This window comes from Manihot esculenta, chromosome 10, assembly GCF_001659605.2.
Source record: "Manihot esculenta cultivar AM560-2 chromosome 10, M.esculenta_v8, whole genome shotgun sequence".
NCBI lineage: Eukaryota > Viridiplantae > Streptophyta > Magnoliopsida > Malpighiales > Euphorbiaceae > Manihot > Manihot esculenta.
In genome coordinates this window covers 31,253,388-31,382,915 of record NC_035170.2, presented here as the reverse complement: position 1 = coordinate 31,382,915, position 129,528 = coordinate 31,253,388, and the positions used below count along the sequence as shown (strand labels likewise).

Sequence of the window (129,528 nt, the reverse complement as noted above, 5' to 3'; positions counted from 1 at the left end):
CATATATTAATGTTTCCTCTGTCCCTCATTAGTCTCAATTGATATATATATATATATATATATATATATATATATATATATATATATATTTTTAATGAAATTGAAAAATAATAGTAAAATTTAAAATATTTCATATTTAATCGCATATAATTAATTTGTGGATGCTTATATATTATAAAAAAATTTATTAATTAATTTTTTAATTTTAAAAAATATATTAAAACGTTCATAAGTCTATTGATTAGCTTTTTCATTAATTTTATTTTTAAATATTTTATTATTTAATTTTTTTAAATTTTTAAAAAATTGATTAATTAATTTCTTTATATTAAAAATATTTTAAATTTTTTATAATATTTAACGGTTAAAATTAATAAAATAATTAACTATTACACGATTTAAGATGTAAAAACCTTTTAAAGCATTTTTGTTTGAGAGACAATTAAAGAAGTAGAAAAAAAAAATAATTGAATCATATTATTTAAATTTTTATTTTTTAATTTATTTTTTTACTTTTAAAAATTTTAATTATTTTAATTTAACTCTATTTTATTAAAAATTAGATAAACTTAAACTGAACTTATTAATGAATAATAGTATATAATTTTTTTAGTAATATAAGAGTTAAATTATTAAAATACTTTAATTAAATTTTAAATTATTAAAAATAATATAAAAATAAAAAATTTATTAAAAAATTTAACCCATCAAATTTAATCGATTCAAATTAATTTAATTTTTATAATTTAATTTAATTTTTATAAATACTCAAAGTTTAATTTTTAATTTATTTAATTTAATTTAATTTTAAATTTAACCTATTAAATATTCATCTCTAGAAAAGATGTGAAGATCTTGTCTCTGTTAGCTTTGACTTTCAATATCTCGCCGGTAATAATATGTTAGTAAAAATATAACTCATTTTATAAAATGTAAATATAAAATATTATAATTTCAGTAAAAATGTGATATGTATTTTAAACTTTTTAATATATTTTTTTACTAAAAAATATATTTTAAACTAATAAATTTTTTAAAAAAAATGATCGCAGAAAAACCCTCTCCCTTGCCTGATTATCTGTGGGTCAGGATAAGGAACAATCTCCATCTGCACCGTTTTGTATATTTATTAAAAAAAAAAAAAAATTAATATTAATTATTTTCACAACTGTGACACGTTTCCAGAATTTAAAGGCCTTTAATTAATGTGAAATTATCATTAAAAATAAATAAATAGAATTTATTGCTGCATTTAATTAGCCAGCAAACTGAGTTGATCTATCCTGATGATTTCTTTTCAGACAAAACTATATTTGATTGGTTGATTTTGTTTGTTGGCTCCCCATCAACAGCTGAACTAATTAGTTCATGAAAGTTGTTCATCCTTTCTGACCCCAAAATAATTATAAAAAAAATAATTAATTGAAATTTAAAAATAATATTTTAAAAATCATAAAGAATATAAATATTTTCAATTAGTGATATTTGATTTTTTTTTTTTTATTAATAACAAAGGTTAGACCAACAGAGACAGAGCTACGGTGAATCAACAGGGCATAAGCCTCATGAAAAATTATAAATTATTTAAAAGTATTTAGATAGTTTTATATATAATAAAAAAATTATTATTAGATTTTTAAATATTTAAAAAATTTATTAATTAATTTTTATTCTAAAATTACTCGATTAAAATATTTTTTATTTTATAGAATTAAATTTTTTAATTTTTTTATTAAATAAATTCTTATCCATCTTTAATATTATTTATTTCATTTAATTCTAATTATTTTATTTAATTCTAATTATTTATTTTATTTTGTTCCTCCCATTTTTTATTTTTTCAATTTAAAAAATTTATTTTTTATTTTTAAAATTTTAATTTCAATGCATAAATCTTTTTTAAAAAAATTATTTATTTATTGCATAATTTAATTTTATATGCTGTTTTTTTATGATAAGAAAATAAAATTTTAAGAATAACTTTTAATTAAAATTATTTACTTATTAATATTTTTATGATAAGAAAATAAAAATAATCGTTTAAAATAAGTATGAGTTGTAATTGGTCAATTTGTGAGAAAGAAAATATAAAATAGTTGACACTTATGATAATCACTCGGATGCTTAAATTAATAAATTGAAGGAAAAAAAAAGGTGAAAATAAATAATTATTTAAAACTTTAAGAGTAGTCATGTAAGAATATGTATTTTGGTGTCTGTTAATTTTTATATTGAGTTAATTATAGTATTTTTTTGAAAATTTAATTAATATTAGCTAATTAATAGAAAATTTTTTCGATTAATTGATTAATAATTTCGTAATTACAGACGAATCGGAGTCTATCTGTTAATAATAAGTGAATACTCGATCTATTTAGGGAATAGTGAGTTTTGATAGAAAATCGGTATTACGATATTCAGATCTTTCTTTTCACACATTAAATTAGATATCGATTTATTAAATTTTTAACACTTGATTATATGGGGCTTATTACTTATTTTAAGCTAGACGCAATTACAGTTTGAAATTTCTTCGTTGGCAAGAGAGTTTATATTTTACTATTGTTGTCCTTCGTTTGGGTTCCATAAAAAATGATAGTAATACGTAATATTAATCTTTTGAAAAACTATCGCTATACCTTGAAAATTTTGAAAATTTAAGGGACCAATGTCCCTTGGCCATTATGTGGATTCAAACCTATAGCACAGAAATACTCATAAAAATCACCTCCAATTAATTTCTTTTAAATTTATAAAAAAAATTCAATTTCTAAAACTTTCTTTTACAATTAATAATGTAAATTTAATTATATGCATTATTAAATTTTAATAAAAATATAATAGAATTTTTTAATTTAAATATACAATAATCTATACAATTAAAATTTTTAAATATTATTAAATATATATATTTTCTTAACTAACACATAATTGAGAAAAGAGATCAAACAAATTGGATGGATTCATGCATTTTCATCTCCTTCTGGACCATTAAAGTCTTATATTATATGAAAATTGTGGGCCAATAAATCAAATAATAATTTGTTTTATCTAATTGTGTCATCATTTAAATTGCATTTTTTTTCTTTTTTGTCTAATAAATCAATATTGGATTTAGCAAAGACTCTTGTGATTAAGGAATTAGAGAAAAAAGAATAAATTTCAGAAATTAATTTGATTTGATTAGTATATTAATGAATGGATTAACAAACTAATATGTTAATTTAACTTTTTTAAAAAAATAATAATATTTAAAAGTAGTTAGTTAATTAAAGACATGAATTAAAATATTATTTGTGAGTTTGCTTTACATGCCTTTCTTTCAACTCTACTTTGATATGTTACTTATGGACAATTATTTTTTCAGATGCCTCGAAGAGCAGTATCATCTAGAGGTAGAAGACATAGCCAGCATCTCTTCATCGCATAACACAACTGCAGATTCAGATGGTTCAACAAATTTATAGATAGATTAGTTTTAAATTTTATGAACATTGTTAAGTATTATGAATTTATTTTAAATTTTATAACCATTGTAAAATATTATGAATTTATTTTAAATTTTATGAATATTGTTAAATATTATGAATTTATTTTAAATTTTATGAATATTGTTAAGTATCATGAACATTAATTATAATTTTTATGAATGATATTTGATTTATATTCAATATAATTCTTAATTATAAATTATTTGATTATACAGAGAATATCTAAATAAAAGCAGGAATTTTTTTTGATCGAATTTTAACAGATTAGCGGATTCGTGAGAATATTTATTAAAATGTCTTGATATTTTCGACGGAAAATTTCCGTCGCTAATTATTTCCATAGATGAATTTAGATATTCCGACGGATTTAGCGACGAAAAAACTCGTCGCTAAAAGTTTCCGACAAAATTATCCGTCGGAAAAGATGTCGCAAATTTATCCGACGGAGTTAAGATCCGTCGGAAATCCGTCGCTAATATTTCCGACGGAAGCCTGATCCGTCGGAAAAAATTAGCGACATGACTTTAAGCGACGGATTTGAGTCCGTCGGAAATCCGTCGCTGAAAGTTTTAACGACAGATTTATGACTATCAGCGACGGAAAAATCCGTCGCTGATAGTCTTTTTTTTGTAATGATTGATTTAAATAATAAAAACATCATTAATACTACCAACTAAACAAAGCTGAAACTACACTATCCATATTTAAAAATTTGATACAAGAAGCCCGAGATTTCGATATCAAAACCTCGACTCCTAATTTATCGAATTCTTTAGAGGATTTCTTATCAAATCCGTTAGTGAATTCCTTGTTAAATCCTTTGAAGGATTCGGCGAACACCGATTCCTCCAAAGGATTGTCAGGATTGAATCCCGCGAAGGATTCAACCTAAAAAATCGAATTTTTAAATTCGATCTAGAGTATTGAATCATTTGATTTGATGTGGAATCTTTCATTTTAAAATCAATCTAAAATTAAATTTTCGAAAACACAGTTCACTCCAAATGATAAAAAAAATGACTTTGAGCCTATATTCACAGCAGACTTTGAAAAGAAATTAATTTTATTAAAAGACAAAAATTATAAAAGTATAAAAGAAAGGAGTGTATAAATATTAAAGAGATTGCTAAACTAATCTATCCGATATTTTTTTATTTTTATAAATTCATATTCCACTATAAGAAAGGAACCAGAACTATATCAATTATTTATTTTTAAATTTAAATATAATTATAAATAATAAAAAGATTTAGGTGCATCCTAGCTAGATAAATCTATTGTTTAATATCTTTCAACTGTATAAAGATAGATACATTTGACTAATAAATAAAAAATTATATATATATATATATATATTTATTTATTTATTTATTTTGATATTAATAATTAAATTTAAATTTTATTCACACCGATTAGTACATTAAATAGTAAAGTGATCCCAACAAATATTTATTTCATTTATAAAAATGAAAAACTCAACCTCATTAACAATACTAATTACAATAGTCAGTGATCACTTTTGATTCAAAAAAAAAAAAAAAAAAGTCAGTGATCACTTAAATATAATATTGATTTGGTATAAATTCACTGTCTATATAAAGAAAGAGATCCACCATGCCATGTGAACATCCAGCTATGGCAACCATTAATGGTGATACTTTGTCTTATTTAAATTTCTTCTTTCTGTCACTCATCTCAAGCTTTCTACTTCTGTACTTCTTTAAGAAACCCACAAAGCCAATCCTCCACCTTCCTCCGAGCCCACCATCTCTGCCACTCATCGGACACCTCCACCTCCTCGGTAGAGTGGCATACAAATACTTCCACAATCTCGCAACTAAACATGGCCCTCTCCTCTCTCTCCAACTTGGTTCTGTTCCTCTCATTCTTGTCTCATCAGCTTCATATGCCGCTGAGATTTTCAAAACCAATGACATCGCCTTCTCATATAAACCCAAAACTCCTTTCGATGACGGGTTACTATTCCAGAACTTTGGCTTCATTAGTGCTCCATATGGAGACTACTGGAGATTCATGAAGAAACTTTGCATGACAGAATTATTGGGACCTCGCCAGACAGAAAGATCCAGCAGCGTTAGAAGGGAAGAACTACAGCGATTCTTGCAAAACATGGTGGACAAAGCTTGTAAAAATGAGAACGTTGATTTGGAGAATGAGCTAGTGAAGCTAACAAATAACACTATATGCAGAATGGCAATGAGCACAAGGTGTTCGGAGGAAGAAGACGAGGCTCAGAGGTGCAAGGAGCTGGTGGATGGGTCAATGGAATTGGCTGCAAAAGTGGCTGCAGCTTACTTGATGGGTCCTTTGAAGAAAATAGGTTTTTGGGTGTTTAGAGAACAACTGAAAAATTTATCTACACAGATTGATGAATTGCTGGAGAAGATTTTGAAGGAGCATGAAGAGAGAGCAAAGAAAGATAGTGATGAAGGAGGAGATCAAGATTTGATGGACATTCTCCTGAAAGTGTATCAAGATGAAAAGGCTGAGTTTCAGATAAGCAGGAGCCAGATGAAGGCCTTCTTTGTGGTAATTACATAAATTATTTTCCATTTCTTATTCTCTCTTCCTCGATATAACATTTTTTTTTTATTGTATCAGGATCTCTTCATTGCAGGAACACATACAACAGCAGATAGCACACACTGGATCATGGCGATGCTCATCAACCATCCAAAAGTATTCAAGAAACTGAGAGAGGAGATAGAGTCAGTAGTTGGAAAAAATAGACTAGTAGAAGAGTCTGATATTTCAAAACTCCATTATTTGCAAGCAATAGTGAAGGAAACTTTGAGACTATATCCATTAGGACCTTTAATACCAAGAACTAACTGTGAAGATTGTAAAATTGGAGGATTTGATATACCCAAAGAAACTATAGTGCTGATCAATTTATATTCAATAATGAGGGATCCAAATATATGGGATAATCCTGATGAGTTCAAACCAGAGAGGTTCTTGGTTTCTGATCATAAAGAAACTAATAAGCAAAAACACTTAATGGGTTACGTTCCATTTGGTGGGGGAAGGAGGATGTGCCCTGGTTCACACTTAGGTTTAACAATAATTCACGTTAATGTTGCATCAATGGTTCAGTGCTTTGATTGGAAGGTCTATGGTGGAGATGGAGATGGTGGAAAGGTTAATGTTGAAGCTAAATCAGGCATGATCATGTGCATGGCTCATCCACTCGTGTGTCTTCCTGTGGTTCACTATAACCCATTTTCTGGGTAAATTAAAGTACAGTATGCATGTCCATGCAGCATTAATTGCTGAGTATCTCATGTACCAGATGGCAATAAACTCTCTATTATGGGCATATACTTGCCGTGAATATTTACTCCATCCATATTAAAATCAAATCCATCGTCATGAAAGTGATAAGATAAGGATTATCTTATCCAATAATGTATGTCATTATCTCTATAGGCTAAATCTAATATAGGGTGAATAGCCTTTTTGTTGTACGCAACCTTTTTTTATATACAAATTAATTAAGCATATTATATATATATATAATATAAACTATATTAGAGTATGACATATTTACAGAAACTTAATAATATTAAATTTAACTCACTTTAAAAATTAGTTAAAAAAGAAATAGTGTCTAAAATTTGTATAAGAGACACATTATTTCTATTTTAAATCGATATAAAATTCAACATTAGAAAAATAGAATTAATCTTTTAACTAATGGTGCACTTATTAAACACTTCTTAGTTATAAACAAAACATTAAAATCAACCGACTTGATTCATTTATTTCAATTTAATTAACTAGTTAATTAAATCCCTTTGATTCATATAGGAAATAAAAATTTATTATAATGTTGAATTTGATTCATAAACCATATATTATAAAAATATAGATAAATTATAGATTATACTTTATTTTTATTTTTAGTGTGATATATTATAATTCTTAAGAAATTCAATAGAGTTAAAATTTTTAATTCTTTAATCAATTGTAATATTAATCAATTTAAAAAGGATAAAAGACTTTTTTTTCTAGTATATTTTATGTTACATCACATATTAAAATAATTATTTTAAAATTTTCAGTTTATGAAATAAAAGAAACATGTTTTAATCAATTTTTATACATTTTAAAATGACAAAAAAAAGGTTTTTTAGTTTCTGTTAAAAAAATATTTTATGTTACGTTACCTATTAAATTATTAATTTAAATTTTCAATTTTATAAGATTAAAACAATGTTTTTTATTTAAATTGAACTATAATAAAAAAAATATAATTAAAAGAATTTAAGTTAAAAAATTAAAAATTTTAAATTAATATAAACTTTATAAATAATTTTAATTAGTAATTAAATTTAGTTTTATTGCAATAATATAAAAAGTTAATGGTATTTTAAGTAATCCCTTTATTCTCATATGAGACATGAATTACATACCATAAAAGTTAGGTTAAAATAAAAGCCATAAAAAATATCATTAAAATGCATTGATTTTTTTATATTACATGATGATTGTTTAGAGTATACCATAACTTCTTATCATAAGATAGGTCACATAATAAGAGTTTGATAAGCCAATGCGCAGTCCCATTTATGTGAAATAAGACTCAAATACTGTAACACACAGCTTTTCATCAAGACTTGCCCTCCCCCAAAGTGGTCGAATCTTCACATAAATTATTGTTAACAGACACAATCTAGTAAACGATCGTTATGTCTGTAATTACGGGATCCTCGACTAATTTAGCAAGTGAGATCCCTTATCAAACGAGCTAGCCACATATTGTCGAATTTCAAGTAAATACTATAATTAACTTCGTTCTCTTACAATATAAAAGCAAATGATCATAGAGACAAAGGTACTCAATTTTCTTACACAATTACTCTTAAGTTCTACATTTGTCATATTCTCCAATTTACTGACTTGAGTATTAGAGTGGTTGCCGTAGACACCAACCACCTCACTTTCTCTATTTTGCATGTTTAGCCAATCACAACACAATTTTATTTTCTGGTCGCATCATTAGGTTCCGTTGTTGGAAAATCCATTGAATTCTCTCTATTCACTTAGATTAAAATCGGTCTCTTATTCTCTTTTCTCTTATAAAGAAAATCTTTTTTTTCTCTCTTAAAATGGCTGATGATTTACGAGCTGCTGCTAAGATTGCTACTAATAAGGGCAACTGCGGACTTCGCCAGATGACTAGAGGTGATAACGAAGAAGCTAATTTTTTTGTCAAAAGGACGACGGTAGGAAAGGAGAATCATGGATGACACTCATGTACAAGTTATTAACACAGGATGATCTATCGACTGAAGAATGGACGACTAAACAGGTAATAAAGAAATCCTCTAAATATGCACGAATTAATGGTCGGTTGTACAGGAGATCCTCAACTCAATCGTAGTTATGATGCATAATAGAAAATGAGGGCCAAGAAATCCTTAAAGACATTCATGAAGGTAATCGTGGAAGACACGAAGGAGCTCAAACAATCGCTTGAAAATTATTTGAATAAAGATACTACTGGCCTACGATAATGCAAGATGCAAAAGAACTTGTTTAGAGGTGTCATCGATGTCAAGCCCATACAACCACTCCGAGATCTCCAAAAGTCCTAAAGAAATGAAATTTAGCAGTAGAGGCAGGTCACGTGTCTTTGATGTAGGAAACTTAGTCCTTAAAATAACAAATATAACAAGTGATAATGTCGGGTCTAGTAAGTTGGGCAAAAACTAAAAAGAACCATTCAGGGTCTCGAAGGTCATTCGCCCAAGGTCCTAGAAGCTGGCCAAGTTAGATGGTCGAGTTATCTCTCACTCTTACAATATTAGTAATTTGAGAAAATTCTATCAATAACAGTTAACGAGGTATTTTTTTCACATGTTGTATTATTCGAAGACAAGGAACATTGGTCTTGCCTTCTTCAAAAAAGATAAGGAGCATTCATGGCAGGCCACAAGGCAGGTTCCGCTAGGCCACAATCTAAATGTTAGTCCCACTAAACAAGGCCATAAGGAGGATTTCGCCAGGTCAAGTTGTAAGGCGGGTTTCACCAAACCATAATCCGGGCGTCGGTCCCACTAATCAAGACCGCAAGGGGATCCGTCAAGTCAGGCCACAAGGCGAGTTTCGCCAAGTCATCCTAGTGTCGACCCTGCATAAAAAGGCCACAAGGCTATCCAGACATTCATTCCGCATAACAAGGCATCTCATACCAGGCCACAAATCGGGAATCCGCTAGGCCATACGGGTGTTAATCCCATTAAAAAGTCACAAGGCAGCTTTAGCCAAGCCATAATCCGGGCGTTGGACAGTGAAAATAAAAACAAACTAATAAAAGACCACAAGGCAGCTTTAGTCAAGCCATAATCCAGGCGTTGGACCGTGGAAACATAAACAAACTCATAAAAGGTCACAAGGCAACTTCAGTCAAGCCATAATCCAAGCATTGGACCGTGAAAATAGAAACAAACTCATAAAAGATCACAAGACGAGAATCTGCCAGGCCATCTGGGCACTGGCCTCACTAAAAGGCCATAAGGCAAGTTCTGCCAGGTCATCCGGACGTCGGTCCTACTAATCAAATTAACTCATACGAAGCCATAAGGCAAGCTCCGCCAGGCCATCCTGGTGTCAATCCTGCATCACAAGGAATTTCTAAGGTATTTGATGCCAAGCTACAAGGCGAGTATATGCCAGGTCGACCAACCGGGTGTCAGTCCCAATTCACAAAAAGATTCTAGGGCATTTCATGCCTAGGCCACAAGGCAAGTATATGCTAGGCCGACCAACCGAGTGTTAGTGCTGCTTTACAAAATGATTCTAAGGCTTTTGGTGCTAGGCTCCAAGGTGAGTATACGCCAGGCTCACCAACTGAGTGTTAGTCCCGTTTCGCAATAAGTTTCTAAGGCAGGTATGAATTAGGCCACGCAACCGAGTATTGGTCCCGTTTCACAAAAGTCTCTGAGGCATCTGTCACTGCTTTTACGAACACTCTTAGAAATCCAAAACTTTTTGTGAAGGAAGAAGGCCCATTGTAGGCAGGCGAGACTTTTTGACGATTGGCGAAGGCAGGACGGACTGCTAAGCGAACAAGTGAAGTCCACAAGAAGGAAAAAGACCAGAGTCTCATCAAGGTGGAAAAATGCCCGAAAGCTCATTAGGGCTGAAAAATACCCGAAAGCTCATCACGGCTAGAAAATGCCCAGAAACTCGTCAGGGCTAGAAAATGCTTGAAAGTTCGCTAAGGCTGAAAAATTTCTAGAAGCTCACCATGGTTGGTTGAGGCAAGATAAAGCTTGGAAGCTCGCTAAGGCGTTACCATATCGCTCGGATCAATTTTGGCTAGAAGATAGATAAGATCTTAGACCAGGCTAGTCGACAGGGCGAGTAAGAAGAAAGTAAGGACAGTGCGCGCTCAGCCCAAATAAAAGTTGGCTCAGTCCGAGGGACTGAACTAATGTCGTATGGTTCCACGTCGACTTGGGACAATTGATATGATTTACTCTCTAGATCGTAATATATTTCACGACCAGGCCACTAGGAGGATATCCGCAAGACTAACGAACGGGTGTCAGTTCTGGTTAATAAAATCCTCAAATCATTATTATGATCGGATGTTAAGTTCGGTTTGTTATCTTTAATTTATTTTATAGCCACAATGCAATTGTTATTTATGGACAGAAGCAGACAAAGCGATACGAGTATGTAAGGCTTATCTTAAAACAAGCCACATATCCCAAATCATGAAGACAACTATGACATTCGAATCTAAAGAATCGAAGACCAATAGAGGGACTTCTAATATTACACAATAATTGCCCATAGTAGGCCATGAGTTGTCACCATAAAACAGGACCACGTGGCAAGAGTTTGATAAAGCAATGCGCGATCCCTGTAACGACTCGAAAACCGGACCGCTACCGGCGCTAGGATCCAGATCGACATAAGGTCGCCGGGACCCGTAGGAAGCCAAACATACATCCTGAATACCTATCAAATCCCATAGATGATCACACATAAACATAAACATGAGAACTTTTTCTTTTCTTTTACCAAGCTCAACCTGTGCATGCACATAAACATAAACATAAACATAAACCACACACTGGAGTCTCATCACATGCTCCAATGGGGTATCCCATCAACATCAAGCTTGGTTGAACATAAACATCATAAAACATAGATCATGTATATACATGGGATTATTCAAACACACTATGGTCAAGCACAATTCTAATCCTCAATATCAATATTACATAACATGACTGATCATAACCTTACATCATTTTACAAATCATCATGTCCACATCTAACTATTACAAATCACAAGACTTTACTCTTCTTGACTCCCTGAACTAGCCCGTACCTGCAAACCTAGGGGATATAGGGAAAGGGGTGAGCTATAAGAGCCCAGTGAGCAGAATACTAAAATATTTAAAATATATGCCATCATGTAATACATCATATCACAAACAAATCACATCAAGGGTGAACTGTCACCAAATAGTCCCAGCATCATATTCGTGCCAGGCCGTAGAATGGGGTCCTGGTCTTCCTGTCATATCATAATATTACTTACCATTGCCCCAGGGCCTCATCTGGGCACCTGGTCTTCACGTTCCATACCGTGCTAGGCCGTAGAATGGGGTCTTGGTCTTTCATACCGTGCCAGGCCGTAGAATGGGGTCCTGGTCTTTCCTCAGGGACTAATTGGATCATACAGCATTCACCCACATCCACAATAAAGAATGCAGTGCAACATATTCGTGGATTCTAATGCAACAACCTATTATATTACATGGCATTCGTGATGCATGATTCATGCTAAAACTTGCATTTAATTTAAAACATAAGGTTTATTCTACTCACCTCAGGCTAACTCTGACAATAAACTGAAGCAGCTGAACTTACTGCTGGGGTCCTCGGTTCCTCGGGTCCGAACCTACACAGGTGGACTCAAATGAGGGACCTAACAAACATAAACATGACTCTAAAATACTCCCCAAAAACTCCCTAAAACACCTCAAAACATCCATAGAAAACATGCAAAGGAAGGCTGAACAGGGCACTTTCGGCGGTAGGTTCAGCGGCTGAAAGTGCCCTCCAGAGACGAAAGTCCATTTTCGGGGGCAGGCTTTGGCAGCCGAAAGGCTTGCCTCACAGACAAGTTCGGCGGCCGAAACTCCTTTCGGCTGCCGGACCTGGTTTCTCCCAAAGGGCAGAAACCAGCTCTTCAATGCATACTTTCCTCCCAAACCTTCCAAACAAGCAACCAACTCTCTCAAAGCATGCATACACACATACATCAACACCTAGGGGTCTCAAACTATCCTAAACCCCAACTACAACACATCAAACATACATTTCCAACACACATTGTCCATATAATCACATAAAACCTAACAAAGTTCAACTAACCTAAACATGCATTTCTACCCCATAGATCCACTTAAAACTTGTTTAAAACATACAATGAGCTCAAGATCGGCTCTTACCTCTTGAAGATCGAGAGAGAGACGACCTAAACTTGGAAACCAAAGGAAAAGAGCTCCTGAGTCTTCCAAGCCTCAAAACTTGCTTAAAATCTTCAAAACAAAGTAAAAACTCATGAAAATCATGAAAGATTTGAAGAAAAGGACTCAAAATCGGCGAGGGACAGCGGAGAACTCACCTTGGCCGAAAATGGGGAGAAAAGCTCGCCCATTCGGACAAGGGGACCCTTTTATAGGTGGCTGGCCAGGCCACTTTCGGGGGCCTAACGTGCCTCCGCATGCATGCCATGTTCGGCGGCCGAACCTGGACTTCCCTCACTTATGCTTTCGGAGGCCTAAAGCACTCCCGAAGCGCAAGCATGTTCGGCGGCCGAACTTGAGGTTCGGCGGCCGAACCTGAGTCTTTCTCTCAAGACTATTTTCATTCAAAACTTAATTTCTTTCTTGTTTAAACCCACGAAATACATTAAAACATTTTATAAAAACATGATTTTACCCTTCTAGAGGCTTCCGACATCCGAGATTCCCCCGGACGGTAGGAATTTTGATGTCGGAGTCTAGCCGGGTATTACAATCCCACCCGTGGAGAGGAAGATCCAGAAACAGTAATACATAGCTCTTCATCAAGACTCGCCCTTTCTCGAAAAAGTGAGTTTTCACACAAAGTTACCGTTAGCAGACATAATCTAGTAGACGACCGTTACGCCTATAATCATAAGATCCCCGACCAGTTTAGCCGGTCAAATCCCTCATCAAACGAGTTAGTCACATCATTGCCCGATTCCTAGAAAATACTATAATTAACTTCGTTCTCTTATAGTATAAAAGTCAACGATCATAGAGATAAAAATACATAATTCTTTTATTCAACTACTCTCAGGTTCTACATTCGTTGTATTCTCCAGTTTATTGACTTGAGTAGTGGAATGGCTGCCGTAGACGCCAAAAACCTCACATTCTTTTTTTTTTTTATAAATTTAGCCAAGCACAACATAGTTCTATTTTTTTTATTGTATCACTTATTTATTTTTTTTTTTAAAATAATATCCATTTTTTTTAAAAAAATTAATTTACAATTTTTAACATGCTCAAATTTTTTAATATGTCTATTTTTAATAAAGTTCATACTCTTTGAATTATTTTTATAAAATTTTATTTTCAATTGAAGTTTAATTCTAAAGTTTTTCTCATTTATATAAACACTCAAATTTAAAATTTCAAATTTATCTGTATTTTGAAATTAATTTAAATACTAAAAATTATAGTTTTAAATAACATAAAAGAATCAAAAATATTTTCACAATGTCATTATTTCCCTCCTTATACTAATTATATTACCGTAAAATGTTGTTTAATGTTCTTTTTACTTAAATAATAATATATTATATATTTTTATATTTTAAAATTTAAAATTTTACTATAAAATTTTATGAATATATGTACACACATATACAAGGTATTAAGCAAATTCTAAAACCTGTCATGATTAATAAAATAAGATTCTAATTTCACGTTATATTATAATGGTTTTTAAAAGTGAACAAATTTTAAATATTACTTTAGGAGTTATATTTAAAATAATAATAATAATACATACATAAAATAAATAAATGCTATAAATAGAATAAATATATAAAAAAAAAATTATAAATCCCAAGTATACTTATATTGATAACGTGGCCTGATAAAAATAATTTTTAAATAAACTTGCTAACCCAACTGACATAATTTTTTATATGTATTTATTGAAAATTTGTATGTGGACCGATTCATTCTAGATTCAATAAAAATAAGCCAATTAAATTTAAGTATTTTATCCATTTCAAAAAAAAAATTAAGTATTTTATTGAAATTAAAGTTAATCACATGATGAAATTCATGAACCAGAGCCGAAAATAAAGATAACGATTTTAAATTCTGAAATAATTAAAAGCGACTGTTTTTTTTAATTGAAAATTAAAATTAAAAAATAAAATTTAAAATCTCTTATTTAAATGCCATTTATTTTGAGATTAAATATGTGAATGTTAATTAACAGCGATTATAGAAGAAATTAAATCATAAAAATATAAATTTCGATAAAATTATAATAAATAACAGTGATATAATAAAATTCAATCCTACCTAAAGTAGATAATCCATCCAAATTCATTAAAACAATAATAAGTATAGAACGTAAATCATATTAGTATACTGAATATTAAGCACAAAATCAATTTGCTAAGGTTCAATCACATACAGATTGGGACCAGCGGACCTGATGAGCCGGCCGCTGGAGGGAAGGAAGTGACCAGATAGGAACCAGCGGACCAGCGGCTGGTGAGCTGCGCAACTAGACCAGTAGGAGGCGTGCTGCGAGATTGGACCAGCAAACCTAATGCTAGAGGCGCGACTGTGGAACGTACGTGGACAGCGAGCAATGGGAGGCTGTTGCGTCTCAGCCCGCTGGAGGCTGGAGGCGAGACAGAGAGTGGAGTGGCTGTTCTTCTCTTAGCTGTTTTGAAGACAGCTACGAGATGATGGAAACATTAGGTAGGGCTTTGCTTTTTTTTCTTTTTTTTTTTTTAGTTTTTAGTATTATTTTTATAATGATCTCCAGCAGCTATAATATAATTTCAGTTAACTTTTTCATTTGATTTTATTCTGTTACAAACGAGGACAACAGTTTTGGACATTGTCCTTCAATGGTCAATACTATGTTTTGTTTCTGTCTTATGTTTATGTACAAATATAATAAAAAAAAATTATAGAATTGATTAGTAATTACATATAATTGTTAACATAATAGAAAAATGATAAACAAAGAACTTTCTGAAATGTGTAAGGTTGAAACTCCACCAATGGCCTACTTTAACTCTATCCAAATCTTTAATAGGTATAGAAAATCAACTTAAATTTATTAAAATTTATCTAAAAATATTTAAATTCGTTTTATTAAGAATTCGTCTAATCAAACTTAAATTTGTCTAAATTTATTTAAAAAATATCTAAAACTATTCCATCAAGAATAAGACAAGCTAAAATACCTAGTTTGGCAAAAAAGAAAAACATTTATTAAAACCCAACCTGAATATAAACTTAAATTTGTCTGAATCTATTTTAAAAAATATCTAAATAAATTTGTCTGAATCCATTATCTCTACTATTTAATGAGGGGGAGAATTGCACATGGGCTTTAATTTACTCAGAAAATAGTTGGCAGAGGATGCCTATTTATTTTGTTGATCTAATGAACGTCCTATCAAACATCGCACTCGAAATCTCGTGACGTCTCTTTCTTTCTTTCTTTCTTTCTTTCTTTCGTTTTTAGGGAAAATTACTTTTTAGTCCCTAAGATATAGCGTAATTAACGGATTCGTCCCTCTATTTTTAGAACCCAACACTTTCGTCTCTGAGGTTTAATTCCGTCAAAATTCAAGGTCCCTCCGTCAAAAATTTCTGTTAAGTCAATGATTTTCACCGGATCTAAGAAAGATAATAAATATAATCTCAAAAATACCCTTATCAATAATAAAATTAAAAAATATTATTTAGTCCCTATAGTATGGAAAAACACACTACTTAATTCCTCAATTTTGAAAAATATATTAAAATGTCCCTAACATTTTAAAAAGTCTACTAATTAGTTTCTCTATTAATTTTATCACTAAATATTTTACTATTTAGTCCCTATAGTTTAGAAAAAAAAATTAATTAGTCCCTCAAATTATTAGAAAATTTACTAATTAGTCACTCCATATCATGAAAATTTTAGATTTTTTTTATAATACTTAACGACTAAAATTAACGAAAAGATGAACTAGTAAATATTTTAAAATATCAGAGACATTTTAATAAATTTTTAAAATGGCGAGCAGTGATCGACGACGAACAGCATCACAAAAAATATTTATATTGAGTTTTAACTTTTTATTTTTAATAATTTAAATTTTATATATTTTGATTTTTATTATTTTTGCTAAATTTGAATTTTAAATTTATTAAAATTTTTATTTGTTTGTGGATATTGAGTTTGAAATTTTCTTTCTTGAGTTTTGACGAAATTAAACTTTAGGGACTAAAATGTTGAATTCAAAAAAATAGAGGGATAAATATGTTAATTAAGTAATATCTTAGGGACAAAAATGTATTTTTTCCTTTAATTCTTTGAGAGAGGGACCTATAAATTTGTAGAAATTAAATTTCAGGGACTAAAGTATTGAGTTCTAGAAAGGGTAATTCGGTCATTTTTCCTATCACTAACAGCATTTTTTACGGAGGGACCTCTAATTTTAATGGAATTAAAATTTAGGGACGAAAGCGTTGGGGTCTAAAAATAGAGGGACAAATATATTAATTACGCTATACCTTAAGGACTAAAAAATAATTTTCCCTTCTTTCTATCATAAAACATAAGTCAATAATTTTCACAAATAATATTTTTTACCATTTTATAATAAATTCTATAAACTAAATAAGAATGCGCTGTTAACTGTTGCCTTATATAATAAATTAATTTAATTATAAATTATTAATATTCTGAAATTTAAAAAATAAAATCTACCGTATGAATATAAGTTTAGATAAAAAATAAGACGTTTTTTCCATTTTATCTATTTTTTTTATTTGACGTCTATAATACCACATGTTTTATCATTCAGATTTGTACGTACGAACATATTAGAGTCTCTTCTCCATGCCAGACGGACATTTAATTTCTCCGACATTCATGCAAGTAAGACTGCAAAGTGATTGAATTTGCCTTGTCTACCTCCTGTCACATTACCGGATTGAGTTTTTAAAAGATGAGTCTGTGCGTATGTCTGATCCAGCTTGTTTCGTATCTCCAAATCGGAGCGCTCTGCGTAAATTGATTTGTCCATGAAAAAGTCATGGTAAATTTTGAGCCAATATTCTTTTTGTGGGTTCGATCTTGTTAGGATGGAAAAAGTCCAATGATCATCGATTATAATTAATTTTTTAAATTTTAATAATATAATTATTTGACTGAACAAAGATAATGATAAAATATTGAAAAATAAATGGAAAAAATAAAATAAAATGAACAAATTGAGAACTATCATAGAATAGTTGTTAACGAAATATAAATAGAATGAAGAAAAAAGTTATTAAAGATAATAAACATATCAAGAAATTAATTAAAAAGATATATTTTAATGAGCATACTATTTATGTAATTAAAAGTTAAAATAGAATTACAATTAATAGTTTAATCAAATTAAAATAGGATTAATATAAATAGAAATAGAAATAGAAGTAATGTTTAAATTTAAATGAAAATAAGGATTCGATAAAGCTATTTTCATAAACACGTTAATTGAGTAGAAATTAAATGGAATTAGAATAAATATGATTATTAAATAATATATGAATTAATATAAATGGAAATGATTATGCAATTAAAATAATTAGTAAAAATAAATCAAAATTCTAAAATTTAATGATTACCCTCCATAAAAACTGTTAATAAAACTTTATTTTTAAATTCTATAAATGTTTTTAAATAATAGCTAAAATCAATCATAAAAATTAATAAAAAAATAATTACAGATCAACTAATGCGATTATTTTATAGAAATTTTGGATATTATAGGTAATTATAAAATGATATAATCACTATTTTCAAATTTTGACTAATTAGTCTACAAATAATGCTTGTAATTAAAATACGTTATCTTTATTCATAAAAGCAAAAAGATTTTTTTTCAAAAGAGAAAATATAAATATATAAAAAAGTGAAAATTCTAACTCAGAGATAATTTAATAATAATAAAAATAACAATTTTCCAAATAATAACGAGTCAATTTTAATTTTAGAACCAATGAATTTATTACATTATAATTCCTTAATAATTAATTTTTCCAAAGAGAACTTTTCACTCCCTAAGACTTAGTTAACTTTCCAAAAAATCTAACTAAAAAATCATAAAATTTAGTATTTTTTTTAATTTAAATCAATGAGTTAAGAAATTTGACGCAAAATTTTTTATTTTTAAATTAAATTGAGCTTAAATTAAAATTATATATACACTCCATATCAGTACATTGATTAGAATACAAACTACAGAACGACATAGTTTTGACTGATAGGATTACAGGAATTGATTGTGTAATCAGATGACGTATCTAAATACTCTTCATCAGTCCCAATCCATCAGTCAAAATTATTTTATTTTTCCATTTTTCAAGCCCAAAAAAAAAAAAAATCACCGACAGAAGCTCTGCCCCACTATGTCTGGTCCTTTGCTCTAAGCTGCTAGACGTTTCTAGTTTTTGTTTTTTTTTTTAAATTAATTATGTTGTGCAACATTTAAAGTGTAATGAAAGGCAAATTACCAATGAGAAGGATTGAACAAAGAATACCAAAATTGACATATATTTATATTTTTTTTTATAAATAATTTGAAAAATTCAAACTCAAAATTTCTCTCCTCTCCGATGCCATGTATTTTATTTTATAGCTTAATTATTAACAAAATTTAATTTATAAAATAAAAAATAAATTTTTAATTGAACATTATTTAAATTCTAAATTAATTTTCATTTTACACTCACAATTTTAATTTGATAACAGTGCATTTAAATAAATTTAAATATTTTCAAATTTTACTATTTCCAATCTCCATTTAAAAAAAAAATTTTAACTTGATTTTCTGATGATCATTTATTTCTCACTACCAAACTAACAAGAAATAGTTGAGTGCTCTAACCCTTTGCTCAATAATTACACAACGCCTTTTTTTAAAAAAAAAAAAAAAAAAGATAACCATTGTATAGAGAGCAATAATTTTCAGTATCCAAAAGTATTTTGTAATTTTTTTTCCCAATTGTAAAAAAGAAAAAATATTACAAATAATGAATGAAACCCATCAATTTACTACCAACCTTCTCTGATTCTATATAGCCTTCTTCTGACTTCGATTCTTCCTTCTATATAATAATCCACCAGCTCTCGCCATTGCCTCTGACAAAATTTGCTTTCCCATTTGAATCCTCTAACAAAAAATCCAAAAAAAATGGAGTTGTTCTTTCTCACTGCCTTCACCATCTTCATTATCCTTGTTACCTTCCCAATTGTTGCTGTGTTGTACAGGCCAAGTTTCACAAATCTCCCACCAGGTAACGTGGGCTTGCCATACATTGGAGAGAGCCTGGAATTTCTTTCCACAGGAAGAAAAGGTCATCCTGAAAAGTTCATTTCTGATAGAATGGCTAAATACTCTCGTCAGCTTTTTAGGACTTCAATTCTCGGTGAAGAAACCGCCGTCGTTTGTGGTGCTCAAGGTAATAAATTCTTGTTCTCTAATGAGAACAAGCTTGTCACTGCATGGTGGCCTAACTCGGTCTTGAAACTCTTCCCTTCAGTTACTCATAGCTCTATCCAAACAGAAGGTCTGAAAATGAGAAATATGTTGCCTAACTTTCTCAAACCTGAGGCCTTGCAGAGATACGTTGGTGTAATGGATGCAAAGGCAAAAAAACACTTCGAGGATTTCTGGGAAGGAAAAAACCAAGTAAACGTATACCCACTTGCAAAGTTTTACACTTTTGCAGTTGCTTGTAAAGTGTTCTTGAGCATGGATGATCCAGAACAGGTCACAAAATTTGCTGCTCCTTTCAATGATATGGCGTCAGGAATAATCTCGATTCCCATAGATTTGCCTGGAACACCATTCCATCGTGGAATCAAGGCCTCGAAGATTATCAGGAACCAGATGTTGACGATGATTAAGCAAAGGAGGAAGGATCTTGCTGAGAATAAAGCTTCTCCAATGCAAGATATTTTGTCACATATGTTGATAGCAACCGATGAAGATGGGCTACGCTTGGGGGACGTTGGGATCGCCGATAAGATCATTTCTTTGCTCATTGGAGGCCATGACACAGCAAGTGCAACGATTACTTTTGTGGTCAAATTTCTTTCTGAGCTTCCTGAAATATACAACAATGTTCTGAAAGGTACCTGAAAAAACAAAATTTTTTTTTTCCCACTTCCATATTGCATACAAAAATAAATAAAAATATGAGAAAAAAAATTAATTGTGCATGTATAATACTTGATTATATATATGAATTACAGAGCAAATGGAGATATTAAAATCAAAAGCATCAGGGGAGTTTTTGAACTGGGATGACATTCAGAAGATGAAATACTCATGGAATGTAGCATGTGAAGTGATGAGATTAGCCCCACCACTTCAAGGTTCATTTAGAGAAGCCTTACATGACTTCAACTACGCTGGTTTCTCAATTCCAAAGGGTTGGAAAGTAAGCTTATCACAAATATTCAAGCAATTAAAAAAAATTCCTTCCATATTTTTTGAAAAATTACTATTTTAATCCCTGAATAATGTTTAAATTAACATATAACTCCCTAATTTTTTAAAAAATCATTAATTTAGTCTTTATATTTTGACTCTTCAAAATTTTAGTTCTTTCTCCAATTTTATGTTAATTTATTTAGAGATTTTAGGGATTTAAAATATTTTTCTGTTCTGGATATTTTATTAACTTAATAGAAAAATACCTAAAATTAGATAAAAATAATTAATGCTACAAAACTAAAGAATCAAACCATTAAATATCTTTTAAAAAAAATTAGATTTTACTTATTTAGAGATGAAAGAGTAATTTTTTTTTTTTTTTTTATTTGTTGGTAGTTATATTGGAGCGCACATACAACACATAAGAATCCAGAATATTTTCCACAACCTGAAAAGTTCGACCCATCAAGATTTGAAGGATCAAGGGCAGCAGTACCTTACACATTTGTTCCATTTGGAGGAGGGCCAAGGATGTGTCCTGGAAAAGAGTATGCAAGATTGGAAATCTTAGTTTTCATACACAATATAGTGAGAAGATTCAAGTGGGAGAAAATTATTCCTGATGAGAAAATTGTTGTAGATCCAATCCCAGTTCCAGCTAAAGGGCTTCCAGTTCATCTCTACCCTCAAAAACACCAGTAATTTTTCTAAAACAGAATTGCTTCTCTTGTAAATTCTGCAAAAGATAATACTTTCTATGTAAGTCTAGTGATTCCTAGGCTTCAACCCATAAACATTATAAAGTTAAATTACTTGCATTTTTAATTTTTCTTTTAATCAATTTCTTTTTTTCTTTTTTCTTATGAAGACCGATTCCTTGGAGGGTATTCAGGTAAAAATTATTGAAATTCTCAGTATTTGTTTATTTATGAAATATTTTAAATAAATTAGTGTTAATATTTTTTAAAAAATAATATAAATAACCTTAATTAAAATATTATATATATATAAATAAATAGAGAGATTTACAATTTAACCTCTGGATATTATCATTGTCAATTCCTATATTTTCAAAAATTTATTAAAATATTCTTATCTTTTCTCTTCATCAATAAAATAATTCTTCCGTCTATTTATGCGGTTAAAAATATAGCAAAAAACCAAATCACTCCGTTCTTTTCCTCCTTGTCTATTTTTACTATTAAAAATATAGCAAAAAACCAAATCACTCCGTTCTTTTCCTCCTCCTTCTTCATCGATTCTTCCTCTTCTTCTTATTCTTTTTTTCTTATTTTTTTGTTCTTCTTTTTCTTTTTATTTTTGTTCTTCTTTTATTTTTTTTTTATTAAAAGGAAGAGGCGATTCTTCTTTCTTCGTGTTCATAATCATCATCTTCTTCTTCATAATCATCGTTTTCTTCTTCTTCTTCATAGTCATCTTCTTCTTCTCCTTCTTCTTCTTCTTTTTCTTCTTCTTCTCCTCTTCTTCTTCTTCTCTTCTTCTTCTTTTTCTTTTTTTCGAGGAGAAGAAGAAGGAGAGACTATTTCGTTAATGGAAAAAAACGATAATAACCTTTTAATAGATATGAGAAAAGATAATAACGTTTCAATAGATTTTTGAAAATATAAAAACTGACTTGTTAATAATAGTAATATCTAAAAATTAAATAAGAGATTTTATTTGAGGGCAAAATAAGATTTTTTTAAAAAAAATTCTTATTTTTTATTTATTTTTAACGGAAAAAATAATAGAAAGACTATTTTGTTGACCGAAAAAAAGATAAAAACGTTTTAATAGATTTTTAAAAATATAAGAACTGATTTATTAAAAATTAAATTATAAATCTCTCTGAAAAGATAGAGAAATAAATGAAAGGAGGAGAAAAATAATTCTATTTTTTTAACTTAAAAATATGCTATTGTCTATAAGAGAAATTTTTATCGATATAAAATTAAAGTGGAGAGTTTTTTAACAAGAAGTTGAAAAATAAAAAATAAAATTACTCTTAAAATTGAAGAACAGAAACACGTAAGGGCAAAAGGATGGGTAGACTATGAGCTTGACTGTCAGAGTTGCTGTTGGCGTAGACAAAGCTTACAGAGTTCACATCAAGAAAACAACACTACTTCCAGAGCAGCGGGGCCTTACATAATTTACAGTTCAATCAATTTCATCGCAATAAGTGAATCAAAATTAATATTTTTGAGAACATGCCACAAATTATACAACTACCAACCTTCCGCCATTTATTTTCTTTCTTTCTTTTTAAATTAGTCCAAAAATCAATGATCTCCTCATTTTGATTAAAAAGCTAGACCCAAAAAATGGAATATCATCCTAAAGTAATTGTGTTTGAGCATAACGTACAAGTTTTAATCTTTTAGCATATAATCATGAATATTTGACATTAATGTCAAAATGAAATATTATAGGTCAAATATTTTCTTGTCTTTTATTTGTTTTTTTATAATTTTTTTACCATCTATAATTGTATTTTTTGGGTAATTTATCTACATCATATTAAATATATAATTTTTAACATGATAAAATAAATAAATAATTCATATTAACAATATAAAATTAAATAAAATGCATTTTCTTTATGGCCAATTCTCAAACTCAAATATGCTTTTAAAAAAAAGTCAAATCAAGCCAACTCATAATAATAAATTAATGTACCTTCTCTATAAATTTTGAATAAATGTAGTACCTTTCACTTTAAAACATTTATTTCAATAATAATAACATTATTATTATTTTTATGAAAAATACTAGTGATAATTATTTAATTTATTTTATTATATTAATTATTTTTTTAATTAATTATTAATGATTATACTCTTCCACTAATAAAATGAGAGTATTAGAAAACTACTTGTCGTTAGTATTCCTTTAATAATAATAATATAGTGTCATTATTTCTGGGCTTTAGAACCCATTAAATGAATCTAACTATCTTGCAAATAAAAAACAAAAAAATCTTACCTCCCGACAAGGCCACAGTGGACCACGTAATGCTCTCGTTAAAAACGTTGGCTCGTCTAGATTTCTAGACCCACTTCATAATTTTTTATAAAAAGACAGTTTGATAGTCTAAAGCTATTTTATTAACGGTACTTTTTATCATACTCGATTAATATTTTAAGAGACCTTAAACAACATATCAAGGCAGATGCATCGTGCAAGAGACACACAGCAGAGTAACACTACAAGCTAAGAAATGAGTTGAATGCTAGTTCTGTTAATTCTGGCCATGAGACAAGAAACAATCTTAATTGTATGTTGTAAAAAGAATAAGGGAACCAGCCCATTTCTGTTTCAGCTGCCAAACGCAGCTAACTATTATGAAATGTGCCAATTTTGGTTCACAACAACGTAATCTTGTGTATATCACAACATTTCAAGTTTAAGCTCTAAGATCTCCATAAAACAGTTGAATAAGTTCTTGAGAAAGTGAAAAAGAACTCAATACCTGAAACACGAAATATGAATATTTGTTGTCAGATAAAGAACAGTAATCATGTTAAGCAAGAAAAAGTATGTTACCTGACTATACAAACAGAAACCTGTGATGTGCAGCATGGAATCAGATTAATCCTATCTACAACAACCTGAACTTCTTATTCCCGATTCACGCTCTGGTCCGGGGACAACAATCTCGTTTCCCTTGAGAAGTGAAATATGTCCTCCATATTCATGGTCATCATTTGCAACAAGGCTCTTCTTCGCTGACAATTCGATAAATCTCCGTTAGGATAAAAAGGAAAGCTGATGTCTCCATTAAAAACAGGTTTTCCTTTTGGGCAAAATCTTTGGCATCCTCAATAGGCACGGCTCGTAGGGTCCCCAGGTCAGATTTGTTTCCTACAAGCATGATGACGATGTTCCTATCAGCATGCCCCTGCAATTCCTCTAACCACTTGTTTATATGATCAAATGACTGACGCTTGGTTATGTCATAGACCAGCATTGCCCCCACGGCACCTCTGTAGTATGCACTCGTCACTGCTCGATACCTAAAATTGCCACCACAGTTTACACAATCAATTAATGCATCCATTAGGACTTAAATGTACAAGCAGGAAGAGTAACCACATAAATGTCCTGTTCAACATACAGAAGATAAATGTAGATATATTATATAAACAAATCACATGGGTAACAGAAATAAGAAGTTTTTCTCACCCACCCATATATGTTCCTGTCTGGCTTTCTGAAGCAATGAAAAATCTGTTGTCTGGTTCAACCTAATTAAACCATTTTCAACTAATTACAACATCGATCATTGGTCTCTTTAATGCCAGATATATCCTACTTTTTCCCAGTGTTCATGTCACTTTGTTTTATCATCTTCACTCTTCAGCTTGTGCTAGGTTTGTTTTATCATATTCACTCTTCAGCTTGTACTAGGTTCCGATCCTCAAGGATTTCTCAACAGTTCTTCTATCAACTATTAGCAATCACTTCAATCAGGGCAATTCAATTCTAAAGTTTCGGTTTGTGATGTTTATAGGTCATCTTATATACAAGTCATAGATACTCTTCTGAGCTAATCACACAACATACTCAAATAACTGAAATTATCATATAAGCATTTGTCTCTTTCTATCCCAATATTTACCTAAGAACTACATAGTTTGAAACCAATAAATGACAAAAAAAGGTCATGAAAACATACTAAAGATGCACGAGACTTTCAGAAGATAACACCAATGCCTTTCCATCTCCATTTCAATCATTATTACACCTTAACTTCTGCTCTCCCTAGTTCCAACCTCAACTCATTCCGAGACAATTCAGCAACATCAAAAAGAAATTTTTTTCAGTTACCTCGAATTACATACATTAAAGAATCGTATTAATAATTTCTGCATAAGCATTACAAAACATATGAATATTCAACATCCTGGCACCTGTTGAAATGTATTAGTGTATAGAAGAAAAAAACACTACTCTACTGTCAGACATTTGGTTAATAGAGAATCATAGTGACAGACATTTCGTTTATCTTTACATAATGTAATTAGTGGACAGCATAAAACTATCATTATAAAAGAGTCATTTTCAAGAGAATCAAGCACATGCCCAATAGACAATGCAGTTTCAGTCGTTTTCAGGCCCCAAATAAATGAAATTCAGTTTCTGTCATTCTTCAAATCATGACAATCAACAAGATAAATCTAAGGCATGACACACATGCCTTATCAAAAGAAAGAACGAGAGGTAGATACATTAATGTAAGAATTAGCTTCTCCTTGTGTTCATCATGACAATAAGCTTCACAGTAGAAGATTTCTCATTATAAGTTTTCTGCTAAGCATATCAACAACCAACCCAAAGGATCTCACCATTGAAATGCAAATTCAACCCAATTAAACAGCTCAATAAAACTAAATAATTCATGGGTGTAAAATATACTTGACCACAGCTCAATGTCCAAAGAAATATTTTGGCCTTTTGCTTCCCTCGATCAAAAATATTCACCTAGTGGAGAGAAAGAAAAGAGAGTACCGTTCTTGACCTGCAGTGTCCCAAATCTGAGCCTTAATGGTTTTGCGATCAATAATGATGGCTTTAATCTGGAATTAAACTCCAATAGTAGCTTTTGAATCCAAACTGAATTCTTTCCTGGCAAATCGAGCCAAAAGCTGCGATTTCCCCACCTCAGAGTCTCCGATCAGTACGATTTTGAACACGTAGTCTATCTTCTGATTGAAATTCACTAGCAAATTCGACATCCCTCTTTCTCTTTCTCACTTATATCACACGAACTAATTTCTTTTCATATAAACGATGATTAAAAATTTTGATTTCTTACATTAAATCCAAAGCTTCATACGAGAGAGAGAGGGAGGGAAAATATTTGAATCAAACTTCTGGGACAGGAAGCATGTGGAAAGAAAGATTCAATGCTGTAGGTTTTTAACAGAAACCTGAGACAGGATTTGGAGGGGAAATTGAATGGAAAAGAAAACTGAAGAAGAGAAAAGGTGGGAACTTTATTTTGATTTTTCTATATATAAGTGAAGGAAAATGGTGCTTTTGACAGGAAAAGAGCTACAAAAGCACCGAGAGAGAGATGTCAACAAGGGGATACTATCACTAAAACGCAGCGTTTTTAATTAATGCTTAAAGGCAAAACAGAATTACAACATTTGAAATTGCACAAAACACAAGTAAGACATTTACATTCAAGAAATTACAACATAATTATTTGCTAAGCAACCTATCTTCTTGAAAAGCCCTACAGACTAAAGTACAGCAGAATCTGATTTCTTTTTCTTTCTGAAGAGATTCACTAATAAGACAGCTTAAAGCCAAAAAAAAAAGGAGCATCACAATCTCCTATGATCCTATTCTCCTACATTACACTAAAAATTAAGTAGCTAGTGATTCTTCACAATCTTCCCCATTTTCCTAGCTGCAATGTATGTACAGAAGTCAAATCAAGAAGAAGAACTTGAATGCTGTTTCTGTTCACTAGAACACATGCATTTTGCTTTAGTATCCTTGAGGGTCTGCAAAAGATAGAAGAATATTAGGCAATTCAAATCTAGTTAAAACTTTAAAGATCAAGTGATGTTGATTCATGGTTTGTATTCTTTATACGTTACCTTGAGCTGTTTTTGAAGATCTTTAATGTACTCGACTGCGAAATCTAACTTATCTGCTGTGTTAGTTTGCTGCCAAGAAGAAAGATATAAAATAATTTAGTATCTAACAATCACTAAGAATGAGTCACAATTTGAGAATGAGAAACTGATCTAGACCATGGAGTTTGAACTACCTTGTCCATGTTTGGGAAAAGATCTTGCAGCTTCCTCATCCTTTCACTAATTCGCATTCTTCTTACCTGCGACATATACATATATCGAATGGTTAATTCATTGTTCTTGTCAATAAGATAGAAAGACTATCGTTGGATGAATGAAAGTGTTAATTAGGACGTACCCTCTCTGCGATGCTTCTAGGGTGAGTAGCGCAACCCCTTTTCGCTCGAATCTTACAGGGAACAGAATCTTGAAACTGCAGAAACTTCTCTACATTAGCCATCTCTGCAGCTGTCTTAGGCAAGCTCAGGTGATGAGTCAAACCGGACACACGAGTTCCAGAATTCTCATTCTGATAAAAGAATGATGATACTGTTAGTATTTGTTCAAAGAATTTAGCAGAATGAACAAAAGAGGCTACTTAGTTTCTGCAAATTTCTACCTGATTGTCCAACATGTATAAGCCAGAAAACACATTTCCATCGTTACTTCTTAACCGCTTAAAGTCATTCAATGAAGGATCATCCCATGTGTTATCTGCAAAATTCATGTACTGTCTCTTTCTAGTGTTCTCTTCAGGACTACTTGCCCCAGGGTTTTCATCTTCAAATTCAGCAATCTGAGGCAAAAGCCTCTGCCCTGAAGGGAAACTTAGATGATTGTTTAAGCTACTAGTTGATGGATTAGCTTCTCCATTCAAGCCATTGCAGGCTCGAACACCGCCTGCATCCTTTGTCACAGTGAAGCCTGTTAACCATTGAGAATTATTATCAATGCTATCAATCTTTAAGCAATGAACTATAAAGAATTATTTAGTCATAATAGTTAAACTAAAAATCCAATTGGAATGCAAGAAGAAGGAGAAATTCAAAAAGTCAACTTTCTTTGCATAAAGCCTTTAGAGGTGCCTTCAGCCTTTCTGGTTGACAAAAAAATCTTAACAAATCTTTTTGATGCCTCCAAGCCAAGCAAGGGACAAGAATTCAAAATGTTTGGTTGCAGAAAAAGTAAAGGAAATCTACAGAGCATTTTCCTGTATTTTCAATTTTTAACTTTTTTTAATAATTTTTCAATTTGACAAATCAAATGCCACCATAGCTTTCAGTCAGAAATTCAAGGGAATCTCAAACAAACATATCTTTAAAAAAAAAGAAAAAGAAAAGAAAACTTCCACCCACATTCCTTCTATTCTTGCCAACTTTCTGGGAAAACAAACAAAGCATAAAAACAAAGAACAATACCGTTGTCAACGCCTAGGTTGGAGAAAAATCCAGCTGGAGAGCTGTTTTGCCTCACAAGATTTGAACCATTCACAGTGCTCATCTTTGAAGCCTGCATAGAATTTTCCAAGGCCATTGAGTTCATAACACCAAAACTGCTGTCCAGAGAATTGCTAACATCCACAGAATTTCCATTACTAGCCAAATTATTGATTGGTGAACTTTGATAAACTATTTGTGAATCTTCCATTTCTTGCTTCATTGCTGGTCTTTTTTCATATTCTTGCAAATTCTCAGAATTGGAATCCCCTGAACCATTACATGTTGACATAAACCTTGCCAACACTGTATCCATATCAGGGCTCGAAGCTTGGAAATACAGAGAATCCTCACCTTCAATGCCACCACTATCATTCCCATGGCCAGTGGCGCCACTGACAAGACTCTCAAGAAATGAGCTTGGTGCTGACCGATAACGCAGTAGGCCTGAACTATGCTGGTGTTCTGCTTGATGGTAATGATGGAAATTCAAATCCATGGATTCTTGATTCCTTCTCAATTCTCCATCTTGATAGTTGAAACTAGGACTATACATAAGACTCATGTCTTCTCGTTCTGAGGATCCCTGAAAACCACCAAGAATATCATACATCATTCAGTCTCCCCAATTCTTGCTAAAATTAATTGCATATAATTCAATCAGAACAATATGTAAATATTGCTTTGATATGCTTAACAGCTTAAGCACCAGAGGTCTAAACTTTGCTTAAACTCAAAGTTGCTTGCTTGTTCTTGAATAAAATAAAATATCCAAGAAAAATCAACTTTTCCTTCAAAGTAAATGCAACCCGAAAGAGGCTGCAAATAAAAAAGCAACTAAATGCTACATTTCTATTCAAACCCAAGTCAAAACAGCTTGCATTTGTGCTAGTATATTGTTGATCAAGCTTTGACACAGTCAATTCAGAAGGGAAAAATGAGTTTCAAATGTAAAGCAATACCCAAGACATGTAAATATGAATGCGTTTAAAGTATTTGCTTTAATGTACAAGAGAAGGAAAACAGCTTTGCTTCTGCTTAGCATCTTTGTTGATGTATGCATCTCAGCACTAGAAATAGCTTAAAGACAAAAGAATCCAGAAGACAAGAAAAGGGCAGGGATGCAATAGTACAAGTCTTGACTCAAATTATTGACACCATTTGAGCTATCAACCAAGTACCTTAACCTTCTTGAGTCTCAGCTTTTGTAACTCTTTACCTCTGCAAAATACTGAAATCAAGAAAAAAAAAAAACCAGAAAGATAGGAGTGCAGGAGCTGAACATACTTTGTCTCTCCACAAATGCACATATATGTACAAGTATTGTTACATAAGAACTCTCAAGGTTGAATATAATTACACAAGGATGCCATTGATGATGATAATTCAAGGTGGTCCATGAAAATGGAAACTTGTAGCTTGACCAAACTACCCCTGGAAAAAGTTTATTGGATTTTCCTACTTTGTTGGGTTCTTCGTTTCAAGGGTATGGGTTGGGGGAGTTTTTTTTCTGGTAAGATGACAGTATTTACAGGTTTTTTTATTTATGATTTTTCTTAATTCCTTCATTTTTGAAAAGAAAATAGGATTAATAAGAGGCATATGAATGTGATGCTTTGCTTATGGGTCAAGCGACTCTATTGTGACTGGAAGAGGTAATAATATTCAGATAAAAGTGAAGGGGTAAAATGGGAAAATCACAAAAACAGATGGTTCGATTGATCTTTTGGATAAGAGAGCCAAGTTGGTGGGGAGCTTGTTTAATTAGGTGGCTGCACTGTTTGTTTCTTGGAAGGATCGAATGTGATATTTTCTTTTTTTAAGTAATAAAAAATAATAAAATAATACGATTGAGAAACGAGCTTAATAATTATTAAATTAATTATTTTATTAATATTTATATATGAGTAATGATAAATATAAGAAATTTGAATAAAAATATTTAATTTAATAATTATTAAATTAATTATCATATAAATTCGATTTCTTTATAACATTACCCAAATATTAGTAGTTAAAGAAAAGTCTTTATACATAAATAGTTAATTATTTGAAATTATTTAACACCATAAAAAAATGTAAATATATAATTAGTAAAGGTGAAATTTATTATATGTTAAGTTTTTTAAATAATTTATAATTTTTAATGATATATATGATGTAATATAATTATAGTAATTATAAGGTAACGTAATAAAAATATTCGGACATTATTATACTTCATTTTTTATCAAAATTTACCACCTTTCTCTGAAAAACTCACCCATGTTTTTAGATTGATTTTTCATATAAAATTAATATTAACAACCACAATTTAGTAGCATCTCATTATATCTGTAAAAAATTTCTGACCAGTTAAATCGATCAGATCTCTTATTAATTAATCGATCATATTATTATTGAATTATCAAAAAATATTATATTTAATTTTATATTTTTATAGTATAAAAGTGAACGATCACACAATTAATCGATCATATTATTATTGAATTATAAAAAAATATTATATTTAATTTTATATTTTTATAGTATAAAAGTGAATGATCACACAGATAAAAATATGTAATATTCTTATATAACGACTCTTTCAATTTATTAACTTAAATGTCACAGTAATTGTTATAGATATTAATTATTTCACATTCTATTTTTTATAGATTTATTTATATATTTTAAATAATTAATTTATATATATAAATAAATAAATTTAATATGAATATTTTTTTGAAAATATACATAATTTATTTAAAACTTACTAAAATAAGAAACACTAATAGCATCATATGTCAATTTTAGAAATAAAATAATTGAGCGCACCAACTCTTGGAGACTTTTGCCTCAAAATACGTTGCTTTCGAAAAACTTTTTCCTTTTTTTTGTTTTATATATCACATGAGATTAATCAAATCATTTCCTTTTCTTTAAAAAAAAAATCATTTTTTTAATGTAAAATAATTACTCAGACAAAAAAAATATTAAAATAATTAATTAATTAATTTTATACGGCACAAGATATTAATTAATTAACAAAGGGACCAGTTGGTCACTCTTACTCACTTTCCTTTATCTTGAAAATATATATATATTTTTAAATTGGTCTCTTTCTTTAATGAATTAACCCTAAACCAGGGACTAAAACAAAGTCTGGTATTTCCAAGTTCCTAGGTTTTGTTCAGAATTTTCATACTTCTTTTAAGAAAAAAATTGATCTTTTCTATTTTAATAAAATTATTTTTTAATTTTTTTAAAAAGATATTGATAAATCTACTTTTTATTTTATTTGCTTTTAATATGTTCTATTATTTTTTAGAAAATTTATTTAATCATGATTTGGAAAAACACAACTATATAATTTATTTATTTTATATGACTTTATTTATTTAGTCCTATAATTTTTTAATGCATTGTGTAATAAAAAAATAAGAGGGTATGGAATAAAATTACAAAAATTAACTAATATTTTATTAAAAAATAAGATTATTTTAAAATAAAAAGCATATTTTTTTAGTTAGTGAATATTTTAATTTTATTATAATTACCTCTTAAATTTTTTTCGTTAATTAAAACTTAATTTTTAAAGCTATTTCAATTATATTATGGCGTTATTTATATTATTAAAAATCAATGGAATTGTGACGTTGCAATTCACCTTAATAAATTTTAAAATAAATTGATAATAATTTAAAATTTTAGAATAAAATTATAATAGCATTAAAAGTATAAGGTTATTTAATAATTATTTATTTTATTAATATTTTTTAAAAAATAAAGAAATAAAAATTAAATTTATAATTTTAAATAAATTATATATTGTTTTAGCCACTTAATCAAATTAGATTAAAAAATCAAACCCTTAATCTATATATTATTAATTTTTTTAAAATTTACTCTAAATATTAGTATAATTTAAAAAAAAGTGGTGGATTAATATTATATTTGAGAGTTGAAAGAATAATTAAAAAAACATTCTAAAATTTATTTTATTATTTTTAATATTTTCAAACTGAATTATATTAAATATTATTTTAAATTATTTTTTAATACTTTATCATTAATATATTTAATAAAATTATTTTTTAATAATAATTTTAAAAGTAATATTAAATAATAAATATATTAAATAAATTTAAAAAATTAGTAATTATAATAAAAATATATTTTTTTTAGCGATTAATTTTAAATTTTACCGATATGATATTAATATAGCATGATGATATGATATTAAGTGTTATGTGATAATTTTATTAAATTTTTAATGACATAAATAATAATAAAATATTATTGAAATAATTTTAAAATATTAAATTTTAATTAATAAAAAATTATGAGATGTGATTACAATAAAATAAAAAATATATACTATTTTTTTTTTTTTTTATCTTTTTAAATAAACTCTAGGCTAGGAATGTTAATCAAATTAAGGATTTAAAGGATATTTGTAATTATTTAAATTTTATAATAAAAATTTTTAAATAATTTTTTTAAATTATATATTTTATTTTTTAAATTAAAGATAATAAATTTTCCCAAAACTAATAAAAAATAATTAAACTGAATTTGTTGAAATTCTTGATTTGATTCTTAGTCAAAAACTATCAACCATTAATCATTAAACTACACACGTATCCGTAGCAGTTCAATGAATGAGAAACATTGACCGGAAAGCTGATATTTGTATTCATACACGTGTGTATTTACACATAACCGTCTCATCGCAAGCTAAAAGTGTTGGATTAAATTCCGTCTTCCGGAATTGTTTTTATAGATTGAAGAATTTTATATAAATTGTTATAATTTTAATAATAATTTAATTATATTTTTAAATTAAATTGGTATTTATTATTAATAAAAAAATTTCATAATAAATTAAATTAGTGTGTGTTTTAATTCATGTTACTTTATCAACACTGTCTATTGTTTTTTTTAAAGAAAAAAAAAGAAAAATAGGTTTATATATAAAATGAATTTAAATAAAATTGAAATCTATGAATAAGTTCATAAGTTAGTTATCAAATGATATTATTTTATTTTAGGAGTTATTGGGCATGCTACTTTATATAAGGGTCAATACCAAAATCAAATTTACAAGTAGAAATTGAATGAGTCTTCTTCTACGGCCAGAACCAGGGAATAATTACTAAATTGACTTTTTTTTTTTCTTTCAAAATTTTGAGTGGTAGTACATTCGTTGACATTTTATAAAATGTTAGACCATACTCAGAAGAGTTATGAACTCCAACTAATATTATTTTTTAAGAAAGATCTTTCATTACATCAATTTTATTCATTCATCCGCATGCTATTTGCTGCCTGAGAATTATAAATTTGATTTTATATATTAATGCGATTATAATGAAACTGTATTGCAATTGATCAATTTGAAAAAAAAAAGAGATGATAAGTACTTAAATTAGTAAACTTAAAAATAGTAAGTATAATATAATATTTTAAATTTTAAAATAATTATATAAAAATTACGTATTTTGAAATTTATAATCAAGATAAAATTAGTTATAATATCTTTTAAAAATCTGACTGATATCGATTAATAGATAAAGACTCTCATGATTATAAGTGTAATGAAAATTTATTAAATTATATTTTTTAATAATAATTTCATATGGAATCTTGTATTATAATTGAGAAGGAAGCAGAGTATTGACGAAAAGTTGAGATATATGATATTATGAAATTTTTTTAAAAGTAATGTATAAATTTAAAAATTAAAATAAAATATAAAATATAAAAATTAAGGATAGCTGTATAGAATTATTTAAAAAAATAATATTTCAAAATATAGACTATATTTAATTTAAAATTATAAGTTTATCGGGCCGAAAAAACAAAAACTCGGAGAAAAATTACATGGACCAATTCAGACTTGTATCCGTTTTGGAAATAGTGAAGAGCAAGAAGCAATGAACCTAGTAATGGATAGAGAGGACTTATTTAACAGATAAGCGACGGCGGTGAGCAGTGATTGTCAACGACTTGGACTCAAAGTCTTTCATATCAATCATCAACATTATAATTACATGTCGGCACAGGTACTACAAATATTTCCCTTTCTTACCTTTTTCTTTTGGGAAATTTCTCTTCTAACCCTACCAACTTCTACTTTTCATTTTTATTATTATTTTTTAACAAATACAGTAGCATTTAATAAGGCTCACGGCGGATAAGATACATGTAGTAGTCCATACAGATCTAAGGAGAACAATCAATCAGCCCAGTGACCCCACACAAGCCCAGCCCCAAACCTGCAATTCAAACCCAAATTTCAAAAAAAAAAAAGAAAGAAAGAAAGAAAGCACATGAACCCAAAAATTGAGACCACCAACCTCAGAACACCGTTCAACCTGGAAGAAGCAAGCCGATAGAAGATCGAAGGACCGGACCAATCAGTTCTCCACCAACAAGCACAACTTAGGCGGCGGCTTAAATCACTGGCAAACTTTCTGCCAAAAGGGAACTAAGAACAAAACTTGATAAACTAATCCTTGAATCTCAATCACCACCAAACATAACAAGGAAACCGTCGAGCACAACCACACGACTACCTCTAAACCAATAGATCCCAGTCCAAACTCTCAACATGTAAGCACCAAATCTGGAGAAACAAACCACACAAACAAACAAAAATAAAGGAAAAGAACAGGGCAGCAAACAGAAGCGACGAGGGAAATCACCACTGAAGCAACCCACCAAAACTGAACCTTCAAAGCGCCGTCTCTTGCTCTAAGAGCACGGGAGGCAACCACAAACTCACCGAAGACTCTACCGAGCACAACTATTGGTGAAACACCGTCCTAGAACAACAATCTTTTCATTTTTATTATCTTCATCTATTAGTATATGCCCTTAGATTTTTCTTTTACTCTTTCGCTTGGAAAGAAAATTTGTTTTCGTACAATATTCAAAATTATGATTCTTTGTTTTTTTATTTTTAATCGGATGTCCAGTTATGTACATTTCAAAATCTATAAAAAAAATTAATTCCTCAGACTTCATAACTATCTTCAAATGGTTTCATTTCCAAATACTGAACCTAGTTTTTTCTATTCAAAATGTAATAGGTCTTGCACTACTGGTTAATAAATTTATAATTTTCAAATGTTAATAAAATTAATTCTAAAAAAATTGTATTAACTGATTTCAATTAATTTAATGAATTATATATAGTGTTATTATTATGCTAGAATATTTTAGATTATACTAATGAATTTTAACTAATGTTTTCATTAATCTAAAACATTAGTGTAAAATACTCATTTCATTTAGTTCAAGAATTTAATTTAATTATTTTCTTTAGTTTTAACTTTAAAATGAAAAAATAAAAACTATTAAAACTAAAAAAATATTTAAAACATCATATATTATTATGTTCACTTCATTTAACTATTTTTAACAAACTAAACCCAACTAATTAAGTAAATTTAAATGAATAAACTTTAAAGTCGGATGATATGAATTCAAATTTCTTTTATTAAGGTGAATTTTAAACTCTCTAGTGTCAATATTTGTTTCGAATGCTAATAGTTTCACATAATCTTTAATCAACTACAGAAGGTACAAGACAAGCTCATTCAAGCATTACTCTGGACAACTTTCATATTCAAACACAAAAGCACATTCAAGCAAAGGCCAAGTGATGGATCTCATCCTTGGCATGTCTGCTCCGGTGAAAACAAATCCATATGAAAAAACAAATGAACAATTTAGTCATTGAACAACAATTTCCCAAATAGCTTCATTTTTGTCAATAGGCTACAATTTAATATTTCTTGTAAAGTATATTAAGCAGTTCAACTCCCCATTTATTTTCCATCAAACACCTAAGCTTCAATGAGGTTGCTCAGTAATATGCTTTTCGAGGGTTGTTCTGCAGAGAAGAAACGAGAGCACTATTAAACTTCACAATCCTAAGGCTGATGTAATCAATAATTTTACCGAATATAATGAACGGAAAATGGAAAGCAAGATTTCAAACAGAGAATAACAAGCATACAAATAAGATGTAATACCAGAGGATTTGGTCGGTAACGGTAACCAAGCATCATTCGCTTCTTATACTGCTCATATATATCATCATCAGGAGTCACCTCCCCAGGTTGTTGAGCACCAACACCCAAGTTGTCCTTCTTTACATTGCCAGCCATGATGGGGTCTGCCATACCATTTCTGGAGCTCCCCAGTCCCTCACCTGAAAGCCACAGCCCCATTAACAGGTCTTTTCCTCGCTAAACAAAGAATAGGAAATTGTTTCACACAAACAGACAAAAGTCCCACAATGCTTTCAGAAGCATTATACTTGCAACAATAAATAATACTGCCTAAAACCTAATTGAAGCTGCGGAAATAATATGCTCCTCATATTTATCAGTCACACTGACTTACTATAATAATAACCTTTATGCTTTATCAGTTTGCTCCAAACAAAATGAGCAAATACTAGGCCAAATATACAAAAAGCATTCTACATTCTGTTATATGTATATAGAAACACAAAGGAATTCAACCAGGAATACAGAGCCAAAATCACATCCAAGAAATCAACAACTCGAGCTTAAATTTAGTGCACATACGTGCACCTGCGGGAACATGTCTGCATAGGATGTGAACAAGCAGGCATGCAAGTGAGAGGAGGGAGTCCCATTCACGTAAGACATATAGGGAAAGAGAGAGAGAGAGAGAGAGAGAGAGAGAGAACCTTCTCTCCAACCCATTTTGGACAACAATTTATGCCCAACATTATCAGCCTGGATTTTCGATCTTTCTATAGCCTCTCTAGCTGCTTTTTGAGCAGCTGCATCATTACAGCTAGCCAAGAACTTCTCAAGCTCTTCTGGTGGGATGTAGTCACCCATGTGATGACCTCTTTTACCTGCATGAAAATATAGAAATGAGTACACTTTAGAAGACATCATACAGAGACCGGAGTTGTTCCTGCAGCAAAACAAGAAGCATGTGTTAACCTTGAAGAGAAGGAGGTGGAGGCATTTCATCCTTTGAGTGTTTAGGCTGCCTCCTCCTCTCTTCTTGAGCAGCCTTCTTCATGTAGAATTCCATCATTGCTATTGGATCTGTACCTTCTGGACCACTAGATTCACCTGCAGCTGCAATATCCAAATTAAATGCAACACCCAGCAGTTTAACATATTCCATAATTAACATGCCCCAGCCTGAGATAAAAATCAAGAAGCAAACAATTCTATCGTCATTGTGCTAACATTGACAACAACTTATATAAACCTGTCAATAAGGCAAGTAAACCCTTGTGTAAACACAACGATGCAACTGCTAGTAAGTCAGTACACAACGATGCAACTGCTAGTAAGTCAGTAAGCCTGAGAACTTCATGTTGGACCTCATTATTATGGCAATACAAAATGCACTCCAAGATCAAAGCTATTCTTGCATGTGACTTGTATACAGAGGACTATATTCTGTTACCAATTATACCTGCTGATGTTGATTGTGACGCTGAAGTCGCTGAAATAGGCTCATCAGTGGCTTCATATAGAGCTGAGGCAGGGATTTGGTAATTTGGTTGCTGCTGATTCAACTTTTGGGAACTACTTGTGGATTTAGAAGCTGACGTACTTGTAGCCCCTATACAGAAAATGTTTAAAATTGAAGTTTCACTCTATTGATGGACAAAATTCAAAGGAGAGAAATTTAAATACGAAAATAAAAGCACACAAAAAGAGGGAAAAACATACAGAACACAAAAATAAATAAATAAATAAAGCAAACAAAACAGATTGTTTTCAGCATTAAAATAAATAAAAAAATTCTGCCGTTGTCTTATAAATATTTTTCAGGACCAGAGAAGTGCAATAACATTTCAGAGAAGCCTATCAAATAAGCAATGACCTCAAACTATTGCAACTTTAAGATGTCAAAAATTGAGAAGCTAAGACAAACATGTTCAGAACGCATTCCTAGATTCAGAGAAGGGAAAAAGAAAGAAACAAAAAAAAGGTACACAATATACAGAATACTTAAACTCAGAAAGTCTAATCTCAATAGTAGAGAAGCAAATAGACAATCCTATCATACATAACACATATTTATAAAAGCAGCCAATTGAAAACAGAAAAACACTATTATCCATGAAAATGACCAAGAAAAACTCAGCAGGGAATGTAATGCTATACAAAGACAGTGATCCAAGTACACACCACTAGGAGGAATTTCAGAATCCCTAGCCTGTGAAAGAGCCCTCTCCTCTTCAGCAAGCTGAAACTCATAGTACTTGTAGTCTGAGCATGTTTTGTCAAATAGAAATCTGAAAAAAATACAACAGCGAGATAAATAGATAAAAAAAAATACAATTTCATGGGCACAACTTGAAGCCAAAGACCAGTATGTACAAGCACTATAGAATAATGCATAAAGTGATATATAAAGGACATACTTAAATGGTGTGTCTCCAGGGTTCTTTTGACGCGTGATATGCTCAAATTGCCTTCCATTTTTTGCAACAAAACTTGCTAGTTTGTCTGCAACTCTCTTCACTGTAGGATCACTCGGGGAAGGTGGTGCTGCACATCACTTATAAAACTGATTAATACCAAGAGCATGAACAAGGAATTCAAATTACTCTGTAGCAGGCGTGCCACATATGCCAAATCTTTCATTGAACACCTCTTTCCACCAATGTTGATTGGTACTTAAGGTATAAGCTGCATTCATCAGACAAGAAATATTCAAGAATGTTTTGCCCTATTCATCTGCCCGTTCAAGTTCATAATAGACATGTCCAAATGATCCTTTGATTGCACTTACTGAATGAAGGAGAAATGGTTTAAAGCTGAAAAAAGAGGTTTTTTTTTCTTTGGGTAAGAGATAGACACATCTAGCAAAAGGACAACAAAAGCTACTAAAACTGGTTCAAAAGTTGAGCTTCCATCTGTTTCAGGGAAACAGGTATTTAGGCAGTCATTCCATCAAGTCAACTCGTGCTTCACAGGAGAGGAGATGAAAAGAATAATGGAAGAATCATTAATGTCAGACAAAAACACCAGCACACAATAATTCAGAATGATTTCATGCATTTCTGGCATCAAAACAGGAACAAACATGTTCATTCTAAGTTCAACTAATTATGAAGTGATAACTAGAGTTACCAACAGTGGAGAATCCCTTCAAAAAAAACAAAGTACCATACCACCTACAATAGCAACCACAACAAAAAGAGGAGGGAGAAAGGATATCTATATAAGCAGTAATTACCAACATCCACTCGTTTTGATTGTTCAGAGGCATCTGATTGACCCAACTTCTGCCTTTTTGCTGATGTATCACCTGAAACATTCCCAGCATCTGCTTCATCTTCATCCTCCTCATCTTCCCCCAACTTAACTGGCGGAGCAACAATTTTTGACTTCTGCTTCAAACTGAATGCAAGTTTTCCACCTGAAGGAGGCTGTGGGGTCTTGCTTGCACTACTAGACTTAAATTGCATAGTTATTTTGCCAGGAGAAGGTTTAGGAGCCAATGCCCCTGAAACAATTGTTTTTGGTTTAGATTCCATTTCTACAGCTTTATCCTTCTCATGGTCCTTTCCCTTTTCTTGCTGGAGTTGTTTGAACCTCTCCATGAATGAACCATCATTAACAAAAAGGCTAGAAGGTGCTTGTTTATCCATTTTGAAAGAGCCAAATAATCAGGCTGTCTACAGGAGGCCTCTGTCACAAGTAAGCTTTCAAGCTATTTAGACATAAATGCTAATCTTTGGGACTGACCATTATGACTGAGCTTTCTTCATTTTTTTAGTATAACAATGATCATAAAGTCCAAAGAAACATAAGTAATATGTAAAAAGAAAGTACTAACTATTCCACTGAGGAGCTACTACAAACTTAACCTCATAACCAACCAAACTCCCAAATACTAAACTCAGAATAGCAACACCTTCTGCTACACAATAAAGCTTCCAATTTTAATTGCAGAAAGAATAAACTAATATTAACCTCTATTGCACATCTCTAACCCATGAATGTTGGAGAGATACGAACAGCATATATATAAAAAAAAATTGTTTAAAAAAAAAGGTAGAACGCTAGACTTGACAACATCAAAAAGATTCAAGCAGCCAGAATATCAAATTAATCGCTCACAACCATATAAATAACGCAGTTAATTTTCATATAAAGGATAATTGCTATCCGATTCCAAAATCCCACCCTACGCTGAACAATTATAACCCAAGGACCCATTAATGTAGCTATATAACCCTCATCCTCACCATCCCGAATTCACCTTTGCACCTCATAAAGCTCTATATACATATATAATCCCCAACACTAGCTCAAAAACCTCAATCTCCTTTCCTCGGTTACATAATCTCAACCAATTCTTCTCATAATTAGAGTAGATCCACCAATTCAAACCTTAAAAATTTTGACATGCATAAAAAACCCTAAAACAACAAGGAAAAGTAAAAAAACCCAGAATCCTATACAATCAGAAATTACCCCCAAAAAATACCTGAAAGATGTTCGATGAAGTGAAGAAGATGGCCTAGAGCAGTAAATCGTGGGTTCCCAACTGTTGATCGCAATATTATTGCTCTGGTTGGGTATTGAAAGAAGAGATTGAGCTAACCTCCGACGTTTACCTTACCGTCTCCGTCGAGGGAGAATAGGTGAATACAGATAAAAAGGTGTGCCAGCCCTATTGAGGTCGCTTTGCTTATATAAATAACAATTTGCAGCTTTTTCCTTGATTTGGAAAATATAAAAAGATAAAAGCAATAATTGTTGAGAAAATAATTTTTTTATATTTAGTAGCTAAAAATAATATAAGAAAGACTATGCGTCACGGTTTCATATTTTGGACTAACCTGAAACAGTGAGAAACCTGATTTAAACTCATTTCAAGCCAAATCAGCCAATAAATTGAAGCATACACTTGCACAGAGGAATATTTAGGTTAGGACCTCCCGTTTTGTTATCATAAAAATGGGATTAAACCACAAATATTCAATCAAATATCAACCACAAATAATCACAGCAACACCAGCCCATCAAACATGGCAACTCGACACCGTGATTTAATAAATGAGCTACTTATTTTATTTCAGGGATTACACAACTATAGTAACTATCCTTTCACAACTTGTAGATAGAGGGATGATCTACACGGAGTGGAGGCACTATATAGGGACTCCATAGGCCTACGATAGCTAGCTGGACCCCGTCCTCACTGGTGGCTAATTAGTCACTCCCCGTAAAAAGCCTTAGAAACAAATAGGCTTGTTCCAGGAGGAGACATCAACATGTCTCATATAACACCCCCAAAATAAATACATTGAAAGGAATTACAATAAATTGTCTCGACCCTTATCTTCCCACTAATTTATACTAATTTATCCCAACACTACTTTCTGGGAATTTCAATGTTGGAAAATTACACTTTTGGTTCCTAAAAACTCTATGATTATGACACTCCCCCACTTAAACAGTCGACCTTCTCGTTGACTAAGTTTGTTGGAATCCTTCAATCTTCGAGTTCGACGATTTTACGCCTTCTCATAATGGGACCTGATCCTAATCTTGCTTGATTAAACTGTTGGACCGTCGTAGTCTTTGGTATGGAGTCATTCAGCTATTGGTGTCTCGCCATTGCTTGTCTTTAGATGTTGACCTTACTCCATGCCTCAAAACTCGATCAATAATCTATCCCCTTGCATAACCTATGCCACATGACATCGTGATTGACCTGTAATAGTCTCACAAGAGAGGTTAGTACTAACCAAGTTAGATTCAAATACTAATTAATATAACAAGTCATATAAAACACGACACAGTGTGACTCAACAGGTGTGCCAACAGCACTTGGGGCCCATAAAGACTTAAACTGCCTTTTACCCATCTTCTCGACACAACACAACTTTATCCCCCATGTAGCGAAGCTCCGGGGATCCTCCTATGAAAGCGATGTCCCCACTTTCAAAAAGAACTCATTCAGCACTCTCCTCCTCCTATGTATGTCTTACAGTCCTCCCCTTCGTAAGCTCAACCATTTTGTACTTTATCTCCTTTCTCTCTATCTAGGAATTAATTTACCCAAATGTCGCTTTCAGCATAACTCACCAAATCGATTTGCCTCATCACTTGCCTTAAGCAACCTGTACTTCTTGACCTATCTTCAGCCCTCCTCCACATTGTCCCATGTGCGAGACTTTTATTTAGCTATGAGGTCTCTTTCTCCTGCTCAACCACACAGGAAAGACAGAAAACACAATAAATGTTATACCTATATGATGCGAGAGGGTTCCCTCTCATTAAGTTTCCATTGCACATCACTCTTTTCTCATGTAAAAGTGTGAGCATTCTCTATTCACAGGATTTTACACTTCCCTTCTTCGAACAGATTTAGCTTTATAGTTTAACTACATAAATTTTATTCTCTATATTTCTGCACAATCATAAGTCTCAATAATGTTAATAAATAAGTTCATATTGAAGAGAAAATTATTTACCTCTAACCCACCACAAAGATTGAGGTTCTGAGATTCCACCCTTGCCTACTTCACAGGCATTAGCACGTAATTCAGACCATTGATGAATGCTCATCTGGTTCACTTTTGAATTACTGCCCATCGTCCCTCCCATGTCATATTTAATATTTTTGCACCATTCATGTCAAAAATACATGAGAGGCCTCTGCCTCAATTCCGTCTCAGGAGACCTCTTGCCTCAATTTTGAGTGGAATGGTCTCAGGATTCTTAGATGGCCTCAAGCTCTATTGGCTCATCCTCCCCCTTACCACTATACCCTGAGGTCATTACTCTCTCTCCAAGGGTCACCAAAAGGGAGTATGTAGCACCTAGTCATTACCCTCTTTCCAGAAGACATTTCCAATAGAGTGTGCAGTACTAGGTTATTATTTCTCTCCCAATGGTGTCCCAGTGGAGCGTGCAGCACCTCTAGTTCAGATGGCCAGTCTAGCCAGAAGACTCATGCTTTTGTCTTCTTTGCCTCACAACTATTCGTGCTACTACTCCTCGTAGCTTTATAATTAGGAAGTCACTGTCTCTCTTTCCATCACTTTATACTCAAGATCACCCCACCGGGTGTCATTAGCATAAAAGCGGTTTTGGGTGACCTCAATCTCCTAACAATTTGGCTATCGCCACCGACAATGTTCATTTTCCCTCTCTAGTGCCTTAAGGCACTCATAAACAGAGTCAATCTCTAGCGCCATCCCCTCTTGAGTGGTGTAGACATTCAACAAGGCTGCAAGGTTCTCAACCCTTCTCTCAAGGGCATCCATGCGTGCCAAGCTTCATCATGCTTCTACACTTCTGCTTTCCAAGTTACTCAATTGGGCACTACGAGAACGTTTCGGGCGTTGGGAGGCCTCAAGCTCTATTGGCCTACCCTTTCCCCGAAATCACTCACTAGGATTTTGGGTGGCCTCATTCTCTATTAGCATACCCTCACCTCTGCTCTTCTCAATTGGGCGCTACAAGAACGCTTCGGGCATTGAGAGGCCTCAAGCTCTATTGGTCTACCCTTTTCCCCGAAACCACTCACTAAGATTTTTAGGTGGCCTCATTCTCTATTGGCACACCCTCACCTCTACTCTTCTTGCTGGGATTTTGGATGGCCTCAGGCTCTCTTGGCACATCCTCACTGTAATACCCGGCTAGACTCCGATATCGAAATTCCTACCGTCCGGTGGAATCTCGGATGTCGAAAACCCCTAGAAGGGTAAAACCATGTTTTCATAAAATGTTTTAATGTATTTTATGGTTTTAAGCAAGAAAGAAATTAAGTTTTGAATGAAAATGCTCTTGAGAGGAAGACTCAGGTTCGGCAGCCAAACCTCAAGTTCGGCCGCCGAACATGCATGCACTTCGAGAGTGCTTTAGGCCCCCGAAGGCATAAGTGAGGGAAGTCCAGGTTCGGCCGTCGAACCTCATGTTCGGCCGTCGAACCTCATGTTCGGCCGCCGAACATGGCATGCATGCGGAGGCACGTTAGGCCCCCGAAAGTGGCCTGGCCAGCCACCTATAAAAGGGTCCCCTTGTCCGAATGGGCGAGCTTTTCTCCCCATTTTCGGCCAAGGTGAGTTCTCCACCGTCCCTCGCCGATTTTGTGTCTCTTCCTACAAATCTTTTATGATTTTTATGAGATTTCACTTTGTTTTGAAGATTTTTGAGCATTTAAGCAAGTTTTGAGGCTTGGAAGACTCAGGAGCTCTTTTCCTTGGTTCTCCAAGTTTAGGTCGTCTCTCTCTCGATCTTCAAGAGGTAAGAGCCGATCTTGAACTCATTTTATATTTTAAGTAAGTTTTAAGTTGATTCATAGGGGGTAGAAATGCATGTTTAGGTTAGTTGAGCTTTGTTAGGTTTTATGTGATTATATGGACAATGTGTGTTGGATATGCATGTTTGATGTGTTGTAGTTGGGATTTATGATAGTTTGAGACCCCTAAGTGTTGTTGTATGTGTGTATGCATGCTTTGAGAGAGTTGGATGCTTGATTGGAAGGTTTGGGAGGAAAGTGTGCGGTGAAGAGCTGAGTTTCTGCCCTTTGGGAGAAACCAGGTTCGGCAGCCGAAAGGATTTTCGGCTGCCGAACCTGTCTGTGAGGCAAGCCTTTCGGCTGTCGAAGCCTGCCCCCAAAAATGGACTTTCGTCTCTGGAGGGCACTTTCGGCCGCCGAAGGTGCCGCCGAACCTGCATGACTTTCGGCTCTGGAGGGACTTTCGGCCGCCGAACCTGCCGCCGAAAGTGCCCTGTTCAGCCTTCCTTTGCATGTTTTCTATGGATGTTTTGAGGTGTTTTAGGGGGTTTTTGGGGAGTATTTTAGAGTCATGATCATAGATGTTTGGTCCCTCATTTGAGTCCACCTGTGTAGGTTCGGACCCGAGGAACCGAGGACCCCAGCAGTGAGATAGCTACTTTCGAGTCTTGTCAGAGCTAGCCAGAGGTGAGTGGAATAACTTTCTATGTTTTCAAAGTAAATAATGAACGTTTTAGCATGATTCACGCATCATGAATGCCATGAGATATATTAGGGTGCTTGCATTAGAATTCACGAATATGTCGCATTGCACATTATGTTGTTGATGTGGATGAATGTTGAATGATCCATTAGCCCTTATATGGTATGACATGACAGACTATGGAAGTCCGGGTGAGCCTGCACTATGCTCCCGGCATGATTGGATATGTATGTTATGCTATAGAAGTCCAGGTGTGCCTGCACTACGCCCCTGGCATAATTAGACTGTATAGAGGGCTAAGTGGTGATAAGTTCATCCTTGACGTGAAATGTTTATGCTGTGATGCATTCCATGATATCATACGTTTTATTATTCTGCTCACTGAGCTCTAGTAGCTCACCCCTCTCCCTTAACCCCCAGGTTTGCAGGTACAGGGTAGACCAGGAGGTCAGCAAGAGTAATAAAGTCATGGTCATATAATAACTAGTGTGGACATGATAAATGTTGTTATGTTATGTTGAGTACAGTCATGTAAAAGTATGATATAGAAATGTTATGTAATAATGCTTATGAAGATTTAGAGTTGTGCTTGACCATAGTATTATGTTAATCCCTTTCTAGTACATGATCTTAATGTTTAATGATGATTATTGAAAATCAAATATAATGTATGTATGTTACCCTATTGGAGCATTATTGAGGACTCCAGTGTGGGTTAATGATTATGGTTATGTGTAGTGCATGTACAGGTTGAGTTTGGTGAATGAATGGAAAGAAAAGTTCAAATTTTTATGTGTGTTGTTGATCATGTATGGGATTAAACAGGTTTACAGGATGAATGTTAGGATTGCTACGGGTCCCGGCGGCCTTATGTCGACCTGGATCCTAGTGCCGGTAGCGGTCCGGATTTCCGGGTCGTTACACTCACCCACATTTTTCCTAATAGGATATTTGGGTGGCCTCATGCTCTTTTGGCCCACCCTCTGTCCTAAAGAATCTGGCTACCATCGCTAGAAGGTATTCATTTTTCTCTTCTAGGTCGGCATTCTTCTTTTCTAAAGCCTCAATGCGTTTATCTCGTTGCTCAAAAGCAAAGGACATCTGATCCTGGGTTGGGCACTCATTTACCCAATCAAATAACTCTTCAACCCTTTTCTCCAGGGCATCCACTCGAGAGTTTCTTTTCGTCATTCATTTATATTACTCGCAGATCTTTCTTGTTCTGATACCAAATGTCACGGTTTCAGATTTTGGCACTAGCCTAGAATCGTGCAGCACCTAGTTTGAACTCCTTTCAAGCCAAGTCAGCCAATAAATTCAGGCATACACCTGCATAACGGAATATTTGGGTTAGGACCTCCCATCTTATTATCATAAAAGCGGGTTTAAGCCACAAATATTCAATCAAATATCAGCAACGAATAATCACAACAACACCAGCACATCAAACATGACAACTCGACATCGTGATTTAATGAATGGGCTACTTATTTTATTTCAGGGGCAAAATAGTCATTACATAACTATAGCAACGATCCTCTCACAACTTGTAGATAGGGGGGATGGTCTACAAGGAGTGGAGGCACTATCTAAGGACTCCGTAGGCCTACGATAGCTAGCTGGGCCCAGTCCTCACTGGTGGCCAACTAGTCACTCCCCCTAAAGAGCCTTAGAAACAAATAGGCTTATTCCAGGAGGAGACATCAACATATTTCATATAACACCCCCAAAATAAATACATGGAAAGGAATTACAACAAATTGTCTCGACCCTTATCTTCCCACTAATTTATACTAATTTATCCCAATACTGCTTTCTGGGAATTCTAATGTTGAAAAATTACACTTTGGTCCCTGAAAACTCTATGATTGTGACACTATGCATGAAAAGATTAATCTAGCTATTGTGCCTATTTTTTATATTTATTTTTGTATTTTACATATTTTATTTTAATAAATCTTTTATTTAAAAAATATTATTTCAAATGTAACAGTTAAATTTTAAAAATAATTTAAAAAAAAATAAAATTATTGGTTGCACTAATAAAATTTCATTAAACAATTAAATTTTAAAACTTATTAATGAGATCAGTCGGTATCCATAAAAAAAAAGTGAACATATAATAATTATATATTTAATATGTGTCTCCTTTTTTTCCTTTTCTATTGGTAACGCCTAACAGTCTTTTTGTTATGATGCCATCTGTTTTTATCACGTAGATCTGTATATACGAAAGCGTCTCTCTTCATATCATGCCATTTAATTTATCAGCGCACATGCGGATAGGGCTGCGGAGTGATTGGATCTGCTATCTTTTATCAAATCACATCACCGGGTTGGATTTTTCCCCATTGGATCCGAACTCACATGTGATCCAGTTTGCTCCGTGTTTCTGAGTCGAAACCTGAGGAGCCGGGCTGTTCGGCCTAAAGGATTTCGCGAACTCTAAGCCGGCTCTATTTTCTCGGTTCTGGTCCAGGATGGATGAGACCCGGCGGTCATAGGTGATAAATAAAATATTAACACTGTTAAAATTTATCTATATAATAAAAATGATTTATTTTTACTATTTTAATTTGTTATATCAGAGTTTTGAATTTGAAATTTTAAAGATCTATATAAGCACGAGTAAACAGAAATCAAATTAATTTTGGAGTGAGGAAATGAATTAGATTGAAGGGTTCCTCAATTTCAATTCTAATGAATTTTGATTTAATTTAATTTGATGAAGAAAATTGAAAAATTAAAATTTTAATTTAAAGTAAACTGAAGATTATTTTAACAAATCTAAATTTAATCCATCTATGAAATATTGTAATATTATTAAACTAGAAATCATTAATCATCAATATTACTATAAGACTTTACCCACCAAATTAAGATTTTTAACAAATTATTATGTTTGGATTCTCTTTATTTTGCATAAAATACTTTTAACTTTTTTTATATTTTCTGGAAACATTTAAAAAATCAATTTTTTTTATAAAAAAAACTACCATTTAAGAAAGTAATTTTTTCTGTTTAATTTTTGTAATATATTTTTCATATTTTAAAAACCTTATTAGGACAATTAAACTTTGTGCACATAAATCTTATTAAGATTTTTTTATTATTTAATATTGGAAATAATAATAAAAAGTAAATAATTTTGTTTAAAAAATTTTATAAGAAATTTTTCATATCATATTTGATTATAATTCATATCTTAATCGAATAAAAACCTATTAAAATTTATAATGTCACAATTTTAAAGATAAATTTAAATCCATAATTTATAGTATAATTCCTAAAATTTAGTAAATTTTTTTATCTTATTAACAAAAGAGTACTTCTCTTTTTAGACTTTGAATGGAACAAACTCAGTAAATTCATTTATTTCTTGAAATATGATATTTTTCAAGATTAAAATTGATCAAATAATTTGGTTCAGTATGAACCCAAATCACCGAGGAGGGATCGATTTCGGTCTTTTTTTTCTCCTTCTAGACTTTAAATGTAACATATTAAAACCAATAGTCTGGTCCGATTCGGAAAATGGAAAAACTATTTTGTTGTATGCGTTCCTTCTGTTTAAGTAGATTATGCAGCTACAAGATTTCACACACTCCAAGTTTGCTACCTAACCACTTTAACGTACCAATTCCATGTCATGTCAGTGAATACAGGTCTAGGCAGAAACAACAGCAAAACAAAAGAGGATTTGATACTAGCACCATAACTTGGGAAGAACCACATATCACAGCATATTAGCAAAGCAAAATAAACATAATATAAGCTAAATTATAATAGAAAGAGAACAGCCAAACAATAGATCCAGAGATCTTAGATTGATGCTAATGTAGTGAGTAGTGACTTGTGAGTTAGATGTTTGAACTACGACATTGGCATTGGCAGTATAGCAAAGAGAGATAAGAAAATTGAACAATGGACGAGAATATCAAATAAGCCTCAAATAGTTCTAATGCAATTTATTGCAAAATCACGTGCTTGAACTTTGAAACCATAAAATTTCTGAAGAATGGAACCTTTTTAAAGAGTTTCCGAAGGTTCACTCAGCACAGAATTTCTCTTGATTTAACAATATGACATCTAAGGACCTCAGTGACCTACAAGACCACATTTTGAAGCTCGGATGAAGGAATATTATTGCTTTGTAAAACGTAAGGAAATTACTCCATTCTTAAAACCATGGTGACAAATATGAACCGAAACAACAAACATCAAAACAGAGGTGGGTTCTCATTTGAAACCAGGAAACAAGCTTTTCATGGGCAAACCTCACAGGACTTCTAGCATGCCTATCAGGGGAACACTAATTTAACATATGTTTGAAGAATTATCACTAGTGACTAAACATTACCTTTATTACAATTCTCAGTTAGTTACCATGTTGGTTACTTGAAACCTCAAATTCTCGTAATGGAACTGTCAACAACAGATCATTCAGTAAAGAAGTTCCAAAGTCAAGTTCACATTTCAGATTCAAATCCAATATTCCAAAATCCTTCGGGAGTCAAAGGCGGAACATACTTATACCTATGTCTAGAAACACCATCATGATGCTCACAACGGAAATTCTGTTTATTACCATCAGCATCCTTGCCTCCATTAGGAAGAACTGCATCATAGAATTTCTTGCACTGTTTGCATTCAACTCCTTTCAAATTATCCCGCTCAGCTTTCTTTCTAACTGGTTCAACATACTTGAAACTTTTTTGGCCAGCCATTGAAAGTGGCATCTGCTGCTTTTCTGGGCTAGGGACAACATTCATGTCCTGCGTTTCATCATCTGAACTATCAGAATGCAAATCTTTCTGAACTGGAATTGGAATTTGAAGATCATGATCTTCCTCCATGGTTTTATTCAAGGTCCTTCTAAGGTTCTGAAGGGGGGTATTCAGGAAATCATCATGAGGGTCAGGACCGTCTCTGTTTTGATGAGACCTAGTAGCTATCCAACGAGATGCAGGCCGCTTTGTACCAATAACAGGAGCAGATTTTGCAGTAGGAAGGCATTTTGGAGCAATATGAATGGATGAAGGAGAATGGATGCTTGGTGTCGGAATTGATTTGACTACTTTATCTTCCTCCAACAGATCACTGACGTCATTTTCAATCTTCACTTTCTTGATCTCACAAGCAGCTGTAGAAGTATCTGGATGTCTGCTAGCAAAATCTAGAATTTTCAAGCAACAAATATAAGATTATTTAGTCATAGAACCATGGACGGAATAATAGAAACATAGGTGATTATATGCAACAACAAGGCAGACTATTTGGAGTTAGGATTGTGCTTTCGTATAACATTCAATATAATTATAAAACCTCACAGAATACTGATGAGTTCAGCAAAACCCAGGACAAACTCAATACTACATTAGATTTCAATTTGAAGCGTCTAATAAACAAATGCACCCTTCTATCTAAATCATGATTGATGGCAAACCACCACTCAATTTGATAATTTAGTTCATTTCTCTTTTAGGATATGAAATTTGGGTAATGAAAACAACTCCCCCTAAAATTTTCCGGGGCATATTCCTATTCCTTCATAAATGCATAGAATAAAAGATCAATAAATCTTACCGGGAGAAGTTGTTAGATTATTTTGATGCATTATTGAGCCAATTTCAGCTACTAATTTGATTTGAGGAAGCATGTTCTCCTCAGTAAGGCCACTCTTTGCACAGAGAAATTTGTATTGAGACTTCAACCTTTTGTACGCATCAAAGATATTCTTTGTCTTCTTCTTCTCAGCCAGTAACTGAGTCTCTTTTAATGCAATTTGCTGAAGCCGCTTTTCATATGAATCCTTTTCCTCAGCAACCTTGCTGCAGCTGCTAAGGTTTTCCTTGAGCTCATTCATCTTCTCCTCTAAAGCATTTACTGTCTCCAGGAGCAGTTTTTTGTCATTCTCAGACTTCTCTAACTGTTGTTTTTGCTTCAAGATGTCCAACTTATCCATATCAATCTGTTGAAGCAGTTGTGCTTTTGACACTCTTCCCTCTTCAACTTCTTCTGTCTTTTTCTGTAGCTGCCTTTGCAGTTTGCTAACATCCTCCTCCAACCTTTCCGATTTTTCAGCACTATCTGACAAATGTGATAATAAGGAATTGATCCTTTTTAACAAGTCTTTCTCTATCTCTTTCTTTTCTGCTACCTTTAAAGTCTCCCGTTTAAGCTCACCTTCCAGCTCTTCAACCTTTTTCTCTAAGCTCTTCAATTTGGCAAGCAACCCATTAGTCTTTTCTTCATAATCATTCAGTTGCTTTTCCTTCTCCAATATCATAGATGATTTCGTTTGGACCAATTGAAGTAATCTATTATGCAATTCCATTCCATCATCAACTTCCTTGGACTTCTCCCTAACCTTCTGTTCTAGTTCATCAACTCTAACTTGTAGACTTGTTTCTTTGAGAACTAGAGAGTTTATCTTGTTGTCCAACTCCCCTAAAGACTTTTCCTTCTCAAGCTTTTCCTCAAGCAATTCTTGCTTTTCAAGCAGAAGTTTTTCAATCTGGAGTTGAAGATTTTTCTCCTTCTCTTTCCATGAATCTTCCGCTTCTTTTTTAGCTTCCAAATAAAGTTTCTGCAAGCTTTTAGATTTCATTTGAAAATTAGAGTAGAGCTGACTGCAAAATATATACTCTATCTGGGAAATCCTGTCCTTTGCTTCCTGAATTGTTGCAACCAGTATAGTACTAAGCTTAGATACATACTTCAAATCATCATCCTCTGCTGGACATCCAGGTTTCGGAGAGTATTGAAGGCCCACCTCCATTACTAGCAATATAAGAAACAGGAAAAATAAGATCTAAAAGCAAACTAAAATTTTCTCATTTTCGAAGAAGAAGAGTTTAACGACCCTAATTTCAAACTTCAAATAAAAGTTCCAATTGAGATGATCATCATGATGATTAGATGACAAACACACACGAAATTAGGAAATCGAAAATTAGGAGTAATATTAAGCATTTGCAATGGAGATACATTTTTTAAGGAGAAACGAACAAAAACTGCGGAAACAAGAAGGATTAGGAAATTTACCTGAACCAAAGGCGTTTGCTGGAATCAACTTCTCAGAAGAGAGGTGAAATCTGCTTCTCTCCGTCTCTTCCCGTTTGGGTTGTGGCGTTGGCGGGTTCTCAAAATTTTCAATAAGCTTTAGCGTAAAGCTTGGCGGGGAAGCCTTGAGAGGAGAAGTAGTGGGGCAACGATTTGGGCCTGGTACGATCATTCTAGCCCATTGATCCGCCTTTCCAAGCAACAAGTTGGAATAATATATAATGAAATTTGAAATAAATTTTATTTTAATGAATAACATTCATATTGGAATAATTAAATAAATAAACATACATATATATATATATATATATATTATTTGTAAACTTTAAATATTAATAACAAAATTTAAATATTTTTAGATCATTAAATTTTAATAACTGAATTATTAATTAAATTTTGATTTATATAGATTCTTATTTAACTATATTCAAGTAAATTCAAATATTATTAATATAATAATTATAATTAAATTTGTATTTCAGTGGATCAATATTCAAAGTACGAGCTCCAAACTAAAGGAAAATACAAACCAGTAACAAATTTGAAGTATTTTAATTTTAACAGCTTTTGAAAGCTTTTGAGGAGAGCGATTTTCGAAGTACTTTTAACCATTCCTATCCCTAAGCCAATGGTTTGATTCAGACCAATTCCGATTCATTGGCTCAAGGAGATTCTGACGGTTCTGAATTCATCAGCTCAAGGGGATGGATTCAACTTAATAATCAATCAGGTTTCAATTCATTCTTAATTAGATTCATGTAGCCTTAAGTAGAAACGGGACTCAATCCAGCCAATTCCTATCGAGGAGGTTCAAACCAACTATGATTTCAAGTACAGTCGATCTGGTTGCAATCCAGAAACAGACCTCTGCCATGCTTAGACACGTAGCTAGTGCAGAAATAACTCCTCAAAAGACAGTTGCTAATCTAGAGCCCATTGAATAAATCATTAGACATTAAGACATAAAATCACAAGTCTAAAGGAAATTTTCTCTTCCAAAGATTTTCAAAGACAATCCTAAACAAAACCAAAATCACAGGAGTAATTAAAGACAACCAAAAATGGAGTTCCTTCACTAAGAACTAAGGAAACAGGCTACTTTAGTCCTCTTCGTCAATGACCTTGGTGCCCAAACCCTTCAATCCCTCTGGAGGAATCTCAGCCACAGTGACAAGTGAGTAAAACTCCTCCTTTGCATCCTCTTCATCGTTTCTCTTCCTTGCAATGCGAACACGAACTCTTCTCGGCACACTCCTGATTCCACGGCTCCACACTTGCTTGTTTAGCTTGACATCAACTCTAACATCAGTTGTTCCCATGGCTTTCTGAGCAAACTTTCTGATTTCCTTTATAGCCTTTGGAGCCTTCTTCTTGAAAGTGCTACAAGAACCCAAAAAAAGTTTTAAGTTAGTTCCCAAGTCAAAATCAGTCAACAATTTCAAACAACAAAAACTCAAACGTAGCTAAGAGTCAGCTGTGCAACTCACTGATCAGCAAAAATTGAAGCTAAAAAAAAGTTCTTTAACATAACAAGTCAATCAATAAAATAATGAGAGACAGATAGCTTCAGAACCTTAAAGCTTCTAAAGAAATCAATTGCATCAGTTACAGTTCTACAATAATTATGTTAGGAATGCAATGCAAACTTGATGAACTTAAATCCCAATTGGTGTTGCATAAAGAGAAGTATGTTTCGACATTGATGTTAGCAATTATCTTCAGATTATATCTTCCCATCTTCACATTTAATTAAGATAAAGAATGCAGAAGGGATAACATTCAGAATAAACTGTTAAAATGAACAAGTTGTTGAAGGTTGTTTCTGGATTCATAAATCTGGATTTGAAATTTAGATTTCAAATATTGAATTAAAAATTTATAAATTTGACATAAAAAATCTACTTCAGCTAAAAAAATAGAGAGCAGAGTTTAATAAAAAAAATGTCAAGTTAAACACAAATTTCAAAAACATAGTTACCATTGTTATTTCACATAGTAGGTCTTTTTTTAACTGTTTAAATTTACCTTGAATTTGATTGAAACACAAAACACCTAATTCAACTATTGCAAATTACAATATTGTATCTAAAATTATAAACTGAGCTTCCGAGCCCTGAAGATGAAACATTTCTAAACAAAAGATAAGATCCTACCAAAAGAATTAAGATCATGAACAGCATAATCTTCCCAAATGTCAATTTATAAAGGTCCTTGACCTTTATATTCACCTCATATGTTTATATATTATGCATACTGACAAGCGAAGCTCTATACTTACGAATCGCGGATGAAGCTACACATGGTACAGGCGCAAAAACTAAACCAAACCCACAAAATTAAGATTTACATATTCAATCAACCGTAACTTCATGTCAGGGGAGAGAGAGAGATAAAGATAGAGGGAGAGAGAAAAAGAGAGTACCATCCATGCAAGCGTTTATGAAGATTAATGGTGTACTCTCTGGTAATAACCTCCTCCTTTCTTCCTTTGCCTGCTCTCTCCACCATGGCTGCGGCTCTCTCACAATCCCAAAAACCCTAAACTGCTTCGACGTGTTAATATAGTAGGTTGCTTCCCTTAAGCGAAATGTCCTCCAATTTTACTATAACTACGAAAATGCCCTTGGAGTTAAGGGCATTCTTCTCAAAAAATAACAATTATTATTATTATTATTATTATTATTATTATTATTATTATTATTATTATTATTATTATTATTATTATTATTATTATTATTATTTTTAAATTAAATTTAAATAATAAAAATAAATTATTTTTAAATTTATTCATGTAACATTTTCTATATATAAATTATTTGCAAAAAAAAGCCTTAATTAAAAAATTATTGATTCAAATAATTTACAATAACTTTTATTTTTTAAATTATATAAAATTTATTTCAAAATATAAAAATTTAATTTTTATATGCTATAAGAAATTATGTATTATTTATTAATATTTTATTTTATTTTATAGTATTATAAATATTTAAGATTAATGAATAAATTTATAATCACTGATGAAAAGTGTATTTGAATAAAATAAGAGAGATTTCAGATTTTATTGCATTAATTTTTAATTTTTGATTAAAAAAATTAGTGGATAAATGTTAAATAATTTCCTATAATAAGATGAACTTTGAAATTATTTATAATTATTTATGAAATTATTGGATATAAAGGAAAATCAAAGTATTGGGTTAGTTAAAGTTCGTTTGCTTCTAAGTGTAATTTGGGAATTAATTGAATAATTAGAATAATAATAATAATAGCTCAAAACTAAGCAGAGTCTCGGGCCTTGTGTTTTCATGGATTCGTCCTCCCCTCGGGCCGAAGCATGATTAAGAGGACAAGGAGTCCAAATAACAACTCCTAAGCACAAGCGGGAAAAAGCGAAAGGTACGCTGGAAGAAGGAAGGAGAAGACAAAGACAATCTAGGGCACGCTGCACTTCTCTGCTAAAACGGAAGTCAGTTTTTCTCTATTCTATTTGTTTTTGTCTTGTTGATTTTCATCTTTAAAATCAGTTATTGCGAATATATTTATGTTTTTTATTTTATTCTGTTTCAGGGTTGTAGATTTTAGTGTAAAATGGTAACGTTCTTCTTTGTTCCTGTCTTTTGATTGGAAGAATTTGTGGGTTGTTTTCATTTTGGTTTTCCCCATTGTTTTGGGTTCTTTTTAATGTGTAATTGTGTGCCTCAGTCAGGGAGGAAAGAAACGGTGTTGGATTTGGCAAAATTTGTGGACAAAGGTGTCCAAGTCAAGCTCACTGGTGGTAGACAAGGTAACTATTTCTACCCTACTCATGGAGCTTCTTCCCTCTCCGACTTCTGGGTTATTAGAGCCAACAGTAGCAGAAATTGAGTGATGAACAAATGAGTATGACTTGCACTAATTTCGTTCATTTTTTTTTGGGTCATGAATTGGTCCTGAAGTGGTTCTCAAAGAGTCTCCTTATGATTCAAATCTTGAGCCTTGAGTTTATTCTTTTTAATTACTTGTAGGGTGGTTGACTCACACAATGATGGGCAAAATTGTGTGCTAGGATCCCTTTAGATTAAAGAACATATATATGTTTGGTGACATTAAACGATGATAAGTAACGTTAATTCTTTAGCTATAGATATTTGGTAGCTTAGATTTGCTGTCACTAAGTTGTGAATATGTTGGATTTTTTTTTTTTTTTTTGGTGAGATTTGGAAAACAGACATAATAAATCAATATACTGTAGCAGAATGCACGCCAAGATCGTTATGATTGTAGTATAAAGGCTTGATTGCTTCAACAGTACATTCTCGAGGAACAGGGATAACTTTGTTAGGATGGGGAAAAAGTCTTCACTGAATTACCTTTTAAGACTACTTGCTGGATAACCTCCTAATGGAATTTTGGCAGAATGTGAAAATATTTGTTTCTCAAGAAGGCAAACTTTTTTTTCTTTCTGAACTCTGAAGTAATGTAATTGAGAAATGAGAAGCCTCTACGTAATGATACCTAGCCATATAAATATGCCCATGCATTTTCTGGTTATATAATTGCAGTTTGAATCATATTATATAATGTGGATGAGATTGAATTCTGAAAATGGTAGATAAGGTTAAAAGAGTTATTAAATGGCTACTCGTACAAAATTTTGGAATCAAATAACGTATTGAGGGTCAAAATGCAAGATTTCACTACTTTCTGCTGCTGAAATGTTGACATGATATTTGCTTCTTTTTTTTGGCTTGGTACTGCTTATAATATTCTATGGCTATCTAAATTCCTTCGCCATTTCACTTTCTCTTTCAAAGCAGTAGTTCAAACAATTGCTATTGAAGACAATATCTGATAATTTTGTTTTAGTCTTTTTGTGTGTGTGTGTGTGTGTGTGTGTGTGTGAGAGAGAGAGAGAGAGAGAGAGAGAGAGAGACAAGAGGAGAATTCTAGCGTTTATTGAAATGAAATATTCCCATTATTGATTTGTTTTATCTAATTCATGGCCATTGGCTCTTCATGCTTCAGTGACAGGGACTTTGAAAGGGTATGATCAACTGTTAAACCTTGTCCTGGATGAAGCTGTCGAATACCTAAGAGGTATTACTTTATGTCGTTTATGATTGATGACAGATTTTGGGAATGTTTTGAATATGTGAGTTTATGCATATTTTTTAACTGGTTTTGCTAGCTAAGGGCTAACTAAGGCTATATTGGCTATTGGCCTTTTTCTTGAGGGAGTTCACTGTTAAAATTTTGTTTGTTTAATAAAATGTGTGTAACTGTGTATATATTCACTCATATGGGGCCAAAACTGTCAGCCAGACATATTCTTCCTGAATTTGAATGGCTTCCATTTTTTGCTTTTTTTCTTTTGCATCAGGGGTTTCACATCTTTGAAATTTTTTGCTGATGAGACGGAGAAATGAATCCTAGATAGGCAAGGAGAGACATGCCTGGTTATGTTTAGTGTACTATATTTATGTTTAATTGTTGTTGTACTAAGGGTGCAGTGAAGTAAAAGGGCCTATAATGAAACCATAATGTTTTTAACAATTCATCATTGTCTAACAGGTCCTTAGCAATTTATTTTTCCCTGTTTTCATTTTCTTTGCCCCTTCTGTTTTTTTCTCTTCTCGGTGATATTGTAGTGTTAAGGGTGACTTTTCCCTAACCTTGCAACACAATGAAAGCAAAGAGTCTCGAGCATTACGGAATCCTAATAGTCTTTGCTTTGTGATTGATTGGAGTATCTAATTGCTTGGAGGTCAAGGGACCTTAAACTATGGAATAATGTCTGAATCATTAAGCCTATTTGTCTAAACTATCTTCTATCAATTTCCAGAGCACCTTTATAAATTTGTTCTGAATCTACTGCATATAAGAGTGTTGAAGTACTTTTTCATAATATTTTGCATGCTTATTTTAATGGCGTATTTATTTTCATTTCTTTTCATTGGGTTACAGATCCTGATGATCCTCTGAAGACTACTGATCAGACCAGGCGCCTTGGCCTAATAGTATGTTTCTTTGAGTTATATATTCTATTTTTGCATTCACTGAAAGGGGCAACCTGCATATAAGCCTCGAGCTAGTGCTTAGGTTTGAAAATGTGCTTTGGCTGGATGTGTGTCATCAAATTAGTGGTGAATTATTTTTGAATTTTTTATATTTTCATCACAGTAATTGAGAATTGCTGTTGTTTTTTTTTTTTTTTGTCATAAGTTTCCTTGCTTTGTCACAATGCATCATTCTCATTTGGTTATGTCCTGGCATGTTATGCTATGAAAACTTGTTCAGATTTGTAATGTAATTGAACTCGTGTTTTGTTGTGTTGCAGGTTTGCAGGGGAACTGCTGTAATGCTTGTCTCACCAACTGATGGTACTGATGAAATTGCCAACCCTTTCATGCAGCCAGATGGGGCCTAGACATGTCTTTTTCTTTTTTGTTAGAAGCCACAAACTTTGAATCCATATGCTCCTTCAACTTGTCGTCCTAATTTAGTTTGGACAACCCTCATTAAAGAATAGGAAATCGGGATGAGCTTTGATTTAGTTTAATTTCTTTACACTATATGTGAACTGCAGTTGTAAAAGTGTTATCATATCCTCTATCATAGAGTTCGCAGACAATTCAGAATACAATGAATCATGTGCACTCTGCATCATCTAGTTATGGCTTTGCAAACGGATTAGAATGAGATCATATATGCAAATATGCAAATATAGCTCCTTTTCGGGAATTTTTCTTTTTTGAGCAAAGACGTGGTTTTTGAAAGACTAATTTTCTATAGTTTGCATTATCATCTATAACTCCGTTGATCATGAAGCATTCAATCTTCTTCACCTCGTATATAAGAAAACACTAGTTTTCTGGTTTATTATTATTATGATGTGGGAAGAAAAAAGGGCTGGGATTGGCTAGAAGAGAAACTCTTGCTTTGCCAACGCTTAATCTGCCAAGGCATGGAAAGAGTTGCAAAATTTCAACTTGTGCCTAACTCTAGTTTTTCTTCTGCGAAACCAAATGAGCTAAGCATCCAAGCACAATAAGCTCGAATTCCTATTCTGATTTTAAAGTATTCTTAACAACTAAATTCATTCTTTTGTTTAACTTAAAATGTGCTTCAATCTAGCCAATTTCTATCGTGGAGGTCTAACCCAACTACGATTTCAGGGACATTCAGATTGGTAGCAAGAGACAATTACTATTCAAGAGCCCATTGAATAAATCATTAAACGTATAAGACATAAAATCACAAGTCTCAAGGAAAATTTATCTTCCAAAGATTTTCAAAGACAATCCAAAACAAAACCGAAATCACAGGATTAATTAAAGACAAACAAAAATGAAGTTCCTTAACTAAGAACCAAGGAAACAAGCTACTTTAGTCCTCTTCGTCGATGACCTTGGTGCCCAAACCCTTTAATCCCTCTGGAGGAATCTCAGCCACAGTGACAAGTGAGTAAAACTCCTCCTTTGCATCCTCTTCATCGTTTCTCTTCCTTGCAATGCGAACACGAACTCTCCTTGGCACACTCCGGATTCCACGGCTCCACACTTGCTTGTTTAGCTTGACATCAACTCTAACGTCAGTTGTTCCCATGGCTTTCTGAGCAAACTTTCTGATTTCCTTTATAGCCTTAGGAGCCTTCTTCTTGAAAGTACTACACAAGAACTCAAACAAAGTTTAAGGTTAAGTTCAAAGCCAAAAGCAGTCATACAACAAAGACTCAAACGCTAGAGTCACCTGCTTAACTCACTAATTAATAAAAAAAAAAAAGAAGCTTCTTTAGCATAAAAAGTCAATCAATGAAATTAAAAGAGAAAGAAAGCTTCAGAACCTTAAAGTTTCTGTTGAAATGAATTGCATGATAGGGATGCAATGCAAATTTGATGAACTTAAATTCCAATTGGTATCACAACTAGAGAAAAATGCTTCCACATCGAGATTACCTATTATCTTAAGATTATTTTTACAAGATTTAGTTAAATAATGCAGAAGGGTAACATTCAGAATAAACTGCTATTGTATAAACTGAGCTCTCAGAGCCCCTGAAGATGAAAAAAGATATACAACCATTTCTAAACAAAAGATGAGATTTTACAATAAGAATAAAGATCATGGACAGCATAATCTTCCCAAATGACAATTTACAAAGGCTCTTGACCTCTACTGTCATCTCACACGTTTATATATTCTGTGTACTGATAGCCAAGCTCTATGCAAAACTTAGCAAGTACGCGGATGAAACTACACATGGTACAGGCGCAGAAATTAACCAAAACCCCAAAAATTAAGCTTCTATAAATCAGATCTAGACCATTTTATAAGATTTACATATTCAATCAACCATAGCTTCGTGTCAGGGGAAAAAGAGAGAGAGATAGAAAGAGAGAGTACCATCCATGCAAGCGTTTATGGAGGTTAATGGTGTACTCTCTGGTGACAACCTCCTCCTTTCTTCCTTTGCCTGCTCTCTCCACCATAGCTGCGGTTCTCTCACAATCCCAAAACTTGCAAGGAGGTGCTCTATTCTCAGCCAGCTAAAGAAACCCTAGATTGCTTCGATGTGTTAATATAGCAGGTTGCTTCCCTTGAGCGAAGTGTCCTCCACTTTACAAAAACTACGAAAATGCCCTTGGAGTCCAAGGGTGTTTTTCTATAAAAGTCGGATATTAAAAAGTAATATCGAAATAAACAGGATTTTGAGCTTATTACTATAAGCTCTCAAATAGCTCAAACTAAGCAGAGTCTTGGGCCTTGTGTTTTCATGGATTCATCCTCCCCTTGGGCCGAAGCATGATTAGGAGGACAAGGAGTCCAAAACAACAACTCAGAAGCGCAAGCGGGAAAAAGCGAAGGGTCGCTGGAAGGAGGAAGAAGGCAAAGACAATCTATCTAGGGCACACTGCACTTCTCTGCTACAACGGAAGTCAGTTTTTCTCTATTCTATTTGTTTGTTTATTGTTGATTTTCACCGTTAAAATCAGTTATTCCAAATATACTTATGCTTTTTAGCTAACTCTGTTTCAGGGTTATCAGATTCTAGTGTAAAATGGTAATGTTATTCTTTGTTCCTGTCTTTTGATTGGATGGATATGTGAGTTATTCCATTTTGTTTCCTCCCTTGTTTTTGGGTTCATTTTAATGAGTAATAGTGTGCTTCAGTCAGGAAGGAAAGAAACGGTGTTGGATTTGGCAAAATTTGTGGACAAAGGTGTCCAAGTCAAGCTTACTGGTGGTAGACAAGGTAACTATTTCTACCCTACTCCTGGAGCTTCTTCCATCTTCAGAGTTATTAGTGCCAACAGTAGTAGAAATTGAGTGATGAACAAATGAGTGTGACTTGCACTATTTTCGGTTTTTTTATTTCTTTTGGTCCATGAATTGGGCCTGAAGTGGTTCCCGAAGAGTCTCCTTGTGGTTCAAATCTTGAGCCTTGAGTTTATTCTTTATAATTACTTGTAGGGTGGTTGACTCGCACAATGATGGGCAAAATTGGTTGCTGGAATCCCTTTAGATCAAAGGACATATATATGTTTAGTGGCATTATACTCTGATAAGCGACATTATTTAGCTACAGATGCTTGGTAGCTTAGATTTTTTTTTTTTTTTTTTTTTTTGGTGAGATTTGGGAAGCGGAGATAATAAATTAATATAATATAGCAGAATGCATGGCAAAATCGTTATGTTTGTAGAACAAAGTATTGATTGCTTCAACAGTACATTCTCAAGGAAGAGTTATAACTTTGTTAGGAACTTAGGATGGGGAAAAAATCTTCACCAAATCACCTTTGAATGCTAGTTGCTGGATAACCTCCTAATGGAATTTTGGCGGAATGGGGAAATATTTGTTTCACAAGAAGGCAAATTTTTGTTGTTTCTGAACTCTGAAGGAGTGTAATTGAGAAGCCTCTATGTAATGATTCCAAGCAATATAAATCTGTCCATGCATTAACTGGTTATATGATTGTAGTTTGAATCATATTACATAATATGGATGAGATCAAATTCTGAAAATGGTAGATAAGGTTAGAAGATTTATTAAATGGCTACACCTACAAAATTTTGGAATCAAATGACATATTGGGGGTCAAAATGCAAGAGTTCACTACTTTCTGCTGCTGAATTGTCAACATGATATTTGCTCCCTTTTTTTGTTGGCTTGGTACTGCTTATTATTCTATCACTATATAAATTCCTTCTCCATTTCACTCTAACTTTCAAAGCAGTAGTTTGAACAATTGCTATTGAAGACAATATCTGATAATTTCGTTCCAGTCTTTTTGAAAGAGAGGGAGAGAGAGTTATAAGAGGAAAATTCTAGCCTTTATTGAAATGAAATATGCCCATTATTGATTTGTTTTATCTAATTGATGGCCATTGGCTCTTCGTGGTTCAGTGACAGGGACTTTGAAAGGGTATGATCAACTGTTAAACCTTGTCCTGGATGAAGCTGTCGAATACCTAAGAGGTATTACCTTATGTCGTTGATAATTGATGACAGATTTTGAGAGTGTTTGAGTATGTGAGTTTATGCTTATTTTGTAACTTGTTTTGCTTGCTAAGGGCTAACGAAGGCTATATTGGCTATTGGCCTTTTCCTTGTGGGAGTTCACTGTTAAATTTTTATTTGTTTAATAAGATGTGTGTATATATTCGCTCAGATGGGGCCAAAACTGTCAGCCAGACATATTCTTCCTGAATTTGTATGGCTTCCATTTTTTTCTCTGTTTTTCTTTCACATCAGGGGTTTCATATCTTTGAAAATTTTTGCTCATGAGACGGAGAAATGGATCCTAGATAGCCAAGGGGAGACATAGCCTGGTTTTGTTTATTGTACTGTATCACTTCCCACTCCCCAGAAATTTATGTTTAATTGTTGCTGTACTAAGGGTATAGTGAAGTAGAAGGGCCTACAATGAAACCACAATGTCTTTAACATTTCATCATTGTCTAGCAGATCTTAGCAATTTATTTTTCCTCTATTTTCATTTTCTTTGCCCCTTCTTTCTTTTTTCTTTTCTCGGTGATACTGTAATGGTAAGGATGACCTTCTTCTAACCTTGCATGGCAATGAAAAGCAAGGAGTCTTGTGCATTTTGAAATCCTAATAGTCTTTGCTTTGTAATTGATTGGAGTATTTAATTGCTGGAAGGTTAAGGGACTTTAAACTATAGAACAATGTATGAATTATTTCTCCATTCAGCAATCATCATTGAGGCTGTAATTATCTTCTATCAATTTCCAGAGCACCATTATAAATTTGTTCTGAATCTGCTGCATGTAAGAATGTTGAAGTTCTTTTTCATAATATTTTGCATGTTTATTTTCAATGACATATTTATTTTGATTTCTTCTCATTGGGTTACAGATCCTGATGATCCTCTGAAAACTACTGATCAGACCAGGCGCCTTGGCCTAATAGTATGTTTCTTTGAATTATATATACTACGTTTGCATTCACTGAAAGGGGCAACCCACGTATAAGCCTCGAGCTTGGGCATAGGTTTGAAAATCTATTTTGGCTGAATGTGTTTCATGGAATTAGTGGTGAATTATTTTTGAAGCTTATGCATATCTTTGTCATAATGAATGAAAATTACCCTTATTTTTCCTCATAAGCTACCTTGCTTTGTCAAAATGCATCATTCTCATTGGGTCCTGTCCCGGCATGTATGCTATGAAAACTTGTATTGAGGTTATGTTTCATTCTGTTGCAGGTATGCAGGGGAACTGCTGTAATGCTCGTCTCACCAACTGATGGCACCGATGAAATTGCTAACCCTTTCATGCAGCCAGATGGGGCCTAGACATGTCTTGTTTTTGTTAAAAGCCACTAACTTTGAATCCATATGCTCCTTCAGCTCGTCGTCCTCATTCTACTTTGGCGAACTCATTAAAGAAATAGGAATCTGTGATGAGCTTTGATTTCATCTACTTTCTTTACACTATGAGTGAACTGCAATTGTAAAAGTATCATCATATCTTCTCTCTTCTTAGAGGTGTCAGACAAATCAGAATACTATGAGTCATGTGCACTCTGCATCATAAACTGATTACAATGAGATCATATGTGCAAATATGCAAATTTAGCTCCTTTTCAGGAGTTTTTCTTTTTCTTTTTTTTGTGTGAAAGACGTGGTTTTGAAGGTTTTTGAAAATTTCACCTTTACAATAAGTGTATCGTACTTTTTCATGGTTTGTATTATCATCTATAACTCCATGAGGTCGTGAAAGGTTCAATCTTCTTCGCCTACTATATAATTTAACACAAGTTTTCAGGTTTATTATTATTATTATGTGGAAGGAAAAGAGGGATGAGATTGACCAGAAGATAAAAGTTTTGCTTTGCCAACTCTTAATCTGTCACGGCATGGAAAGAGTTGCAAAATTTCAACATGTGCCTAACTCTGTTTAGTTTTTCTTCTGTGAAACCAATGAGCTAAGCATCCAAAAACAATAAAATATTATTTTTTTTAAGTTGATAATTATCATGTGGTGATGCTTTTATTGTGCAATGCAACCATATATGAAAGGGCTCACATGGCTTGTGGTGGGGTTTACTCAAAATTCACTTCTGGCCCTACGCCAGCTATTTCTGCAATTTGAAAATCTTTCTGCATAGTGTTTTTTTTTTTTTATGGGGTATGTATTATTTGGGAATAATTGAATCTAATTAATGAAAAATTTTAATTATTTTAGACTTTAGTGAAGAATAATTTAATCTTCAAATTGATTCAATTATTCTTTTACTTTTTTTTTTAAAAAAAAGGAAATTTTAATAATAATCAAATAATCGATTATTCAATTATGTTTTTAATAATTTTAGTTTGATTTATCAAATGAACATCTAATTTTAATACTTTTATTTATTTTTAATATTATACGCAAATGTATCACAATCAATTAATAAATCTTTCGACTTTTCAACTTGATTTGCAAAAAACCACTTGTTCCTATGGTATACGGCTTTGCCCAATTCCCATTTGCTTCATTCACAACTTGGGTAATGCTTGAAATTTCCAACACATAAAATAAATTTCATTGCACATCTCACACTTCTCACATAATCTAATTTTCTTGAATAGTTGAGCTTCATTAATCTGAAATAACCTTGCTGGCAGTGGGTTTAGTAGTCTAATTTTAAAAATAATCTTTTTTTTTAAATGGAATTTTAAAAATAATCTTGAATATGAATTTTTGATATAAGTAACTTAATCAAATAATTTCTAACAGTTTTTTTAAGGAATTTAGGCAGTATTAAGAAACTATTAAAAGAAGATTAATGGATTCAATCACCCAAAGCATAGATAGTGACATTATATTTATCATCAACATTAGCTCTCTAAAAGATTATGCTAAAAAATGATCCAATAATATTTCGACAGGTGGCTTTACTAGGGCAAAACCACATGTAGAATAGTTATGGGCCAGTCTGTCAATTGAAAATGTCCCCTGCGTCTGATTTCCAACCGCCTCGCTTAACAATTTGTTTGAAATTATATATATATTTTCTATGTTTGAAAAGGAATAAAATTTTAATTAAATTGTCAAAATTGGTATTTCTAATTTTGAATATTTAATATTTGTTGACTAATCATTTTTCATTAATAACTCATAAAATTCCTAAAATTTAAAACTCACCACAACTGTAAATTGAAATAACCGTAAGTCACATCACAGTTTTTAAATTTTAGAAAATAAACCACTTACCAAATAATAATAATAATAATAATAATAATGATAAATGGCATCGAGTCCTGTAAAATTTTTAATACATATATTAATATTTAAAATTTCATGGTTTAATTTCTATATTTTAATTTTATTAGCATAATTTTAAGTTAATTATTTTAAAATAGTTTATATCAAAATTAATCTATATTACTCAAATTTCTTGAAATTATTAGCTTATTACATTTATTTTGACTATTAAAAAGAAAGAAAGAACGTTATTGTTTTAACTGTTAATAAAGAGACTTTTATTTGCTAGAATTAAAATATGAGACTGAAATCATTAAATTTTAAAAATTTAAAATATGTATTAATTTGATATAATAATAATAATTTTTACTGATTTCTTTTTTATATATAAACAAAACTACTATTTTCATATTAGGTGGCTGCATGTGTGGGCGCCAATCCTGGTAATGGGTAGATTCTCCATCATTTGGCAACAACTTTTATTAGAAAAAGATAAATGCCTTTAATGCGCATACGTGGCATGCCACGTATTTTTTAACTATAAAATTAAAAATAAAATAATTATGGAAAACACCGGATGAACATATTGATTATTTTTACACGTCAATGTGGCTGCTATTTGACATCAAAAGGCGGTTTGCTTAATACACTCTTTTTTACTCATAAATATGTATTTATTTCTTATCAAAAAAATTTTAAACTGATAAATTTTATAACCTTCGATAATATTCAATCTACTCATATTTCTATATTATTAAATTATCATTATTTTACTTTTCAATATATTTTAAATAGTATTATATGAAAAATTAATATATTATTATCATTTAAAAAAAGAAAATAACATAATATAGCCTGGTTTGTTCAATCACTTCAAAGACTCAAATTCAAATTTTCATGTCTTTAATTTCCTACTTAAAATTAATATAAATAAAAAAGAAAAATATATCTATAATAGGATTGAAAACACTCAATTGCGACAATAAAATTTTATAATTTTTGTATGTAGATTAATTTTAAAAAATCAATAAAAAGTCATTACACTCTATCTTATGATTTTTTTTTCTAGTCTGTTTTTTCATGTATATTAAAAAAATATATTTTTATTAATTTTTTAATTATATCTTTAAAAATATTAAATTTTATTAAATAGTAAAAAATATTTTAAAAATTTATATAAAAATAATAATTAATAAAATATTATTTTAAAAATAAAATAATATTAAATAGATTATAATAGTTAACTTATATATTGTGAAAAATAAGAAAATATAATAATTTTGGATAACGAAAAAGAAAGCTGGATTAAAATTATATTAGAGGGAGTATAATATTTATTTTTTAACATAGTTCAATTAAATATCACAAGCACCAACTCAATTCCAGGTAAACGAACAACAAATGTACACCTGTTATTGGTCTTATATCCCCCGAACAGCTTTTCACGCCTCTGTAAGGAGGCCCCCCCTCCCCTAGCAATCTCTTTCAAAGGTAGTCCCCACTCTCCAATTACCACTACTCAAACTCCTTTACGCCTCACCTAGTCACAGCCGTCCGATCATCATTCATCCCATTCTCCAGATTTCACCACTCCCTCCATCACCATTATTATTTTACAACAAAACCCAAAACAATCTCCTCACGCAAATGTTCCCGTCAAGACCAACTTTACAGCCTTTTTCTCTTCTTTATGCTCGCATACGTGGCGATGTTTCATTGGCCGATGCTATATGCCAATCATATCAAGCGAAAAGTTAACTTATCGCGATATTTTGCCATCACGATATCACGGTAAACAAAACGAGAAAAATAGGACATAAGAAAACATAACTTCACGTGTCAGTCCCCTTTCCCCACATGTGGACCCCACAAACTTTTGCTTAACCTTCAACCGAAATTTATAGTTGCAAGCCATACATAAATAAATCGGTAAAAAGACACAAAAGCCATAAAGATTTCTTCTAATTTACATTCACATGCCATTGCCATTTCTAACCTCTCTCTCAACAACACACTGAAAGAAAAAAAAAAAAAACATCAAAGAGCAAACACGTTTAAGCCACAATAATAACGTTAATAATCATATTAATAATAATAATGATCTTTCATTTCAAGAAAAAAGAAAAAAAAAAGATTTATAGATGAATTTTGATCTTGATTGGGTCGTCTTCAAGCCATGATTGATTGGTTCTGGTTCATCGATCGATCTCTTCTTTCCTCTCCCTAAAATCTCTCACTAGCCACAAGATATCCATCTCTTCAGAGGCAAAAAGAGAAACGATCAGATCGAGAGAATCGATCCTCGTGAAATTTCGAAAGTTCTGTTCAAATTTTGACTTTTTTGGGTTCTTTATCAAACTCTAACGATCTTCGCCGCTTTGACCACCGGGTTTTCGCGAGCAATCGCCTCCCGACCGGCAGCTTTGTAGTCATAGTTACAATCGTGTCGATCGGAGTACCGATGTTCCCAACAGAACATGTCTCCACACCGGCAACGAAATCCGGTCAACCCAACCTTCCTCCTGCATCCTGAGCAAGAGCAACGGTTCACCTCCCTCTTAGCAAGCGCTACATCGATTTTCTCCCGATCTATCGATGTCTCCACCTTTTGACTCGTCTCGGGAAGCAGATCTCTCACAGGAGATCTAGATATGCTAGATCTCGGAGATTTACTCGAGATCTCGCTTCCGGATGAAACACCGAGGGCCGTTGATGCCGCCGTCGTCGTCGTCGTCGTCGTAGCTGAAGGTGCCGCCGCGGCTGTCGTCGTGGAATTAGACGTGCTAGTGGTAGCGTTGAAACATTTCTGGCACATATTATTAGTGGCTGGATTACCAGTAAATCCACAATTATTGACGCATAAGGTAAGAGTTTCTGGCACCTTGAATTCGGTCTCTTCCTTCTCCGTCTTTTGAGCCATTTCTTGATAGATTCTTCTGATTCAAATCACCTCTTTTCAAAAATTTCGAAAACTAAATTGAGGATTCTTTAGCGAGAGAGAGAAAGATGAAGATGAAGAGGAGAGGGTGAAATTTTGGGGATGGAGAGAGAGGAGGAAGAAGGGGATATGAAGAGAAGGAGAGGTCGGTAATGGCAATGGAATATGGGCCTCATAGAGACGCGTATCAGACATTTCTTTTGCGACTTGAAAGTGGAATTACGGGAATGCCCTTGAGATTTAGGTGGAATTATTTACCTTGGAATTTGGATTCTTTTGTTAAGCTATTTGGGTTCTGACGTGTAGCTCGTCATTATCGATAAAAGTATATTGTGTGGTTTGCTTATTTTATGGAACTGTGGGTCCGGTATTTTAACCACTTATTCTCTCTTTATTCTTCTAAATTAAACTTAAAAAAAATTACTATATAGTATTGTAATATAAAAAAAAGTATTGATTAATTTTAATTTTAAAAAATATATTAAAATATTTTTAAATTTTTAAAAATTTATTAATTAATTATTCTATTAATTTTAACAGTTAATTATTTTATTATTTAATTTTATAATTTTAAAAAATTTATTAATTAATTCTTAAATTTATAAAAATAGATTAATTAATTTTTCATTTAAAGACATTTTATATTTTTTTAATATTTGATAATTAAAATTAATAGAGAAATTAATTAATAATTTTTTTAATATATTTTTTTAAAATATAAAAATTAATTAATAAATTTTTTTATAATAATTAAATAATAATTTTTTAAAAAATTATTATTAAAAGTCTTGCATTTTTATTAAAATTAACTATTTAATCTTAATATTAATAAATTTCATTAAAATAATTTTTTTATTTACAGCAATATGATAATTGTCCTCGAAATATTTTAGAAATTTCTAATTATTCCTTAAAATTACAAATTTTTGAAGATACACGCTTGATGACTCGACTACAAATTGTCATCCGATTCATGCATGTCCTTAACTTGCATGATTTACCACAAATATAACAATATTTCCCTTTTCATTTTTATTCACATTTTTTAATATTGTTTATATATTTTTTTAGTATAAATATAAATTGAATATAATTCCACTTCAGAAAATTTCGTATATAAATGAATAACAATATTCGATTTAAATTAAAAAATTAATCGAGTTAAATTAAATTAAAATTTTAATTTAATTTTTTATTTATTTTAATTTAGTTTAATTTTAAAAATTTTAATTATTTTCATTTGATTTAATTTTAATAAAAAATCGAATTAAATTGATTAGTGATAATAATATATTATTTTTGATAATTTAGAGAAATTATACTATAATTAAAATTGAAATATTTTAATTAAATTTGAGAATATTAAAAATAAAATATAAAAAATATTAAAAAATTTAATCTATCAAATCAAACCGAGTTGAATGGAAACAGATTAATTTAATTCGTTCGATTTCTATTTAAAATCAATTTGATTCTATTTTTACAAATATTAAAATTTTAATTTTTAATTTATTTAATTTAATTTTTAATCGAATCGATGGAATACTCATCTTAATATATAAAACAATTTTATTTTAATATTCACTCCATGTATAACTTAAAAGACATCTTATATTTAAATTAAACATTTGAAGTTTGAACTATAAAGAATTAGACTATTATGAATAATCAATATTGAGATTGTGATTAACTTTATTATCGCACTAAAACATAGTTATGTAAATTATAAAGAATAAATTTTATTGATGGCACGTTAACCTTTATTATTAAAATTATATCAGAACTATTTGCATTAAATATTTTTCTTTTCTCAATAAAAAAATAATGTTTATCATTTGGAAAATATTTTTTAAAAAAATTAAAAGAAATAAATAAAAAAAAAGAGGGGCAATTTATTGATACTAGAGTTGGGCAGGAGCTCTTAGAAAGGGGAGGTCAAAATCTAAATAGCTTAATATTCAAGCGATCTCGTCTCTGTTAATCTAAATAAAATATTCTAAACTAGAGCTTATAATGGGTTGTGGGAATCAATACATATAATTAATTAGTAAAAAAAATACTACTTAATCCTTTTGTAACGACCGAAAATCGGACCGCCACCGACGCTAGGATCCAAGTCGACTTAAGGCCGCCGGGACCCGTAGCAAGCCTAACATATATCCTGTGAACCTGTTTAATCCCATACATGATCAGCAATATACATAAAATTTAAAACTTTTCTTTCATTCAAACACCAAACTCAACCTGTGCATAGACAAAATCATAAACATCGACCCCTCTGTGGGATCTCAACAATGCCCCAATGGATAATTACAACATGTGTTGAGTTGGTTTACATAAACATCATAAAAGATCTATGATCATGCATTAAAAGGGATACATTACACATAGGTCAAGCACAACCTCTAATTCTCAATATCATTACATTACATAACTATTCATATCTTTACATTTTATCATGTCCACATTCTATCTATTACATACAACTGACTTCAATACTCTTGCTGACCTCCTGGTCTACCCTGTACCTGCAAACCTGGGGAATTTGGGAGAGGGGTGAGCTACTAGAGCCCAGTGAGCAGAATAGTAAAGCATTTAAAACATATGATAACATGAAATGCATCACATCACAACTAATCATATCAAGGATGAACTTGTCACCATTTAGCCCTCTACATATTCCAATCATGCCAGGGGCGTAGTGCAGGCCACACCTGGTCTTTCTCTTATACATAACATAACATACATAATCCATGGTGCCGGGGGCGTAGTGCAGGCCACGTCCGGTCTTTCTCTTACATAGTGCCAGGGGCGTAGTGCAGGCCACACCTGGACTTCCATATCATATCATCATGTCATAACATATGAGGGCTAATGGATCATTCAACATTCATCCACATCAACAACATATTATGCAATGCAACATATTCGTGATTTCTAATGCAAGCATCCTAAAATATCACATGGCATCCGTGATGCATGAACATGCTCAAAACTGATTTATTTATTTAAAAGCATGAGAGTTATTCCACTCACCTCTGGCTAGCTCTGACACTGACTGAAGCAGCTGACTCACTGCTGAGGTCCTCGGTTCCTCGGGTCCGAACCTACACAGGTGGACTCAAATGAGGGACCAAACAACTAGAACATAACTCTAAAAACATCCCCCAAAAACCCCCTAAAACACCTTAAAACAATCATGCAAAACATGCAAATGAAGGCTGAACAGGGCAGGTTCGGCGGCACCTTCGGCGGCCGAAAATCCCTCCAGAGCCGAAATCCAGGCAGGTTCGGCGGCACCTTCGGCGGCCGAAAGTCCCAGACAGAGACGAAAGTCTCTTTTCGGGGGCAACTTCGGCAGCCGAAAGGCCTGCCTCCCAGGCAGGTTCGGCGGCCGAAAGTCCTTCGGCTGCCAAACTTGGTTTCTGCCAAAGGGCAGAAACTTGGTTCCCTTTGCATAAAAACCTCTCCTTCCCATTCCAACATGCATATAACTCATTCAAATCATGCAAATATACATACATTGGCTCCTAGGGGCTTCAAACTATCTTAAACCCCAACTACAACACACAACAACAACACATTGTTCAAAATCACAACATAAGTTCATAAACCTAACCATAAGCTAAACATGCATTCTACCTCATAGATCTTACATAAAACTTACTTAAAACATGTAATGAGCTTAAGATCGGCTCTTACCTCTTAAAGATCGAGAGAGAGACGACCTAAACTCGGAGATGGAAGAGATTTGAGTTCTTGAACCTCAAAACTCCAAAACTTGCTCAAAACTTGAAAATCTTCAAAACAAGATGAAAACTTGTGAAAATCGTGAAAGATTTGAAGGAAAAGCTCAAAGATTGGTGAGGAACGGCGGAGAGCTCACCTTGGCCGACAATGGGGAGAAAAGCTCGCCCGTTTTCGGCTAAGGGACCCTTTTATAGTGGCTGGCCAGGCCACGTTCGGGGGCCGAACGTGCCTCCGCATGCATGCCAGGTTCGGCGGCCGAACTTGAGGTTCGGCGGCCGAACCTGAACTTCCCTCACTTATGCCTTCGGGGGCCTAAGGCACACCCGAAATGCCTGCATGTTCGGCGGTCGAACTTGAGGTTCGGCGGCCGAACCTGGGTTTTCCTCCAAGGTTGTTTTCATGCAAAAACATATTTCTTTTTTTTTTTTTTTTTTACTTAAAACCATGAAATACATTAAAACATGTTTCTACCCTACTAGAGGCTTCCGACATCCGAGATTCCACCGGACGATGGGAATTCCGATACCGGAGTCTAGCCGAGTATTACACCTTTTATATGAAAATTCATTATTTAATTTTTTTAATTTGAAAAAATATTGACACATTTTTAAAGTTTTTTAAAATCACATTGTTTTATTAAAGATAAAAATTTATTATTTTGATTATATATACAAATTGTGGTTATTTTAGTTATAATAATAAATTTTTATTTAGTTTTTTAACTTTTTATATCATTTAGGCATATACTCTTATTAATAATATTTTAAATAAAATGAAATATTATATATTTTAAATTTAAATTTTTATTTTTTTTTACATTTTAATTTTTATTAATAATTTATGATATTATATAAAAATAAAAATAAAGAATAAATAATGAAATTAATAAAAAATAACTAATAAAAATATATATTTGAGAATTATTTATTAGTCTAATATAATTTTAATGATTATATTATAATTTATTATTAATTTTTAAATTTAATTTAATTTTTTTACTATAATTATAATAAATTAAAATATTTTGATTTTATTATTTAGAATTTAAAGTGTTATATATAAATATAAATTTATATAATATTTGAATTTTTTATTTAATAAATTTAAAAATAAATATATAAAGTAAAACTATATAGACTATTAAAGCACGTGATTTGCACGGACAATTGTCGTTTGTGAGTAAAATAAGCCAGCAGAAAGCAAATTGTACAAATATCCACCAACATGCACAAACAGTGTTTGGAATTAGCCAATTAAAACTCGGTCCATCAAGCCAACAGGCACCAGCTACTCTAAACATATAATTATTAAATCACAGGGGCAAATATGTCATTCTAGAGAACCACCGCAGTCCACTTGCTGGGTAATGGTGACAAGAAAGCTTTGAGCCGCCCAATCTGACCGCCCCCACCACCACCTTTCCCTTAGTACTTTTCTCCTCCTCCTCCCTCGCGTGCCCTTCACGTGTGCTTGACACGCGTACGTACTTCAGTCACCCTGTCCCTCTCAGCGCGTGGTTTTACTTGCTCCGTCAACGTGCAAAACATGTGCTTACTTGGAATTGATTTATGCTTAATTACTTAATAATATTTTTTTCTTGGTTGAATATTGTTGTTTGTGTAATGAATTTGTTCAGTTTAAGTCGTTTTCTTCTTAATATATCATACCATTTTTAATTCAATGAATTAAAAAAAATCCACTTTCAGTATTTTCTTTTTAATATCATTTTTTTATTAGCCAAAAGAAATTTTCATTTAATTTATATTTTCTTTTAAGCAAAGTGTGAATAATTGAATCAACATGTGTTAATGACATTTGTATTTTTTAATTATAGACTTTGGTTTATAGAGAAGCAGTGAAACTAATTACCTAATTAAAAATTCATCTCTTTTATAGTGAAAAATAGATATAGTTATCTCATGCTTATAGAATCATTATTATTCAGTATTTATATAATGAAAAATATATTAATTTTTAAAATCTTTAACTATAATGACCAAATTCTAAAATATATATATATATATATATATATAATGGCCAAAAATAATAATAAAAATTTAAATACTTTATCGTTATTGATTTATTAATTAATCTCTGCTTTTATCTTGTGTGCCATTAGAAAGCTTGTCTGAAGATTAGCAGAATCCACGCTGCCAACCAACGCTATAAGGCAATAATAATAATTATATTATATAATAAATAAATAAATAATAAATAAAAAGAAGTTTGGGCGGTTATTGGTGGGTCCACCACTTGACCTGGTCTCTTGATGGTGACTTTCTATAGAAAGTCAAACACTGTGGCAAGGGAAGCTTCAACGGTTCTGATTCATCCCAATTCCTGCAAGTACCACGTGCCGTTTCCATAACGAACCATCAAAACGGGCGTTTTGTGCTTGGCCACACGTGACAGTGCCACTAGGTAATTTCGCTTTCATCAGATAAGGAATGGTTCTGTGGGTCCGATTCGATATTGGTCCCACCTACCTACTAATTTTCAATTTTTAATTATAATACATTTTTTTTTTCTTTTAAAGGCTACTGGCATCAACAATGGTTGACAAATAAAAAAAAAAACATTTCTGCGATGAAATTCAATTATTTAAGTTTTAATATTATTCTCCAAATTTTAAATTAATTACAATTTTATTTATTTCTAGAATTTAATGTGAGAAAATTACGTATGATCCTACATAGTAATAGGATTATTTTTTAAATCGTTATTTATGAATTTTATATAACACATAAATTTTATTTAAAAAACAAATTATTTTTAACTAATTAACTAAAATATTAATATTATAAAATTAATATAAATTTAATAAATTTACTATATATTCATTTTAAACAAAAGTTATGTATTATGTGTGGGGTGTGTGTATATATATATATTATAATAAATTCATTTTGTAATAAAATTTAAATTTGCTTTGATTAATATACTTTTCAAAGAAAAAAAAAATTCAGGTTGTCCGAGCCAAGTTCAAGGTTGTTGGCCCAGCCCAAGCCCGCAGCCTTCGCTAGCTTGCACTTATAGAACCCAATTAGTGAAAATAAAATCAATATTTCAAATTCAAATGATAATTATTATTTAATCTATATGATAAAATTTATTATTTAATTTTATAAAATATATTAAAATTTTTTAAAAATATATTAATTAATAATTGTCATGATCTTTTAACACTATAAGTGGAGAGAAATTTAAAATTACTCTTCTTTTAATAATTATATATTAATTATTTTATTAAATTTTAAATAAATGATATTATAAACGCACTTTAATACGTGGTATATCAAATTTAAAATGATATTAATTTAGTAAAAATATTTTTATATAGAATAATGGTATACACAAAAAAAAAAAAAAAAAAACAAAAAGAGGAGACACTTGAAAATAACCTGAGATTGGTTTGTCGAGTCAGAAAGAACACGTGGCAGCTGCTTGTGGCTTCTATATCCTCTTCTGATTTCTGTCCGACCTCCCATGTCTAGAGTTCCTTCATGTGTAGGAAAATTACTACTTAGTTTTATAATTTAATACAATTAAATATTTTATTATTTTATTTTTAAAAATATATTAAATACTCTATATATTTTTAAATTGTTAACTACTTAATTCATTATGTTAATTATAAAGACTATATTTTTCTTTTTATTTTTAAATTATATAAATTAAATAGTTATTATTTTTGACAGTATATAATTAAATAATTATTTTTTAAAATTATAGAATTATAGAAATTAAGTTATATTTTAAAATTATAAATATTAGTTTGTATATTTTTTATGATAAATAATTTTAGCCTTTAAAATTTTATTTTATTATCAGAGTAGTCACCATATTAGAATTTATTAATAGATATGACAATTTAATTATTTAAATCATGATAATTTTAATATTTTAATATTTTAATATTTGTAACAATTTAATTTTTTTATTTAAGTTTATTTTTTCAATTTATAATGATGGAAAATAAATTTAGCAAAAAAACAATAAAAATTGAGTTGAATTATTTATTATTAAGAGGAATTATTATTGTTAAAAAAATAAAAATAAAATTATATATTTTACTGAATTATAGGCATTAGACAGTGGATTACCAGTTTAAAAACAAGCTATTTACTCATTATACTTTTAAAAATAATAAAATTAAGGATTATTGTAAAATTATAAAAATTGATATTAAGATAAATTGAAATATTTATCATTACATTTTTTTTTGGAAATATTTAAATGGATTTTGTCGATCAATTTTACCATATATATAAATAATATATAATATCTGCTATCCATTTCATTTTTACTCTCCATTTTCTTTGTTGGCTTTTATTTAAACCATTCTCGTTCCCTATCCTGAAATTTAAATCCCGGGGTTTTCCCATGAAACCCCAAAACCAAAAATCCCTCTCTCGACTATCTTTCCATCACTTTCCCGAGAAAGCACAATCCTAAACCTCTCACATTCTTCCATCAGCCTTATCGTGGCCCTTCCCATATTTACCCCTAATCGTCTCTTAACCCTTGTCCCAGTTACCTTTTTCATTTTAGGGATCGCGGATTGAAAAAGGCGTTTAAAGAGGGTAATATATTAGGGTTTTGTTTTATTGAAAAGCGAGAGAGATATGGGGAGCGTGGATCGACTTGAAGATCGGACGTTTAGGGTTAATTTAGACGGAGATGGTGCGGATAAGTTGAGAGAGAGCGTTAAGAATAAGCTCAAGGAGTTCATGGGCGATTATACTGACGATACTCTTGTGGTAATGCATATGTATATGCATATGTATAATTTTTGTTTATGTATTGGGGCCTTGATGCCTTTGCATGTCGTAGAATTTTTCTGAACTACTGAATGAAATTTCTTCATTGGTTTCCTATGTTGAGAATTTTGTACTTCTTTGTCATTGTTAGATTTAAGAATGATACTGTTTTTCAGAGCTTAGTTTGAGCGTGACAGGAGAATGATAATCATTCGTCAATGCCCTAACCCTATATTTATTTGCTTAGTTATATTTGTTCTGGAACGATTGGCGTTTATTTTAGAAGTGATTAAAGGGACGAGGTTGGGAATGCTCTAGATGTACGTTTATTTATTTGGCTATCAGCAAGAACAAGTTAGGTGTGAGCTCAAGGCAGGGGACTTGCATTGGACCTGTTGTGGTTTTTTAAGTTCGGGTTTCAGTTGTTGAAGTCATTCCTTATTGTCTAATTATCTCATCTTTGCCCCTTTCTTTCATCTTAGGGATTAAAGCTTATTTGAGATTAAGGCTGTTATGATTTAGTAATGGCAGAAATCTCTTTCATTTAAGAGGTTTTCTGTTGTATTTTAATGAAGTTTAATTATGATAACATGTTGATCCATTTTAATGGTGGGTTTGGATTGATGGATTTCAAGTATAGGACAAAACAACGGAAAAACTTGATGAAACATATTCACATTGCTCTGGTGCATAACGCTTTGAAGGTTTTGCTGAAAAATTTCAAATCAAATGAAGGGTCTGGTGCCTCATGTTGTTTTATCTCATGGCAGTTGCGCTTGGATTTTAAGATAAACATGCTGTTCATGGAAGTTATGAATGAAATTTAATGATTTAGGAAAATCAAAAGTTCAGCAATGTTAAGATTGCTTTGTTTCCATGTATAGTTATGGCTTGTTCAAGTTATGGAAATACTCTCTATCAAAGGCAGGATAAGCAGCCTACATTGGATGACCCTCCAAGACCTCTTGCAAAGTGGGAGCCATGCACTGGGCATGCCTTAATTGAGCTTATTGCCTCATTTGGGTTGACTGGTTAATTTGAAATGGTCTCTATAAGTTGGCTAATTAGCTGGAATATTTAGGGTTTGTTTGACATTTCTGTTGGAGCTAGTATCAAGAAAAGCACATTCTTAAATATATTAGTTAGCAAATGTTATAAATTAGTTTAAAATTAAATTGAACATGTTTTAGTCATATGACCACCAAAATATTTTTCTCAACTTTTTTTTAAATGGCATCTAAAATGACCGAGTTTTTTCAGAAAGTGTTTTTTTGGCCCTAACCTCAATGCCGTTTGGCTATTATGTGGACTGCTCAGGACATTTTGTTTCTTAAGATTGGTATTGCTTGCTGCAGTTACATGAAAAAAAATAAAAATTACTCTTGGTGTTTTGGTTGGTTGAAGTATGTCTATATGAGGGCTTTAGAAGTATATTAATGTACAATTTGTTTCTATTGTTCATAGGGGTAGTGTGTGGTCGATGGTGCTTGTTGATAAACTGAAGACCCCACTTGGCTTCATTTGATGTAAAGATAAAATTTAGGTGATCAAGTACATTTGATAGTTATGAAGTCATGTAGCCTTCTAATCTGAAAATCCTCTGTCAGTTATTTACAATAACCAATTCAAGCTCTCAATGATGCTTTCTACTGTCCTGTTGTGTAATTTGATTTAGGGTGTTGAAAATCCTGCACATTATTAATGGGCTTCTGGAATGATAATTGATGTATGTGGCTATGTGCCCCTATATTTCTACTGTTATACTGTTCTGTAGTTCAGCAATGGATTTTATGAATTCCTTTTCCATCTGGGGAATGAATTTTTTTTTATTTTTTAAGTGATTTGGAATCATAATATTTAAAGTTCTGTTTGCATTGGCAGGAGTACGTGATTGTCTTACTGAGAAATGGCAGGCGCAAAGAAGAAGCTAGGCATGAATTGAATGTGTTTTTGGCTGATAATAGCGATTCCTTTGTGTCTTGGTAATTTGATTCCTATTCCATTTTATAAGAAATTTGAGGTAGTAAAAATATGGTGCTGGCTACTTTATTTTACATTATCCTCATCAGTATTACAATATTTATATTTTGACAGGTTGTGGGATCACCTGGCTTCAAATTTGGATGAATATGTACAGCCTCACGAGACTCATACCAGCAATGTGGTCAAAACCAAACCCACATTGGGAGACCATGTTGGCAGGGACGAATCTCACTATGTTGATTCTGAATCAGGGAAAGGGAAGTCTGATAAGTTATCCATAACTCGGCATAAAAGAGAATGGAAAGGTTTAACGAAGGATGCAACTGAACCTCCACCTCTTCGAAGCGCTGTGGTTGATATTGGACATTACGATGAAAAGAGTCATCGTAAAGCAAGTCATGCGAGAAGATCCGAGTCTCCTCACCCTCCACAACAGAAGAAGAGGAGTCGACAGGATGAGCGACAGCATATGAAGGTTTGAGTTTCTAAATTTTCCTTTCCTCCCCATCCCCTATTTTAACTAAGAAACAACTCATGGAACTTGAACTACTTTGCTATTATCATTTCTCCGGGTCGAGCAGTGCATATCTTAGAGCAGCTGCAGTGCATATCTTAGAGCAGCTACTAGCTCCACACTTTAGTTGAATTTTAGTGAGATGTGTAATGAGAAGATAAAGCTGTTCGCCTAATGTCTTTTGTTTGTCTCTCAAAATAAGAATTTGAAATTTTAGTAGTAAAAAATTATATGTATTTGTCTTTGTCATAACTGACTTCAAAAGAGAACTCTGTGTTCTATTCTTTTTCCAATGATGAGGTTGAATTTATCGTATTTTTTTCCTTTTTACTTCTCCATGGTTCTCTTAATGTATTTAATCTCATCTTTTACCCAAGTTGTGATTATTGTGGATTGGGATAAAAAATCTGTATGGTTGTAAAGAACTTGAGCAGTCATCCATTTGCAACTCTTGTTTTTTTTACTTGATAAGTAGGAAATGGTGTGACTAGTCATTTTTCTGATATGAATCATATGATTGATCTGTATGATTGCTCTAGTCAACAGATTCTCATGATCAGAAATATGCTAAGATAAATCTAAATGCTCTGATTCAGAAATTCAGGCATCATAATTTTAAAGCACTTATCAGCTCTATCTTATGCTTTTGAAAAGTTTAAACAAAGCTTCTGTTCCAACCTATGTGAAATGAGAGTCTCATGGGCATTAAAGTCCGGTTGCCATTACTGTTAGAAAAAAGCTACTTAATAATCATACTAGAAGGGAAATTAGCCTAACAATTAGGTATTGCGCTTTAAATGCATGTCTGAGCTTGAGAATGACACATCATCATTGGACTTGGTAATTTTTTTCCTGTTGAGCTGCTAGCTTTACATTTGTTATTGTTATTATTTTCATTTCACAATTTGATGCCTTGATTTTCTTTTCCAAATTTATCATTGGTAAGTTCAGGAGCCTGATTCCTGCTGAGTTCAAAGAATTGATAGTATTGTGAATGGTAATTTAGGAGTTATAGTTCTCTTGTGAAATTGTGTAAATGTTCTGTATGCATATAATCTAAGTGCTTTGACAAGGGGTGTTATTGCCTTATCTGAGTTGGTGTAGCTGTGTTGCCATGCATGTGGCACTGTTTTATGATTTGTTTTTGGAGACCTGTTGGGATGATGTTTTCCCATGATTTCATTAATGTATGGTTTTCTATGGTATTGTTTTCATTGTATGGTTTTATAATGTATTATGCTGTACAATGTTTGCAAAGATTGTATAGTTATCATGGTTCTATAACCATTCCTTGTTTGGATTGATTGTGTAGTATTGTTCTAAGTAATAATTAAATTACCTAAATACCCTCATTCATTTTTCTATGCAATTTGATAATTAATTCTTCACTTTTAATAATTTATTGCACATTTTATATTTATTTCAATTCACAAAGAGCTGTCCAATTTTTTTTTTTTAAATTCATATTTAATATATTAAATATTTGATAATAACATGACATTCACAAGATGATGTATTCATGAGGGTGATTATTAAGTTTGAGAGGTTGGTTTGGTTAGTTTAAGTAAATAATTGCTGTAAGGGTAAATTGGTCATATATAAAATATATGAAGGCAAAAAAGGAAACAAATTTTTTATAACAATGCAAAACCATTAATTTGGTGGTTAAAGAATCTATGAGTTAATCATGGAAATCAATCACCAAAAATCATACAATATACTATTCCAAATATGGTTATCTATGGAACAATACATTACATGGAAAAACATCATCCAAACAAAGCCTAACTCCCTTTGTTTATAGGAGTTTATGCTGTAGTACTGCAAATTATGTTGTAAATTAGGTCCTCATTTTCTCTTCTTTGTTTCTATGATTTGCATCTCCCTTTGCATTCCAATTTCTTACATGTTTACCAAATTGTTGGCAGAGGGAAGTAGTTTCTCAAGCAACCATTGATGCTCCTCGACGACTTCTCCAATTTGCAGTGCGAGATGCTGTAGGAAATTTGAGGCCGTCTGGTACAGTAAAAGAACCCTCTCTGAAGCGGCTTCGTTCTGTGGTGTCTACATCCACTGGGGAATCATCATTAGTTGATCGTCCTAGAAGGATTCAGTCAATTGCTAGAGTTCCAAATCCTATGGCTACTGTAATTAGAGCTGTTCAAGAAGCTGCTGAAGATGTAAAAGTTAAATCTTCAAAAAGTGTGTTTGATCGACTTGGTCGTGAGATGGATATATCAGATACTGAACAAGTTAGAGACATGAGAGATCTTGCTGTTGAAGATGAAGAATTTAACCAGATACCGGAGAAGACCCTCCCGTTCTATCATCAAATTCAAGGAGTGGATATTGGAATTGTGGATAGTGAAACCAGGTTGGCTGGTGACTCAATGTTTGACAATGAAGGTTATGATGACGGCGACGATGATGATGTTTTAGGCCACAGAGTTATTGATGTTTGTGAAACCGGCACATCTGGTGGAAAAATGTTGGAGGATTCGCTCATGGGGCAGTACAGAGCCTCAAATGCTGATGATGTAATGCGAATAACTCGAATTAAAGATCATGACCAACCTGTTTCGTCTGCAAAAACATCATTAAACTTTTCTACAAATCTAAATTCCCGGAAGCCACCTCATTTTCAGGAACCAAGAGAGGTTGCAGAAATGGGCAATTGGAGATCTGTTGAGGAGAATGAGGAAGATGCAGGGAAGTCTACTATTCAAGCAATGAGGGAGAATGGCAAGCCTGTCGTGGTTGGTAATGGAAATGTAAGATGGTTGTCTTGTCTGTGGATTTATTTTTTCCACTTTCTTGTGGTGTCATTTGTCACTTCATTTGTTCCTCTTGTTTATGACATTTCTTTTGTTGTGATGATGTGAACAGGCAAAACCAGTCGCTGATATGCAGAGAGAATCTCAGAAGTCAGTGCAATCTGTGCCTGGTGAGTTCTGAAGATTTTCAAAGTGGTTTTGATGGTAGTTTTTATAAGTAGAAATGAGAAGAAACACCCTGAAAATCACTTAGTAGTTCATTGCAACTTCTGTAGCTATTTCTGTCCTTTTGCTCGTCTTGTTGATTATTTATTTCAATTCTTTTTTTTTTTCCGTATTTGCCCCCCCTTTCTATGTTTCTGATGGCTTGAAAACTTAGAATCTGTTTTGGATGGTGTTGCAGGTTCATATACTAGTGGTCGTCCATTAGAGGATGCTGATTCTCGAACCATTTTTGTCAGCAATGTAATTACCTGTACATTTTTTATCTATATTTTTGCAGAGATTGTCTCCTTGCTCAAGAGTATTTTGTCATCATTTCACAGGTCCACTTTGCTGCTACTAAGGACAGCCTTTCTCGTCATTTTAACAAGTTTGGCGAAGTGCTCAAAGTGGTTATAGTCACTGATGCAGCAACGGGGCAGCCAAAGGGGTAAGTTGTTCTGTTTGCATTATGGTCTGCTTTTTCATTTATTTTGTAATTTTTTTCACTATCTGCTGCTACACAGGTCAGCTTATGTAGAATTTATGCGAAAAGAGGCGGCAGACAATGCATTATCTCTTGATGGCACTTCCTTTATGTCACGGATTCTCAAGGTAGGAAACATATATTTTGGTTGGTTAATTTGCCACAAGTATCTCTCTCCCCTTTCCCTTCTCTTAGTTTTACTCCCATCTTTTTGCTTTCTGCATATATGGATTTATCCTCCAGTTGAGGACATTTTGCTGCCTTTTTTTTGAAAAAATAGCTTAAATGGTTAGGCAGATGGACGAAGTTGCTATAATTAATTACTTGCATTTTTTGCTGGAAGATAGTTTAATAGTCTGTGATTGAATAGTTTGTTGCTGTTTTGTATTGTAAGTTCGTTACATTCTTGTCTTGTCTCTGTCTCCCTCTAGATGGAGGTCTGTTTTTAGTATGGTTGCCTTCAGGGGCATGGCATGAAACTTTATTTGGTAATGATGTTTGGGACCACTGTTAGAAATGTGCAATTGTCTAATAAAACTCCTTGGGTAATGCTGGAACTTGAGTATGGTCTTGGGAGACTTGAAACGCTGGTATAGTTCTTAAAATCAGTGTCAGGGGAACTTGCAGGTTTATGATAATCTCCATTAGTGGTTTTAGATATTTTTAGCATATTGACTTTTTATATTGATATAAGTAGTTGAGATGAAGTTATATCACGGACATCATGTGTCCTGTTATGTACACATATGCTTGTTTGCTGGACAATGGCATGCAAGAATAATTTGAAGTTCCCATGGATAACAAAGGTTTGTTTATTTTGCGTTACTGTTTATATTCAATGTAATTTGAAGATTTCAAGGTGGGGTATATTACCTTGGCAGGTATATATGTGTATTTTTTAATGTGGATTATGAAATGCTGCTTAATGGTTCCTTGCTTCTAAGATGTGTCGTGGATTCTTAAAGCTGTTTTCTTCTTGCAGGTTGTAAAGAGAAGCCCTACCCACCAAGAAGCTACTCCTATCATGACATGGCCCCGAATTGCCCGTGGCTCTCCATATGCTAGTGGTAGGTTTGCAAGAGTTCCTTTCCCCCGAGGTATTCCTGGAGCATTTAGGTCTCGCCCTCCCATGAAACTTGGTGCCAGAAGTTTGCAGTGGAAGCGAGATGCTCAAGGCAACCCAGGTGAGAGTGGGGCTCCAGTCCCAAACAGTCTTGTGTCCCCTACTGCCAGGAGTCTCACCTATGTCCGAACAGAGCCTAAAACCTGATGGGAATTCGGGTACCACTAAATCAAACAATGCATATTTTCCTTTGTTCAAATGTTCGGATTGCAAGTGCGAGGAATTGCACTGCATGGAGTGTTTTCACACTGCGGCTGTTACAAATCCATTGGTTTCACTTATTCATCAGAGTATCGATCTTCTGTATATGGTGAAGAACATATATGCCAGAACTGGTGGAGATCTCAGGAGTATGGAAGAGTTTCTCTTTTTAGCAAATATTTTTGGGTTCTTTTATGGGGCTGGGTGTTTTTACAAATACAATTGGAAAGAGACAATGGACACTGGCTGCCTAGTTGTCTGGCCCCTGAGAGTATCTACATCGTTAATGGAAATTTGTGAATAGGGTGGATGGGTACGTAGTTTTTCTTTTGTTGCAGGGTTCTTATTTTTATTTCAATTTCTTTTTTTTTTATATAAAAAAAAACAGAAAGTAGGAAATGAAAAATGAAAAAGAAAAGACAACTTTGTAATTGGGTAGCATCTGTATCTGCATATTCTAACGTTGTTGTTGGTTGCCAAATGCTTTTTACCCATATGAGAACTCAACCTTGTTTTGACATTGAAAGACAAGCTTGGGTGCGTTTCTGCATTTATAATATAGTTGTTATATTCTGGATTGGATTTTCCAATTTTCATAGTTGGACAAAACTCGGCAATATTTATAAACATTTTTAAGAAAGGTCTTTTACATTTGTGGTCTATGGAGGAGTACTGGATTGGTGGATGTATGTCCAAGCTCAATGATTTTGGCTTATGTTGATTGTAATCGTCAGACTCTGCAGGCTTCAAACTTTCATAATTGAATCAAGCTTTATTTCAAATGTGTTGTATAACTAAATTTGCTTATAACTTATAGGTGTACCGGGATACATCAATATTTATATGATAAAAGTAGAAAACAGATTATAAACTCACATAATTAGGTGAGAAAATAAATAAATTAATTATGCACATTAATTCATAATTGTAATTTTCAAGAATGAATTGATATTCAATATTAAAAAAATTAAATTATCTATAACTGAAAATACATTACACACTTAAGGACTAGCAATCTTATACTCAAAACTTACATCAAGAGTTTGCTAAAATATTAGAAATTTAGAATTAAAAGCATAGTCTCTGCCTAGCTAATAGGTAATCTGAAGATGGCAATTTCTTACTTTACCCATATATAAATTTAATTCAATCAAATTTCAAATGGAGTATACATTATTAATAAGTCCACCTTTATATTTTAAGATACTTATTAAAATATTAATAAGCTTTGATTTCATCATACGCTTCTAGTCTTTCTATTTTATAATTATATTATAGCATATTTCATTAGACAAATTTTAAATAAATAGTTACTTTTAGGCTTTAAATTTTCCATTATTAATAATTTCATTATTTTTTAAAAATATATTAAACTATTCGACTTCTACTATTGTATTATTAATAAGTTAAGATGTTTTGGTAATTTAATCTACAATTACCAACTCAAAATCTAGAATCCTTTAATTTGTCATGTACATATGCCAGATGATAATCTGAACCAGCCATTTAATAGGCTTGTAAACAAAAATACAAACATTAAAAGATAAAACTTAATCATAGCTTTCATCTCCAACTTAAAGAAATTAATATTATAGTAATTATCGCAATTATGAAAGTAGTGTCGGGACCAGTAGATTTTATTTTTGTTCTAAACAAATTCCTAGGAATCATCTAAAGAATTTGGCTTGCACGAAAATTCAAAATCCTGCATGTTCTTTTGTTCGCTACTGGTGACCAGAAAACCTGAAAACGACTGCAGATCTGAGCAGCTCAGCCATAGTCAGGAATAGAACATAACGCCAATCCTCCCCACCACTATATAAACTGAAGCAAAAGCATTATGTATGTAAAAAAATTTGCAGCTTCATGGGCTTCTGTGGCAGATGTGGAAGCCAATGTGGCAAGCAAATTGAAATGAGTGCATGCACAAGTTCTGGGAGCTTCTTTAGCTTGGCTGCAAATGTGTCTGGTAAGTTGAATGGTGGTTCTGATTTGCAGCTTTTTGAGGGTGAATTCCCGAATAGGTCGGGAACTGGAGTTGAGTGTGCCAAGGGACTTGTATATGTTAATGTTAGAGTTGGGGTTGCCATGGTTCAACACCCCACGAATGATTAAGAGAATTAGGTATTTGAAATTAAGTTATTTTTATAAAATACATAGCAATAAATATTTTTAATAAAAGAGAATGGGAATTAAAGAGCGGATACATTAATTGTGTATAGAGAATTTAAAATTTTTTATTTATTTATTATAATAAATAAATTATAAAAAAATACGTATTAATAACAATAAAGCGTTTTTTTTTTTTATTAAAAACTGATCATATATATATATATATATATTTATTATTGTACCTAGTCTATTAGTTTATTTTTTGTAATTTTATTTTACATAAAATCACTCATTGAAATTTTATTAGCCCGTTGAGTAACTAATATTCCGAGTCAACGGAATTTCACTTACTTGAATTTTAGAAAGTTATAAATTCAAACACTTTTGTAAAATAAAAAATAAAAAATAAAGATTTACTATTTAATCTTTAATTATTGTCATTATTAATAAATTAATTCCTATATTTTTAGAAATCTATTAAAATATTTTTATTTTTTCTCTCCGTTAATAAAATAGTCATTTCCTTTTCTTTTCCGTTAAAAATAAATAAAGGATGAGAGAGAAAATTTTTAAAATCCAATTTTACCCTCAAATAAAATCCCTTATTTAATTTTTGAATATTATTATTATTAACAAATCAGTCCCTACATTTTCAAAAATTTACTAAAATATTCTTATCTTTTTTCATATCTATTAAAACGTGCTCATCGTTTTTTTTCGTGAATGGAATAGTCCCTCCTCCTTAAAAAAAAAAAAAAAAAAGAAAAAGAAGAAGATGATGATGAAGGAGAAGAAGAAGAAAAAGAAGAAAAAGAAGAATAGAAAGAATAGAAGTAATGACTATTTTGTTGACGGAGAGAAAAGTTATAGACATTTTAATAGGTTTTTGAAAATATAGGGACTAACTGTTAATAATAGCAATATCCAGAGAGTAAATTGTAAATCTCCCTATAAAAAATTATAATTCTCTAATACTACTTGTAGGAAAATATTTATGCATGACAAACCAATAGGCAATAACCTATAAATATATAGGTCAAAGTTGACCTCATAAACTAATAAATTGGAATAATATAGTGTTAGTTCCAAAAATTAATAAATTGTAAACAACCTCCGATTATGTCAAAGTAGTATCTTTAAACTACACTTAGTCTGACCTCTTGCATTTGTTAGATTGCTGTAAACATGATATCTTCATATATGTTCATGGAAATATCGCCTGCTTCTTGTATACTAAAATTAAGATACCTTTTACTTAAAAATGTATTAAATTTTAATTTGATCCTTTAAATTTAACTTTGATTTGTTTCACGACTTCAAAATGATTTAAATTTAAATAAATGGTATAACAAATTAAATGTATTTTTTATCGACACTCAATTAATTTATTTATCTCACTCAATTAATTTGAATTTTGATTCAAAAGTTAAATTAATAATTTGATACATGGATAACTTTTTCATATCATTTGAGAGAGTAATCTTGCTCCATTATATACGGGTGCAACACATGCTGTATGAGTTTACTCGAGAGGAAAAAGCTAGTTAATAAATTAACAAATTTTAATAGAAACTAACATAAATATACAACACAACTTAATTAGGTTATTTTAGGTGGTAACACCCCACGCAAGTTAGAGAACAAATATTTGACATTCTCAGCTTGAGTATTAAAGCATTGAAGGGACTAGCTACAAGAGGTTTTAAGTGAATGTCCATGAGCTATGTATGCGAGGAAACAAGAAGAAGCTTCAAGGAACCTTGTTGCACTTTGTCTTGTACAATGTGATTGTCCATCTCAATATGTTTTGCATATTCATAAAAGGTTGGATTGTTGGCAATGTGGAGAGCATATTGGTTGTCATAATATATAATAGCTGGTTGCGAATGAGAGATGTGAAGGTCTTGCAGAAGGTACAATATCTATTGTAAACCGCAAGCAACGGAGGCAAGTACTCGATATTCTGCCTCAGAGGAAAAATGAGATACAACACTTTGCTTTTTGAATTTTCAACTAATGAGGGAGTTGCCTAAATAAATATTGAATCCTATAACAGACCGATGAGTGTCTTAACAACTGCCCCAATTTGAGTCACTAAAGGCAGCGAGCTTGATTTAGAGGAAGACAGGAAGAAGAGCCCTTGATTAGGAGCATACTTTATATATCTCAACACCTTATGTAAAGCCTTGTTATGCAAGTTAGTTGGGACAACAAGAAATTGACTTAGTTGATGGGTGGCAAAGGAGAGGTTTGGCCTTGTAGTAGTTAAGCAAAATAAATTTTCAACTAGCTTTTTGTAAGAAGAGATATCAGTAAGAGGAATTTTCTTATCTTTTGAGAGTTTAAGAGAGCAATCCATAGGAGTCTTGGCAGGCTTAGAACCTAAGTATCATGTCTCTTCCAAAAGTTTCAATGCATACTTTCTTTGACTCAAGTGAATGCTAGTTGAGGACATGAGTACTTTCAAATCCAAGAAGAACTTGAGAGCACTAAGATTTTTAATTTTGAAGACATTATCTAGGAATTGTTTCATGAGTTGATTTCTGCTATGTCATTGCCTGTAAGTGTAATACCCGGCTAGACTCCGGTATCAAAATTCCTACCGTCCGGTGGAATCTCGGATGTCGGAAACCTCTAGAAGGGTAAAACCATGTTTTCATAAGATGTTTTAATGTATTTTATGGTTTTAAGCAAGAAATGAAATGAGTTTTGTATGAAAATAACCTTGGAGGAAGACCCAGGTTCGGCCGCCGAACCTCAAGTTTGGCTGCCGAACATACATGCATTTCGGGAGTGCTTTAGGCCCCCGAAGGTATGAGAGAGGGAAGTCCAGGTTCGGCCGCCGAACATGGCATGCATGCGGAGGCACGTTAGGCCCCCGAAAGTGGCCTGGCCAGCCACCTATAAAGGGGTTCCCATGTCCGAACGGGTGAGCTTTTCTCCCCGTTTTCGGCCAAGGTGAGTTCTCCACCGTCACTCATCGATTTTGAGCTTTTTCCTTCGAATCTTCATGATTTTCTTATGAGTTTTCACTTGGTTTTGAAGATTTCGAGCTTAGATCGAAGTTGTGAAGCTTGGAGACCTCAGGAACCCATCCTCCCCAAATCTCCAAGTTAGGTCACACTCTCTCTCAATCTTCAAGAGGTAAGAGTCGATCTTGAGCTCATTCTATGTTTTAAACAAGTTTTAAGAGGATTCATGGGGTAGAAATGCATATTTAGGTTAGTTGAACATTGTTAGGTTTTTATGTGAGTTTTGGACAATGTAGGTTGCTGAGTTGCTTGTTTTGTGTTGTTGTTGGGGTTTAGGTTAGTTTGAGACCCCTATGTGTTGATGTATGTGTGAATGCATGATTTGAGAGGGTTGGATGCATATTTGGAGGTTTGGGAGGCATTTGTGCATGTTGGAGCTGAGTTTCTGCCCCTTTGGGAGAACTCAGGTTCGGCAGCCGAAGGGACTTTCGGCCGCCGAACCTGCCTGTGGAGGCTAACTTTCGGCTGCCAAACCCTGCCTCCGAAAGTGGACTTTCGGCTCTGGAAGGGAGTTTCGGCCGCCGAAGGTGCCGCCGAACATGCATGAGTTTCGGCTCTGGAACCCACTTTCGACCGCCGAAGGTGCCGCTGAAAGTGGCTGAGTTTCGGCTCTGGAGGGACTTTCAGCCGCCGAACCTGCCGCCGAAAGTGCCCTGTTCTGCTTTCCTTTGCATGATTTCTATGGTTATTCTATGATGTTTTAGGGGGTTTTTGGGGAGCAGTTTAGAGTTATGTTAGTCTTTGTTTGGTACCTCATTTGAGTCCACCTGTGTAGGTTTGGACCCGAGGAACCAAGTACCTCAGCAGTGAGATAGCTGCTTCAGAGTCATTAGAGCTTCAGCCAGAGGTGAGTGGAATAACTCTTTATGTTTCAAAGCAAATAAATAAATTTTGAGCATGATACATGCATCACATATGCCATGAGATATACTAGGTTGTTTGCATTAGAATTCACGAATATGTTGCATTGCATAACTTAATGATGATGTGGATGGATGTTGAATGACTCTTTAGTCCTCGTATGTTATGGTATGATGATGATACGGTATGGATAGCCAGTGAGGCCCATTCTACGCCCCTGGCACTATGGAATGTTATGCTATATTATGTTATGTTAAGAGAAAGACCAGTGAGGCCCATTCTACGCCCCTGGCACGATTGGACTATGTAGAGGACTATTGGTGACAAGTCCATCCTTGATGTGATTGTTTGTGATGTGTTACATTTCATGAAAACATGAAATTTAAACTGAATGTTTATTTATTCTGCTCACTGGGTTTTATAGCTCACCCCTCTCCCTTAACCCCCAGGTTTGCAGGTACAGGGTAAACCAGGAGGTCAGTAGGAGTAGAGTCATATTTTATGTAATAGATAGATGTGGACATGAATATGATGTAATGTAAAAGTATAGTATAGAAATGTAATGTAATGATGCTTATGGAAGTTTAGAGTTGTGCTTGACCATAGTATGTTGTTAATCCCTTTTTAGTACATGATCTTAAATGTTTAATGATGATTATGTAAACTAAGCTTAAGGTATGTTATGATACCCCATTGGAGTATTTGATGAGAACTCCAGTGAGAGGTTTTATGTTATGATTTGTGCATGCACAGATTAAGCTTGGTGAAGGAATGAATGAATGAACGAATGAATGAATAAATGAGAAAGTTTTAAATTTTTATGTAATTGTTGATCATGTATGGGATTAAACAGGTATACAGGATGTATGTTAGGCTTGCTACGGGTCCCGGCGGCCTTAAGCCGACCTGGATCCTAGCGCCGGTAGCGGTCTGATTTTCGGGTCGTTACAGTAAGAATCAAGTCATCAACATAAACTAATATGGCAGTAAATGAGTTATCTGTGTTTTTAACAAATAAAGAGTAACCAGATTTGGACTGATTGTAACAAGAAGAGATCAATGAATGAGAAAGCTTTGAAAACTATTATCTACTGGCTTGTTTAAGGCCATACCGAGACTTTTGGAGTCTGCAAACCTGATGATGATTAGAGGGCTGAAAATCTAGAGGAAGAAAATATATAGATTTCTTCATGTAAATCTCCATGCAAGAATGCATTGTTCACATCTAGTTGTTGCAAGTACAATCCATGTATGGCAGTTAAGGCTAATAAGGTCTTGATGGTTGTTGTAACAGCCCGGCCCTTTTCCACCGGCACTGTTACCACTCACAGCCCGGCCCTTTTCCACCGGCCCTGTGAGCAGCTCTTAACATCCTCTCACCCTCACGGGTTCTTGAGGCAGGATTTGTCCCTCGGGGGAGCCAGTACGGCCCACCCTGGCCCAAGGGTTTTGGCTTATGGCACTTTTCCACCATAAGTCGCCTCCCCCACTACTCGAACCCTTGACCTCCCACTTTAAGGGACGGTCCGGCTGAGAGTGAGTACCATTTGTTAAGTGCCATAAGCCAAAACCCTTGGGCCAGGGTGGGCCGTACTGGCTCCCCCGAGGGACAAATCCTGCCTCAAGAACCCGTGAGGGTGAGAGGATGTTAAGAGCTGCTCACAGGGCCGGTGGAAAAGGGCCGGGCTGTGAGTGGTAACAGTGCCGGTGGAAAAGGGCCGGGCTGTTACAGTTGTCATCTTTGCCACATGAGAGAAAGTGTTAAGAAAGTCAATGCCTTCAGTTTGTGTGTAGCCTTTAGCAACTAATCTTGCTTTGTATCTTTCAATTGTTCTATCAGTCTTATATTTAATTTTATAAACCCATTTACATCCAATAGCAGTTTTTTCAGGTGGTAAATTAACTATTGTCCATGTGTGATTTGCTTCCCTCCAGACATCAAGCTTGACAGCTTGTGAGTAAGTCTATGGTTCAAAATGCATAGAGATTGGTAAGGTATAATGCAATTGGGAGGAAGAAAGAGACTTATAGGACAAAACAGAATCAATAGGGTAGAGGATGTTTGTTTTAGGTAAAACATAGGAGACATTGGCTAAAGTCAAGTTGCAATAATAGTCCTGGAGATAAGAAGGTGTCCTTTTTGTCCTATGAGAGGATCTTGTAGATTGAGATAAAGGTTAGAGATGAGTTGTAGGTTGTGAATTTGAGACATCTGAAAGATTGTTATCATCATATGCATCAGTAGGAGAGTCAAGAAGGGAGACAATTTAAATAGTAGGTTGTGATTCTTAATAAGGAAAGATGTGCTCCATGAAAATAACATTTCTTGAGACAAAATTATATCTGTTTTTCTGATCCATGAGAAGAAAACCTTTAATGCCAAGTTTATATCCACAGAACATACATTTTCTTGTCGTTAGATCAAATTTGAATTTGTTTGAGGCAAGAGTTAAAGCAAAACAAAGAGAGCCAAAGACTTTAAGCAGAGAATAATCAGGAGAGTTTAGGTACAACTTCCAAAAATAGAGATTGTCCATGAAGTATAAGAGTAGGTAACCTGTTTATGAGAAACACAATATGAGTAATGGCATATGAACAAAACAACTTAGAAAGTTTAGATTGGAATAATAAAGATCTAGCAACATTGAGGATGTTTTGATGCTTCCTTTCTATATGGCATTCTATTGAGGGGTTTCAGGACATGATGTTTGTGCAGGAATCCTTTGCTTGCATAAAAGTCATTCATACTAAATTTTGGACCATTATCATTTCGAAAGACTTTGATTCTTAAATCAAATTGAGTTTCAATCAATTGAGCAAAGGACTGTAAAATGTTTCTAACCTCATATTTATTCTTCATAAAGAAAATCCAGGAGAATCTACTATAATTAGCTACCATAGACAAAAAATACTTATGTCCAATGATTGAGACAGTTGAAAAGGGACCCCAAATATCAATGTGAACAAGATCAAAAGCTTTTACAAACGTAGTTTGACTATTAGAAAAAGGTAACTTTCTCTGATTTGCTATATGAAAAATGTCACAAACAGTAAAAGCTTCTTTTATTGGGATAGAGGGACATATGGTATGTAGTGCAGAAAGTCTTGTTATAAAGGGATGTCCAAGTCTGAAATGCCATACATCAAATGGGTTTGAGGTTGCTGCAAATGTTCTATGTTTGATTTTTGAACGGTTCAAGACATAAAGGCCTCCATTGGCCTTAGTTGTACTAATCATCTTCAAAGACTTCCTTTCCTGAATAGAATAGTCCATTTTATGAAATACTATGCAACAATCAAGAGAAGATGTCAGCTTTATAACTGAGATAAGATTGAACTGAAAATCTGATATATAAATAACATCTAGAAGATAAAATTTAGGAGAGAAATGAATAGTGCCTGAATAGTGAGCTAACACTTCACTGCCATTTGGTAATCTAATAAAGAGAGGCTTGATTCATTTGTGGCTAGAGCAAGATGATAGTGAAAAGCAAATATGGTATGTTGCTCCCTTATCCAAGATCCATGTAGATGTTTTACAGAAACAATTAAGAGAGATATGATTACCTTAGGTAAGAGAAGTGATCTGTTTACCAGTAATCACTTGATTAGAGCTGTATAGTATTTCTGATGAACCTGATTTTGAGTAAGGGATGTGAAAAGAGCATTAGAACCAGTGCATGTAGAAGTATCTTTTGCCATAGACATACTTTGAATATCACAGGTTGCAGAACCTTCAACAGTAAACTGGTATGCAGAAGAGCCTGAATTTCTGAATTTGAAACCAGGAGGACAACCATGCTTTCTGTAGTATGTTTCTATTGTGTGATTCAACTTTCCACACTAACTACAAATCTTGCCATGTCCTGAACTATTTTTGCTAAAATTCGAGCCTCTTTTATAACAGTGAACTTTTTGAAAGGAATTTTCATTATTCATGATCTTCATGTTGACAAATGCTTTTGGAACAATGTCTCCTGTATTCATTCATCTTTCTTGTTGAACAACTAGGGAGAACACCTTATTAATTGATGGTAAATGCTCCATAAGCATGATTTGAGACCTTATATTTGCAAAGCTTTCATTCAAACCTTTTAGTAATCATATCACATAGTCATTTTTTTTATAGGTTTCAAATGTAACAATGGCACCACAATTGCAAGGATTAATACAAGAACTCGCAGATAAGGGCCTATAATTCAACATTTCATCCCATAAGATTTTAAGGCCAGTAAAGTACTCAGTAACAGCCAAGTCACATTATTTATAAGCATAGATATCTTCTTGCAGATCTGAGATTCTGAACATATCTCCTTGTGAAAATCTTTCTTTAAGATTTTTCTACACTTCAAAGGCTTTGTCGATCCACATGATGCTTTGGGCAATGGAAGGGGAAAGGCATTTCGTGATCCAAGAAACCATAGTCGTATTGCATCTCTCGCAGGAGTTGGTAAAGTTCCATCAATGAACTTGATCTTGTTCTTGGACAGAAGCGTTATTTTCATGATTTTTGTTCAAGGATGATAGTTCGTTACATCTAAGGCTTGAGATACAAGAACTAGGGCTGAATTTTCATTTGCTCTGATACCATGTTGAGAAAGAGGAATCAATATTTGGGTAACTTTTTTATATACTTTAAGAGAGCAATATTGCTCTATTATATTCAGGTACAACATGAGTTTATGGGAGAGTGAAAAGCTGGTTAACAAATTAATAAATTTTAACAAAAACTAACAGAAATATACAGTTCAGCTTAGTTAAATTATTTTAGGTGGTAATAGACTTAATTCAAAGTGCCTTAAATGACAAAATATAAAAAAAATTAAACAATTTAAAATTATAAACACTCAACTTACTTGCTATCTTTATGCAGAGTAAATGACTAGAATTGAGATAAATTTTAAAAAGTTTAAATTTAATTCATCAAAACTTTTTTGAGATTGAATCAACGTGAACTTCAACTTAACTCATTTTAAACTCAAATTGAAAATCAATAAGTTCAATCCTGATTCGTTTAGTAAACGAGGTAAATCAAGTTAAGTATTTATAGATTAAATATATTTATAAGTTAGTTAGCAAATTTAAACGAATAAATTTTTCAATCTTAACGAACCAAATATTATCAAATTTAAATTTAATTATTTTTCTAAATAATTAGAGCTTCAATCTAACTCATTTAAAAAATAAATCAAGTAAAATTAAATTTTTATCAAACCAAAACTTCTGATATCTTACAAGCCTACAGCGAATGATTGATTCGCCAAAAGAAAAGACAATTCTCTTTTTTGGATGCTTCTCCACTGATGCAATGCAAGACTATAACTCCAACTATAATTTAGTGGAGAGCTAATTACTAGGAAAAGCAAGTATAAGACCTAGCTACTTTTCACTTTACCACCAAAGGCATTGGATCTTGAGTGTCCCGTCATATATAATTTGTCCAAAATTGAATTCTACAAAAATTAAGCAAAGATATATCCACTAAAGCTCACAATATGATTGGCCTCCCACACAAAGACAATACTAAGTAAGATGGATCTTAACAGTCGGCAAGACAGAAAATGAGATACAAATAATTAAGCAAACCTAGACAACACCCAAAAACTATAACAAAGCAGCTGACCAGTGGCCGCAACCAGATAATGTCCAAACAAAAAATGACAACCAAAAACTTACAAATCCCACTTTCTATTTAAACAGCAACATAATCTAATTAGTTAAGGAAAGGTTCAGAAAAGAAAGAAAGAAGGAAAGAAAGAAAGCAGCTTAAAATGAATAACAATCTCTTGGCAAATCTTCCCTCTCAAAGGTTGGTTTGGTTCTATTCTATGAGATCTCTTTCTCTTGGTTTTTGTTAAATATTATACATAACTTTTTTTCCTGCAAGTTCTTTAGCTTAATTTCTCATTATTTAAAGAAAAAATTCTAAAAAAACTAAAACTGTGATTTTTGAGCTGAAACTATAGAATCGGAACATTATGACTGGGAAAAAAATAATAATAAAGAGAAACCTTCATATTGTTGGAGTAGCTTAGATTTGAAGTAGAAAACACAAAATACAAGGTAGGGTATATTGACATCTTGGATTGTTCTTAGAAAAAGGCCAAAAACCACAAAGTGTTTTGTCAAATACTTGAGAATAAGACAACTACTTTTTTTGTCCAATCCCTCAAAAACGACAACCTTCTATCTTGTTTTGCCTCAAAATAAAAGTCAATATTTAAAAATTTTGGAATTTAACTTCAAAAAGTTACTTAAATTTTCTTTTGATTAATTTTTTTTTTAATTCTCCTTTAGGTTTTTGTTTTGTGTTGACAGGGCTGATCAATTTCTAATTACAGTACTAACTTCCTTGATTCAAGTGAAGTACCAATTTGAAGAAGTGTCTGCATTTGAGAAACACAACATCATCATACCCATCTTGATTGTTGCTTTAATCATGTATGGCATATCATGGGCCATTGAAGTTAAACTCAGAGCTAATCACTTAAACTACCAAACAATTGCTGGCAGTATAAGCCTATTATCAAGCTCCCTTGTGATAGTGATGTTAATGTTGATGCTTGTTCCTTATTTTGGCTGGCTGCTCTTGGCCTCATGGGCAATTCTGCTCATCTGGGTATCATGGAAGTCATACAAGGAGATGCACCAGTTGCTGCTTGAAGCATTCAATGGATTGAAGAAGCTAATTTTGGATATTAGACACCAAATTCTTGAACAACCAAATCAATTTCCTCTGTAAGTCGTGGTCTTCTTGTTTTGTATTGAAATAAGAGAGATTTAATTAATAGTAGCGATTATAGATTGTTATTTTATATACTTAAACAACAATTAATAGTATCAAATTACTGTCAAACCGCTACTTAAACAGTATTAAAATAATAATTTTATGATTTTTGCTGTGATATTGCTATATAAATCCTAAATTATAGTAGGGTCTCTTGATGATGATTGGTAATTCATAGGGTTGCAAGCGAATTAGCACACAACTCCATCTCCATTGTGGATGAAGGCATGGGTTCAGAAGTTGCAGCTCTTCCTCCTCCATGGTAAGATCTCTTTCCCCCTTATTTGCTTTAGCAACTGCATGCTTTAGGATTGCCAATAATTGATTAGTGGATGGCAACCCTTATTTGTTTGTGTCCAGACCATGACCAGATTACTTATAAAGAGTAGAAAAGACAACCCAAGTAACTTTAACCAGTAGTAGAGACTTAATTTCAAAATCCTCTGAGATCAGAAGAGAGAATTAAATCAAATCTCAAAACCCACATAAATTAGAAGTTGAGAATTTTTTACAATATGAAGGGACTAATTAATAGATTTTTTAAAATTTTAGAGACGTTTTAATGTGTTTTTCAAAATTAAGAGACTAACTAATGAATTTTTTTTATATCGCAAAAACTATACAGTCATTTTCCTAAAAAATTTTAACCATGTATTAGAAACTCAAGCTCAACCTCAAAACCTTTTAAGATTAGAAGACTCAAAGAGCTTATGAAGAGGTGAATCCCAAGTTTATAAGTAGGCAAATATAGGTGAGAGTAAGAAGAATAAGTTTTCTGTAATTTTCTTGTTGCTGCAGAATTCTATTTTAGTGAATTTAGAAATTGATTTAATTAATGTGATAACTTGTAGTTTCTGTATGTTAACTTATCCAGATTTTGATCGCCGAAGCCAGTTTTGCTGTGGATTGGAGCATACTTCCAGTTGAATTTTGGATTTTTGTTTGATTAAAGGGTGAAAACTGATCATCAGATGTGCATCTTTTTATTGGTAATTGTTTTTTCATAAACTGCTATTAAATATATATGTATCACTACTCAAGAGAGATTGAATAATACGGTCTTTTCACTCTTTAGAAAAAATTTTAAAAAAAATTTAAATCCTAAATATAAAGTATTTTTAAATTCCTACTATTCGTTTGATTTGATTTAAAATTAAACTAAATTAAATAAATTAAAAATTAAAATTTTAGTATTTAAAAAAATCGACCCAAACTGATTTTAATTAAAAATCGAATCAAAACAAATTGATCTGATTCAATTTGATTCCATCGATTTAAATTTTTAATAATTTTTTTTATTTTTATACTTTATTTTTAATATTTTAAAATTTAATTAAAATATTTTAACCGATATGATTTAATCTCTCTATATTATTAAAAATAATATACTATTATCATTAATCAATTTGGTTCGATTTTTTTAATTTTTTTCTGATTAAAATCAAACTAAACCAAAATAATCAAAATTTTTGAAATTAAAAATTAAACTGAATCGAAATCAATAAAAAATTAAACTAAAATTTTAAATTAATTTAATTTAATCAATTTTTTTAATTTTAATCGAATACCGCTGCCGTTTTTCAGCTTGCTTGCGAATTCAGTAAATAAATTATATAATATAAACCCATTAATCATTGTACATGTGAATGGCAAGAGCTACATTAAATTTAGCTAATACAAAATGTAAATCAACTATAAGTTATCACATGCTTTTATTGAAATGAGCCAATTAAATTTACTTTTTAAAAAAATTAGTCTAAAATTTTCAATTTACCCCATTTTAATTTAAATGAAAAAATTGAACTTTTCTGATTTTAAGATTAAATTATAAAATTTAAAAATTTTGGTAGAAAAATTAAGAAAGAAGCATTTTGATTTTGATCTAAATTAAGAAATGAAGGAATTTATGCCTGAAATTATGCTTTATTTCATTAGCTCTAAGCCTCATAGTAATTACATTCTTCTAATTTCAAATCATATATTCTAACCTTTGAGATCACAAAGTAATTATAGCCAAAATGCCTTTAACTTTCATTATTTACGGAAAATAACTTATATTTAAAGAATATTTTTTAAAAAAATATAATAATATTTGTTCATATGAACACAAGATTGAGTAGGAACCAATCATATTTCAAATGTTTAATCTTTAGAGTTTTGTTTACGAAAATGAATTCTGTCATTCTAAATAAAAGAATTTGATTTGTGAAATTTTTAATTCTAAACTGAGTAGACTTGTGGGTATTTTTCTATCTAGTCTAATTCCATCTCCACTTTCCTATAGTCAATTAATATCTACCAATGGAAATGCACAAAGTGCCCAAAGTTCAAACCCATGTTCACATAAATCAAGCATCACAATCCTACAAAATTGCAGATTTTAGAGCTCAATCAATATCAAGTAAAGAGCTCTTTAAATTTCACATCATAAATGCAACACATTTGAGGCAAACTCAACAAAGATTATATTATGATGATTATTCAAAACACTATCACTTCAACAAATCAAGCAGACAATTATTTTGATAATAAGTTGAACAAAACTCCAACTGAAACACCTGCAATACACCAGAAAGAAACACTACGAAGCCTCACAAAGAAAACATTCAAATTCTTTGCAACTTGAAGGGCAAGTGTGAGAATCTGCAACCTACCTTGTTCCTCCATCTTCTTAAAGAAGTGCATTGGTTTCAAGGATTGCCTCAACATAAATGCCATTGTAAAAGGGAATCCAAAAGCTATAAAACTTTGTATTGAAACCTCTGGTATTGTAGTTGCTTTGGTGATGTAAGAAATCCAAGCTCCAACACCTAGTTGAATCAATCCCAGAAACGCCACAGCTTTGCTCAGAGCATAGATGTTCTTCATCATCCTTTCTAGAACCTCTCTTGTCTCATTGGCCAAAGCTGAGAGGTCTCTTTCCACAGTTGGCCCCTCTATTTCCTGATGCTTGAAATTGGGGATTTTGCTAGGATATTCACTTTGATTTTGTGATTTCTCAGAATCAGAAGGTGAATCTGAGCTCGAAAAGTATCTGGGTCTTTGACTTGTTAACTGGGTATCAATGCTTGAGATCATCTCTCTGTGCTTCAAATCAGGAATTTGGGATTTCTCTCTAGTAAAAGTTGAAAGACATCTGGACTTTTCAACTGTTGACAGAGTAAAATCATGATCTTTGGTTTGGGTAGTAAAACTTGAATACGATCTAACAAAATGGTGACTCAGATTTGAGGGTTTTGGCTCAATTAGCGCCTGGGCCTCAAAAATGGAGATAGGATTAGCTTCATGTTGTGGGGGAGAAGAATTGGAGTGGTGGTAAGTGAAGAATCTAAATCCAGGATTCTGGGTTTCATGAGTGATGAACTGGGAGTAAACAGAGGAAGAAGGAGAGAGAGTTAAGAGCTTACAAGAAAGCCTGCGGGAGATCAGAGTAGAAGCCATTCTAGCTTTGTCCCAAGCACAGAAACAGAGCGAGGAGAATTAGGGTTTATATACAAACAGCTGAATAGGAATCCTTGCTACGAGCAGAGTCGAAACTTTGAAGTGAACTTGAATTTATTGGCGGCCAGGCTGCGCACAGGTGGCTATGGCCTTCGGCCTATACATCGATAGGTTTAATTGGTTTTGGGTAAATTAAAATCTTATTGCATCGTTGGCTTTGGGCTTTGGAAATGGCCCTTTAAGAGTCTATTCACATGATAAAATCAATATTAGTTCAGGGTGCAAAACAATCAAATTTGTTAATATACTCGAAATAAATCTAAATAATTAATGCGAATCGAATTGAATTTAAAAATTAAGTTGGAGTTTATTATTTTTTAAACGATTAACATAAGAAATAAACAAATGAGAAGAAGAGAAAATTTTTTCAAAGTATAAAAAAAAAAAAAGCAAATAAAAACAAAGGATAAATAAAATCGTAGCCAAATAAAGCTAGTTAGAACATCTTTTTCTTGAAGCTCTTTTGTATACTTCTCTCTCCCTCTCTTGATTTTTTTTTTTTTCTTTATTGGAGGTAGAGGGCAATGAGTGAAGCAAGGGAGGCTCCGATCAATGATCCAACAACCGGCAAGTTAGCGGTGGCGGCGCTTGTTGGTGCTGGGGCAGGAGAAGGAGAAGGAGAAGGAACCTCCACAGCCATCACTGCACTCATGGAGGCAGCAGTGAAGATGATAGCGCATGCAATCTTCTTCATTTCCATTGGTGAGTAAGGCAAAGTTCGGCAGAAAATGATCGGAAAAAAAATTTATCAAAAATTTTCGAGCCGAATTTGCCTGTGAAGTGGAATTTATTTGCAGCCTGAAGAACTTAAGGTGCATGGGGGGTATTATATAGGGAGATTTGTTGAGTTTTTCTTGGTAAATTACAGTTTTTCTTCCGCTAAAAGTGGATTATATATATTTTTTATTGTTTATTTACTTGTGGTGCTTAATTTTTTGCATGGTAAAATATCTAATTTTTAATTATTCTTATGGGCAAATTAGTCAAGAAAATAAAAAATGAGATTTTTCTGTTTATTTAGAAAAAGTAAATTGAATAAATGAATTACTATAAGACTGTATTTTAATAAAATTACGAGAAATTTATAATTTAGTTTGTAGATATTATTATTATTAATAAATTAATCACTTTATTTTTATAAATTTATTAAAATATTTTTTTATTAATAAAATAATTTATTTATTTTTTTATTAATAAAATAATTTATTTATTTTTTTATACCGTTAAACATATAGCAAAAAATTACTTTCCTACATGCCTCCTCCTCTTCCTCTTCTTCTTTCATCATCATCTCCTTTTTCCTTTTATTTTTTTTGCTTTTTTTATTTTTTTTCATTTTATCTTTTATCATTATAAATTATTTTATTAATAAAAAGAAATAATAAAAACATTTTAATATACATATAAAAAAATAAAAATATTTTAATAAATTTTTAAAAATATAAAAATTGACTTATTAATAATAACAGTACTCAAGTACTAAATAAGAGGTTTTATTTAAAAATAAAATAAATTTAAAAAAAAATTTTTTCTATTTTTTTATTTATCTTTAACGAAAAAGATAATAAAAGCACTGTTTTATTTTATTGATTGAGAGAAAAAATAAAATCGTTTTAATAGATTTCTAAAAATATAGAGACTGACTTATTAATAATAATAATATCTAATTTTATTATTATTACTTTTAAAATTTAATTAAAATATTATTGTACTTTATAAACCTAATTGATTTATGGGGAAACTAATATGGTAGCTGATTATCTTGCGAATAGTGTGCATGGTGGAGTTTTTGGTATGAGTCTTATTGATTTGCCTTCATCTAGTATTAAGCTCCTCTTGAATGCTGACTGTATGAATATTTTTCATGATCGTATAATAAATTAAAGGGCTCTATCCCTCCTTTTCAAAAAAAAAAAAATATTATTGTACTTTATAAAATTAAACTTTTAGTCTTGTCAAAACAGATGTTAGTGAATGAACATTAGAATTGTTTTATTTGAAATTGTTTTAACTTAATGATGTTAAAATGAAATCTCAATTTCAAATTTCAATCATAGCACATAGTTGTGATGGCATCACTCTACTCAAATTCGTTTCATAAATTCAATAACTCAATCTATCACAAACCTAATTAAAATTTATTTTAATTTTAATAATTTACATAAAATATAATTAAAAATGATTAATCTATATTTTAAATTTTAATAATAAAATAAAATAATTAAATTCTATCTATCTCATTTATAAAATGTAAAAAGTATAAATATTATTATAAAAATATATAGCATATATTAAATTATTTATATATATATATAAATAAATTTGAATAATAAATAGTTAATATATAAAATTTAAATGTGATTCAAATTTAATATATGTATTATTTATAAAACATGACATCCTTAATTTATATCAAATTTGATTATATATTAATTATCTGATTTATTAGAGTTAAAATTAAATTAAATATTCATAAAAATTTGATATACGAAAAAGTTAAATAATTATAATTTATAAAATTTAAGGGTGGAGTAGTTCTATTTTATAAAATTTATATATTAAATAATTATATTTTTTTAAATTTAAATATAAAAAATTAAAATACTAATTAATTTTTTATATAAAATTTAAGGATTAAATTATATATTTGGCGGAGGCTGACAGGGTCCTTTATTAAGAGTACGGAAACTGGCGTGTCTGAACGTCTGTGGTTATTAACCATCATAGCTTGGGAGATTTTTCGAAATTTCATGGCCCAGGAAAGCAGAGTATGTGGTTTGAGTTTGTTCACAATTTTCAATTTACTGTATGATATTTTATAATATAATTTTTTATTGTATCTTAACCCTAGAAATATACAAATTTAGACATTTATTTTTATTTTTTTAATATTTTCTCTATTTATTTTTTATATTTCTAAAATAGAGAATGATCAATCAAATTAAGTTTAAATCAAAATTAGTATTAAAGTAATGCAAACAATTATTTTATAATTAAAATAATTAAAAATAATAAATTTTATCTTACTTTTCTAACATAGGCTTTACCCATGTTGCTTTATTAAAATTAAATAACTCAACTTATAATAAATAAATTACATTAAAAAAAATAGCCCATAATTTTAGCTAAATACAAAAGAAAGTAAAATTTAATTTAAAAAAAAAAAAAAGAGAGTTCCCAGCACTCATTTCATATGAACTCATTGTCTACATCAAATTTTATATGAATTTACCTAACATCAAATTCCATAAGCACCTTTTTTTTTTAAAGCTAGAGATTTCTCCATCTCTTTCTCATGGCAAAATCCTCCATTTTTAGAGTTCTTGATCACTGCAAAATTTCTCCACCACCCAATTCATCTCCACCAACTACTCTCCCTCTAACTTTCTTGGACATCCCTTGGCTTTTTTTCTCTCCAAGCCAACCTCTCTTCTTCTACGAATACTCTCACTCCACCTCTCACTTCATTTCCTCCACTCTCCCCAATCTCAAGCACTCTCTCTCTCTTGCGCTCAACCATTTCTTCCCTTTTCTTGGCAATCTTGTGATTTCTCCTTGTGATTCTTACAAGCCCAAGATTGTTTACACTTCAGGGGATTTTGTCTCATTTTCTGTTGTAGAGTCTAGTGGAGATTTCAGGTTCTTTACTAGTAACCATGGAAGAGATGTGCATGAGTTCTATCCTCTTGTGCCTGAGTTGGGGACTCATAGTGTAGCAACTGGCAAAGAAGGATTCATTCCTTTGCTTGCAGTGAAAGTTACAATTTTTCCACAAATGGGTATTTGTATTGGGCTTGCATTTCACCATGTAGCTGCTGATGGAAGAACATTCAACAACTTCATCAAAGGATGGGCTTCACTGTGTGCAAATTCTTGTTTCTTGTTCAATTCTTCTCCATCTTTTGACAGGTCCGTGATAAAAGATGAATATGGGCTTGAGGAGATTTTCTTGAAGGAATTATGGAAGAGAAAATCTTCACAAGAAATGGTGATTGGTACTGAAACCCATGTAGATTTATCAAACATGGTTAGAGCAACATTTGTTGTGAGCTCACTAGATATGGAGAAGATCAAGAAATGGATCATTAGTAAATGCAAGAAAAAGGGTCAGCCACTGCCTATCCATTTATCTCCATATGTATTAACTTGTTCTTTTACATGGGTTTGCTTAGTAAAAGCTCAAACTCAAAAGGACCAACTTGAAAACTACCATTCAGAAGAAGATCCAATTCATTTTGGGTTCATTGCAGGCGGGTTAACCCGGTTGGACTACCGAATACCCGCTTCATATTTTGGTAATTGTGTAGGATTTGGAAGATCAACAGCAAGTAGAAGGGAATTAAAAGGAGAAGATGGGATTATAGTTGCTGCAAATGTGATTGGAGACATGATCAAGAAATTGGATAGAGAAATTTTTTGTGGGGCAGAAAGATGGATCTTGGATTGGGAAGTGTTATTCGGGTCGGAGATCCATGTTATGGTTTCTGGGTCACCTAAATTGAATCTCTATGAGACAGATTTTGGGTGGGGTAGACCTAAGAAAATAGAAGAAATTTCAATTGATAAGAGCAGAGCCATTTCACTTACTGAAAGTAGAGATGTAGAAAGTGGAATAGAGGTTGGATTAGCTTTGCATGAAAGTGAAATGGAAGTGTTTAGCTCATTTTTTGTCGAAGGTCTTAAGATTCTTCAATAATGACATTCTCTTTCTTTCTCCTTTTTCATAATCTTTGATGATATATTTTTTTTGGATGATATGCTCCCAACTTTTGAAAGTAAGGCCTTCTCCTGTTTGCATATAGAATACAACTTGATAATCACTGTTGTGAACCTAAAATTTAACAAAAAACAAAGAGACGAAAATGGAAGCGAAGAGAAAAGAAAAAGAGAAGAGAAAGTAGTTGAAAGACTCATCGTGGTTTTTTAGTTTTAAAATATTTTTTTATTTTGTTTTTGAATTTTAGTTGAGTTTTGTTTTTGAATTCCTCTACCCTTTAAATGATGGGTAAATATTTGATGATTTAATTTATTATTTATTTTTTTTATAAATTAATTAGTAAAGTTTTTTTATTATTTTTTAATATTTTACTGATAATTTAAAACTAAAATAAAATAAAAATTAATATTTTTAGCTCTATTGTGTAACCTTTTTATCTTAAACAAATTGCGTCCTTGTTTTTTTTATCCAAATTAATAAATTTAATCTAAAACTTCTTATTTTTAGATTTAATTGACCTTAAATTTAAAATTTTAAATAATATAAAAATAGTTAAATTTAACTTTTTCTACAAATATAATTGCGGGTGCGGGTGGCTCTTGGCATTATTGATGGATGTATATCATGATAAAAACAAACCAAACATGTTAAATGATTGGACCTGCATTGAAGCTTCAACCCAAATTCACACAACCAATTTCCCACATCATTATGTCAATGAAGTTTTAAATTTTTTAAAAAAATTTAAAATCTATCAAAATTAATTTAGATATACTTATGAAAGTCGTAAATGTAACAAAATTTTAATTATTATTTTTTAAAAAAATTAAAAATGAAAAAATTACTTTGATCGGGTCGGATCAATAGACTATGAAAGGAACATATGTACACGTAACCCATAAAATTAATTAATTTATTTACTTAAAATCCGCATCACTCTTAATTTAACATTAATTAACAAAGGTGATAAATTTAAACAAATAAAAATTATTTGTCGATTATTAAATTAAGGCTTATTATCAAATTTTGTGATTTTTATATTTATAATTAAAATTTTTAAGTTATATAAAATCGATCTTTAAGGTATATAAATTAAAAAATTTGTTTTCTTGGGGTAAGTTGTTATAGAGCTGGGAACCTTTCAAACATGAAACTCAACGTTTTAGCATTGGATCCCACACAATTAAAAAGTAGCCGTTGACAGCAGACAACTGACAGCGGCCTATTAACGTTCAAATTGTTTAACAATCAGCCGCTTTCTTGCCGGACTTGAACTGCCGTTTCTTTGATTTCTCATTGCCCAATTTCAATTTGGCCATCCACCTGTCCGCGATTTTCGCTGTGGTGGGCCCCCCACGCGTCTTCTTTCCCTATATATATCTTCAACGCTTTCCTCTTTCTCTTCACTTCTCATTTACAAAAAATCAAACGCATCTGCTTCTTGCTCATCTCTCTCTCTCTTTTAATCTCTGTGGTTCTTCATTTCAAGATATACAATGGCCGCTGCATCATTCAAGTCCTTGGCTCTTGTTCTCTTGGTGGCAGTTCTTGCAGCTGCCGGAGCTGCTTCAGCTCAAGATTTGGCACCAGCACCATCTCCAGATCAAGGAGCAGCTTATTCTTTGGGGATGTCTGGGGCTGTGATTTGCTCTTCTCTCTTCTTCTCCATGCTTGCTCTCTTCAAGCACTGAAGATCTCACTCTTTTCTTGCCAGATCTGAGATGGTTTTTTCTAATTTATTGTTTATACATATGAGATTTAGATATTATTATTACATTTGTGCTACGTGGAGAGAGGTTTCTTGATGGATTGAGCTTAGGTTTATTGTTATTTGATTCATTGGTTTAGTTTCAGAAAAATAAATTGAGGTTTTGTATGTGAGTTGTATTGTATCACTGTCCTTATTTATATACATTGGAGTTATTTATGTACCACTTATTTTGATTATTAGTGGAGATTATATTTATAGAGTTTTAATCTTTCCAGCTTACACGAGTTTTTCTTGATCCTTTTCTTCCTTTTTCTTTTCCAATAATTATTTTTAGATTTGATTAATGCTGAATTTGAGATTACTGTTTTGATTGAATATATGATTTTAAATATAAATACTGAATCCACTGAATTTTTTAAAAAAATACTGAATAATGACGGTTAAGAGAATTTAGTTAGAGATCCTAAATACATGATTTTAAAAATTTCAGATTCTATTCTTTTAATCTCAATTCTTATTTAAAAAAAAAACTGTTGAGAGAATTGATCTTTACAAGATAGTTTAGGAGCAAAGTAAAAAGGAAAAAAAATGGGGAGATGTAAACTTTGTCATAATTGTTGCAGCTGTTTTGGGGGGCCAATAATGATAGAGAAAGAGAAGTCTTAAACTACAAGTAATTGAGTTTTTTTAATTAAATAGGAAGATTCAATGCAATGTTGAGTAGCAAAAAATATCAGGCTTGATTTCCATCTATCTGTACAATAAGTTTAGATATTACTAATTCCATTTATGAATTTTTTAAAATATTTTTTAATAATTAATAAAAAATATTTTTCTTAATGTATACGTAAAAAAAATAAAGTAAATAAAAATTATAAGAGCGGAAATATTTTTAAAAAAAAAGTTACAACCAAAGTAAAGGAGTCTTTTTTAAAAGGAGATTTCTGAATGGGATTCCATTGTGGAGTCTTTCCTTTTAGGGTGCCTTTAGTAGAAGGGCAGAAGGAGAACATAACTTTGATTCCCACTGAGAAATTTGGTGCTTCTCTTTTTAATATTACCGTTGAAATTGCTATATAAAAAAATAAATACCAAAAAAATTAATAAAAAATAAATATAATAAAATTATGGTACAATTTATGACCACTTCAATTCAGTTGTTTTAGAAATTAGAACGAATAATTATTTATTCATTTATGACCAATTCCGTATTTTTAGAGAAGGAATAATGATTTAATAATTACTCCTAAAAAATAAATAAAAAATCATAGAAAAAAAACTATTTATAGCATAATAATAATTCAGGAGGGCATACGTCGGTAGCATTTCATTAAAAATTAATTATATGCATCTGTCTTTTTTGCCAACTAAGAGCTTTTCTTTTCCTGGCCACAACAGCTAAGAGAATTATTATTGATTTTTTTTTCTATTATTATTATTATTATTAGGCCAACGCATTTACAAATATTTGAGATGTTATATAGAATAATCAAATAATAAAATATAAAAAATAATAAGCAAAAGATGATAAAAGAATATGAAATAAATTACTTTAGTGTTTCTTTATATATTATATTTATTATCATAACGTTACATAATAATTTCTTAAAATATTTCGTAACTATAAAATAGAGTTATATAGTAAAAATTTAATAAATTAATACGCAATTTCGCTTCTAAAATGAAAGTTCAAATAATTATATATCCGAAACTGAAAGAAATAAAGATTTGGACATTTCATATCGTTTTCAGATCGAATATATTTATTCTTGTGATTCAATCAATTAAATGGTGAAAATCCTTTATAAACAAACCGGCCATGTTATTATCGGATTATCAGAAAATATTATATTTAATTTTTTTATAATATAAAAGAGAAACAATCACAAAAGTAAAAATATATAATTTTCTTACACAAATAATGTAAAATTTTTTATTCACCATTTCTCTATCATGCAGTGAACCCATCACAATACAGTTTCATTAGATCAATTATAATATAATTTTATTAAATTAATTATAGCATAATTTTATTCCGACTATATCATCAATTTAATTTCTATAACATTACACCTATTAATTTATTTTTTCTCGTTTGATTTTAAATAATATTATCTAGTAAGATTACAAATCTACTTTTATCTTTTGTTTATATATTTTTGAATTTATAATATGCATAGTTTAGTATAGATTGGTAGATTATCTATCAATTTAAATTTGATGTAAAGTTTGAATTTTCCTCTTGTATTTATTATTAAATAAATATATATAATTAAATATAATAGAATAAATTAGATAAAGTCAATTCATCTTAGTTAATGATTAAAACATAATTAAATTGAGTAGATTATGAATTTGTGATTGGAATTTTCAAATTGTTGAATATGAAATAACCTTACTTCTTCAACTTTTCATTTTATACGAAAAAAAAAATTAAAATAAGTTTTTATAAAGTTATACATAATTTTAATTGTTTTTAAAATATATTTTTTAATTTAAAAGAATTAAATATTTTTATTAAAAAATTAAATTAAATTATAACAGCAAACAAACCGTTACTATAACAGCTAATATTAAATTCTTTCTTTCACACAAAGATTGCTTAATGGGATTCATCATTCGTGCAGTGCCTTTAGAGGAAAGGCAAAAAGAAACAAAGACTTGATTTTCATAGAATTTAATTTAAAAGTTATTGATTATTTATTAATGTGACAATTCCCCGTTGGAATGTGCATTGATTTGATTGAAAAATAATTGAAAATAATATCTACAAATAATTTAAAAGAATAATAGAATGGAATATGCAATTGTTTAAATGCAATATATTTTCTTTTTTTTAATGAATGAAATTTTCCTATAGGATTATAAATCTATTTTTTCCATACCCAATTGATGCTTTTTTTTTTTTCAATTTGAAAATAGAGTTTTAAAAAATAAAATAAAATAAATTATATATTTATATTTATATTATATAGTTAATTTTCACTAGTTTATGATTAAAACATTAATTAAATTGAGATATAGTTACACGTGGTTGCCAAATTTGAACTCAAGACCAATAATTAGATTTTTAAGATTGTTAATTAAAGATTGAACTTTTCAAAGAAAAACACCAAAGGCTTGATTTTTAAATTCCCACTTTTCAGAACTTTCACTACAAGTTAAAGATCCTTAACATGGAAGAAGCTCAAAAAACACAACACAACACAAAGTCACAAACCCATGTGCCTGCCAACTATATGATGAAAGTTCCATTTCACTTCCTGGCTTCAACCTGTTCTCACCTGTCAGCATATGCCCACAGCTGTTCAAAGTTTCCATCTTTTTTTCTTTTTGGGTCCCTATAAATACTCTTCAAAAACTCAACCCATTTCATCAAATCTCTTATTTAACAAATATTTTCAAATCCTTTTAGAAATCCTTCTGTCTTCATGGCACAAATGAGCTCATTCAAGGCCTTGGTTTCTGCCATTTTGGTTGTGGCAATGTTGTTTGCTAGTGTTGATGCTCAAGAATTTGCACCAGCGCCAGCACCAGCCATGGATAAAGGAGCTGCTTATTCTGTGGGCATTTCTGGGGCTATGATTTGCTCTTCATTGTTATTGTGTTTGGTTGCTTTCCTCAAGCATTAAATGGGCTTAAATCTTTTTACTCTTTATTGGGTTCTTTTGTATTTTTGCTTTTGATGAGGTACTGAGTTGGAATTGTGTGGCCTTCTTGTATTTATTTATTGCTATTTTTGTCTATGTAATTGTTGTTTATAGTACATATAAAAATAATAGAAAACAAATAAGAGGTTTTTTAATGAATTGAATTTTTTTAAAAATTTCTATATTTAGTAAAATTAATAACGTAAAGATTTTATTTTTTAAATTATTATGAGAAAAACAAACCTTATAAAATTATTCAGATTTTATAAGAAATTATTTTACTTAAAATTACTTAAATCTCTTGAGAAAACTTTTTTTTTTATTTTCCTTCATCATTTGCTTTTTTTTATTTATTTTAACTGTAAATTTGCTTATGTATTTTTAATTAATAATTATATATATTTTTTTCAGAGAATTGAATTGAATTGAATTTGTATTGAGTATTAAATGTAATGCATTTATGATTGATAATAATAAAATCATTATATTGTTTTGTTAATTTTTGAAAAAAAAAATCCATCTTAATTTACATTTTTGTAATAGTAAAAAATTATGTAATGTTTAAATTCTAAATATTGTTAAAAATATTAATAATTCATTTTAAAAAAAACTTTAATGTAATAAAATAATTGTTATTTATAAGTATAAATATTTATGTTTAATTTAAAAATAATAATAATAAAGAAAATAAATCAATTTAAATTTATTATTAATTCATTTAAATAAAAGAATTCAATTGGATTTTATCATTTGCAATATAATAAATGAATTTTTTTCAGGAATAGAAATGAAATAAATTAAATTCTATTAATAAAATTTAATTTTCTTTTACTTATAAAAAAAACATTGCAAATAATGTCTAAACGAAATTAATTTAGTTGGAATGATCGTGAGTTTATGAAAATCTTTGTCTGTAAGGTTAGATGTTTGAATTCTCCAGTCGCCATTATCGGGAGGCTTGATCTGAGTATAGATTTAGTTGCATGCAGTAGAAACACTGCGTGATTAATACACACAAAGAAGAAACAAGTTTTACATTATATATATATATACAAATTTCTCATTTTTGCCATTCTCCTCCTCTGCAAATGAGCAACCTTGTTTCCCTGAACGAGAATTTTGTTTTTCCTGGAAAATCTCGCACCCTTGGCCTCTTGCTAGCTTGGAGACTTCTTTTGATCATGGGAAAATGGAGAGTTTGGATTTATCCATGGTTTGGCCAAGGAAGAAGGAGAAGGAAAACAGAACACAACAAAACAAGACCACAACTCTAAACAACCTTGGACCAAATACACATAGAACTACGAACATGAATTTGGTTGAAACCAGAAAAAATGCACACATGAAACCAAAGTAAATTGCTAAACTAACACAGATTATTACAAAGATCATGATGATTAATCACAATTATAAATCAAATAATTATTTCCCTAACACAGAATCAGAAGTTGACATACTCTTGCTTCATTGGGAACCCATCAAACTGGATCTTGTAATTCATGCAAAGCAACTGTCAAGGAAAAGGCAATATATACCTGTCTGCTAAAGGAGCTAGAGGAAGATTTTTCTTACTTTCTGTTCAAAAAATTACTATTTGATCCCTGTAGTATAGCAAAACTCATTAGTTAATCTCTTAATTTTAAAAAATACATTAAAATATTTTTAACGTTTTAAAAATTTTACTAATTAGTCTCTTTATTAAATATTATAAAAAAGTTTAAAGACATTTTTAATATCGAAAGAATAAATAGTAGATTTTTTATAAATATAAGCGATCAACTAATGAGTTTTTTTTTATAAATTATATGAACTAAATGGTAAAACACTTAACAAATAAAACTAATGGAATGAATAGATTTTTTTAAAATCTTAAAAACGTTTTAATATATTTTTTAAAATCGAAAGACTGATTTATGAATTTTCTCAAGATATAAGGACTGAAAAATAAATTTTCATTTTATTATATGATCTTATAAGTATAGATTATAGAAGAGGTGATGCAGTGTTTATTAGAGTACAAGATAAAAACTTGAAATGTGTGCTTAATTATTATTATGAATAGATTGAAGTATGAGGTGATGATGCATGAGTTATGAGAGTAGGTGAAGAGCATGCATAAACCAACCTAAGCCACAAAGAACAGCCAATCAAATTAGATGAAGAAATTTCCAGGAAATTGCCAAATGCTTTGGCATGCTCTCTCATTTGGTGCACTCCAAAGAATATACCAATCAATCTAAAAATATCATATCATATAATATAGTCGGTGCATTTATAAATACATATTCGTAATTTGCTATTTGCTTTTATATACATATAAATATGTGGTACATAGATAAGCGTTTTCCACGTACGCACGTGGTTAACATTTTAAAATGGATTATAACAAAGTGAAAATTTATTCGGTTTGAATTTGGGTATCAAGAGAAGAAAATTAAAAAAAAAAAAAAGAAAAGAAAAAGGTGAAATTTTGGTTAATATTGTGATCATTATTGAAAGAAGTTTTTAATTTAAATTAAAATATTAATACCTTTTTCGAATTATTTCTTAGTAACATAAACAACATTACTTCTCAAAAAAACCTTTTTACTAACAATTCCAGATGATAAAAGCTCCAAAATTGCAGAAGCAGTCATGGTATTTTAGAGAGTAAATCAACAGCCTGCTTCAGGTTGAAGGGTATCAAAGTCGCCTAGGATTAAACAAAAAAAAAAAAAGAAAAATGGTAACCTGCAAATTTTTTACTCCATGATATTGAAGATCTTTTCAGGACTTTGAGATCTTGAATTCAAACCTCAGTAGAACCAGAAAGACCAAAAAATTAAAAAAAAAAAAAAAAAATCCATTTGTAACTATCAACACAAAGTTTCAAGTGTAGGATTATTTGAAGTACAATTCTACAAAAATCTCATTTATATACTTCAATGTCAAAATCATTATACAAGCCACTTGTAAACAATGCAGCTTTACCGAGGAAGAACTAATTCAGTATGAGATGCCTGTCCTGATAATCAAGTTTCCAGAAATTATGACACCTATTTTATACCTCATAATATTGAGGATGATAAGGCTAAAAAAAAATCCAATAGCTAAACATAGTTCACTGCCCTTTCCTCTGTGAGGGAAGCAAAGCTGTATTATAGCAAACATCATCCATTCTTCAAATTCATATTCATCGGCAAGTTCATAACTTATCACTAAATGTACTTCTTTTGCATGAGGCTGACGCTTTCTTCACACTATTATTTCATTTTAACATAATTATTACACACCTTCCAGCTTCCCATAATTAAGTCTCCTCTAGCAAGCAATCCTGCAGTTTTGTAAACAATGCTACAGTATAAATTCAATGAAGGAACATGAGACTCATTATGACTAATCACTATCCATTCTTTTAAAATTCATTTCACAAGCAAAAGATACACATGAATTCTTGCAAAATTATACAAATTTTCAACTTTATTTAAAATGAAAAAATTTTCAAGTTAAATTCCAAACGAGAGAATTGTTAGAAAAAGAAATCATTTGAATTGAATTGAATTCTTGCGAAATTTTTTATTCCAAATGTGAGGGTATATGAATTTTTATAGTCATTCGGCTCTATTAGACACAAGTAGGCAAATGTTAAATGACCAAAAAATAATGCCTAAACTGCCAATTAAACTGTGAGCAACTCAATGGGTGCATCTATCAACCCCATTTTTAATTTTGTCCACTTCTATGCATTGGTTAAAAATGATTTTCATGTGCACAAAACTATACAGAACTACTGCAACACAGATTATCTATCAACCCAACTATATCCCACACATCAAAAGATGCATAAAGTCCATAGGAAATTCCATGCAATGCAAGACCACATCACCACAGGAAAGTAAACTGCAGAGTAGAATAGCATAATTATAAGACAATGGCCTTTTACCTCACAAACAACTAGAGTTCCATACAGGAAATTGAAGACCTTTTACAAGCTGAAAATATAAATATCTTGATATTGTTGGATACCTGCATATGTGAAGACAGGGTTGAAGCAACTTGAATATTTTTTGTTAATGACGCATGATGCATAAACGTTTCTAGGCATGTTAAATGTGTGACTGTCTATGCATGCACACTTAAAATCAGTATCAGAGAAAGAGAAAGTCATAAGGTCAAACTTACATAGGAATGAGTGAACAGCCCGATTCAACTTAATTGCAAGCTACTAAGGAAATCTGAAAGCCTGCAAGTACAATTTTTTTGTAAATTTATTGAATAAAATGTAACATGATAAGGAAGCAATTTAAAAAGGGTGACAGGTTATGAAACATAAAGTCAATATAAGTCTTCCTTCAAACCTTATATTTTTAGCAATCACAGTATTTCCATCTTCAGCTCCAAGATGACGCAGCGCGACTTCCTCCAAACAGCCATCTCGGTATGCATGCTGCAAAGTTAGAATACCATAATATGTAACAGTCAATGTTTTAAAGCAAAATTGACTGGAGATTCTAAACCAATTAGAATAATAGTATTTACTCAAAAAGGAAAACATATGCCATTGCATAACAACATCAACCATAGGCCTACATTTTGGAAGAAATATAATGTGCTATCAATGACAGCCAAACAACGTGATAACACAACAGTTGCTAGCATATTTTTGTCCTCTGCTTTATATAAACCTACTTTTGTATTTCCTAATATAATTGAAAGCAGCTTCCACTTAGGCCTTCCCCCAAAGTAACAAAAAGAAGGAAGATAGAGAAAAAGAGCAACTCCTAACCAAGAAACTATCGTCGACTGTATTAAACTTCCATCCTTCCTGAAAGAAAAGACATAGTACGGGAAAAAAGAGGCTGGGAGGAAATCCAACACAAAAATGATGCATTTCTTCAACAATTGCTACCCAGTATTAGAACTACAGCTCAAGTAAAGGTTTCCAGAAAACATCTACCTAAAGGTATTAGTAAAAACTTTAAAAAGGCAGGAAATACTATGAGACAGATAATTATAAATGCAGAATGATGGGAACTTTAAGAATTTCAGACTCTTCATAAATATTATATAGCTGAAGCATGTGCTCCGAAGTCCAAGCGTTCAGTTCAGTTCAAGACAATACATCAACCAAGCAACACATTTCCAAGAAGTCTACCTCTCACACCAGAGTGCTACAAACATAAAAATATATGGAACAACTTCCTGTCAAGCAACCTAGATTTCCCACAGTTTAGTTCACGACAGGACATCAACTTTGAATACCTGTTGTTAAGTAACAAACTACAAGCTTCTGCTATTCCAAAATACTTAAAATATAGGAGGATAAAAGCCAAAACACCAACTCTGAGATTTCCCTCAGATGAATGAAAAGTTTGCAATAAGGTTAAATATAAAAGCTTAGAACAGATAATCTTCATCATCACTGGAGTTGTGCCTGATCCAATAGCACTAATAAAAAAAACCCGCATAATCCTCATAAAAGAAATCCTCAGCTTCAAAGGTGTCCAATTCATTTTTTCAATTCAGTGCTTAAAACATTAAAAAAAAGCATTCATATTAATCATCCACCAGATTTGTTCTGCAAGGACGTGGACTCTATGGAGGGGTCTGTGATATTTCCATGTGTATGAGCCTTGCTTGACAGTATGGTGATGCAATGCTAATGCTCTCCACAATGGAAGTAAATGAATACAAAGGTTCCTAATTCTGAGGACTATATATAGAAGCTAAAGTAATCAGAAGTAAATTCAAAAGCACCTTCAAGGACGTCGCAAAAAGTGAAAAATCAATAGACGGCAAAGGACGCTAGAACTCCATAGCCAAGCAAATGTAAACTTTTTTTGCACATTTTAGTAGAAGAGTAACATTTCAAACAGAGAACAAAGTATCACAATACAGTAAAAGATCATGGTGAAAGATAAGTTGCATGATGCTGGTGGAAGCATCACAATCAAGGCCGGTTGCGTTGAATGGTACAAATAGAAAAAAGCTCAGATACAGGAGGGAAGAGTGGTTATGTGTTCCCTATAAGCTTTATATTTCCCTCGCCCTCCTCCAAAAAAAAAAAATATATATATATATAGTGAAAATTGCATGGCACTGGTCCTTTGCATTATAATTCACATCACACTTTCTTTGTTCTTCAGATTCAAAAACCAGTTTTCTGGAAAAATAAAAAAAGAATATGCTCAACTTGAATCATGCCCGCCAGAACACCCACCCATTATAACATCCAGATTAAACCTATTTCCCTAACTCCAGCTCGTAGTTATTAAAGGTGATTCTCAGGCACGCTTCATGTTGAAGGCTCACCAGGATCCAACCTTAACGCCTTAACAACTCAAGCGCCTAAGTGTGCACCTTGTTCCAGGTGCCAAGCTCTAGGAACGTGCACCATCATTTCCACCTTCAGCAAGTACTTCCATTGACAAAAAAAAAGTTTCTTCATTTGAAACTTGCCAATCTACCAAAATCCAATATTGATGACTAAGAAGTTCTCTGACTTAATATCACTAGTGAATGGTGATTGGTCACTTTTAATCTCTCTGCTCATATGTTGTTTTCAATATTCTCTTATTATATTTCTCATCTTAACTGCTTTACTCCTTTACTTCTAGTTTATTTGAGATTATCCTTTTTAAATATCATTGACAATGTTATATAATATACGAGTAATTTAATTATACCATTGTGAATTGCTTCTTCATTTTTATTTCAAAAAAAGATATTAACATGCTATTTAAGTAATATATTTCTGGATTATGTGCCACTAATGTCAAAAGAAAAGAAATATCATCCTATACTTCTTGGTTAGCTAAAATTGTCCACTTATTCGATTTTATTTGGTGCACTTCTTTCACTCAGGCACACGCTTGTGCCTTGTACCTGGGCCCCAAAACCCTTCCGCACTTCGAGCCTTTAATAACTATGCTCCAGCTATGCTGAAGAGACTGACATACCTCACTTTTCTGTGTTTCTCATTTCAGAACATTTTCTAGATAACTTAATAAGTCACTTCTCAAAGGCATATGTATAGCAACAAAGGAGAAAAGATAAAGCTTGTCCAGGCTGGCAGCATTCCAGACAACCATAGACAGCGTAGCAGATATACAGAAGTTACTGCTTGAAATGAAAACATAAAAATAAATAAAAAAAATGGAGGAAAGCAAATGTAATGTTTAAGAAAACATTAAGAAGTTGGTTAGCATTCAATCACACAAACAATTATATGCAGAATATCCAAGCTACAGGAATATCTACACATAAGGATCTCATAGAAAGAAAAAAGGGTGCATCATAGTATCAAAATTGCAACTGCAGAACTCAAACAAGAAAATTATTTTACCTTGTAAAAACAACTTGTCCCAAATGGGCAGCTCCCATTCCCAAAGTCAAAATGCTTACAATCTATGGAGCTGTCAACAAAATGAAAAATGAAAATGCATAAACATCAGATTATGTCATTGAAAGGGACAATAAAAAAAATCGCAACACTAATGCAAATTACCCAGCTTTTAGAGTTAACAAGATTGCCCATTAATATCTCAGCTCAAATTTCTAGTAACCATATGAAATTAGGAAGATCATGTAACTCTGAACTATGATGCAACCACTACTTTATATACATATATACATATATGCTGAAGGACACACTTCTTAAAATGCTTTCAATTTCAACTCACTTATCTTGGAAAGTACTTCTACAGGATTCCAAAATCAGACATATAAACTTCGGACCAAGATGCACAAGCATGCACAACAATCAGAAGATTACCTTAGTTTTGCCTTGTAGCTATCAATGATCTCCAGCTTTTCTTCTTTAGAGGAATACCAAATGACACTTGGAACAACAAAATATGACAGCTTACGGCATATTGGGCAAGCCCTCAATGCAGTATTGACATCCATTCCAGAAGTTGGGGAGTTACTACGCCAGTTTCTAATACAGGATATACAGAAGGGATGATCACATTCTGATAACAACCCAAACTTTCGTTCAGCTGCCGTGGGCTTTGAAAGAACACGATCTAGGCATACACTGCACTCTATTTCTTGACTGTGTTTTAATGCTTCAAGATATTTTTGTTTCTTCTCACATGTTTTCAAATGTTCCTCTCTTTCTTCAGGTCTGAAAGGATGCAAGCTATGTTTCCCACAAGTGGGGCAAATGTCACCATGAATATGAGGACATTTATCTCCACGAGGGCAGTTACCAACAGCAGCAAATGAACAGAGAGAACGCTCTTCTGGTTTAACATTCCTAGGTTCTATAATGTCATCATTTTCTAAAATGTTGTTTGGTACTGACTCCAAATTCCATGCTGGCTTAGTGGGAGGAAAGTAAGGTCTACTTGAAGCAGAAAGCTCTCCAGTAGCACCAGGGGCTGATGTTCCCCTATCAAATCCAGTTCTCACGGAACGAGCAAGAGGAACAGAAATTGATACCGCAGATTGGAGAGGAACTGTTGATGAAGAAGAAGCAGAATTCAACTTAGATAGTTTAACATGTTCATATCTGCATCGACTGCCATAAGAGCAGATTCCTTTTTGATAGTAGGTACAAATCTGCGTTAATAAACAAGATAAACAAATAATGAGAAAACTAGAACTATCACCTCATTGAAAATAAAACAAGCTGAAGTAAATATCTTTACATTATTTGGAGGATCTTTCCAGTCATGTGAAAACTCACAATGCTCCCCTTTTAAACATGCTCCATGAGCAAAAAACTTGCAAAGTACCCTGGAAAAAGGGAACAAAACAAAATTATTTAAAAAAAGAAAGATGAAGAAAAACAACAAGAGGACCCACATAATATGATAATAATCATCCTTCATCAATGGAGGATCGTTACACTCTAGCCCACCCCACCCCACCTCCATTCCCCAATGACAAGGAGAATTCTCGTCCCTTCAAATTAAACTCAAATTAATTCATGCATAAATGCACAAAGCATCTCCAATATCAACAATGAACAATAAGTTCCTTTATTTTCTTCTTGGTGAGATTCAAGAAGTTTCCTTTATTGAAGTTAACATTCCACATCAATAAAAATTTGTTACGAGTAAAAGCATATACAGAGGAAAAAGAACTTGCAAGCAAAGAGAGGAAGAAAAAAGAACCCCCAATTTTCTTGTTAAAACAAAGAAGACAATTTAGGTAATATTGTTTTTCTTTTTCTCGACAAAAAAAGAAGAAGAAGGAAATCTACTTCAATTTTCAAAACCAAAAATACAAATTTTACCCATTCAAAACCAAACAACCAACAAATTCAAAAACTCTATTCTATTTTACCTACAACCCATTGAACTCCTAATTACACAATCATCTCTCATGGAAGACTCAAAAAGCCACAATAATCATTATGGTCATGATCAAATAACAAACAAAAAATCTTAAAAAAAACTAAAATCTCACGAAGAAATGCAACCAAAACACAAAAATACACCATAAAACGAAAGGAATATCACCTCTTAGACATTGATATGAAACTTAAAAGGTACGTATGTGAAATTGGATTGCTGGAAGAAGAGAATAGAAGAGGAAAGACAGAGAGGGATTAGAGGCAAACTACGTAATAATGGAGAGAATAATCAAGGGAAGTTTCATCTCTTCAGCTTTTCTCTCAATTTTCTGCCCTCCATCGCCTAGGGTTTCCAGTTTTTGGCGGTTGGTGGGCAAAGGGATGCTATAAATTTTGTTTTTCTGTTTATATTTAATTGAGTGGCTGAGAAGATTCACTTTAAATATTTTTAACTTTTTTAATTTTTTGAGAAATTAATAATTATTAAATTTATTAATGTATTGTCTAAAAAAATAATTGTTAATTTATTTTTGAATATTACTTTAGAATTTTAATATGATATTTTAATATGATATTTTATAAGTTTTTTTATAATAAGAGATTTTATAAGTTAAAGTTATTACGCAATTATATATTTATTTGGTGTTAGTTTTTGCGTTATTTGTTTTTTTTAGTTTATTTTGCATAAACTTCATTATTAATATTTAATATAAAAAATATTTAAATTTATTCTGAGTTTATAATAATGATTCTAATTAAAATAATATCAATATTAATATTATGTGAATTCTTTATCAAATATTTGACTTATTATTACTTAAAAACTAATTTATAATGACTATATTGATTGTGAAATTAAATAAAATTAAATCTTTAAATAAGTTGAATAATATTTTTCGAAACACTCAAAAATTTAATGAAAAAAAAATTATTTTTTGCTAATTGAAAAAAACGTCAACTCTTTGAAAAAGATAAATTATTTTACCCATTTTAAAAATTTAATTTAATTTTTTATATAAATTTTTTAATATATTTTATTTTTTAAATAAAATTAAATAATAAAAAGTAAGTTATTTTATTAAAAAATATTTTTCACATAGAGTATATTTTAAAAAATATTATTTCCCGCAAGTTAATAAAGCTTTAATTCTTTATTTTTGAGTTTGATCCCTCAAATTAAAGTTCTTTGAATTAATTTTTTTTAAAATTTATTAAAATTTTATTTATATTTAAATGAAGAATTAAAAATTGTAATTATTTTCCATTTTCTATTTAATTTTTTATTTCAGGAGATATAGCCAGATAGGTGGCGGCATTTGATTGGCTGAACAACATAAGCTTCAAATATCGGGAGATAACATATAAAACAGAAAAGAAAAATAAAATACAATATCCATTAGTAGCCAATCCCATCTCATGGCCACCATTCTCTCTCCATCAGCTCGCCTCTCCTCCTCCACCACCGCCCAAAAGCCACCGCAGATCCCGCCACCACCCAAAACCCACCTCCCTATACCACCTCACAAACCCCTCTTAACAACAGCACTAACTGCCGCTATTGCTGCCACTACAATATTAACCACCGCTGGTCCTTCCCTCGCGGACCCAGCACAAACCTATCACATCTATTACGGCACCGCAGCCAGCGCGGCCAATTACGGTGGATATGGAGGGAACTCTGACAAGAAAGCGTCAGCTGAGTACATCTACGATGTCCCTGACGGATGGAAAGAACGCCTAGTCTCCAAAGTTGAAAAGGGTACAAATGGAACCGATAGCGAGTTCTACAATCCAAAGAAGAGGACTGAAAAAGAATACTTGACATTTCTTGCTGGATTCAGACAGCTAGCTCCCAAAGATATGGTACTAAACAATTTGGCCTTGTCTGATGTGGATTTGCAAGACTTGATATCTGGAGCAGATAGTGTGAAGAGTGAAGAGAAGAAAGATGAAGATGGGCAATTGTATTATGTGTATGAAATTGATGGGATTGGGAAACATAGCTTGATTAAGGTAACTTGTGCTAAGAATAAGTTATATGCTCATTTTGTTAATGCACCAACTCCTGAGTGGAATAAGGATGAAGAGACTTTGAGGCATCTCCATGATTCATTTAAGACTGTTGGGTCCTTTTAGGGACAAAGTAGTTTTTTTTTTCTTGTTGTAATGAGATGAGTTGAAGCTTTATTGCTTGTTTTGAGTGTTCTTGATCATCAAGTATATCTATGTAGAGGAAGATTTCTGTACTAAATGAAGCTTTTGATTTAGCCTTTTCCTCAATTTTGCTTCCCATTTAGTTCTGGTTTATATGATTAGATTTTGCTTTCTTAAACTCATCAGCAGGCTTAAGTTTAAGTATTTCACTTTGCCAATTAATATATGGTTTATACCTAATGATATTAAGGATCGGGTATCAGGTATAGGGCACCATACTATCATGAATTCACAATTGCAGTCCAGCTTCAGAGAAGGGGAGGTCAACCTGATTCACTATTCAGCCACTGTTTCTTTCTCTGATAGGAAGTGTAGCCATTGTCTTAGGAAACATGCCATTCTCATTGACAAGTTGGGCATTTTATCATACTCAGCACCAGCAGCTCCATCTTTTCTTCTAATTGGTACTTCCAGTATTTAGTCTATTACTCTTCTCATTCATTTATAACAATCACTTCAGAGCAACAGATAATGTAGAAAGCACCAGGACCTTAGTAGTTTACATGGAATGGCTTTCAAAGTTTAAGACTTTCTAGAGTCCCCAAAATTTGTGACTTTTGTTATGCAATTAAGGTTCAAAACCCATTCAGTTTAGAGCATAAGGGAATGCCTTTTGGGAGGCTTACACCTCATAGATGCCTCAGCTGCATACATCACTACACTTCCACTTGAGATTTATCATAAATCTCCCTTGAATTCTCAAAACTTCTGGCCCTCCATCTCTACAGGGCAGAGAATCCATTGCTGTCTCGGATGTGTTATGGAAGATTATGGGGAAGTTGGAATATAAGAGCGCTTAAAGTTGAAGACTTTTTAGGGGAAAAGGCCAAGGAGACATCTAAACCTTCAAAACTTGGGATTTTTGCAATAAAATTAAGGTTCAAAGCACATTAATTTTAGAGCAGAGCTGGCAAAGAGGACATCCCAACAATTAAAACCTGAGAATTTTGGTACACAATTTAGTTTCAAAACCACGAAGTTCAGAGCAGAAGGGAATGCCTATTGGAAATTCAGATTTACTATGAAGATTCAGATCCCTTAAGTTTAGAGCAGAGCTTTTGTGAGAGAAGGGAGAATTACTCTCCAATAAAGAACAGAAATTCTAACATTCTCCTCTAGTTTTGTCTGAACCAATATACCCTCATAAAATTGAGAGGAATAATGCTTTTCAGCACAAAATCAAAGATTCTGCTTTTATAATGATTTTGACATGGGAACAAATAGGCATACTTTGGAATCATACAAAACAAACCAAACCAATTAATAAAACGACAAAATTGGTGTTTAGAATGAAAGACATAGATTAATTTAACAGTATAATGAGCAGAAGATTAGAAGAAAGGAACCCATTAATGAGTGGATGAGAGAGAGAAAATAAGAAATATACCTGTGGAGTCGCCATGGAAATAGCAAGCAGTTGTGGGAGTTATCTTTTTCAGGGTAAAGGGCATTACACCACTACCCCTCAAGCAATGCTTCTTCTTCACAGTTTGAATATGACATACGTTTAATTTTGTCTTGTCAAGTTTTGGAGATGATCAGAGAACTTGGGCCAACTTTTTATGCTTTTCTGCCCATCTCATCCGTCCATCATAGGGAAATTAGGAAGTGAATCATAGAGTTTGAGAAATTATTTTGTTCATAATGTAAGAAACAAGAAATTGTAACGTAGGGCAACTAGTGTTCTAACTTGATGACAAAAGATACACATGCTAGAGTTTAAATGAAGGCTTCATCATGTATAGAGAAGAGGTGTCCTTCCAAATAATTGTATAAGGATGTTGGATTCAAAGGTAATGATAATAAGGTTGACAAAAGGAAAATATATTCAAATTATAGTATAATAGTAGAAGAAAACGTGTGCGGCCATGGATGCTCGAGTTTATATACGATAATGAAATAGATAATTATTAGATTAAATATTTACGTATTAATTTATTATTTACAACAAAATGGTAAATATAATCAAATTATAATATAACAGTTAAAAGAAATTTTATTCGCGGCAGAAAAATAAAGCTTATATATATGAGAAAAAAACTCAATACTAATGATTATTAGATTAAATATTTATATAAATTTATGTATATCACTATTACATTTTAGGCTTTACACCACAGTATCTCAATAACGTTTATAAAATTATTATTTTAATAGTATTAAAATAATAATTTGATAATATTTTAAAATTGTTACAATGAAAATTTTATTTTTTTACTATATATATATAATAATATATTTTAATAAAAAATTTTACTTAACATTTAATAAAATTATAATTTTAGCCATAAATTTTTATCTATCGTTAAAATATGAATAATTATAATAGATTTCAAATTATTGTTTTTACGCATTTTGATATACTGTTTTTTACATAAGCCATCCAATATTCGAAATTCACTTGCTTGGTTAATTCGGATTTGCACTAAAAACAAATTATTTTTTTAAGTTTTTAAAGTATTTCATATTCGAAATTCAAAATCAATATTTTTAAATAAAAATAAATAAATATGTGTCATTCCATTTTATCTTTTGATATTAAATTCAACTCTCATATCAAAGTCTCATATCAAGTCGAATTTAGTCGATTGATAACATGTAATCTATTCATTATTCTCCTTGTGAATGGAAAGGGCAAAGAAACAAACAAAAAGAGAAACTTGGCAGTTCTTATTTTATTAAATATACATTTCTTTTTTACATATTTTTGCCCTAATTGATATAATCACTTGGAAAATAACATATTCCCAGAAAGGAAGATACATAAGCAAAGCAAAAGGATTACCCAAGTTACCAAGCTTGAACAAACTATATATAGTAAACCACACATTGATACATATAACCCCATTTTCCTCTCACATGGTGAAAAATTTCAGGGTGATGACTCCTCTTCATGTTCAAGTTCAGAAGCTAAGTCATCATCTTCTTCAAAAGAATTATCAATACCAACAGCTGCATGGCCATGACCAAAGGCCTTGATGTGATCTTTGAGAGACCTCTTGTGCTTAAAATCAGACCCACAAATACAATACCAGATTTTGCCACAATTCTTTTCATGGGTTCTCCAGTCACCTTTAACAGCAAATGGCTTGCTACATTTTCTGCACATAAAAGGTTTGATTCCATGTTTTCTCTTGTAGTGAGTTTGGAGGGTTCTAAAGTCTTTGAGTGGTCTTGCTCGTGGGTGATCAATGTTGTGTTTGCACCCTGGTGCACAGCAATAGCAAGGGAGCCTTAGCATTCCTGTTGGTTGGGTTCCTCTTAATGAGTCAGGTCCTTTTCTGTACTGAGATCCATGTCCCCACATATGCATCTGCAATAATGGATAGAACCCATATTTAGTGTGTGAGAGAGAGAGAGAGGGGACCATTGGAGTTGTGGAGCTAGTGATCAAGTGTCTATCTTCAAACCCTAACAATATGGTGCCAAAATTTTTTAAAAAAACTTGGTATTTTGTAAATGATCTTTCTATCATTAAAAAAATTAATTCTTTTATGGATAAAAGAGACTAGCTATACTATAACAAAAGAGACTTTTGTGATTAAATTTTAGTCGAAAAGAATCACTATTAAAAGTGTACAACAGCAAGAAACCCTAGTTTTTAATTCCCAAAACAAAAGTTAATTTCAACATCCTCTCCATAACTAATTGAGAAAAAATTTTAGTGGGAAATGAGTGTAAGAGAGAAAGAGGGAGGGGAAATTCATGAGAAAGCTAAGGATCATAAAAAAAAGTCCCACATGGGTCCTTATTTCACGTGGGAAACTCAAAAGCTAATAAGTTTGATTATTTTAAATTAAAATTAAGCTGCTATGAATAACTAGAGGGTATTTTAAATTTGTGAGATTTCGTATGCTCGTCTTAACCATAACTAACGAAATGAAAGAAAAAAACAAGAAGCTAATACATATAGACATGCAAAACAATCTTTTAAAATAAGCTGAAAACTGCTAAACAATTTGTGATAGTACAAGTTTCATGGGACTGTAAGAGGAACAGGCAGGTTTGTAATTTAATTGTTGTCAATTTAGGACAGAACTACAGGATTTATTACAATCAAACATGAGAGCATATGTTAGTTCACCAGACAATGCGTCTATTAATTACGAAGAGTACAGTAGTGTTCAGATTAGAAGCCAAGGTTTTGGTGGAAAAAGTCTGAATCCAGATGTTGTACTATTCACAGACATGGAAGAGGAATAGTAATGTAGCTACGACCATTCAACAGTAATTTTTCAGACTGAAGAGTGCAGATAAAAGCTGAGGCCAACTTTTTATTAAGTTCAGCTAGCTACTGCTAAAGAACCTTGAAGCACTGTGCTTTTTTGCAGGTTTTACTTCTTTTTGCAGACTCCAAATCAAGACCCAACTGATCAAGTTTTAAGTTCATAACTTCTAGGTTTTACTTTAAAACAACATGTGTAATCTTCAAATTACGTATGTAATAAAAATCTAGTTAAATCAAGAAGAGAGAGATGCTACAATAGAAAAGGAAATTATCAGATCCAGCTCAAAAGAAAGTAGAGAGAGTAAAGAAAAACGAGATTGACAAGTAACAAGAGACATGTTTCATGCAATGGGGCAATGGAGCAATGGGGGCATACCTGCAAGTTGTTGTATCTGTTGAAAGTCTTGAAGCAAACAGGACATGAAAACTGAGTAGGACCAATAAGAATCTGAGAAGGTGTAGGGATCCAATATTGACCTTTGCTTAGTTTCTGCAAAGGGTACCCTTCTGAAACTGCACTACTCCCTTCTTCTGTTGATGGGTGGGAAAAAACCCTAGAACCCAGATTAGAACTATGGCTAGGAAGCCCTATATGTAGAGCTACAGTCGCATGATCATCATCATCATCAGCATCTTTCTTATTCATGTTCTTGTCATCTTCCATGGAATTATTACTAGAGGATTCATGACTTATCTCTTCTTGTTGTCTTGGAGGAGTCAAGTACTCTATTAATGGAGGAGGAGCTTCCTTCTGAGGAGGAGGAGGAGGATGATAGGTTTGATATTGAATGGGAGATTTGTTGTTGAAGAGGTGGTTGTTTGAGTAGAGATTGAAATTGTAAGGAGGGGGATTTGAGTAAGAAGTGAAAACAGAAGTGTAGTTAGAATGAATAGGGATAAAGTTGAACCAGCCATTGAAAAGATTAGAGCAAGGGTCTGCCATGGTGTGAAAGATGCAAGAGAACAAAAGAAGAGTTGAGAGATTCTTGATTTGGCACTTTGGCTGTATGGGTAATGGTATAAATAAACAAACAGAGAGAGAGAGAGAGAGAGAGTGATGGTTCACAGTGAAGAAGTCAAGAAATTATACCTGAGAGCAAATTAAGATGAAAGTGGTAAGAAAAAAAAAAAAAAAAAGGCAAAAGACACAAAGTCATAGATTAGACTAGATAGCAGGTTGTCTGTCAAGAAAACATTGCACCACACACACAAGAGGAAGAGAGAGAGATAGAGAGAGAAGGAGAGGAAACATTCTGTAATATTTTAACTGTTCTCTATATCTTGCTTGAAGCAAACAAGTAACCCATCCGGCAATCGCTTTGGTGGGTGTGCATTGTGTTTGATATGTACATGCATGGCTTTAAGCTTTTAAACTCTTATGATAATTAAAAATTATTTTCAAGCCAATTAGAGGATAGCCTAATTGATTTCCTTATATCTCTAAATCTTCATGAAATTTTGATATTGAGAGTTACTCTATTTATTTCTTTTAGAATATTCACTTTTAATTTTTGTGTTTTTTCAATGTTATGACATTTCAAAACAAAACTAAAGTCAACACAACATGAAAAGCAATTTTGCTAATTGGGTTTTGAAATTAAATCTCTTGTGAGTTATTCAATTAAAGAAATTATAATAAAATTAAAATAAATTATTCAATTTAAAGTATTATAAATTTATTTCTCTAATAATATTAA

The 129,528-nt window shown here is 31.9% G+C and overlaps 17 protein-coding genes and 1 pseudogene across 21 annotated transcripts; 7 read left to right on the top strand and 11 right to left on the bottom strand.

Annotated features, from left to right (window-relative positions):
- Positions 1–5,126: 5,126 nt before the first annotated feature.
- LOC110624677 (cytochrome P450 705A5) lies at positions 5,127–7,013 on the top strand. The gene is made up of 2 exons (XM_021769909.2): positions 5,127–6,041; positions 6,114–7,013. Exons 1-2 carry the CDS (start codon positions 5,127–5,129, stop codon positions 6,744–6,746), a joined length of 1,548 nt encoding a protein of 515 aa, XP_021625601.1. The 3' UTR covers positions 6,747–7,013.
- Positions 7,014–19,881: 12,868 nt separating this feature from the next.
- LOC110625163 (beta-amyrin 28-monooxygenase) lies at positions 19,882–22,089 on the top strand. Its single transcript, XM_021770714.2, has 3 exons — positions 19,882–20,947; positions 21,069–21,256; positions 21,649–22,089. Exons 1-3 carry the CDS (start codon positions 20,005–20,007, stop codon positions 21,952–21,954), a joined length of 1,437 nt encoding a protein of 478 aa, XP_021626406.1. The 5' UTR covers positions 19,882–20,004; the 3' UTR covers positions 21,955–22,089.
- Positions 22,090–24,528: 2,439 nt separating this feature from the next.
- Positions 24,529–27,271, bottom strand: LOC110623922 (annotated as a pseudogene).
- Positions 27,272–27,413: 142 nt separating this feature from the next.
- Positions 27,414–30,612, bottom strand: LOC110623921 (transcription factor bHLH130). The gene is made up of 7 exons (XM_021768943.2): positions 30,463–30,612; positions 29,264–29,867; positions 28,465–28,769; positions 28,204–28,374; positions 28,040–28,105; positions 27,867–27,935; positions 27,414–27,770 (listed from the first exon to the last, which is right to left on the bottom strand). The coding sequence occupies exons 1-7, from the start codon at positions 30,589–30,591 to the stop codon at positions 27,699–27,701; spliced, it is 1,416 nt and encodes a 471-aa protein (XP_021624635.1). The 5' UTR covers positions 30,592–30,612; the 3' UTR covers positions 27,414–27,698.
- A 6,254-nt stretch (positions 30,613–36,866) lies between these two features.
- Positions 36,867–42,019, bottom strand: LOC110624011 (SURP and G-patch domain-containing protein 1-like protein). Of its 2 annotated transcripts, none has more exons than XM_021769056.2 (9): positions 41,777–42,019; positions 40,520–40,974; positions 39,702–39,828; positions 39,466–39,572; positions 38,744–38,893; positions 38,257–38,397; positions 37,992–38,165; positions 37,306–37,484; positions 36,867–37,163 (listed from the first exon to the last, which is right to left on the bottom strand). In XM_021769056.2, the coding sequence occupies exons 2-9, from the start codon at positions 40,932–40,934 to the stop codon at positions 37,137–37,139; spliced, it is 1,320 nt and encodes a 439-aa protein (XP_021624748.1). In that variant the 5' UTR covers positions 40,935–40,974; positions 41,777–42,019; the 3' UTR covers positions 36,867–37,136. The 2 variants fall into 2 exon arrangements, with proteins under 2 accessions (XP_021624748.1, XP_043816894.1); XM_043960959.1 differs by having other exon boundaries at positions 38,257–38,391.
- An 8,572-nt stretch (positions 42,020–50,591) lies between these two features.
- Positions 50,592–53,448, bottom strand: LOC110624476 (protein gamma response 1). The gene is made up of 3 exons (XM_021769645.2): positions 53,295–53,448; positions 51,834–53,030; positions 50,592–51,423 (listed from the first exon to the last, which is right to left on the bottom strand). Exons 2-3 carry the CDS (start codon positions 53,026–53,028, stop codon positions 50,717–50,719), a joined length of 1,902 nt encoding a protein of 633 aa, XP_021625337.1. The 5' UTR covers positions 53,029–53,030; positions 53,295–53,448; the 3' UTR covers positions 50,592–50,716.
- An 841-nt stretch (positions 53,449–54,289) lies between these two features.
- On the bottom strand, positions 54,290–55,887 carry LOC110624076 (60S ribosomal protein L31). Of its 2 annotated transcripts, none has more exons than XM_021769151.2 (2): positions 55,735–55,887; positions 54,290–54,692 (listed from the first exon to the last, which is right to left on the bottom strand). In XM_021769151.2, exons 1-2 carry the CDS (start codon positions 55,818–55,820, stop codon positions 54,413–54,415), a joined length of 366 nt encoding a protein of 121 aa, XP_021624843.1. In that variant the 5' UTR covers positions 55,821–55,887; the 3' UTR covers positions 54,290–54,412. The 2 variants fall into 2 exon arrangements, with proteins under 2 accessions (XP_021624843.1, XP_021624844.1); XM_021769152.2 differs by lacking the exon at positions 55,735–55,887 and adding an exon at positions 55,591–55,723.
- Positions 55,888–56,604: 717 nt separating this feature from the next.
- On the top strand, positions 56,605–59,964 carry LOC110624077 (sm-like protein LSM7). The gene is made up of 6 exons (XM_021769153.2): positions 56,605–56,781; positions 56,883–56,906; positions 57,018–57,099; positions 58,320–58,391; positions 59,259–59,311; positions 59,632–59,964. The coding sequence occupies exons 2-6, from the start codon at positions 56,904–56,906 to the stop codon at positions 59,719–59,721; spliced, it is 300 nt and encodes a 99-aa protein (XP_021624845.1). The 5' UTR covers positions 56,605–56,781; positions 56,883–56,903; the 3' UTR covers positions 59,722–59,964.
- A 533-nt stretch (positions 59,965–60,497) lies between these two features.
- On the bottom strand, positions 60,498–61,861 carry LOC110624075 (60S ribosomal protein L31). Its single transcript, XM_021769150.2, has 2 exons — positions 61,698–61,861; positions 60,498–60,960 (listed from the first exon to the last, which is right to left on the bottom strand). The coding sequence occupies exons 1-2, from the start codon at positions 61,781–61,783 to the stop codon at positions 60,681–60,683; spliced, it is 366 nt and encodes a 121-aa protein (XP_021624842.1). The 5' UTR covers positions 61,784–61,861; the 3' UTR covers positions 60,498–60,680.
- A 160-nt stretch (positions 61,862–62,021) lies between these two features.
- On the top strand, positions 62,022–65,420 carry LOC110624079 (sm-like protein LSM7). Its single transcript, XM_021769154.2, has 6 exons — positions 62,022–62,229; positions 62,331–62,355; positions 62,466–62,547; positions 63,700–63,771; positions 64,672–64,724; positions 65,021–65,420. Exons 2-6 carry the CDS (start codon positions 62,353–62,355, stop codon positions 65,108–65,110), a joined length of 300 nt encoding a protein of 99 aa, XP_021624846.1. The 5' UTR covers positions 62,022–62,229; positions 62,331–62,352; the 3' UTR covers positions 65,111–65,420.
- A 3,464-nt stretch (positions 65,421–68,884) lies between these two features.
- LOC110623957 (zinc finger A20 and AN1 domain-containing stress-associated protein 5) lies at positions 68,885–70,117 on the bottom strand. The gene has a single exon (XM_021768993.2). It carries the CDS (start codon positions 69,922–69,924, stop codon positions 69,358–69,360), a length of 567 nt encoding a protein of 188 aa, XP_021624685.1. The 5' UTR covers positions 69,925–70,117; the 3' UTR covers positions 68,885–69,357.
- Positions 70,118–78,013: 7,896 nt separating this feature from the next.
- LOC110624768 (nucleolin 2) lies at positions 78,014–86,317 on the top strand. Of its 2 annotated transcripts, none has more exons than XM_043960997.1 (9): positions 78,014–78,452; positions 80,334–80,434; positions 80,547–80,910; positions 82,878–83,720; positions 83,836–83,893; positions 84,103–84,188; positions 84,269–84,375; positions 84,452–84,539; positions 85,394–86,317. In XM_043960997.1, the coding sequence occupies exons 1-9, from the start codon at positions 78,318–78,320 to the stop codon at positions 85,679–85,681; spliced, it is 2,070 nt and encodes a 689-aa protein (XP_043816932.1). In that variant the 5' UTR covers positions 78,014–78,317; the 3' UTR covers positions 85,682–86,317. The 2 variants fall into 2 exon arrangements, with proteins under 2 accessions (XP_043816932.1, XP_021625762.1); XM_021770070.2 differs by having other exon boundaries at positions 78,015–78,452; positions 84,127–84,188.
- Positions 86,318–100,968: 14,651 nt separating this feature from the next.
- On the bottom strand, positions 100,969–102,120 carry LOC110624087. Its single transcript, XM_021769163.2, has one exon. The coding sequence runs from the start codon at positions 101,966–101,968 to the stop codon at positions 101,045–101,047; it is 924 nt and encodes a 307-aa protein (XP_021624855.1). The 5' UTR covers positions 101,969–102,120; the 3' UTR covers positions 100,969–101,044.
- A 254-nt stretch (positions 102,121–102,374) lies between these two features.
- Positions 102,375–102,839, bottom strand: LOC122724795 (arabinogalactan protein 23-like). The gene has a single exon (XM_043960594.1). The coding sequence runs from the start codon at positions 102,726–102,728 to the stop codon at positions 102,534–102,536; it is 195 nt and encodes a 64-aa protein (XP_043816529.1). The 5' UTR covers positions 102,729–102,839; the 3' UTR covers positions 102,375–102,533.
- A 2,422-nt stretch (positions 102,840–105,261) lies between these two features.
- LOC110624628 (malonyl-coenzyme A:anthocyanin 3-O-glucoside-6''-O-malonyltransferase) lies at positions 105,262–106,755 on the top strand. The gene has a single exon (XM_021769840.2). It carries the CDS (start codon positions 105,324–105,326, stop codon positions 106,722–106,724), a length of 1,401 nt encoding a protein of 466 aa, XP_021625532.1. The 5' UTR covers positions 105,262–105,323; the 3' UTR covers positions 106,725–106,755.
- An 8,234-nt stretch (positions 106,756–114,989) lies between these two features.
- Positions 114,990–121,792, bottom strand: LOC110624720 (putative RING-type E3 ubiquitin transferase C3H69). 2 transcript variants are annotated; one of them, XR_006352300.1, is made up of 8 exons: positions 121,556–121,792; positions 120,740–120,827; positions 119,860–120,650; positions 119,431–119,500; positions 116,444–116,532; positions 116,268–116,328; positions 116,029–116,111; positions 114,990–115,419 (listed from the first exon to the last, which is right to left on the bottom strand). XR_006352300.1 is itself a non-coding variant. In XM_043960947.1 (7 exons), exons 1-6 carry the CDS (start codon positions 121,564–121,566, stop codon positions 116,292–116,294), a joined length of 1,086 nt encoding a protein of 361 aa, XP_043816882.1. In that variant the 5' UTR covers positions 121,567–121,792; the 3' UTR covers positions 114,990–115,419; positions 116,268–116,291. The 2 variants fall into 2 exon arrangements, 1 of the variants encoding a protein (XP_043816882.1); XM_043960947.1 differs by lacking the exon at positions 116,029–116,111.
- Positions 121,793–122,770: 978 nt separating this feature from the next.
- Positions 122,771–123,669, top strand: LOC110624722 (thylakoid lumenal 19 kDa protein, chloroplastic). Its single transcript, XM_021769986.2, has one exon. It carries the CDS (start codon positions 122,806–122,808, stop codon positions 123,523–123,525), a length of 720 nt encoding a protein of 239 aa, XP_021625678.1. The 5' UTR covers positions 122,771–122,805; the 3' UTR covers positions 123,526–123,669.
- A 2,583-nt stretch (positions 123,670–126,252) lies between these two features.
- Positions 126,253–128,885, bottom strand: LOC110624606 (zinc finger protein WIP2). Its single transcript, XM_021769813.2, has 2 exons — positions 128,208–128,885; positions 126,253–126,916 (listed from the first exon to the last, which is right to left on the bottom strand). The coding sequence occupies exons 1-2, from the start codon at positions 128,772–128,774 to the stop codon at positions 126,476–126,478; spliced, it is 1,008 nt and encodes a 335-aa protein (XP_021625505.1). The 5' UTR covers positions 128,775–128,885; the 3' UTR covers positions 126,253–126,475.
- Positions 128,886–129,528: the final 643 nt, after the last annotated feature.

Bases quoted from the DNA above. Each gene is read 5' to 3' on its own strand.
- LOC110623921 (XM_021768943.2), bottom strand. From the start codon at position 30,591: ATGTGCATTTGTGGAGAGACAAAGTATGTTCAGCTCCTGCACTCCTAT. The intron at 28,106-28,203 runs GTACGTCCTAAT...TATATGTCGCAG, and splicing joins CTAGAAGCATCGCAGAGAGG to GTAAGAAGAATGCGAATTAG. The intron at 27,771-27,866 runs GTAACGTATAAA...TATCTTTTGCAG, and splicing joins ATCTTCAAAAACAGCTCAAG to ACCCTCAAGGATACTAAAGC.
- LOC110624087 (XM_021769163.2), bottom strand. From the start codon at position 101,968: ATGGCTTCTACTCTGATCTCCCGCAGGCTTTCTTGTAAGCTCTTAACT.
- LOC110624476 (XM_021769645.2), bottom strand. From the start codon at position 53,028: ATGGAGGTGGGCCTTCAATACTCTCCGAAACCTGGATGTCCAGCAGAG. The intron at 51,424-51,833 runs GTAAGATTTATT...TGAAAATTCTAG, and splicing joins TAATCTAACAACTTCTCCCG to ATTTTGCTAGCAGACATCCA.
- LOC110625163 (XM_021770714.2), top strand. From the start codon at position 20,005: ATGGAGTTGTTCTTTCTCACTGCCTTCACCATCTTCATTATCCTTGTT. The intron at 20,948-21,068 runs GTACCTGAAAAA...TATGAATTACAG, and splicing joins ATACAACAATGTTCTGAAAG to AGCAAATGGAGATATTAAAA. The intron at 21,257-21,648 runs GTAAGCTTATCA...ATTTGTTGGTAG, and splicing joins CAATTCCAAAGGGTTGGAAA to TTATATTGGAGCGCACATAC.
- LOC110624768 (XM_043960997.1), top strand. From the start codon at position 78,318: ATGGGGAGCGTGGATCGACTTGAAGATCGGACGTTTAGGGTTAATTTA. The intron at 84,189-84,268 runs GTAATTACCTGT...ATCATTTCACAG, and splicing joins GAACCATTTTTGTCAGCAAT to GTCCACTTTGCTGCTACTAA. The intron at 84,540-85,393 runs GTAGGAAACATA...TTCTTCTTGCAG, and splicing joins TTATGTCACGGATTCTCAAG to GTTGTAAAGAGAAGCCCTAC.
- LOC110624722 (XM_021769986.2), top strand. From the start codon at position 122,806: ATGGCCACCATTCTCTCTCCATCAGCTCGCCTCTCCTCCTCCACCACC.
- LOC110624606 (XM_021769813.2), bottom strand. From the start codon at position 128,774: ATGGCAGACCCTTGCTCTAATCTTTTCAATGGCTGGTTCAACTTTATC. The intron at 126,917-128,207 runs GTATGCCCCCAT...CCATTATTGCAG, and splicing joins ACAGATACAACAACTTGCAG to ATGCATATGTGGGGACATGG.
- LOC110624079 (XM_021769154.2), top strand. The intron at 63,772-64,671 runs GTATTACCTTAT...ATTGGGTTACAG, and splicing joins AGCTGTCGAATACCTAAGAG to ATCCTGATGATCCTCTGAAA. The intron at 64,725-65,020 runs GTATGTTTCTTT...ATTCTGTTGCAG, and splicing joins CCAGGCGCCTTGGCCTAATA to GTATGCAGGGGAACTGCTGT.
- LOC110624076 (XM_021769151.2), bottom strand. From the start codon at position 55,820: ATGGTGGAGAGAGCAGGCAAAGGAAGAAAGGAGGAGGTTATTACCAGA. The intron at 54,693-55,734 runs GTACTCTCTTTT...GGGTTCTTGTAG, and splicing joins CATAAACGCTTGCATGGATG to CACTTTCAAGAAGAAGGCTC.
- LOC110624720 (XM_043960947.1), bottom strand. The intron at 120,651-120,739 runs GTAAAGATATTT...TTATTAACGCAG, and splicing joins GGAAAGATCCTCCAAATAAT to ATTTGTACCTACTATCAAAA. The intron at 116,533-119,430 runs GTAAAATAATTT...CTAACTTTGCAG, and splicing joins GGACAAGTTGTTTTTACAAG to CATGCATACCGAGATGGCTG.
- LOC110624677 (XM_021769909.2), top strand. From the start codon at position 5,127: ATGGCAACCATTAATGGTGATACTTTGTCTTATTTAAATTTCTTCTTT. The intron at 6,042-6,113 runs GTAATTACATAA...TTATTGTATCAG, and splicing joins AGATGAAGGCCTTCTTTGTG to GATCTCTTCATTGCAGGAAC.
- LOC110624077 (XM_021769153.2), top strand. The intron at 57,100-58,319 runs GTAACTATTTCT...TTCATGCTTCAG, and splicing joins GCTCACTGGTGGTAGACAAG to TGACAGGGACTTTGAAAGGG. The intron at 59,312-59,631 runs GTATGTTTCTTT...GTTGTGTTGCAG, and splicing joins CCAGGCGCCTTGGCCTAATA to GTTTGCAGGGGAACTGCTGT.
- LOC110624075 (XM_021769150.2), bottom strand. From the start codon at position 61,783: ATGGTGGAGAGAGCAGGCAAAGGAAGAAAGGAGGAGGTTGTCACCAGA. The intron at 60,961-61,697 runs GTACTCTCTCTT...GTTCTTGTGTAG, and splicing joins CATAAACGCTTGCATGGATG to TACTTTCAAGAAGAAGGCTC.
- LOC122724795 (XM_043960594.1), bottom strand. From the start codon at position 102,728: ATGGAAATGAAGAAGATTGCATGCGCTATCATCTTCACTGCTGCCTCC.
- LOC110624011 (XM_021769056.2), bottom strand. From the start codon at position 40,934: ATGGATAAACAAGCACCTTCTAGCCTTTTTGTTAATGATGGTTCATTC. The intron at 39,573-39,701 runs GTATGTCCTTTA...TATTTTTTTCAG, and splicing joins CCTGGAGACACACCATTTAA to ATTTCTATTTGACAAAACAT. The intron at 37,164-37,305 runs GTATTACATCTT...TCTTCTCTGCAG, and splicing joins GTTACCGACCAAATCCTCTG to AACAACCCTCGAAAAGCATA.
- LOC110623957 (XM_021768993.2), bottom strand. From the start codon at position 69,924: ATGGCTCAAAAGACGGAGAAGGAAGAGACCGAATTCAAGGTGCCAGAA.
- LOC110624628 (XM_021769840.2), top strand. From the start codon at position 105,324: ATGGCAAAATCCTCCATTTTTAGAGTTCTTGATCACTGCAAAATTTCT.